This window comes from Equus quagga, chromosome 7, assembly GCF_021613505.1.
Source record: "Equus quagga isolate Etosha38 chromosome 7, UCLA_HA_Equagga_1.0, whole genome shotgun sequence".
In the NCBI taxonomy this organism is placed as follows: domain Eukaryota; kingdom Metazoa; phylum Chordata; class Mammalia; order Perissodactyla; family Equidae; genus Equus; species Equus quagga.
Genome location: NC_060273.1, coordinates 36,071,424 through 36,191,108, shown reverse-complemented (window position 1 = coordinate 36,191,108; position 119,685 = coordinate 36,071,424). Strand labels below are relative to the sequence as shown.

Genomic DNA, 119,685 nt, shown 5'->3' with positions numbered 1-119,685 from the left:
AGATAGATAGATAGATAGATAGATAGATAGATAGATAGATAGATAGAAAATAAAGATAGATGGATAATAGATACAGATAGATGTAGTTAGATGATAAGTAGGTAGGTAGATATAGATGCATATAGTTAGAGATGGATGGATGATAGATACAGATAAATGAAAGTTAACTAAGTAAATATAGATAGATGATTGAGAGACTTGGACAGACATATATAGAGATAGATGATAGATAAATGATAGAATCATATATACATATGTACAGACTTAATTACTTATAAGGACTTTGTGCATCTCCAAAACAAGATTCCACAGAGAGGACAGTTCTTGTCCTAAAAAATCAAATATGGAAGTTCAGACACCTAACTGAGAGCCTTCCATCCCTGTGGATAACCACCCACTCTGCTTAAGTTTTCAGCCTGTCTGTCACAGGAGAGGAAGGTTATCTCTGAATTAACCAATGTTGACTCCACCATTCCCTGGTCCTGCCTATCTTTGAGCCCTGAAGGGATAAACCTGTCTCATCCTAGCTTTTCATGTATCCTGACGCCACACAGCCTAGACATGGCCACAGAGACTTGTCAGAACTCTGGGACTAGAAAAGCAATTCTAAAGGAGGGCAGAGACACCACACGGACCCGGTGGGAATATTTCCCTTTAGTCACTGCAGGGCAACCCCTCACTGAGTTTGCCCACACTTAGTTGTGATGATAAAGGCACTCCTAGAGTAGAGATGTTTATATTGTTCTTAGGGAAGTTATTGAACAGCATCATCTCTGACATCAATGATTTCATGCTTAAACTTCCATGAGAAATGTAAGCAATTATTTTCTAAAATGGTAGATGAAGCTGGAGTTGATAATGCTGGAGACCAAATTTCAAAACCAATATTGGCCTCCTGAGGACGGAGGATATTTGGATGAAATAATAGCTGACATTTATTAAGTGCTCACTGCGTGCTGGGCGGTATGTGTCCTAACTACTTTGCACACATCATCTGATTTTATTGTAACTTGGGATAGGTGCTGGCATTACTCCCTATTTCATAAGAGGGGACTCTGAGGCACTAAGTACTAAAGTGTGAAAGTGTCAAGTAACTTGTTCAAGGTCATACTTGTAAGTGTCTGTAGTGGAGGAAGATACCAGATCCCTTCCACTGGGCTATGCACTCTTCCCCAGTTGCTGGGAGTATTGGTTATTTCTAGCTCACAGCTGCCCTATTCTCTGGAGAATCACCCTTGGCCAAACTAAAACCAATTCACCTGGGGGTTTAAGCATTTACCCAAAAACACTGATTGGTCCAGACTCAGCTCTGGACTGAGCTGGGATTCAAAACTCAGGATCTCCAGGTTCATAATGCCCCATCTCTCAATCACTGTGTGTTGCTGCCTTCTGATATTAAAATAATATGAGTAAGACTAAGGGGAGAGAAGGAGAGACCTGTATAGGCCAAAAGGTGTCTTTGTGCCTCTTCCCCCAGCAAATAATTTCAAACTTACAGAAGAGTCTGTTCAAAGAACTATTTTCCTGAGCCATCTCAGAGTAAATTGCCGACCTGATACTTCATATCCCCCTGTATTTCCTACAAACAAGGATATTCTCCTACATTACCTCAATATGAACTTCAAAGTCAGGAAATTAGTGCTGCTATATTACTGCCATCTAACCCTCAGACTCCACTGAATCCTCACAGTAGTCCTAACAATGTCCTTTATAGCAGAAGGACCCAGCCCACATGTTCTGTTTACATGTCAGCTCTTTGTAGTCTTTGGTCTGGAACACTTCCTCAGTCTTTGGCTATCATGACCTTGACTCTTTTGAAGATTAAACAGCAGTACAGACCAGGACTATAATATTCCTCAGTTTGGGTTTGTCTGATTGTTTCATGATTTCTTTCAGGTTTGCTTCCTTGGCAGAACTGTCACAGAGGTGACACTGAGTTCTCACTGCATCCCATCAGGTGACACTTGGTCAATTCATCCTGTTCCCAGTGATGATCTCCCTGATCACTTGATTAAGGATGTGTCTTCCAGGTTTCCCCACTGTGAAACTACCCTTTCCCCTTGTAATTAATGTGAATTTTGAGCAGCAGCACTTTGTAAATATCCTCACCAAATTGCAATGTATCCATTCATTTGTATGTATCTGTGTGTACTCATGTTGTCCTACTTTATACAGTGGGTCCTAATCTCTTACTATCATTCTTATTGTGATGCTCAAATTGTCTCTGATTTGTTCAGTGGAAGCCCCTCAGGCTGGCTTCTGTGTCCTGTTGACATGTCCTCACCACTTTTTAGCATTCTCTTCCCTTCTAGCACAACAAGACGTTTCAGGCTCATCTTGTACTGTCCCAGTCCCAGCCCTGGGATTAGCCATTTCTCTAAGGAGCCCTGGTTCCTTTTAGTAGAAAATAGTATTTATAAGTCAAGATCTGGGCCGAAGATGTGCTTATTGCTATTAGCGTGTCACCATTCCTAAGCCCTATCAGCGGAGAGAAGTAAGGAGGATGTGTTTTTATATTTACACACACACACACACACATCTATCTGTCTAACATTTATCAACCATCTACTTATACAAAAAGCATGAATTCACACTAATACTTTCAGTTCCTATCCCTGACTCCACAGAGTTCATTCTGGTTTTCTCCTTTTCCGAATCAGTGACTCCCTTCTCCAAAATGCAGAAACCTGGCTCCCAGGATGGTTAACATATTTATTTATTTGATGAATCCCCCTTTATGTAGCCAATCCACACTCCATCCCTTTCGACACACGGATGCTCTTGTTACCCTACCTGGATTCTCCACACCCTATTTGGGTTCTGGCTGCTCTCACCAGACCACCCCTCAGGTGGACCCCTTTCTCACCTTCCTTGCACTCCCACACGTATGTCAGGCTGCCCCTCCATGTGCACACTCTCCCCACCCTGCTCTGTACCTGACTTGGAGCCGCTGTGACTCCCTTCTCCACCCTTCCCCTCCAACACGTGGCTTCCCACATTGCTCTGCCCCATCTACTGACTTTAGGACTAAGTTATCCAGGAAGGGAAGATGGGGAGGAGAGGGAAAGGGAGGGAAGCATCAGAAAAAGAAAAGGAAGAACGTATGCCGCTTCTGATGTCAACTTAAACTGATGAAAACTTGTAGCCTTTCTGCCCAATCAGTTGATCTATCAACCATTTCTTATTTGATCTCCATTGTGTTAAGACACTTGGAGTTGAGGATGGAACACAAAGAGATATAAGACAACATGTTTCCTGCCTTCAGGCAAGTAGGGGAGATAAGATAAAAACCCTAAATCAAAGTTAATATTCTAATGATAAGTGCCTCAGCTGAGTGTTACAAGAAATATGTGCTCCAAAAAAGAGAGAATTAAGCTGTGAATATACTTTCTAAGCAACAGGCAAAATCACAGTAGATTAACTCTCATCTACCTTATTATACCTAATGGGAATTCTGAAAAAGACCCCACCCAATCAGTGATTCTGAGGCTCAAAAACTTTTAATCACTGGCTCTCACTGATTCCATTCCAGATTCCCCCTAATGTGCACAAAGGCATCAGATAATACTTTTGTAAAGAGATGTTCATTGACTTGTGAAATATAATACTTTATGGAATATTCTAAATGAACATGTGATATAAATGCCTCTACTACAGTCAGCAGAATAATTCTTGTTCTCATTAAAGTTTGTTGATAAAATTGTTGAGAAAGTTTTATTCTCAGTCAGTGCTCAGGAAGAGTATATGGTATTAACTGGGGGTGGATGGTGATCGTCCTGTGAGAACCAGATATACTGAGTCCCAATATCTGGCACTTATTTAGCCCCTCCTTTATATCACACAACATATAATACTCTGTGTAGACACTGAGAAAGCTCAGGAATGTAAGAATCAATAGGCATCCATCAAGTTCAGTAGGTTAAGTTCATCTTCATTCTGGATTTTATTCACAAAGTAAATTAAGGTCTCTGGTGTTCTCGGATACAGATTCCTTGAAGGACAAAGCAGAAGTCCTTAGGGAAAATCAGGCTCCATTCCAGGTACCATCTCTGGACTCAACCTTTAGAACAATGGGTTTCTGTGGTTGAATAAGTCCTTGATTGCCTATTTTCAGGGGGATCTGCAACAGTTAAACAAGCATATGAGAACTGCTTAATGACACCCTGTCGATAACAGAAGCAAAGTAGATAAGATACATTAAGGACAATAATGGTTTACAAACATATAAACTACTTTTAGCATCATGTAAATTTGATTCTTTATACTTCATCTGTAAATTATGTCAGACTGGATAGTGAAAGCTTTCATCCATCTATTCATTCAACAAAATATCTATGGAGCACATATTCTGGACAAGGCCAGACACAAAATGATGTTGGCTTGTATTCCTTTTTGAGTTAAAATTTAAGTAAAAATGAACCTTTAAAATTTAAACCAAATCCTTAGGGTTTATGGCAAACTATTTTGACAAGCCATATAGAGTTAATTTTGTGTATTTTGAAACTTACAAGGTAACTTGGAGTGTGTATTACACATTTTAACTGTGTGGGACATCTTCAAGTTCTAAAGAGTCCAGTCACCTCTTCCAGTGGAACTCATCCAGTTTCATGATGGGGAGAGGTCTTTGTGAAGCACTATGCCTATTTTTTAACATCTCCTGGCTCCCACGTGTAATGCAAATGGTGCACTTCTGAAGACCTACAGTTTTTTAACCAATACTATTAGCTCAGTTCTTTTATAGTCACTCCTCAGTGTTTGGGGAGCCAGTGGCAGAGCAATCTTGTGAAGTCACTGGACTGAAGGGCAAGAAAATAGTCGTGGAGAGTGAGAGACACCAGCTTGTGGAAGACTGAGAGTTTGCAGAAAGTGTCTGTCTATCCCAGGTGTGCCAGAGGCCCACTTTCTCTCAGGGCTGAGTCCTCTGTTTGTCCACTCTTACAGGATTGCCACACAGATGCGTTATGCTACAAATAAGATGGAAATCATCTCCATTCTCCTCTCTCCTGCAGAAAGCATACTTAAGGAGAGGAGTTGCATATTAAATGCAAAAATTCCAGAAATAAGTCTTATTATAGGAACTTGCTTGATATGAATCAATGGCTACTGCTCTTTATGTAATCAAGGAGAGATTCCTGATCCTTTTATAAATGTAAAACCTTGTTATTTTCTAATTTGAAATGATGTGCATATATATGACCTGCAGGCAGTCAGACACACACACAACACACACATACACAAGTCCAATTTGTTAAATTTTTATAGTTAAAATTGTTCAAAATTTGTATCCAGGAGCTCTAAATCAACTGCAAATCACTCCTTAAGCATTCACTGAATGACAGCAAGGCATAACTGGGAGTTTATGAAAGGAATAAATGAGGTGCTAGTGTTAGAGACATTCTTAGGTACAAAGAAAACACAGAGAACAAAACTGGATGTTTTAATGACAAAGTATTAAATTAAGTGCTCTGACCAATGATACCAGCCTGCAGTAATTGACAACAGAGCAAAGGAGAGAATAGGCTCTGGACTTGATGGGGAAGGCCCCAAGGAGGGGCTTGGGGATTGAATGACAACTTGAAAGATGAGAACAGAACATGGAGGAAAGGAGAGTGAGAAAAACATTCATAGAGTTATTATGAGGATGTAAAAAGAGCCCAGCTTGACTGGAGTTGGGATTCTGGAAGGTGAGGTCAAATAATCAGGATGGCCCCAGACTGTGGGAGTCCTTCACATCTGGCAGAAATGCTTTCAGTTCATGATTCTCAACCTTGGCCGCACATGAGAATCAACGGGGGTGCTTTGAAAGCCACACATGGGTGAATTATTTTAGAATTTCTGAGAGCACCTAGGCTTGAAAAATTTTTAAAGTACTCTATTGATTTCATTATACAGACAGTAGATGAGAACCATTGTCATAAAGCTTCAGTAAGTTCTGGTGGATAAGAGCATCCTTCAAAAGGCATGATGTGGTAATCACTGAATTTCATGGCTATTTACAACACTTCCCCTTCCTTCCAGTGGACTTCAAATAGAATTTTAAACTTTGCTCAAGTTCAAAGGACTGAACACAGTCATGTCATACAAACTGAATTGATTCTATATGACCTTTATAGTTGAATCTTTATAAAGCCACAGACTTAGCAGACCAGAGCTGAATGGCTCTACAGGTTGCACATGACTTCAGATATACTCTGGCCAATAGAATAAATTATTCTTTGAATAGCACATATTCTTTTATATATATGTATGCTCTTCAAAGGATAATTTATTCTTTATATTCATATATATTATATATATATGTATATAATCCTCGGTTTTAAAAGAAAACCTCCAAGAAATCATTATTCATGCAGAAAGTTAACTGTCTGACCTGTGTTTCTTTACAAGGTTTGAAGGAGAAGTTCTGCAGCACTCTGACGATAGCAAGTTTCATGTTCATGATAGCAAATCTCATGCCAATGCAGTTTCGAGGTCCAGTTCCAAAGGGCAGGTATATATAAGGATTTATGCTGTCCTTGTTATTCTTACTGAACCTGGTTCCACAATAGTAGATGACGAGAAGTTAATCAAGCATAAAATCCACAAGAGCTACAGGTTTGGAGTTCTCACTTAGACTCCTCAACCAGTAGTACACAGGACACTTTTGTGGGCTAGTCATTGACATGCTGCTATGGGTATTTTGCTGTGAGAAGTGTAAGCTACAGATACTTTTCATTCCAATGACCCTCTTGGAGCTTTCAATCTTGTTGAAGAGATGAGATTAATGCTGTTTAAAATAAAATTTATCTTTAAACATGAAAACTACACTCAGGGTGATGAGGTGTTCACAAAAGGAAATGAAAGTGATTGAAGGAAAAGTAGATTCCTGCCTCCACTCATTTATGTTGGTCATGTGCTCATGAAGAAAGGAAGCAGGAGAAATGTCCCCCATTATTTAAATTGTTATTTTCCCTTCTCTGCTCTTCCTCTCCCCTCTCCACTTCTCCCTCTCCCTCTCTCTCTCTCTCTCTCCTGTAGAAAAGCCTGTCAGGTGATTTACATGGGCATACGATGCTACTCTACTACAGTATAATCACTGATTTCCTTCTCTCTCTGTTACACTAAGCTATAAATTCCTTGAAGGCTAGACCTATATTTTATCCAATTTGATTCCTCAACACGTAATTACATTAAGAATAATTGTGGATTTCAGGAAAGTGATAATGGCATTGTAGTATGTACTTTTTAAAGAGTCCTTATATTTTAGAGAACATTCTGGAATAGTTATAGATGATGTGACATAATAATAGGGAATTCAGGAGAAGAGCAGCAACGATGTGCGAATGGGGCAGCTAACATGAGCTAATGGTTTTTGGGCAAGTGATGGAAACATATAGAGGCATGAAAACTCATATGCTTGGGTACATGTTAAATACACATATACTTGTGGACATATCAAAAATCCTCCTAAATAGGAATTTCTTTTTAAAGACTGGCACCTGAGCTAACATCTGTTCCCAATCTTTTTTCTTCTTCTTCTTTTCCCCAAAGCCTCCCAGTACATAGTTGTATATTCTAGTTGTAAGTCCTTCTGGCTCTGCTACGTGGGACACTGCCTCAGCATTTCTTGATGATCTGTGCTGAGTCCTCTCCCAGGATCTGAAGCAGTGAAACCCTGGGCCGCTGGAATGGAGCACATGAACTTAACCACTCAGCCATGGGGCAGCCCTTAATAGGAATTTTTTTTAACATTTGGATTTCTCACTGCATGGCCCAGTTCATGACACAAACTAAGCACTTACTTTTTGTTTGATGACTGAATGAATCAAAAAAAAAATACAGTGACTGGTCTCTGATTTTATGTTTACGAAGTTACATAAAGGGGAACTGCTGAGCTGGGAGGAACCACAGAGGTCCCCTGGTCCAGGAAAAATAGGAGTTGGTCAACTCTGACTTCTTCTTTCAACAAGTACTATGTGTAGTTGCTATGCCAGCACTAGGGACACCAGGGCCAATATGACAAAGTCCCTGGAATGAGGGAGCTTATACTCAGGGGCTAATAAAAGTCTAGATCTTAGCTAGTGCCCTAAAAAGTTCATTCCAAGTTGTGCTCACCAATACAGTAAATGGGAAATTATCAACTCTTTTCAGAGTTCAAGTTGTGCCCAAAGTCAGACCTTGGCTCTGAATTCCCAGAAGAGCACGCTCAAGACCCCACCAAGGAGGATGTCTCAGATGTTTAGAGAGCAGATGACTTTGCTTTGGAAGGGTCACCCAATGCTAAGAGTAGAGGGGAGCTGGCACAGGATTGGTTGTCATGGACAGCACCAGAGGTCCTGTGCTCACCTTCATCCTCAATAAGTCTGCTTAAACCACCAGGGAAGAGGACCTCTCAGGTCATCACCTGTACTCTCATAATAATGCTAAAGGAAGCAGCACCAATGTTGGAAAAAATGGAATGTGGGAAATTTGGTGGCAATTTAAAGATCTGAAGAGAACCGTATAGAAAAACACAAAGGAAAGTATAAGCCTATATTCCTAAAATAAAACAGTGGTTTAGTAAACGTATGGCAAAATATGAACACACTCAAAATTTACGCATATATATATATATACACACACACATATGTAGTAGCATAAGATATTACTTATATTTTCCTGTTAAAGTAACTAGTTCACAACCAAATAAAATATAATGCCATTATAATTTTTTAAAGTCTATATATGCATAGAACAATGTCCATAAGGACATACATCATATTATTAATGAGGCATATCTTAAGGTATTGGCAATGTGAGCAGCTATAATTTTCTTTTTCCTAGTGTGCAGTTAGTGAAACTTTGACAACAGTGATCACTCTTGTAATAAGAAAAACAAACTTTTAAAAATAAAATTATGTACAAATGATTGCACATAACACATTTGTCATCTATACTAAAAGATGCCAGAATATGCTCAAACCTGCCAGGATCAGAGTGTATTCCCTTTCCCAGGGGCACTGTACCTTTCAGGACAGAACTCCTCAGGCTCAGGCCAGAACTCTGAGGCTCGATGAAGAATAAAGGTTGGCACCATCACCACTGTCCCTTTGGGAATTAGCACTCCATTGATTTCCACATCTTTCTTACAGACCCTCTCAAGTCTACCAGCAATTGGGAACAATCTGAGAGATTCATTCAACACCATGTCAAGATACTCCATCTGTAACAGGGTATCATAGGTGGGAAGGGCCTGGGAAGAAAGAAGCAGATTTTGATAAATTGAGATTTGGGGTAAAATTTCTGCACAGTCTCTGTAGTACTAATGAAATGTTAGAAGCACAAAATAAAAATTCATATTGATAAAGGACCTTAGAATTTATAGAGATTTTAATACATATCATGTCCTCTGACCTGTTCAGTCATTCATTGAGATATGTGGAGTAGCTATGACTATGGGAGTTCACTGGGACAATACCCTAAACAGGGCCTGAAATCCCTCAAATTACGATGTAGAGGTTTTTCTTTCTCATGTGATCAAATGTGATTAATAGACTGTGACCTTACTCTTAAGTGACATATGCCAAAGTCATTGTTTCCTTTCCAAAAAGAGGCCACATATCTATACCAAGGAAAGAGAGTGTGTAAAAGAGAAAATCCCCTATTTGACATAAAGTCTTTTAGTTGAAATATCCTGCTTGCTAGCACTTAAGATTATCCATATAAAATTTGGACAGAAACACTGTATTATATAAAATCTCTATAAATAATTTGGGGGAAAACTAGCTCCTTTCTAAACCAAATATGACAAGAGAAAAGCAAGACTCGATGGTGCCAAACCACACAATGTTGGTTCTAGGGAAGGTTATGGAAAGGATCAGAACACTACTCCCAGCCCCATCCTCTGTTGCTGGAATGGTCTCCTAGTTGCTGCTTCAGGATTTGACTGTAAGCTCTGAAGACTTAAACAAACCCCTCCAGCCAGAGAGGTCAGATCTCTTCTCATTACAAAGAATTCCATGCTGGTGTCAAGACGGCAGTGTAGGTGGACTCTGAACTCACCTTCTTCCATGGACAGAACAAATTTACAACTATGCTTGGGAGAACTATCCCTGAGGGAACTGAAAATTGGATAAAAAGAACTCCCACAGAAAGGGACACTGATGACTGAAGTGGAAGAGTCAGAAATTCCTTTCTAGAGAGAAAAAAAAAGCCACTTTCAAGCCATGGTGCTTCACGGCTGGCTGGGAACAATCTTAAGGTATGAAGCCTTCTCTGTAGGAGTCGGGGATCAGAGCAGGGGAGCACTACCACAAAAAGCAGCTTTTGGACTCAGCACTACTGAGACAAGTGTTATAATATCTGGCTTTTCTGGGCTATTAAAAGCTACAAAGAATACCCCCAGAAAAGCTATCAGACACAAGGGGAAAAAACCCTGCCCTTAAAGGGCCCACACATGAATTCACCCATTTTGGACAGCAACCTAAAATCACCAGAAAGAAAGATGCATGGTCCTTCAGTGAAAAGAGACTCACTTGGTAGGCTCTGGGTGCATCTCAGTGAGAGGTGAGACCTCCCCAGGGACTGAGACATTGGCAGCAGCCATTATTGTGACAGGTGTGCTGACACAGACACTGGCCAGCACCACTGGAGTTCTTCCCCAGCCTGTTAGCCCAGGGTCTATCCCATCCACTACAGCACCAATTTAATCCAGCTCAGCTAGGGCAGGCACAGTGGGGACTGGCCTAGGGACTGGCTACAACCAACAGCAAGCCCTCAGGCAACTTGTAGGCCTGCAGCAGTGGGATGCCAGGAGCTTCTGCAGCCAGGTGAGTGAGCCCACCTCTGTAAGGCAGGGAGTTTGTGAGGGGTGGGCCTGCTTTTGTGCAGTGTGTGGGGTGTCAGAAGTGGGGTGAATGGGTCCACTTCCATGGGGCAGGATGCATGCATGGGACAGGACTATGTTAACAGGTTTTGTGGTCCTGCAGACTGCTGGGCTTGTCAGCTGCAGTAGACCTGTGATTCTCAAACAGCCACATAGAGGATTGGCCACACCTTCCAAAGCCTGAAACAACTGGGTGCTCCCATGCCTGGTGTTGGCCCCCACTCAGCTGCAATCCTGAGAGAGCTGACCACAGCCTTGCAGGTCAGAGGCCTACAACAATTGCAATCCCCTGAGCCTATCAACAAGACACAGTGGGGCCTACTCACTTAACAGGAAAAGTGCAACAGGAATGTGCTATTAGACCTTGAAGCCAACTGTGCTGTGGCTCCCCACAATCAATAAAGTGACTGAAGGATCCATAGCAGCCACAGGCAGCTGAGCATTACAACCAGCCAGCCAGGGGTATAGCCTAGACTCCTCAGGCACCTACAGCAAGGGAAACCCAGTCACAACAGAAGGGCCTATGTAGCCCACACCAGGGACACTCCTGGAAAATTAAGAACTGGTGAAAAGAGCAAAGTACACTGCTGGACCTCATAAGGCACCTCTTACATAAGGCCACCTCTCCAAGATCAGGAGAAGTAGCTTACCTACCTAATATATATATAAGCACAGAGAAAGAGCCAAAATGAGGAGGCCAAGGAATGTATTCCAAGTAAGAGAAGAGGAAAAACCCCAGAAAAAAGTACAAAACAAAACAGAGATATACAATCTACCTGACAAAGAGTAATACCTAATAGCCATAAAGATGTTCACTGATTTTGGGAGAAGAATGGGTGAACTCAGTGGGAATTTCAACAAATAATTGGAAAATACGAAAAAGAACCCATTCGAAATGAAAAATACAACACTGGAGATGAAAACTTCACCAGAGAGACACAATAGCAGAGCAGATGATACAGAAGAATGGATCAGTGAGCTGGATGACAGACTAGAGGAAATCACCCAAGTGGAACCAATAAAAGAAAAAAGAATTAAAAAGAATGAAGACAGTCTAAGAGACCTCTGGGACAACATCAAGCACAGTAACATCCATATTATAGGTGTCCCAGAAGGACAAGAGAGAGACAAAGGGGCAGAGAATCTATTTGAAGAAATAATAGCTGAAAACTTTCCTAACCTAAGGAAGGAAACAGACCTCGAGGTACAAGAAGAACAGAGAGCACCCAATAACAGAAACCCAAAGAGGCTCACACCAAGACACATTATAATTAAAATGTCAAGAATTAGAGATAAAGAGAGAATCCTAAAAGCTACAAGAGGAAGGCAACAGGTAACATACAAAGGATATCCCATAAGGCTATCAGCTGACTTCTCAGCAGAAACATTACAGACTAGACAGGTGTGGCACAATATATTTAAGGTGCTGAAAGGAAAACCTTACAGCGAAGAATACTCTGCCCATGTAAGGTTATCATGCAGAATGGAAGGAGAGATAAAGAGTTTCCCAGAGAAGCAAGAACTAAGAGAGTTTATCACCAAGAAACTACCCTTCAAGAAATGCTAAAGGGACTTATGTAAGGGGAAAAGAGAAGACCACAAATAGGAACATAAAATTATCAAAAAAATAAAATAACTGGTAAAACAGGGGAAGTGGGTAGGGGGAGTGCACAAGTGGTGATTAGACACATTTGTGTGGTGATTGATTGTAATTAGTCTTTGGGTGATGAACATAACATATTCAACACAGAAATCAAATATAATGATATACACAGGAAATTTATATCATGTTATAAACCAATGTCACTGAAATAAAAAAATAAATTAGAAAATCACTAGTAAACACAAATATAGAGTAAAAGTAGCAGATAAACCATTTATTAAGATAATATGAAGTTCAAATGGAAAAGTGCTAAAATTATCTTTTTCCATGATAAAAGGGTAATGGATACAAACACACACAAAGTAAGAGGCAAGATATGATATAAAAAACATAAAATGTGGGAGGAGGGGAGCAAAAGAGTAGAGCTTTTGGCAAGAGATCAAACTAAAGAGACCATCAACTTAATAAATATTGCTATATGTGTAAGCTATTATATATGAACCTCATGGTAATCACAAACCAGAAACCTATAATAAATACACAAAAAATATAGAGAAAGGAACCCAAACATAATACTAAAGAAAGCCATCAAACCACAAGGGAAGACAGCAAGAGAAGAAGAAAGGAACTGAGAAGAACTACTAAAATACCTAGAAAAAAGGTACCAAAATGGCAATAAGTACATTCTTATCGATAGCTACTTTAAATGTCAATGGACTAAATGTTCCAATCTAAAGGCATACGGTGGGTGATTGGATTAAAAAAAAAAAAGACCCATACATATGCTGCATTCAAGAGACACACTTCTAAGATACTCACAAACTGAAAGTGAAGGGATGGAAAAAGATACTCCACGCAAATGACAATGAAAAGAAAGCTGGAGACGCAATACTTACATCAAACAAAATAGACTTTAAAACAAAAACTGTTAACAAGAGATAAAGAGGGCACTACATAATGATAAAGGGAACAATCTAACAATAGGATGTAACACTTGTAAATATCTATGTACCCAACATAGGAGCACCTAAATATATAAAGCAATTATTAACAGACATAAAAGGAGAAATAGACAGCAACACAATAATAGTAGGAGACTTTAACACTCCACTTACACCAATAGATAGATCATCCAAACAGAAGATCAATAAAGAAACATTGGCCTTAAATGACACATTAGGCCAGAAGGATTTAGTAGATATATATAGAACAGTCCATGCAAAAACTGCAAAATACATATTCTTTTCAAATGCGCATGGCACATTCTCCAAGATAGATTACATATTAGGCAAAAAAACAAGTCTCAATAAATTTAAGAAGGCTGAAATAATACTAAACGTCTTTTCTGACCACAAGTGTATGAAACTAGAGATCAACTACAGGAAGAAAATTAGAAAACCCACAAACGTGTGGACATTAAACAAAATGGTACTGAACAACGATTTGGTCAATGAAGAAATCAAAGCAGAAATCAAAAGATATCTGGAAACAAATGAAAATGAAAATATGATATGTCAAAATTTATGGGATACAGCAAAAGTGGTTCTAAGAGGGAAGTTTAGAGCAATACAAGCCTACCACAACAAACAAGAAAAGTCTCAAATAAACAATCTAACAGTATACCTAAAGTAACTGGAAAAAGTATAACAAAGAAAATCCAAAATCAGTAGAAGGAAGTAAATAATAAAAATCAGAGTAGAAATTAATGAAAAAGAGACTTAAAAAACAATAGAAAAACAATCAATGAAACTAAGAGCTGGTTCTTTGAAAAGAACTCACCAAGAAAAAAAGAGAGGGCTCAAATAAATAAAATCAGAAAGAGGGGAAATTAACACGTCCACCTCAGAAATGCAAAAAGTTATAAGAGAATGCTACAAAAAGCTACATGCCAACAGATTGGATAATATAGAAGAAATGGATAAATTCTAGAATCATACAACCTTCCAAAGGTGAATCAAGAAGAAATAGAGAATTTGAATAGACTAATTACCAGTAAGTAAATCAAAACAGTAATCAAAAAATAAAGACCCAGGACTAGATGACTTGCCTGGTGAATTCTACTAAACAGTCAAAGAACACTTAATACCTATCCTACTCAAACTCTTCCAAAAAATTGAAGAGGAAGGGAAGCTTGCTAACTCATTCTACAAAGCCAACATAACCCTGATACCAAACCAAAGAAGGACAACACAAAAAAAGAAAATTACAGGCCAATATGACTAATGAACATTGATGCAAACATTCTCAACAAAACACTAGCAAATCAAATACAACAAAACATTAAAAAGATCGTACAACATGATTAAGTGGGGTTTATTCCAGGGATGAAGAGATGGTTCAATATCCACAAATCAACCAAAGTGATTTATTACTTTAACAAAATGGAGAATAAAAATCACAAGATCATCTCAATAGATGCAGAGAAAGCATTTGACAAGACACAGCATCTATTTATGATTTCAAAAACTGAATAAAATGGGTATAGAAGGAAAATACCTCAACATAATAAAGGCCATATAGGACAAACCCACAGTTAATATCTTTCTCAATAGAGAAAAACTGAAAGCTATCTCTCTAAGAACAGGAATAGACTAGGGTGTCCACTTTCACCACTCTTATTTAACATAGTATTGGAAGTCCTAGCCAGAGCAATCAGGCAAGAAAAAGAAATAAACAGGATCCAAATTAGAAAGGAAGAAGTGAAACCATCACTATTTGCAGGTGACATTATTTTATATATAGAAAACCCTAAAGAATCCACCAAAAACTTTTAGAAATAATGAGTGAATACAGTCACGTTGTGGGGTACGAAAATCAACGTACAAAAATCTGTTGTGTTTCTACACTCACATCGAAGTAGCAGAAAGAGAAATTAAGAATACAATCCTATTTACAATTGAAACAAAAAGAATAAAATACCTAGGAATGGACTTAACAGGTTAAAGATCTGTACACGGAATACTATAAAACATTGTTGAAAGAAATTGAAGAAGACACAAAGAAATAGAAAGATATTCCATGCTCTTGGATTGGAAGAATTAGACATTTAAAATGTCCATACTTCCCAGCGCAGTCTACAGATTCAATGCAATCCATTTCAAAGTTCCAATGACATTTTTCACAGAAAGAGAACAAAGAATCCTAAAATTTTATGGGACTACAAAAGACCCCAAATAACCAAACCAATCCTGAGAAAAAAGAACAAAGCTGGAGGTATCACACTCCCTTATTTCAAAATATAGTACAAACCTATAGTAAAAAAACAGCATGGTAGTGGCACAAAAACAGACACACAAATCAATGGAACAGAAATGAGAGCCCAGAAATAAGCCTACACATCCATAGACAGCTAATTTTCAACAAGGAAACCAAGAGCATACAATGGAGAAAGGAGAGTCTCTTCAACAAGTGGTGTTTGGAAAACTAGACAGCCACATGCAAAAGTATGAAAATAGACCATTATTTTACACCATACACAAAAATTAATTCAAAATGCATTAAAGAATTGAATGTAAGAGCTGAAGCCATAAAATTCCTAGAAGAAAACATATGCATTACATTCTTTGACATCGGTCTTAGTAGCACATTTTCAAGGACCACGTCTGACCGGGCAAAGGAAACAATAGAAAAAATATACAAATGGGACTACATAAAACTAAAAAGCTTCTTCACAGTGAAGGAAACCATCAACAAAACGAAAAGACAACCCTACAATTTGGAGAAGATATTTGCAAACCATATATTACATAAGGGGTTATTATTCAAAAGATGTAAAGAACTCATACATCTCAACAAAAAAAAAACTAACAAGCCAATTTAAAAACGGGCAAAGGAGCTGAACAGACATTTCTCCAAAGAAGATATACAGATGGCCAACATGCACATGAAAAGATGTTCAACATCCCTAATTATCAGGGAAATGTAAATCAAAACCACAATGAGATATCACCTCATATCCATGAGTATGGCTATAATTAACAAGACAGGAAACATCAAGTGTTTGAGAGGATGTGGAGAATAGGGATCTCTCATACACTGCTGGTAGGAGTGCAACCTCTATGGAAAACACTATGGAGATTCCTCAAAAAATTAAGAACAGAACTACCATATGATCCAGCTATTCCACTGCTGGGTATTTATCCAAAGAACACACAAAAAAAATGAATGCAAAAAGATATATGGACCCCTATGTTCATCGCAGCATTTTTCTCAACAGCCAAGACTTGTAAGAAACCTAGATGCCCATCAAAAGACGAATGGATAAAGAAGATGTGGTATATATACACAACGGAATACTATTCAGCCATTAAAAGTATGAAATCTGTTCATTTATGACAACATGGACGGACCTTGAGGGTATTCTGCCAAGCTAAGTAAGTCAGAAGGAGAAATTCAAATACCAAATGATCTTACTCATAAGTAGAAGATAAAAACAACAACAAACAAACACATAGAAACAGAGATTGGATTGGTGCTTACCAGAGGGGAAGGGAGGAGGAAGGAGGGGGGAAGGGGGATTAGGCACATGAGTATGGTGATGGATTGTAGTTGGTCTTTGGGTGGTGAACATGATGTAATCTACAAAGAAATCAAAATATAATGATGTACACCTTAAATTTATATAATGTTGTATACCAACATTACTGCAACAAAAAATAAAGGTTAAAAAACAATTTAGGTAAATTGTTAACTACATGGAAAAATAAATAAATAAATACATTTTCCTCCTGGGAAAAAAATGAAATCCAGTTTTAGCAGAAATCTGAAAACAGTGTAGACAACTTGTGGCTATCTCTTGGTGTTATATTGAAGAATCAATATTGAGGTGTTAAGAGTTCGGCTCAGGAGCCAGACGTCCTGGATCATAGCTTGTCTTCCTCACTACCAGTTACATGACTAGTATATGAAAGTATTTCATCTCTCTGTAGCTCAATTTTCCAAAATGTGCCACAGAGATAATTAAAGTTGACACTTCATAGAGTTGTACAGCAGAGACATTCACTGCTCATCCAGTATCCATGTAGTCCCCCATATTTCCCAGGCCATTGAACTTAGGGGAAATAAGCTTTGCCAATCCGTTGTGAAATGAGGTGATGTATGTCAGTTTGGGGACAAAATATTTGAAAAGCCATTGAAGAACACTTTAGTTCTTTACTCCCCATCCCACAGGAAGGCCTCATGTTCTAATCAGCTACAAGAAAGTGAAACCTCATAGCCTGTAACCCTAGTAACTATGTGGAGCAGAGACTCCCACTCCCATCTTCTACTAACATCCAGTTGGAAATGTAAATCTGAGTTAGAATAAACCTTTGCTATGTAAATTCACTGATATTGAGGGCTCATCTGTTACTGAGGCATAACCTAGCCTATCCTGACTAATACAGAATTTTACGAAGGTTATATTCGCTTAGAAAGCATTTAGGACAGACATATATATTAAGAGGCAAATATAAACTATTCGTGTTGTTATTTTCCTTGTAATTATTATTATAAAAAAGGAGAACAAAATGCTTTAGCTAATCTCTGTCTCTAAGTGACATCATATTTCAAACAAAAGAATCCCAATATGGGCTTTACCAGAGAAAAGAGATAATTTTTAATTTAGGTAGGCCCTAAAATGTCTCCTTACCTTATATGTATGAAATACCCATGACTGACAAAGTTCATGAGGCTTGTCCAAAATCACAGTCAGGACTCAAAGTCATGTCTTTCATTTCTTATCCTATGCTCTGTCCTCTACACCAGGCTTCTCCTAGTCTGCAAAGTTTACCCAGGGTAGTAGATTGAACTAGTGGTCCTAATTCTCCACCCTTTTCTGTGTCCGTGGCCTCTGCCACCTAACTTTGTGGTATTCTCCCATTCTGACTCTAGGGTTAGCCATGTGGCTTGCTTTGAACTGATGCAATGTTGGCCAAGTGTGATGCAAGTGCAGTCTTGAAAAGCGCCCATATGATTGGGCTTCTTGCTCTTGCCCTCTGCAATAACCCTACAAACAGGACACCCAAGCTAGTTTTTTGGACCGTGAGAGATGAATGGATCACATGTGGAGCTGAGTCAGCCCATCCAGCTTAGCCAAGGCCAGCCTAGACCAGCCAACACCTTGTCCAAAGAAAGTCCAGCCAATATCAATAGAGGTAACTATCCAGACACTTGAGAAATAAATTCTTATTGTTAAATGCCACTGAGGTTTTGTGATTTTTGCTTGGCCTGATTACGGGAACAGATAACTGATATGCCAGGACAAAGAGTTTTTTCAAAGATCTTATAGTTATGTGAGCAGCATACATTACCTATGTTTCTCCCTTTGTTTTCATCTCTTTAAATCCTTCATAAAAGGTGCAGGTAAAAGAATTGATACTTATGCATTTTGAACTAATTCTCCTAAGAAGTGATGAGGAGACATTCTTGCTAAGTCTTCACCTTCTCCCTCCCACTCTAGGTATCATCCACTCACCTTATTGGGGAAAGTCACATCAATCTCATCCTGAAGCTTCTGCTGGACATCAGGATGAGTGGCCAAAAGATACATAAGGAAAGAAAGAGAAGTGCTAGTGGTCTCGTACCCAGCAAAAATAAAGATAATAGATTGGGCCACAAGCTCCAGATCAGACAGAGCTAAAAGGAGAAGAAACATTTTAGGTAAAGAAGGTCACTGTAAAACATTACAGTTTAGATGATTAGAAATCCAAATGAAACTCTCAACACCCTAGGGAAAAAATAGAAAAGCAGTTTGGAGTTAAACTGGGAGTGGTTTGCACTCTATCTGACAGAGCCAGAAAAAGGCAAAAATTGTCTTAATTCAGTTTTTCCCTAAGATCTACACTATTCTTGAAATCTACTCCTGGTTATGCCACCATCCCCACCAACACAGCTGGGTAATTTCAAGAGATAGCATTTCTGTCTAACATACACAGTGTTATCAGTATGTCCCTTGGAGAGTCCTAAAAGTACGTTAGCTGCAAGTAATATGGGGCAGCATTCTCCCTCAGGAACAAATTAAGTTATTCTAGCTATAATATAGCTTGAAATTTTTAAAGAAAGTCTGCAATACTAAAGCTTAATGGTAGAGAAAATTAAAGGATCTTTCCTCTAAACATGTTTGAGGAACTTAAGAGAATAATATTGCACTACAGATGAACTCTTGCAACTCAAAGTGTAGTCCATGTACCAGCAGCATCTGGGAGCTTATTGAAAATGCAGAACTATTGAATCAAACTCTGAACTTGCATGAGATGTGGTGGATTGTGTGCACAATCTAGCTGGAGCATGAATGACACCTTGAGAAGTATCAGATGGTGGAAGACCTGTGGTACAAGTCTTTAAATGGAAGATCTCAGATATGTACAGAAAATATAGAGACACGCAAAATGCTAGAAGAGTGGTGATTAACTGTAGTCTAATTAATGGCATTAAAATAGAAGACGGCAGAATGTGTCAATAGAGGGCATTGGAGAGCTTGAAAAAATATATATGCATGGTCCAGTGAGAGTAACAGGAACACTTATTCAATCATGGCCTGAATGTCATCTTCCTCAGCACATGCTGTCTTTCTTCACTCTAATTTATGCTCAGCAAACTGTGATTATAAGTTGGCCTCCCTTGTGATTTTCTTCTGAAAGAAACTAAGCATGGTCAGGGTGAAATCTACTTGCTTGGGACTAGAGTAGGACCTTTACTTAGGGCACTGAAATAAACATAATAGCTGACCTAACCATGCAATTCACAACTAAAAGCAATAAAAAAATGATTATAAGAAAGTTCTGTAGAGTTCTGATTTCCCAATGATGATTTCTGTGATGCTGGTTGTCAGTAAATTCGGCTATCAAATTCTTTCCCCTGGTTAGCGTGAACCTCCTGATACTCAAAGTTTAGAGCTGTGCTGTCCAATATGGTAGATACATGTGGCTAATTTTAATAATTAAATTTAAATATAATTTAAGTTCCAGTTCTTCAGTGGCACTAGCCACATGTCAAGTGTTCAATAGCCACATGTGCCTAAGGGTTACTGTATCGAACAATGAGGATATAGAGTATTTCCTTCATCACATAAAGCTGGGTTTGACTAGGTAGATAGATAGATAGATAGATAGATAGATAGACAGACAGACAGACAGTAAGACAGGTAGTTAGAAGTAGATGTAAGCACAGATATAGATGTATCTATACTGGTGTGTTTGACTCAGATCACCCCTGCTGTCTAGGAATAATTGTTAAATATTCAGGAACTCTGTGAGATGGTTGTCAAACCATTGGTAGGTTGAAATTAAACATATGGGAGTTTTCATGTCATGGAAATAAACTATAAATCAGGGCCATTTTTTGAGAGACAGAGCATGTTTACATCACTGGTTATGGGTAGATATAGAATTATTTGTGTGTATCAGTTTTGTACAAATACATTTGATGTTCTTAGTTTTGTCTACTGAGAAATACTAGAAGCAGAGACATCCTAGTAGCAGTGAGCTACTGCTAATGATTAGCAATGAGGCACCAGATTTGGGTTTATGAATACCATTTCTCAATAAAAGAAAGCAGAGCTCCTTGGAGAAATGGTTTATTCCAGGACTGGTCAGGAGAAGAAGGGAAACCTGGAATGTCTTGCATCATAAAGCAAAGAAGTGTTCAGAAAATGATAGGTGAAAAGGATACAGGACATTCTGTATGCTGTAATGGTGGATATACATCATACCATACAAAGGACAACACAAAGCATGAACCTTAATCTGGGCTACGGACTTTGGGTGATAATACTGTGTCAATGTAAGCTCATTAATTGTGACATATATTTCACTCTGATGAGGGATTTTGAGAGTGACAGAGTTTGCGTGTAACCAGGGCAGGGGGTATATGGGAACATTTCTGTACCTTCCACTCAATATTACTGTGAATCTAAAACTACTCTTACAAAGTCTATCAAAAAAGTAAAATTGAAAAAAGGAAGAAGAAAAACAAAGGACACAGGAGCCCACTTGAAAGGGCTTCCAGTGGAAAAATCTGAGAGAATTTGAGCATCAAAATAAAGAATGATATAAGCTAGTAAATTTGTTATGTATGAGACCATATTAATATAAATATATAAGCAAATAAATAAATTGGGGAGAATGGAAAGTTTTCCCTTACAATGAAACATCAACTTATAAATGCAGAAGAAATGACAGAATTAGAAAGTCATCATTTTGCAACCATCACAGTAATAATGGTTTCAGTCAAATCTATCTGTGGATGATACATTAAGCAGGCAAGCTTTGAAGAGGTACAACATGTTTACACAGCCTCAAAGCTTTGCCCCACACATTACTTATTATTTACACAGGGAAAAATAAAACTTTGCAGTAGATTAAGCTAGTGAATACATCTTTACCAAGCATTCAAGTTGAGGTCAACAACACTGGGGCAATGTGCCTGCTGTTATGATGGAGACTTGATGCAAATTTCCATCCAGAAGTTCTGATTCAGTGGATCTGGATTAGGCCTGAGAATTGACATTGGAAACAATCTCCCCAGAGGTTCTGATGTGGGTGATCCACAGACCACTGACTGACTTCCAGTCACTCTCAAATAACTTATTTATGGTTGCTCTTCAAGCTTTGAAGAAAGTTGTGACTGTACGCTTTTAGAAAGTGCCTCTGCCTACCATTTATATCTGAACATGTGTCTTTCTATAATTTTGCAGAAATTCTCTTCTGTCTGGAAAATTTCCTGGACATTTCAGAACTCCTACCTCCTCCTGAGCCTCCCCATAAGTGCCCCTCTGAAGAACTCCTTGGTTACCTTTATGGGTGTCCATTTCTTTGGAATTCTGAGAGTTAATCATCAGCTGAAGAAAATCCACTCGGTGCTGAAAGCAGAAAGAAAAATTTCAATGACAAACAGTCATTTGTGACGTCAGATATAAATCAAGAGTGCAGTGCTTAGCCTCTTTCCTGAGAATATGACCCCTTTAAGTCCAGAAGTCTGACTAATGTTCCCTGAGTCATCAGTGAACAAAATCATCCAGCTACAAATCTTGGAGAGCAGGATGTTCCCCTGAGAGAAATTCAGCCATCCTGTCCAACTGCTTTTTGGTCTTCACTCTCTCTGATCTTTAGCTTCTCTGGCTTTTGAACACAGCTTCCTGGCCAAAGAGTTGCCTGCTCCCTCTCCCGTCATGTCTGCTTGTTCAGGAGGAAGTCCCTTCACTTCATTTTTCTCACCAGCCTTAATTTAATGAATGGCCACATAAGTTAATTCCCTGACTTTTGCAGAGTTCAGCAGCAGCTTTTCTATGAGCATCTTCAAATGCCCCACACACCCATAACTCTAAACAATCTTAAGTAACACCCTGGGGTACTTATCCCTGTCTTCCTGACCTGGAGACATCCTTGTGCTGGTCTCCAGGTCTCATGAAGGCAAAGCTGGGTTAGCTTCAAAAATTGACACAGAAGTGCACAAATCATATGTATAGATCTCAATAAATTATGAAAAGTGAACACCTTCATGTAACCACAACCAGATTTTACCTTTTGTTTATCTTTGAGGCGACTTTCTTTCATCCTTTTTACAGATTTTGTGAAAAAATCAGTAACACGTTTTGGAAACATATATATGTGTATTACTTCAAAAACTGCTTTAAGAAATGGAAAGAGTGCTGCAGGGGAAAAAAAGAAAGCACAATGAAAATGTGAAATTTACATGGAGCAATTTTAATTTTCTCTACCAATCAGAACAGTAAAAGAAACCAGGGTTCTCAACCAGGGGCCATTCCTTCTATCATCTTTGTTTGGACTTCGAAGCCAATGTTTCAGCTAGGGTAATTCCACACATAGAAATCATCACTACTTCAGTGACATCTGGGGCCCCATCCACATCTTTGGAATGACCAAAGGAACAGAATTGCAATTCTTGACCTCTTAGCCTTTTATCTATTGGACTAGGATTTCTTTGGATAAACCAAACCATAGTCTGCTACTTTAATTAATCGTGCAGTTCAGGAAATGGAAGTCAGGATAGAAATAATACATGATATCTTCCAACCACAATGAAATGAAGTTAGAAATCAATAACAGAACGTTAACTGGGAAACTCACAACTATGTGAAAATTAAACAATACACTCCTAAATAACCAATGACTCAAAGAAGACATCCAAAGGCAATTAGAAATTACTTTGAGATAAATAAAAATGAAGACAGCATCTACCAAAACTTATGGGATGTGACAAAAGCTCAGAGAGAAATTTATGGCTTAAATTTCTATATTTAAAAAGGACAAGGGTCTCAAATCAATAAGCTAACTTTCCACCTTAACACACTGAAAAAAGAAGAGCATGTGAAACCTAAAGCAAGCAGAAGAAAGGAAATAGTAAAGATAAGAGCAGAAACTAATAAAATAGATAATAAAAAACAGCAGCAAAAATCACTTAAACCAAAAGCTGATTCTTTGGAAAGAACTTTAGCTAGATTGACCAAGCAAACAAGAAAGAAGATTCAACTCACCAACATCATAAATGAAAAAGACATTACTACTGATATTAAAAAAATAAAAAGAACTATAAGGAATACTGTGAACAATTGTATAGCAATAAAATTAGATAACTTAGATGAAATGGACAATTTCCTAGAAAGACACAAACCATAGGAACTGACTCAAAAAGAAATAGATACCACAATAGTGGTAACCAGAGGGAATAGGCCAGAGAGAGGGTGAAAACAGTAATGGGAACATGTACATGGTGACAGGCAACAACTAGACTTTTGGTGGTGAACACAAGGAAGTCTATACAGAAGTCGAAGTTTAAGGATGTACACCTGAAATCCATATAATATAACGTACAATTTGACCTCAGTTAAAAAAAAAAGAAACAGACAATCAGAATATACCTATAACAAGTAAAAAGTTTGAGGTTGTAAACAAGAACATACCCACAAAGAAAACCTCATGTCTAGATGGTTTCAATGGGGAATTCTACCAATTATTTAAAAAATAATTAACATCAATTTTTCACAAACTCTTCCAAACAATAGAAGAGTAGGGAATACTTCCAAACTCACTCTACAAGGCCAATATGACCCTGATACTACAAACAGAAAAAGACATCATAAGAAAAGAAAATTACACACCAATATATCTTATGAACATAGATACACAAATTCTCGAAAAAGTACTGGCAAACTGAATCCAGTAACATATAAAAAGAAGCATGCTCCATAGCCAAGTGGAGTTTATCCTAGGAATGCAAAGTCGTGTAATACACCATATCAATAGAATAGAAAACAAAAACCGCATGATCATCTCACTAGACGCAGACAAAGCATTTCACAAAATCCAACCCCCTTTTGTGTTAAAAACACTCAACCAGCTAGCGATAGAATTTCCTCAATCATATATGAAAAAATCATAGCTAATACCATACTTAATAGTGAAAGACTGGATGCTGTCCCCTAAGATTGAGAGCAAGATGAGGATGCCTGTCTGATCACTTCTATTCAGCACTGTACTATGAGGTCTAGCCAAGGGAATTAGGTAAGAAAAAGAAATTAAAGGTATCATTATGGGACATAAAGAAGAACGTGACGCAGTCTACACAAAAAGTGAAACATAATAACGTACACCTGAAAAATTACTTAATGTTATAAGCCAATGTGACCTCAATAAAATAATTTGGAAAAAAAAATAAACCTATTTCCATTATCACATAATATGATCTTGTATATAGAAAGTCATAAAGAATCCACCAAAAATCTATTAGAACTAATAAACTAGCTCAGCAGCATCAGAATACAATTTCAATATACAAAATCTTAATTGTATTTCTATACACAGCAACAAAGCATCCGAAAGTGATATTAAGAAACCTCAATTTACATTGACATCAAAAAGAACCCAGAATATTTAGGAAGAAATTTAAGAAAAGAAGTGCAAAATTTATACTCTTAAAATTACAAAACATTGTTGAAATAAATTAAAGAAGATCTTTAAAAATGGAAAAGCATCCCATGTTCATGGAGAGAAAACTTAATATCGTCAAGGTGGCAATACTCCCCAAATCTATCTATAGTTTTAATGAATTGCCTATCAGAATCCTAGCAGCTTCTTTGTAGAAATCAAAAGCTGAATTTAAAACTCATATGGAAGCAGGGGACTCAGAATAGTCAAAACAATATTGAAAAAAAAAGAATACAGTTGTAGGACTCACACTTTCCGATTTCAAAACTTACTACAAAGCTATAATATCAAGGCAATGTGGTAGTGGCATAAGATTAGACATATAGATCAATGGAATGGAATTTAGAGTCCAGAAATAAACCCTCATGTCTATGGTCAATTGATTTTGAGAAAGGTTCCAAGACCATTCAATGGGGAAAAATAGTCTTTGCAATAAATAGTGTTGGGACAACTGGATATCCACATGCAAAAGAATGAATTTGAACTCTTACCTCACACAATATACAAAAATAAACTTAAAATAGATCAAAGACCTAAACATAAGAGCCAAAACTATATAACTCTTAGAAGAAAACCAAGGGGTAAGTCTTCCTTGCCTCAGATTTTGCAATGGATTCTTAGATATGACACCAAAAGTACACGCAATAAAAGAAAAAAGTAAATAAATTGTACATCACCAAAATGTAAAATTTTGCACTTCAAAGGATACTGTCAAGAAAGTGAAAAGATAACTACAAAATGGGAGAAATATTTTTTAAATCATATATCTGATCAGGGACTTTTATCTAGAATATATACAGCACTCTTACAACTCAACAACAAAAGACAACCCAACTACAAATAAGAGAACTCTTTAAGTAGACGTCTATCTAAAGATGATATAAAAATGGTGAACAAACATAGAAAAAGTTACTCAACATCACTAAACATTAGGGAAATGCAAATCAAAACCACAATGAGATATCATTTCACACCCACCAGGATGGCCATAATCAAAATGATAGAAAAGTGTTGACCAAGTGTTGGGGAGGATGTGAAGAAATTAAAACCTTGATGCATTACTGGTGGGAATGTAAAATAGTGTAGCTATTGTGGAAAACAGTTTGGCAGTGTCTTAAGAGGTTCAACACAGAATAACTATAGAATTGGCAATTGCACCCCTGAGTATATACCCAAAGAATCAAAAACAGATATTCAAACAAAAATTTGTACATGAATGCTTATAGCAACACTATTCACAATAGCCAATAGGTGGAAACAACCCAAATGTCCATCAGCTGATGAATGGATAAACAAAATATGGTATGTCCATACTATGGAATATTATTCGACCATGAAAAGAAATAAGTACTGATACAGATGATACTTGAAAAAACTATGCTAAAGAAAGTGAGCCACAAAGACCATATATTGTATGATTCCATCTACATGAAGTGTCCAAGCTAGGTAAATCTATAGAGACAGAAAGTAAATTAGTGGTTGCTTAGGACTAAGGGGAGTGAGAGGTAGTAGTTAAAATGTACAGGGTTGCTGAGATGATAAGAGTGTTCTAACAGTTGATTATAGTGATGGTTGCACATATCTTTGAATGTAATAAAAATCTTTTTTCGGTTTAATTGAATTATAGTTAACATAAAATACTGTATAAGTCTAAAGTGTGCAGCATAATGACTTGACATATATAAATTGTGAAAAGATGACCACAAGTTTCGTTAACATCCATCACTTCATACAGTTAAAAAAACAAAAATTTTCCCTTGTGACGAGAACTTTTAAGATTGACTCCCTTTTTTTCTTTTTTCTTTTTCTTTTTTGATTGCAGTAACATTGGATTATAACATTATGCAACTTTCAGGTATACATCATAAAATATTTCGAATTCTGTGTAGATTACATCATGTTCACCACCCAAAGACTAATTACAATCCATCACCACTTCTGCACAGCAAGGGAAACCATCAACAAAATGAAAAGACAACCTAACAATTGGGAGAAGATATTTGCAAACCATATATCAGATAAGGAGTTAATATCAAAAATATACAAAGAACTCATACATCTCAACAACAAAAAAACCAACAATGCAATTAAAAAATGGGCAAAATATCTGAACAGAGATTTCTCCAAAGAAAATATACAGAGGGTCAACTCTCTTAGCAAGTTACAAATATACCATACAGCAGAGATAGCTGTAGTCATCATGTAAATTACATCCCCAGTACTTATTTATCTTATAACTGAAAGTCTGTACCTTTTGACCACCTTCCTCCAATTCCTCCATCGGCAGGGTCTGATGGGGACAATAGTGCACCCTTAACCCCCACCTCTAGTAACCACAAATATGATCTCTTTTCTTCATTAGTATGTTGTTGATTTTGAATTACACATGAAAGTGAGAGCATACAGTATTTGTCTTTCTCTGGCTGACTTATTTCACTTAGCATAATGCACTCAAGCTCCCACCATGTTGTCAAAATGGCAGAATTCCCTTCCTTTTATGGCTGAATAATATTCCACTGTATATATATATATATATACACCACATTTCTTTATCAATTCATATGTGGATGGATACTTAGGTGGTAAAAACAATTGAATTGCACATTTTGATTGGGTTAAATATATGGCATGTGAATTATATCTCAAGCTGTTAGAGAAAGAAAGAAAGGAGGGAGGGAAGGAAGGAAGGAAAGAAGAAAGAGAGAGAGAGAAGGAAGGAAGAATGAAGGGCAGGAGGGAGAGAGGGAGGGAGAAAAGTAAAAATAGTAGTCCACATACTTATTGAGAGAAAGAATGGATCGAGGAAATTAAATCTTAAGAGCTTCTTGGTATTTTCCACAAAGGGATCTTGTGGGTTGTTGAGGGAATCGATATTCACTCCAAATGATGTGCTAGTAATCACATCCATGCTGTAGGCCCCAAAGATGCTGAGGAGAGAAAGAAAGACATGGAAAGTTGAAATCAGCACTTTGTTACTGTCATACAACACACACAGCAAGAAGTGCATGTAAATTCATATGCCCGGAAAAGACAGGTAAAGAGACACACACCTTCAAAACCTTCTGTTGGATCATTTGAAGAGTCAATACTACTATCACACTCACTCATGAGACATTTATCAAGTATGAGTGATGAAGCTGGCCCTGTGCTACGGGTGATGGAGACACTAATGCAAGATAGGCCCACCTCTGAGCAAAAGGAATACAGTCACAGATTGAAAGAGACTGATAATCAGGCAAATTACAGTACTATGTCTTGAGTATGAGCAATAGTAGGTATATAACCACTGGGTTTGAGCAGGACAGAGGGTAGAATAATTAACTCTTCCTAGAGGAGTCAAGAAAGGTGACATTGATCTGGGTCTTTCCTCACCACAGTATCTATGCTCAGAGATGATTCCACTTCTGAATATTACAGAACAACAGCACCCTGTTCTGAGTTGCCAGGACTGTCATCCCTCCTCCTCTGCATCCCTGCTTATGAAAGACCCACTCTTCCTCCATCAGCGAAATCATGTTGCCCTGAGGGCAGACTCATTTCTGTAAATGTAAGAACTAAAAATGTTCCTGGTTAAAAAAATAATTATAATAAACCACTCCAAAGTCGATTTAGGGGATCCCATAGCTAAGTGATCACGTATTCTCAGTTTTCCCAGGACAGTCCCAGTTTACACCTGTTGTTCTTGCATAATTAAAAATACTGCAGTTTAGACAGTAGATGATATGGTCACCCTACCCACAGCCTGTACAGGGCCTTCTCTCTTTGAGATTGAAGGAAGGAGAAGTGATGGTAAGATTTAATATTTAGTATTTTGCTGGCATCCTCAGCAAAATCATGAATGGGTTTAAGTTTTCCAAGTTCCAAAGTGTAACTTTCCTGCTCCACCCACTGCCCACCAGTAGGTACCAAATGCCTTCCCTTCTCATCATTCCATACCCTCCACACTCAAACTTTGGTACAATCATATTTCTTCTTTCTATACCTTGTATTTCTGTCTTCTAGAATAACCAAAGTGACAATTAAACACATAAATTAATCCTGGCTCATATACACAGGTAAGAAGACTCTTTCTCTCCAGAGTGCCCTGCCTTCTTGGGTGAGCCACCTCTTCTTGGATGACCCATTGGCATTGTAGCACCACATACCTACTTCTGTTTGGTCACTAGACCACTACATAGCAGGAATTTTGGCTCTGAGTTACCTATCTGGAGGATCTGGAGGATCTGATGACAGAGCTCATAAACCCAGAAACACACACTTCTACTTGCTTTTTCAAGGTGACAGGTTTTCCTTTCTCTGCTTCCTTCCTCAGGTTCCTCACCAACACATCTCCATACTGGCCAATGATGGGGAACATCTAGACACAATATACAACACCACCCAGAGTTAAATGCAGAGACTCAAATCCTAGAAGAACATGGCTTTTACAGACATGGAGCAGTAAGCGACATTCTATAATGAATCTTATAATGTTTCTTCTAAGACATAAAGGTAAAACACCATTTTTAGAAAGCTCAATTTCAGAAAAATACCCCTTGGAAAGGGACTATGATCTTATTTTCTACCTGATCTCAGATGCATTCTTATTTCTAATTAAAAATTCTCTTAATTTCTCACCTCCTTGAGCTTTCCACTGGTGAAGGTTGGAGACAGCAATGTTCTTATTCTCTTCCATTGTTCATCCTCAGACAGAGAGATGGCATTCTTCATAAATCCCACTGGACCAAGAGACTAGACTCAAAAGCAAAAGACATTTTGCCCTACGTAAGTTTCAGAGCTCTCAACAGTTGTGGAAAATTTATTACATGGGCATCAATTTTTCAACAAATATTTGGTGACTGTCTACTTTGTATCTGACCCTATGCTAGATGCTCAATAAATATTTAGCCCAAATCCCTAGGTTTCTGTGAGGGTAGTGAAGACATCCAGCCGCCAGATGTGATTTCCAGCCTTTATATTCCAATATCCTTTTAAATGCAAATGATCCATGTGGTGGGAAAACTGTTCTTCCAGGGAAACAGAAAGGAATAAGACCTAGTACATCCACCAGAGCTGCACAGGGTAAAAATGGATTGATGACAGATAGCCAGATAGCCCTGGAAAACTGTATTTTTCCTCAGACTAGTTCTGTCTTTAGATGAAAGACAGAGCATGAGAAACTCAAAAAAGGGATGGTTTGATATGGTGATTTTCTAAAAAAAATATAGTAAATATTTACAAAATTAGTAACTTATTTACTATTCTGAAGAAATGGTACAATCACATGGAATTCCATTACACTTTTTCTATAGGGATAGAAAAGGAAAAGAAAGAGATAATTCTATTTCTCAGCTTGGGACTGGCCTAGCAAGCCAGCATAATTGAGATTTTCTTTCATCTTCCAAAACTGTATTCTGTTTTAAAATGGATATCTCCAACACTCATTCATGATAAAAATTCAAAAACTAGGAATAGGAAGAAAGTTCCTCAACTTCATAAAAAGCATCTACAAGAAATCCTACAGCTAACGTTACAGTTGTGATGAAAGACTGGAGTGACGTCACCAAGATAGCTAAATAGAAGACTCCAGTCTCTGTTGCCCCACAAGGAACAACAATTAAACAGCTATTGATGCATGAAAACAGGTAACAAGCTTCACCAACACAGTGGAGCAGAAAAACAAGAATAACTACACAAAATGTGTAGGGAGAATAGTTTCATTTTCCCTGCATCATCATCCCCTCTCCCAGGACAGCACTGCTCAGTGTCAAGAGGAAACTCTCCGGCCTTAGAGACTTATACTTGCTTGGAATAGGACAGCAAGTTGAGCAACCAGTGCCCAGCCTTTCAGGAAACTGTACAAATGACCCACTTTGGTATCAGCCCAAGAAGGGACTGGCATACCTCACACATCTTAAGACAGCTAGGAACAAAGAAGAAGGGCAGGGACTACCAGTATCAGCCATGTGGTGTGAGTGACCATGGTTCTTTATGGTCTGCTCTGCAGAAGACCAAGAAGGCTTTGTGGCTGAGAAAACCAACAGTCAGCTTAGACTCTGTGGATGCCATATAGATTTTCCTGCTGATACCCCACAGGTTTTACCTTCATAGACTCCAGCTGCCTGAGCCAGGATCTGCCCCACTACGCCCTAGCCAAACTCTATGATACCCGGGATTCACACAGGCAGCAAGAGCTGGACTCTGCCTGGGCATATAGATACCAACAGCCCAACCCACTTCAGCTTCTCTGGTGCCTGGAGCCAGCCCTGACTCCTGTCAGTGGACTGGACTGCCACATGTATGCACAGCTAACCCCTGCAGCTGCACACTTGCACACTGCCAATCTCAACTCCAGTCACCAACCCCCACTGCAATGCATGTGCCTGAAGTCAGCCCCCACAGATGAGCACACTCATACCACCCACTCTGGTCACCACTACTACCTCCCTTGGTCTCTCACCACTTGACCTGGAGGTGATGCTGAAGACCTCAACAGCCCTTGCAGCCACTGTAGACCCTCCACAGCTCTTACTGCCAAGGATCATGCAGTTGGTGATGTTGTGAGCCCCAGCTGCCTGAGCCAGTTGTGCCCCTTAATTATGGAGCCACCCACACTCCCACAATTGAAACCTAGCACCACTAGACTAAGGGCCACAGAACACTCCAGCATGCCCTAATCCACAATAAAAGATCTTTCCTTACTAAAGTTAGTTCACAAAGTCTGGAAGAGGTGACTGAAAGGCACAGACACCATTGCAAGTCTACGGGGATGAAAAGAATCAGAGAAACATACACCATCAAAGAACGCAACAATCTTCCAGTAATGGACCCCAAAGAAATGGAGATCCACAAAATGCCTGACAAATATTTTGAAATAAATTTTCTACAGAAGCTCAGAGAGCTACAAGAGAACACACACAATTTAACAAAATCAGAAAAAAATGCAAAAAGAAAAGTAAATTCAACAAAGAGATACAAAATGTAAAAAAGAACCAAAGAGAAATTTTAAACCTGAAGACTAAGAAATACAACAGAGAGCTACAAGGGAGCCCACATAAGGCTATCAATGGATTTCTCAGCAGAAACCTTGAAGACCAGAAGAGAGGGAAATGATGTATTTAGAATACTGAAAGGAAAAATCTACCAACCAAGAATACTTTAACTGGAAATGCAATCCTTCAGAAATGAGGGAGAGATAAAGTCGTTTCCAGGCAAAGAAAACCAGAAAGAGTTCATAACCAGTAGAACTACCTTAAAAGAAATGCTAAAGGAAGTTCTTCAAGCTAAAAAGAAAGGACACTAACTAGTAACACAAAATCATATGAAAATATAAAGCTCACTGGTAAATGTAAATATATAGTCAAATTAAGAATACAGCAATATTGTAATGGTGGTGTGCAAATCCCTTACAACTCTAGTGTAAAAGTTAAAAGACAAAAGAATTAAAGATAACTATAGCTAAAGTAATTTATTGCTAGATACACAATATAAAAAGATGTAAACTGTGACATCAAAGATGTAAAATTGTGGGGAGAGTAAAAGCATTGAGTTTTTGAGTGAGAATAAAGTTAAATTTCTATCAGCTTACAATAGAGTGTTATAGCTATGAGGTGTTTTATGGAGGCCTCATGGTAAGCACAAAGCAAAAACCTATAGTAAATACAGAAAAGATAAAGAGAGAGGAATCAAAGCATATCACTATAGAAAATCATCAAATCACAAAAGAAGACAGGAAGAAGATATGAAGAAGGAGCAAAGGATCTATGAAACACTCAGACAAAATGGCAATAGTAAGTCCTTTCAATAATTACTTTCAATGTAATGGACAGAGGAATGGATAAAGAAAATGTGGTGTCTATATATGTATATATAGAATTGGATATTATTCAGCCTTAAAAAAAGGAAGAAATACTTCCATTTGTGACAACATGGATTAACCTGGAGGACAACATGCTAAGAAAATTAAGTCAGACAGATAAGGACACTATGGAAAACAGTATGGAGATTTCTCAAAAAAAAAATAGAAATACCATATGATCCGGCTGTCCCACTACTGGGTATTTATACAAAGAACATGAAGTCAACAATTCAAAGAAATTTCTGCACCTCTGTGTTTACTGCAGCATTATTCACAGTAGCCAAGACATGGAAGCAACCCAAGTGCCGATCAATGGATGAATAGATAAAGAAGATGTGGTGTGTATATATGTATATACCACTCAGCCACAAAAAAGACAAAATCATGCCATTTACAACAACATGGATGGACATTGAGGGTATGATGCTAAGTGAAATAAATCACACAGAAAAAGACAAATATCATATGATTTCACTCATATGTGGAAGATAAACATACAGATAAGAAGAACAGATTAGATTAGTGGTTACCAGAGAAGGGCTTGGAGAGAGGGTGAAAGAGATAAAGGGGCACATTTGTAGGATGACAGATAAAAACTAGACTATTGGTGGTGAACACGATGCAGTCTATACAGAAACTTATAGTAACATACACCTGAAATTTACACAATGTTACAAGCCAATATGACCTCAATTAAATAATTTTTTTAAATGGATGCCTACCCGCCGGTTTGTGAAGACAGAATAACATTCTTTCACTAGTACTGTTTTGATCATATCTGGATCTGTAATGGCCAACACAGGCTGTGGGCCATCATAAATCCTGTTGGGAAAACAGAGTTGATTAAATTTAACAAGCAAGATTCTAGAGCTTGAGCCATGCTTAGAAGTCCAGACTTCCATCCCAGCATTACATAATCCATACTCCTAGAGATGATGGCTGAAAATAACATTAGAACATTTGTTATGTCTAAGTGGTATGTACATGGGTATTTCCTGTGCCATTCTCCATAATTTTTTCTATGTTTAAAATATTTCATTATAAAAAGTAAGTTAGGTTAGTAAATAATTGAAGTCAAGTAAATTGTCTCAGAACAAAACAATAAAGGTTAAGGAAAGTCCACTGACTCAGTCAGGAAAACATTAGAATTTTGACAATGTATCAAAAACATGATAAATGCATATGACATGATATGAGATTAAATTGCAGACATACTGATAACAAATATACAAAACTCTGTCTATAAATGGTAATAGATTTGGACTACTCAAAAAGTGATAGAAGGATTATGAACAATTTCATTCTCTTATTTTAAAAATTTCTAAAAGAGGCTCTGGAATGAGACTGTCTCCCATGCAATGAGGGCATCATCATAACAACAAGTCTCTCCCATGAGTATCTGGAATACTCACCCCCACATACTTCCATACTTTTTAAAACATTTCTTGTCAAAATCCCAGAACCCCTGCAAGGAGGAAAAAAATAGGATTATTAATCTAAATGTATTGAAACATACCTCTAACTGGGACACAAATGATTTGAATCCCATGAAACTGGGTTTACTATCTTTCACTGGCATTTAGAGGGAATCTGTTATTCAGAGATGTCTTGGGGGAAGGAGACAAAATAGAGGAGCTATTTGAAACGGAGAATGTAAAGTTGCTCTATAATTTTCTCCAAGTGTTATAGATGCTAAATGACTTACCTATTTCATGAATACCAATTAAGTCCTTGTCATTCTAAAGAGTTTTCACTTCTGTATGTGTCTCTGAAACCAATAATCTTCTGAATTATTACCTCCATCAACACTTGAGAAAACTGAAGCTGAGTGAAAGACAGTGGCCTGCACACTCTTTCATCTCCTAGTTAAGCATCCTTTTCGTTTATCTCATGAGCCCTCTCTAGAATTCTAGCAGAATTAGGAAGTTTAAGACACCAGTGAACTCTTTTGGTCTAGCAGATTTAAATAAGTCTAAGGCATGTTTGCTGAGTGAAAAACTGAGTGAATGAATGAATGACAAAGTGGAGCTGCCTTCCAGTTTTCCAGCTCAACATGGAAAGGATGGTGAGAAGCCACCACTCCACAAAGGACAGAGGAAATTAAAACACTTGCTCTGAGTTTTCAATTCTGTAACTTAAAAAAATCTTCCCTTCACTAAGTTTCAGATACGATGTTTCGACAATGCAAAAGAAGGTCCCAGGTATGTGGATCTTGGGGTGCATCTACTCAGGAGCTGATGTGGGAAAGATGGAAAGGAAATTATTGCTTTTTCAGAGGGAAAAAATAACAAAAGTTCTTAGGCAGTAATTAGGCACTGAGGTCTCAATTGGGAGAAGTGAGAGAGGAGAAACAAGCCTCAGATCTATGGGAAAGGAAATCTGAGGCAGAGAGGATCCTGCACACAAGCTCTCAGTGCTGGCCTTCTGGACCTGAACTTGCAACCTTCTGTCCAGTGGCCAGGCCCTGGGAGAGGCATCACAGCTGGATTAACCACAAAGGTTCCACCAAAACTCACAGTCCATGTGCGACCTACCACATTCTGTTCAGTTACGTTAAATTTTTAATACTTTTGTCAAACCGTGTACTTCCTAGTGATTTTGTATAAGTGATTCTGCCTTTTTAAAAAAAAAAAATCTATCTGAAGTCCGTAGACAACCATCATCTTTTCTCAGTTATACCCACTCCCTGCTCAGGCTCACCCATAGGGAGTCTCTTTTGAAGGAAGAGAAGTAAAGCAAAAAGCTCTTGTCCCAGCTCTCAAATTCCAAAAGATGTCATGAGTAACAAAGGGTGATTTAGAGCCGTGGATATTAATGCCAGGGGCTTAGCAGTTCTTGAGAGAATTCAAGTATGTGCAGATTACCTGATGGTGAATACTGAGGCTGCCTAATAAAAAGAAGTTTAAAAGCTACCTAGGGAAATTTTAAAAAAAAGGCTACCCAGAGCTTATGCTACAAACAGGAAAGTCTGGCTCTAGTGTGCACAGCTTAACGAGCTTCTACTGGGTACTCCGTTCATACTATTCTCCTAATACTCAGTACAACTGTGCCTTCCTGGGAACCTGAACCTCTCAGAAAGAAAATCCTCTTAACAATGCTCACAAGTTGGAACATCAAGTCATGTGCTGAGGCAGCCAGAGAGCTGAGCTGTCCAACTGAGGAAAAACCTGAGTTTCATAACAGCTGAAAACAAAACCCTGAGGTAAACCTAACCGTGTTCTGGGTGGGGCTTATGACACCTTTTCTGGAAAGCATGAAACCTCAGAACTTCCTCCTGAGGAGGGATGTTTTTACTATGAAACTAATCCAGGGTTTGCAACCAGAAGAAGCGAAATAGGGAGCACAAACAACACTCTACCTTAAGGTAGCACAGAACAGTTCCCAAAAAAGGTAGAGGTGTCGGCCCAGGAATTCCCAGCTTCTTAAAAAGTCCATGTGTATAGGTCCCATATCTATAAAGTGAAAGAGAAAGCCAGGTCACAGGGATTGTGAAACAGATGGCCTGTCACTGACTCAGAACTGGAACAGTCAACTGAGGAGGTAACATGTAGATGAGGAATAAGAACAGGAACTCCAACAGCAGTAGTTACATTCACTCATCATCTCCTTTTCTACCATCACTGTGAGACCCACAAAAAGTAACGATGAGTGGCTAAAAGCAGCGGAAGACTTCGTGGTTCCAATCTTAGAGTGAATACCTGATAAAGGTTTCCAAATTTGAGTGCTCTTGAGAGGTCCAGGCTGGAATTCTTCCAGGGAATTCATATGTGTTTATTTAGTAAGTTGACTCTTCCATGATTTTGAGATTCTCATTCTATTTAGAAAGGGGAAAATTTTTTTTTCTCCTCCAACAAGATTTGGGGTAACTGTGTCCACTCAACACAAGAGAGTTACTGAGAGCCTACCGTGATGTTGTTCTTACACTTTACTCAGCGGCTTTTATGGTTTTCCTTCTATCTATGCCCTGACCCCATTTTAGGATCTGCTCCTTCTTAAATCTATCTTCATAGAGAGGCCTTGGGAAGCTAGATTTCTTATCCCCACAGAATGAAAACCGTGTTTGAGCATCGATTGGCCTCATAAAAATGCAAGTGTCTTTCAGCTACACCCAAGTCTCTGCTGTCAGGCAATTTGGTTCACTTGAGCTAAAGAGAAGGGAGATGGACTCATGTGCTCCCTGAATGATACTGCATAAAGGGACCAATGACTAAAGGATCCACTTGCAGGCCATTCTTACCCTCCTGGGATCTGGTCCTCCAATCTGTGATACTCACCTGCTAAGCACAGCACCAGGAACACTCTTCTTTTTCAAGATGATCAGTCACAAAGCAGTTACTTTGCTGCTTCTGTGCATCAACAATCTCAAAAACCATTAAGGCTGATGCTTCCTATGGGACACCTGCCTGCAACTCATCTTTTGTGTGTTGTGTGTGGATCCCACAATGGGGGTTGTGGATCCTTGCAAGTCTTCCCACTCCAGTGTTACTGAGAGATGGCAGAATGGAAGAAGACGAGTGGCTGAGGGAAGAGCCTGCTGACAATGGTTTTAACCATGCAGTTGTTAGGCCTGTAAGACTAACTCTGTAAAGGCAAATTACGAAATTATGGCTTAAAAGTATGTTATGTATAAGTAGTTCAACAGTTTGCTTTCAGCTAAAATATATGCAGGCTTCCAAATTTCAGATACCTTCCTGTTGATAGCAAAAGATCCACTATGAAACATAATGAGTAACCATAAAATGTCCCAGAGAGTTGAATTAAGACCCTGTCTCTTCTTATTTGGAAGTTAGCCTTTAAGGCAGTTCAGGTTTCAAATACTCTGTACAAATAGAGCAAATGTTATAATGTGTGATAAAATAAATCCAAAAAAATTGCATGAAAGGACGTGTGTTTGAAAAACCCAGCAGAGGCACCTCGACCAAGCCCAGCTGGGCATTCGGATCCTTCACCCAGAACAGCTGGTGGAAGAGTGTGTACTGACTGCCAAAGAAAGGAGTGGTTTGGTTAGCACCACCCCAGTTTCTTCCTTTACCATCACAACCATGGCAAACCAATTACACCAATTTCTCCTGCTGAACTTTAAATGTGTTACATGAACTCCCAAGTGAGGCTGAGCAACTGAGTGAATGTTAGCAACACTGGTCCAAGGAAAGATCTGGTCTAGTGTCTAACCTCACATGGTTCCATATCAAGGGAGAGGGTGGGCTGGGTGAATTCTTCAGTTTCTTTCCAGCTTCCCTCTTTTTGGTAGAGTAATCCTGCTTTTGGTACAAATGAAGGGGGTAACACTAAAGCCAATCATTTTTATCACATTTACGTTGTGTTGGCATAAGGAGGGCATTGTCTACTCTACAGCATCTGATTCTTGGCTGTGTCAGTGTCTCTAAGGCTACGGTGTTGTTTGCCCAGTGGTGACACTATCTGGTGACAGTCCCACTGCAAGATAGACAACACACAGAGTGACTTAGATGGCATCCCTGTCTCCAGGCTTCAAGCACATGAGATGCTAACCCTGATGCCCTATGAGGGACCTCCTGTTGGACCAGGACTGAGGAGTATGTCTCCTCTGAGGGATGAGGAATATTCTTCCACTTCATCCTAACTCTTATCTGGATGCCTTTCATATCATCACTGGATCACAGTCTCACTTCCTCACCTGCACTGAGAGACTAAAAGAACCTGCTGGGCAGGGATATTTAAAACATACACACAATCTATATCATAGAAGTATGTATTTGTATACTAGATAAATATTCCCGACATTACTCTACAAAGGTGAGGTTACTTATTCACCTTTGTAGTCACAAATCCTAAATCAATAGCTCTCTCTTATCTTTCAGAAAGTACACGCTGGAAATAGTCTTATCTCAGCAAAAAATCTAGTATTAAATAGAATGAAATTAAACCACATCAATTAACATTAAAATGTCATCAGTCAGAAAATATGTTGCCACAATACCTGGAATTCCTAACATTGTTTTGAATGAATTAAAACCAGGTTTATATTTCCTTTGTTCACATCTGTGTTCATGATTTCCTACTCCCAGAAACTGAAATTGAGAGAGAGATCCGATGTGACATGGAGGGGCCTTCTCTACTCATACCTCAAAAATGACTACATTCCCAACCTGCTCGATGATGCCAGGAATCTCACCATTGAATGGGATTCCTCTGCTGGATGGTTTTGATTCATCCTCCTGTACTGTAACTTAAAGGGAAAAATATTTAAAATCTTAATTGGCTTTTGGGGCTCTTGCCTTTACAGGCTGCTAGCAGATTTCATATCAGGGGGAAAAGAAATCTCAATACTGATGCTAACCATCCCAGAGACTGGAAGGAAAAGATGAAAGAAAAGAATACAATTTCAAAATTTCTACTAGGTCTCCTCTGATCTAAACCTTTCTCATTTAGTGATAAATAGTTCTGCATATTACAGGATGGGGGAATTGAATCTCAGGAGGGGATTCCCAGGGGAGAGTCACAAAAATAGAAGTGCTGAGTCTGAGGAGAAGGGTAGAGCAATCTCCAGCCCACCTGAAAACTCTGAGTGTGCCAGGAGCCTTGTGTAAATGATGCTGGCAGTGGGAGGGAGAGGAGCAGGAATTACAGAGGTGACACAGGGGCCAGTCCTTCTATATGTCTCTTGTGGGAGACACAGGACCCAGAAGGCAAAGATAATGAGAAAAAGACCCAAGCCACTTCCTCCTACCTCCAGGATCCCCAGAGCTTGGGAAGTGGGTGAGGACCTCAATGTCCAGGGGTCTGTTGTTTTTAATCTGTCTCTGCTGAATTAAGGTTGACTAGTCTAGGTCCAAACTGGTAGTCAATCAGAAGATTATTCCCAGTAGCAAATAATGTCACTAAACCCTCCTAGCTACAGAAATTGGTGGGGGGGTTGTTTACCCCTTCAACAGATCTGGGTAGATCAATAAGAACTCCCTATGTGTTCATAGCACCTGAAAATTAGAAACTTCCCCTTCACTAACTCTTTTAATCTTTAAAATGGATAATGGAAAGGGGGACCTGACTGGGTCCCCAATTGCATGGTTACAGAGGATACAAGCTGGACAGTTACTCACAGATAAAGGAGCACCAGGCTGGTAGCCAGGAGAACCCAGGTTTCCATGGAAAAGCTTGGGATTAGGTCCATGGCCACTTTCCTTCTGAGATTCTCTCCTCTGAATTCTCCTTTCAGCAGTCGGTGCCGCTGTTTGCAGACCTGTGGGTACAGAGCTTCCCTTCCAGCCCAGAGGAGATTCGGTGAGGCTGGAAGTCTTATTTGCTGGGAAAAGGGGTGGGGCTGGAGCTGCAGCCAGTAGAAGGGCCACCTGCGCTCCACCTGCAGGTGCCATCCCCGCCTGATACTTGACAAATCATCATGGGTACTCTCTGTTTAATGTTATTTGAGTTCATATTCTGTGGGAAATCAATAAATAACTCAATCAGTGTTATCAGTAAGCTCAAATATTACAGATATTCAAGTAAATCCAGTGGCTATTGATCTCTAACCTGCCCTTGACTCCATGGCTTCCCACATTCCAAAACACTCGAAATCCTTCAAACAACCTGGGCCTACAGATCTTTATCCGTGTAGTTTCCCATACTTAGAAATTCCCTTGTGCCCCTAGAAGGCTCCTACTCATCCTTCAAATCCCTGATAAGACAGAAACCCCTCCCTTAGTGTCTTTCTTCACCAACCTCCTAGAACAGATGTAACCACTTCCTCCTCTGGGAAACTTCTATCTCCCCTCCTACAATTCTACTGTTGTCCTCTCCACCCTCCAGAACCATTGTTGGATTCCACACCTAGTTCTGTTACCAGATTAAGAGCTCTCAAGGGCACAGCCAGGGTATTAGTCACTGTTATGTCCTTAGTCCCAAGCTGAGGGCATCCTGAAAAGTTGCTGGAGTTGAGTTGGTAGATGTGAGATTGCAGGGCCCCTTGCATGTCCTTTCCCTGTGGCTCACTGGTGACCACACCATCTTCTTTGATTATTAATACAAGAGGGACTAACTACACCTTGGCCACTATAGCTGCATGTTCAGTCTGATCCATCAGGATTCTGTTGACAAGAGGGCCCCAGAACGAGAAGCCAGATATGGATGAGATGGCAATGGCAGCACCAAATGGTATCATCCATGCAGCTTTCTTTCTAGACCCTCAGAATGTTCTGCAGTAGACAGCTAGTTAGACAGATTCTTGACCAAAGAATGGCCCCCTATCTCTGTAAAAATCAATGTGCAAGAAGAACGGTTTTGAATGGAGCAAAGAGTAGAACAGCTGCCTGGATGGCAAGTGGACTCCAAACACTTTAGCCAACAGTGATATGGTGGATACACAAACAGCACCGAGATTCCAAAAATATGATATGAGATTTTTCTCTGGGCAAAGGGATAAGAGCAGATGTCTTCCTGCTTTTTGATGAGTGTGGGGTTTTCCAATCGGTTCTGAGGAGCTGGTAAAAAAGAGGCTTATAATAACAGTCATTGTCCCCGATGAATCCCCCACCACAGTCTTGATGGGAGAGGTCTGAGGACTGGCCATCTGGAAACTATACCAGCGCATGGTCATCGCTTTGACCCGTCTTCTGTGTCTGCTTGGCCTGAAACCATGGATTATGTGAAAAACAAAACCTTGAGTGTTCCTTAAACTCAACAAAAACAGAAGACATTTAAGCTGTGTCGGTGCACTTCCTTCTTTCTTTATCCTTTCTCACTTTCAGCCCTTCTGTAGAAAGTGATACTGCTCACTAACTCTTTCCAACCCTCTGACCTGAAAGTCCCCAGGGCTAGGTGACAGTGGCCTGAGCAAGTGGATGTCTCATTGGTAAAATGCAGTAAGTCCCAACTATCTCACCTACCGCCATTAATTTCCTTAGGAGCTTGTCAATTAGCCTGAAATTTTTACCACCACAGTTTGTCATCTTTGGGTAGGCACCTATTAAAATCCATAGCTGCCACTGGAAGGTGTAATTCGTGAATACATCTATTCATCCATGCAATGATTCAAGGCCAAATGGGTGAATGTTATGTGTAGGTATCTTGCAGGCTATGGGCTAGAAGCCATACAGTCCCTTCCTTGGGAGCAGCATCCCAGTGGAGAGATAGAGAGACATAACTGTGCTCGGAATGTGGATTACCTCTGGAATCTCTGGGATAATGGAGTCCTACCAAGAGGGAATTAAGCAGAGAAGTGGCTGCAAGCTGGAATACTAACAAAGGACAGATGTGGGAAGCTGGAAGATGATCCCCAGTAAAAGAAAAATAGAAAGTCCCAGGAATTCCAATATGTTTCTGTCCCCTTTTGGTGCCTTCCCTGGGCACTGGTAAATAGGGTCATGCTACTATCCACAGTTTACAGATGAAGAGACTGAGATTCAGTGACTACAAGTGGCTTCTCAACAGCTATTGATCATAACAACATATTATAATAAGCTAATAGGAAGGGAGATTGAAAAGGCTGATGCTGCTCTGAAATGCCAATATTCAACATTTGCCATTTCCTGGTAAGGGCTACTATAGGAACTAAAGAAACCCAAGGCTGGAACAGCAAACTTGTTAAAATTCTAGTTCCTATCTCCATGGTGACCCCCACAGAAGTTCCCCTATGCGTGTCCAGAACAAAGAACTCCAGCTCATCTCAGCAGGAACAAAGACAGATGAAAGTCAGGAAGATACTAAGGGTATTGTTGGGGAGGATCTCCCTTCAGTGCTCCCAACCAAAGAAGTACACAGAATACATCTAAACAAGTAAAGACTAGAGTGTCATCCAATAACAAGGACAACTTAATTCTGTCCCCTAAACCCAAAGCCTTTCTTCTTTTTCTTGGAAACAAGACCTCAGTAGAAACTAATGTCCATTCATCTTCCTCCAATATACATAATCCTCTACAACAATTTTGTAATTAAGCCTAATATGACCATCCACCTGCTCCAGTCAACTTAGGGTCTGTCCATATGGTTGTGGTCTATCTCAAGAGTGATAGGCTAGTCAATGCATGGGACTAAAATGTAGCCAACACCATGTGCTACCCAATGCAAATGGCCTTTCTCTGAAAGGGGAGATAATAGAAGGCATGATCTTTGAGTCCCTTCATTCCACAGAAGGGAACACCTAACATGAAGAGACTTCCATACTAACAGTTGTGCTGAATGTGTGAAGGAAGACACTGTGCATCAGAAGAATACCCCATACACCTCATGTCTCTCATGTACTTGTTTGTGTACGAATGGGCTCCTCATATACTTTCAAAGCTCTGTTCTAAATGGTTAGGGTGAAAATATGACTGAGACACAGACATTATTCAGGTTGGAGATAGAGACAAATTAATAGATAATTACAGAACAGACACATAAAAGTAATTATACAGGTATGAGAACACAGTGTCCTCATCAACAGAGAGTGGCTTATCTGCTTTTTCAGTGTCCTTAGCAATCAGTCAAAGCTCACTCTCAAATAACATTCAGAGAAGCATTAGGCTAAATATCAATGCAGATGGACAGATTGACAGGGACTGACTGATACAAGGAGCACCATCAGTCTGACATTCTCATCCTTTTATATTCTTAGCTCAAGTGGCTCCTCTTCTGGGAAGCCAGTCCTGACTTCCACTGGCCAAGCAAATTGCTCCTGGTTTGGGGAGGCAGTGTTGTTCTGGAATGATTTAGGCATTAGATACAAGTTTCACAGGTCACAATCTGGAGTGTGCAAAAAATGAAATCAAGATTATGTATCTGTAACTCAGCTCTTGAGCCCCCATTCTTCTCAATAGGGCTAACCTTGATCTTGCCAACTCAGGGTAACCAGGTGTTATCTAAATTTTGATGGCTAGGCCTCATTGTTGGTGGGGAAGTGGTGAGGAAAGTAGCAGATCCTTGAACATTCTCTTTTGGCATTGGAGGAGGGGGCACCTCTCCCCACTGTCACTGTGTGTTGGTTGGGCTCTATGCCTGCTGTGTTCAGGCCAGGGGCCAAGACTGAATATAAAAGAATCAAGATCCTTGACCTCATGAAGGCACAGTGGAGAGAGACACTAAACAAATAACCACACAAATAAATATTGAATTATAAATCGGGACCCATGCTATGAATTAACAGTATTGGACACAGTTGACACTTCTTTCTTTCCTTACACTCTCTCCTCCTTTTAAAGATATGAAAAGATCAGAATCAACAGGACTTGATGCATTGGAAGTGTGTGACCATGGGCATGCCTGGGCTTGTGCCCTCATCTGTCTATGAAGGAAGTTGACCAGAGTCAACTTAAGAGACATTATCCCAATCACAAGACTCCGTCACTGCCTGAATCTCTCAGCCTCTGTGTCTCTTGAGGATTTTCTTTGTGTGTAGGTGTGTCTGTTTCTTTTATTTATTGCAGTAACATTGGATTATAACATTATATAGCTTTCAGATGTATATCATAATATATTTCAAATTCTGTGTAGATTACATCATGTACACCACCCAAAAAGTGATTATAATCCATCACCAGACATGTGAATGTAATCATCCGTTTTGCCCTTTCCCTCCCCCCTTTCCCTGTGGTAAACACCAATCCAATCTCCATTGCTATGTGTTTATTTGACATTGTTTTTATCTTCTACTTATGAGTGAGATGATACGGTATTTGACTTTCTCCCTCTGACTTACTTCACTTAGCATGTTAATACCCTCAAGGTCCATCCATGTTGTCACAAATGGCCAGATTGCATCATTTCTCATGGCTGCCTAGTATTCCATTATGTATATATGCCACATCTTCTTTATCCATTCGTCCCTTGATGGGCACCTAAGCTGTTCCAAGTTTTAGCTATTGTGAATAATGCTGCAATGAACACAGGGGTGCATGTATCTTTACGTATTTGCGTTTGCAAGTTCTTTGGATAAATACCCAGCAGTGGAATAGCTGGATCGTATGGTAGATCTAGTCTTAATTTTCTGAGGACACTCCATATTCCTTTCCATAGTGGCTGCACCAGTTTTCACTCCCACCAGCAGTGTACCAGGGTTCCCTTCTCTCCACATCCTCTCCAACACTTCTTGTTTCCTGTCTTATTAATTACAGCCATTCTGAACGGAGTGAGGTGATACCTCATTATAGTTTTGATTTGCATTTCCCTGATAGCTAATGATGTTGAACATCTTTTCATGGGCCTGTTGGCCATCTGTATATCCTCTTTGGAGAAATCTCTGTCCACATCTTTTGCCCACTTTTTAATTGGGTTGTTGGTTTTTTTGTTGTTGAGCTGTATGTGTTCTTTGTATATTTTGGATATTAACTCCTTATCTGGTATATGGTTTGCAAACATCTTCTCCCAATTGTTAGGTTGTCTTTTCAATTTGTTGATGGTTCCCTTTGCTGTGCAGAAGTTTCTTAGTTTGATGCAGTCCCATTTCTTCATTTTTCTTTTATTTCCCTGGCCTAGTCAGACATCGTACTTGAAAGTATGATGCAAATATCGATGTCAAAGAGTGTACTGCTTATGTTTTCTTCCAGAAGTTTCATGGTTTCAGGTCTTACATTCAAGTCTTTAATCTACTTTGAGTTGATTTTTGTCCATGGCGTAAGAAAATGGTCTACTTTCCTTCTTTTGCATGTGGCTGTCCAGTTTTCCCAACACCGTTTATTGAAGAGACTCTCCTTTCTCCATTGAATGCTCTTGGCTCCCTTGTCGAATATTAGCTGTCCATAAATGTGTGGGTTTATTTCTGGACTCTCAATTCTGTTCCATTGATCTGTGTGTCTGTTTTGTGCTAGTACAGTATTCTCTTTTGGTTACTATGGCTTTGTAGTATATTTTGAAATCAGAGAGTGTGATACCTCCAGCTTTGTTCTTTTTTCTCAGGAATCCTTTGGCTATTCGGGGTCTTTTGTTGTTCCATATACATTTTAGGATTCTTTGTTCTATTTCTGTGAAAAATGTTGTTGGAACTTTGATAGGGATTGCATTGAATCTATAGACTGCTTTAGGAACTATGGATATTTTAACTATGTTAATTCTTCCAATCTAAGAGCACGGAATATCTTTCCATTTCTTTGTGTCTTCTTCAATTTCTGTCAAAAATGTTTTAGAGTTTTCAGTGTACAGATCTTTCACCTCTTTGGTTAAGAAAGAAAGAAAGGAAGAAACTTAACCAAAGAAGAAAGAACTTTCTTTCTTTCTTTGAGGAAGATTAGCCCTGAGCTAACATCTGCTGCCAATCCTCCTGTTTTTGCTGAGGAAGACTGGCTCTGAGCTAACATTCATTCCCATCTTCTTCTACTTTATATGTGGGACGCCTGCCACAGCATGGCTTGCCAAGCCATGCCATGTCCGCACCCAGGATCTGAACCAGTGAACCCCAGGCCACCAAAGCTGAACATGTGAATTTAACCACTGCGCCACCGCGCTGGCCTCTCTTTGGTTAAGTTTACTCCTAGGTATTTGATTCTTTTTGTTGCAATTGTAAATGGGATTGGATTCTTAATTTCTCTTTCTGCTACTTCATTGTTAGTGTATAAAAATGCAACCGATTTTTGTATGTTGATTTTGTATCCTGCAACTTGACTGTATTCATTTGTTATTTCTAAAAGTTTTTAGTGGGTTCTTTGGGGTTTTCTATATATAAAATCATGTCGTCTGCAAAGAGTGACAGTTTCACTTCTTTTCCAATATGGATCTCTTTTATTTCTTTTTCTTGCCTAATTTCTCTGGTTAGGACTTCCAATACTATGTTAAACAAGAGTGGTGAAAGTGGGCATCCTTGTCTGCTTCCTGTTCTTAGAGGGATAGCTTTCAGTTTTTCTCCATTGCGAACGATATTTGCTGTGGGTTTGTTATATATGGCCTTTATTATGTTGAGGTATTTTCCTTCTATACCCATTTTATTTAGAGTTTTTATCATAAATGGACGCAATATCTTCTCAAATCCTTTCTCTGCATGTATTGAGATGATCATCTGACTTTTATTCTCCATTTTGTTAATGTGGTGTATCACCTTGATAGATTTGCAGATGTTGAACCATCCCTGCATCATCTGGAATGAAAGCCACTTGATCATGATGTATGATCTTTTTAATGTATTGTTGTATTTGATTTGCTAGTATTTTGTTGACGATTTTTGCATCAATGTTCATCAGTGATATTGGCCTATAATTTTCTTTTTTTGTGTTGTCCTTGTGTGGTTTTGGTATCAGGATAATGTTAGTTTCGTAGAATGAGTTAGAAAGCCTCTCCTCCTCTTCACTTTTTTGGAAGAGTTTGAGAAGGATAGGTATTAAATCTTCTTTGAATGTTTGGTAGAATTCACCAGGGAGGCCATCTGGTCCTGGACTTTTATTTTTTGGGAGGTTTTAGATTGCTATTTCTATCTCCTTACTGGTGATTTGTCTGTTCAAATTCTCTACCTCTTGGTCCAGTTTCGGAAGGTTGTATGTTTCTAAGAATTTATCCATTTCTTCTGGATTATCCAATTTGTTGGCATATGGCTTTTTGTAGTATTCTCTTATTATCATTTGTATTTCTGAGATTTCTGTTGTAATTTCTCCTCTTTCATTTCTGATTTTACTTATTTGAGACTTCTCTCTTTTTTTCTTGGTGAGTCTAGCTAAGGGTTTGTCAATTTCGTTTATCTTTTCAAAGAACCAGCTCTTGGTTTCATTAATTTTTTCTTTTGTATTTTTTAGTCTATTTCATTGATTTCTGCTCTGATTTTTATTATTTCCTTCCTTCTGCTGATTTGGGGCTTTGTTTGTTCTTCTTTTTCCAGTACCTTTAGATGCACTGTTAGATTGTTTATTTGGGATTTTTCTTCTTTCTTGAGGTAGGCCTGAATTGCTATAAACGTCCCTCTTAGAACTGCTTTTGCTGTATCCTACAGATTTTGGCATGTCGTATCTTCATTTTCATTTGTCTCCAGGAATTTTTTGATTTCTCCTTTGATTTCTTCATTGACTCAATCGTTATTTGGTAGCATTTTTTTTGATCTCCATATTTTTGTGGCTTTTCTTATTTTCTTACCTAGTTCATTTCTAGTTTCATATCTTTGTGGTCATAAAAGATGCATGGTATTATTTCTATCCTCTTAAATTTACTGAGAATTGTTTTGTAGCCTAATATGTGATCAATGCTGGAGAATGTTCCATGTGCATTTGAAAAGAATGCATATTCTGTGGTTTTTGGATGAAATGTTCTATATATATCTACTAAGTCCATCTGGTCAATTGTGTCCTTTAAGGCCAGTGTTTCCTTATTGATCTTCTGTTTGGATGACCTACCCACTGGTGTAAGTGGAGTGTTAAAATCCCCTACTATTATTGTGCTACTGTCTATTTCTCCTTTTATTTCTGTTAATAATTGCTTTATATATTTAGGTTCTTCTATTTTGGGTACACAGATATTTACAAGTGTTATATCTTCCTGTTGAATTGTTCCCTTTATCATTAAGTAGTGCCCTTCTTTGTCTCCTGTTAAAGTTTTTGTTTTAAGCTCTATTTTGTCTGACATAAGTATTGCTACCCCTGCTTTCTTTTCTTTGTCATTTGCATGGAATACCTTTTTCCATCCTTTCACTTTGAGTTTGTGAGTGTCTTTAGGTCTGAAGTATGTCCCTTGTATGCAGCCTATATATGGCTCTTGTTTGTTTATCCAATTGGTCACCCTATGCCTTTCACTTGGAGCATTTAGTCCACTGACATTTAAAGTAGCTATTGATAAATATGTATTTATTGTCATTTTGTTACTTTTTTCCTGAGTGTTTTAGTAGTTCTTCTCTGTTCCTTTATTTTTCTCTTGCTCTTTTCCCTTGTGGTTTGATGGCTTTCTTTAGTTATATGTTTGATTTCTTTCATCTTACTTATTTTCTTACTTCTTAGAGGTTTCTGATTTGTGACTACCATGAGGATCTTACATAATATTCTATGTGTATAGCAGTCTATATTGAGTTGATAAACTCTTTAACTTGACCACTTTCTAAAAGCTCTACTTTTTCACTCCCCTCCTCCCACATTTTATGTTTTTGAAATCATATCTAATCTCTTGTTTTGTGTGTGTCTATCCATTACCCTCTTATCACTGAAATACATAATTTTATACTTTTGTCTTTTAAACTTCCTATTATCCTCACAGGTGGTTGATCTGCTACCTTTACTATATTTTTCCCTTTACCAGGGACTTATTGCCTGGTTTTTCAGGGGGTTGGGAGTTGATAATTTTTATCCCTATTTGTAGTCATTGTTTTTCCACTTAAATAAGTCCCTTTAGCATTTCTTGTAGAACTTGTTCTTTGGTGATAAACTCCTTTAATTTTTGCTTATCTGAGAAGCTCTTTATCTCTCCTTCCATTCTGAAAGACAACCTTGACGGATAGAGTATTCTTGGTGGTAGGTTTGTTCCTTTTAGCACTTTAAATATGTCATATCATTCTCTTCTTGTTTGTAGGGTTTTGGCTGAGAAGTCTGCTGACAGCCTTATGGGCTTTCCTTTGTATGTCACTTATTGCCTTTCTCTTGCCACTTTTAGGATTCTCTCTTTATCTTTCATTTTGGACATTTTAATTGTAATGTGTCTTGGTATGGGTCTCTTTGGGCTTCACTTTGTTGGAGCTCTCTGTGCTTCCTGTACTTGGATGTCTGTTTCCTTCTTTAGGTTAGGATTTTTTCAGCTATTATATCTTCAAATAGATTTTCTGCCCCTTTGTCTCTCTCTTCTCCTTCTGGGACACCTATACTATGAATGTTAGTATGCTTGATATTGTCCCAGAATTCTCTTAGACTGTTCTTATTCTGTCTAATTCTTTTTTCCTTTGTCTTTCAGCTTGAGTGATTTCCTCTAGTCTTTTGTCTAGCTCGCTGATCCTGTCTTGTGTATCATCTACTCTACTACTGAGTCCTTCTAGTGAATTTTTCATTCCCAGTATTGTATTCTTCACTTCTGATTGGTTCTTTTTTATATTTTCCAGTTCTTTGTTGATGAGCTCACTGTGTTCATCCAGTCTTCTCCCTATATCTGTGAGCATCCTTATGAGTTTTTGTTTGAACTCTTTGTCAGGTAGGTTCTTTATTTCTGCTTCATTTAGTCCTTTTTGTGTGATTTTATCCTGTTCTCTTGTTTGTAATTTATTCCTTTGTCTCCTCATTATGTCTCTTTGTGCTTATATCTGTGTGTTAGGTGAGTTGGCTATGTCTTCTGATCTTGGAGAAGTGGTCTTATGTAAGAGATGCCTTTTGAGGCCCAGCAGTGTGCTTCCCTCTTGTCACCAGTCCAAATGATCCAGGAATGACCCCTTTGTGGGCTACTTGTGTCCTGCTATGGCACGGTTGCCCTTAATGCTAGTACCCGGGGGTCTAGTCTTTCCCTTCCTGGCCAGCTGTTTGTAAATGTGCTTTGAGGAGCTTCAGCACCATTGGCTACAAGGCCTAACAGCACACTCCTGTTGCAGTTTTCCTCTTAATTGGGTAGGTACCCAGTGTAACTGGTTGCTGGGTTCAGGAGATTAGAGTTCCTGTAGGCCTTAGGCCTACAAGGCTGTTTTCGGTTCTCTTAAGAGTGCAGCTGAGTGGGGCTGGCCCTAGGCATGGGGGCACTCAGTTGTTTCAGGCTATGGAAGGTGAGGTTGATCCTTTTTATGGCTATTTGTGAAGCACAGATCTCCTGCAACTGGTAAGCCTCACACCCCCTCCACAGGAACACACACACTTTCAACACAGTCCTGGTCTGTGCACACTTCACAACCCCCTGGAGTGTACCCTGATGCCCCACTGCAGAGGCCCCACCTCTCCACCAATGCCCCCCACAGTTCACCTGGTCCTCACACAGGTCCTGCCCCACAGAGGTGCACACACTTGCCTGCCTGTAGAGGATCAAGGCACCCAGTCAATGCAGGCTGACAAGTAGGCTGAGGGCTTGCTGTTGGGTGAGGCTGGTCCCTAGGGCAGTCTTCCTGCCCCAGCTCAACTAGATTAAATCTGCAGTCTAGTTGGTGTGGCAGACCCCTGGGCTAACAGGCAAGGGGAAGAACTTCAATGGTATCTGCCTGTCTGTGTCAGCACGCCTGGACTAGGTGACAACAATCACCACCACCAATGTCTCAGTCTCCTGAGATGTCTCTCCTCTCACTGAGATGCCCCAGAGCCTACCAGCTTGGTCTCTTTTCACCAAAGGGTTCTCAGCCTTCTTTCTGGTGATTTTAGGTTGCTGAGATGGGTAAGTTTGTGAGTGGGCCCTTTAAGACCAAGTCTTTTCAGTTTTCATCTGATAGCTTTTCTGGGGGTATTCCCCACTGTAGTTCATAGCCAGCAAAGCCAGTTAGTAAGACCCTTGTCTCAGTTGTGCTGAGTCTGAAGGATGCTTATAGCACTATTGGGCCCCAACTCAGAAACTCAATTCTCCAGGGAGCACTGCATACCTTAGAGTGGTTCCAACCTGGCTGGCTGAGAAACTCCACTGCTCCTGACAGTGGCTTTTTCTCTCTCCAGAAGGAATTTCTGCCTCTTCTGCCTTAGTCAATTCTGTCTCTTATTGTGGGGCTTCTTTTTATCCAATTTTCAGTTTTCTATCAAGGGAAATTTTTCCAAAAATAGTTGTAACCTATTGTGTTCATGGGACAAGATGAGTTCAGAGTCTGCCTATGCCACCATCTTGATGAGATCTATTGAGGATTTTCTAAACCCCTCCTTCCTCTTCCTTTGTTCTCCTTCCTGACACTTAGAGGCCTCCTGGGCCCCCAGGCCAGTCAGGAACAAAGTGTACCGAGGAAAAATGGAGAGCAAAGTTTACATAAGATGGACCTGGGAGAAGAAAACCATTCATTTAGGCCCTGAGTTATAAATTCTAGAGTGGTCTCTCAACTGGGACCGCAGAGAAAGAAGCACATCACACATCACACACACACACTTACACACACTTATACATACACACTTTTTACCTCACAAAGGGCATGATCTGCTCACTGTGAGACAAAAGCCAATTGTCAAGAGGCAAGATGGTGACACAGAAAGGGCACATTATTACAGCTTGCTAGCAGGAATGAAGATGGTCAATTAATGTCCAAAAGAGCCGTCTTAAGGAGGGCACAGAATCTTGAAGCAATTATATAGGCCAGTGGGTTATAAGGGAGGATGTTAGGAATGTTGACCCTCTGGTGTTACAGACTGGGAGTTCCCACACCAGATCTTTAAGTTTTCATTGAAGGCAGATACCAGCATAAACTCTCTGTTTGGGGGTCATCACATTCCTAAGGAACTCAAAAGAATGAAGTTACCATCTTATCGCAACTGGGAGGTATATGCACTAGCAGGGGTCATAAAATCTACAGAACAGGTGGATCTCCTGGAGGGTGAAAATCCAGCTGGGTTGGCTAGTCAGAGGTCATTCAAAGTTACAAAATGGTCTCTTTTCTGCAATATGGCTTCTTTTATGTCAGCCTTGTTTTGAGCTGGTTTCACACTCACACAGAGCAAGACCTAACCTCAGCCAGTGAGAACTAATATATATTGTTCTGAGTATTTGGCCTGAATGAACTGATTTAATCTACCCAACAATCCTATGAGATAGGTATTATTGTGATCCCTACTTTAAAGATGAGGAAACTGAGACACAGAAAGGTTAAGTGACCATTTAAGGTCTCTTCACTAATTCCTAGCAGACTGGGACTCAAATTTTGATCTTCTATCTTTGGAGCCCCAGGTCTTAATTTTAACCAGGCTCAGCCTTGCCCAAAGCCACACAGAACTAGTGGGAGGACAAGCACTGGAGCCCAGGCCTTCTGAGGGAGTAGTGACCAGTGCTCTCCCCCAATACAGAGACAAGGTGAGGTGCCCTAGAAAGCTCCTCGATGAGGGCTAGAATATGGTGGAGGGATGTCCCTTCTGACTCATACACTATGTTGCACCATGCAGAAAGCCCCCCTGCTCTGAAATAGAAACACTTCTGTAGACGTTACAGCAAGGAGAAGAGGCGAAGGACTTCCTCATGGTTTCTCACTTTCTACTCCATCCCAGAGTGTTTACTTCCCAATAAACTAACCACGAACATTTCTACAGTAATATAGAATTCTTAAAGTTCTTTCATGTCTCTCTTATTGATCCTCACAAAAACTCTGTGAAATAAGCAGAGTGGGCGTTATTTTAATTCCCATTTTACAGATGTGGAAACAGAAGATCAGGGTGGGAAAAAGTCTTGCCCAAACAATTAAATCATGAATCCAGGGCATGGAGTAGATCTTGTGTTTCCAAATCGTGCCATGTTTGCTTGGACTCCAGGGAACCTCCTGAAATAACTTGACAGGTTGCTACAGCATCACATGGGATACATATTTCCTTCCACATTTCCCAGCACACTTCCACTGTAGTTGCAAAAATGCTACAGAGGTGGTTGTAACCACAAAAATGGCATGCACATCTTTCTACCCATTACTAAATTATGTATTTCCCTAGCTTGAGTTGAGGGCAAATGGAGAGTGTTGCAAATAGTTCGGACATGTTGCAATCAGAATTGTTTGTGTCTCCAGGAAGCATTTAGTACAAAGTGATGAAATCAATGACTGAAAGAGGAATCAGAGAATGGAAGGAAAATTTCAGAAGACTACATGGAAGGCAATTAATGAAACAAAAAATGTAAGATGAAGAAAAAGAAGAGTGTCACAGGGCATGTTCAAAAGAGGGGCAAAACCTTAGAGGTCTATCCTAATTCTTTCAATAAACTCCTAATGTATTTGATCTTACCCTTAGCTGGCCTCATCCAGAGAATCTCCTACTCAGTCACTAGACAAACAGAACCTGGTAAACATGGACCTTTTAACATTCTTCCAAGGCTCAAATCCCTCCAGTATTCCTATCATCCCCAGGATAAAATCCAAATACCTCAGGGTAGAAATACCGGACCCTTGTTCATTGGGCCATGGCTGCCTTCCTCTGTCTTTTCTGGTCCACTTACTCCTGTGTACATGATGTTTTAAGCAAATGGTATGATTTGTCACTCCCCAGTATCCCCAAATGAGACATGTTTGTGTCTCCCTGTGCCTGCACAGGTTGTTCTGCCTGGAAAGGGCCCAATTTATTTTCCATCTGATGAATTCCTAGGCATCCTCCAGGAGCCAGCCAGAGCATCATTTCCACTGCCTTAGAAGGTAGGTCATGGGAAACACCCCACTTCTGCACACCCACAGTTCCCATGGAGAAATATATAGTGACTCTCAGCCCAGGATGCTCATTACAAAATCTTCCTACAAGGAAAATATCACATCCAGAGTGTTTTACACTAAGCTTCAAGGAACAAATAGGTCTTATCCTGGTTTCCCAAGAAAGGAGAGGGTATTACACAGGGGAATAACTACTAGGAGGCAGAGACCATTGATGGCCATGTTAGAGGCTGTAACCACAAAGGGAAAGTCAAGAGACTATGAAGTGTCACAAAAAATCAATGCAGAGAACTGAAAAAGAGCACATCTTGCCCAGCTCATTCTATGAGGGTAGATCAACTTGATTCAAATCAGATAAAAACAAGACAAGAAAAGAAAATTGCACATACCAGCCCTGATCATCTCTGGGGTGTGTGTGTGTGTGTGTGTGTGTGTGTGTGTGTGTGCGCGCGTCGGGGGGGGTCATTTCCTTGAAGTTAACTAATTCACTCAAAAAAATAAATAAATGAATGGAAAATGGGAGATAAAAATAAGAGAACTAGAGAATCACTCAAGGAGTTCCATCATATGACCAATAGGGGTTTCAGAAAGCAGAATAGAAAAAATGAAAGAAATAATTCAAGGAAATTTCTAAAAGATGAAAGTCAGTGTACTGTGTTGTCCAACAGAGTAGTCCCCAGACACAGGTGGCTAGTGAAATTTAAATATAAATTCATTAATATTACATAATGCAATTTATTGGTCACACCAGCCACAATTCAAGTACTCAATAGCCTCATGCAGTGAAGGCCATCATATTGGACAACACAGATACTGAGAATTTGCCTCATCAAAGAAAGGTTGATTGGACATCTCTGGACTATAATAATGGATAAAAGCAGGGCCTCCAAAGCACATGGTCATGGAATTTCAGAACACCAAGAACAAAACAAAGATCCCCAAAACTTCCAGAAAGGGTAAGGGAGCAAGAAACAGGTCATATACAAAAACTCAGAAATCAATAGGGGATTAAACTTCTCAACAGCAATACTAGAAGCAAGACTCTGAGCCTTAAAATCCAGAGGGAAAATTCTAGCCCACCCAGAATTCTGTGCCCAAACTATCAACCAAGTATGAGGGTAGCACAGAGAATTATTCACACGGGGAGGTTCTTAAAAAAAAATTATTCCTCTCTATCGTTCCTCAGAAAGCTACAAGAAGATGCTCTCTACTAAAGCGAGGGAGAATACCAAGAAAGAGACAGCCACAGGATCCAGGAACAGGCAATTCAGGGCAGCAGAGAAGCAAGGGGAATGTCCAGGACAACAGCACTGCAGAAGCCACCAGAGCAAGCAGCCTGGACTAAAGCAAGAAGAGAGCATTAAGAGGGTTTTAAGGTGCAGCGAGCAGGGTTATGTTTTTGCTGTAAAACGGATGATGGGACATGGAAAACTCTTCAAATCACAAACATGAATTATTGATTCCAAGGAAAATGGAAGTTGTCAAGAGCAAAAATGGAAGCAGAGAAGTGTGTGTGTCCCAACTGTGAATAAGTACCTAAGTCATATTGATGCAAGCACCAAATAGGAATCCAATGCCTATCCCTGTTTTGGGAAGATACAAAGTGGGTGTGAGGCAAAGAGGATATCATAAACCTAAACTTTCCTCTTCCAGAGCAATCAAGAAATAGTAGCATAAGCACGTCATTTACTGACATGGCAATAATCGCCAGAATAAACTATTAAACAGATTGAAGGTGGATTTTGGAGGGAAAAATCAGACTGCGAATCAGGTGGGGCCATGCATCCCTGTTTTGTTATAAACTTTATAGGACTGTGTGATGTTATAAAGTTCGGATATCTATAAATTTCATTTTTTAATAAAATTTTGGAAGCCTCTGATCAGGTGTCAGCCCCTCCCAACCTCCTTTGGAGACAAGTGCTCCATCTCTATACTCCAAAGGTACCAAAGCTGACCTCCCACCATATTGAATCAGTGTGTTCATGGGTCTGACTTTTCCCAACCAAACTGGGAGCATCTTGCGTCTGACCCAGAGGCAGTCAGGAAAGGTCTGTGTGTCTAAACAGAAGCCTGCATAAGAACCTTCCTCCTGAGCTCCCAAGGGTGATTAAAGTTCAGATGAACCACCTGATACCATACGTTGGAAATTCCCCAGGTACCATAAAGATGAGTGGTGCCAATGGGAGTCCACATGTTGTTTCCAATATAGGTTTCAAGAACAGCCATGAGCTGTTTTCACTGAAGTTCTACTATGTGCCCAGCACCATGTTCCAAACGGTGTTAACCATCTAGCACTGCCTGCCTGTCCAGCAGGATCCAAGCACATGCCAGAGGCACAGAGCATCCCCAGTTCCTAAAGCAAGGAAGTTCTCAGCATGGAAACTGTCTGCATGGATATGTGGGGGCACCAAAATATCTATTCCACACCAAGCATAACTGAGTGCTACTTTTCCTTCCCCTTTCTCCTTTTTTCCTGTAGCATATATCCACAAAGTTCTCAGGAGAATGAAATAGAGAATGGGTTGAAAATCTTGATAGAAGTAAAGTTGGGTTTCTCTTTCCACCAACAAGCACTATGCCTGGCAAGAGAGCTCAGGAAGACTTGTTTATCCAAATAGATGACAGTGAGAGTTTTTCTATGTTCAGCCTTCCCTCCTGGCATTCCTACTGCAGATGCTGCACTCACCTCTTGTTTCAGAGCCTTGTACAAGCCACTCTCAAGGGCCTTCACCTCTCTCCATGGAGTCCAACACACACCTGGAAGGCAAAGTCCCTCCATGGAGACAACACACAGAATTCCTGAGTTGGAACAGAGGACATAACTAGAGGGATGAATGATGGAGTTGGAAAGAACAGGGAAGCAGCATGAGTGAGCAATCCAGGATCAGACCAAGTGTCCAGTCTAACCTTCTGGATCAGCTCTTTTCAAGCAGAAGCCATCTCTGCAGGTGGAAAACAGATGTCAGAGGACAATGCCAAGTACACAAGCCCAGATCTCACATTGGCTTCACCCAGAAGAGTTTTGTAAATTGAGGCTAAGTACTCCTTCAAAGAATGTGATCAAGGGGAACAGAGGGTCTCTGAGTCAAAAGTGACCTATAGAAGGGGGCACTGGAGAAGGCAGGGAGAGGAAAGAGGGAAACAGCCAGATCAGACCAGACATGAGACTATGAGGAAATGAAGGGACGATTGTAACAGTCTTTTGGGGAGGATGTAATCACGGGAGTCCAGGCCCCGGGGTCCCACTCCAATCTATCATTCACTCAGTTAACCATTTCCAAGACCCTTCCACTCTCAACTCCCCTTCTATCACATAAGGAGGTTAGACTCCATGTTCTCAGTGCCAAGGTACTATGGGTCCATGAGCCAAGTTCAAAACTTTAAAGATTGCAGAGAGAGACAGGATAAGGCGGCGGTGATGGCTGAGATCAGTAGGCAGATGGAATATGTTGCAACTCAAATAAAGTCACCAGTGATGACACATATCTGATGTTTTCCTACAGCACTGCCTCGCTGGCATAATCCTTGTTGAATATTAAACAGTGGCCTCAACTTGGCACATGAACCTTAGGAAGTTCAGTTATTATCAGACTAGCTCAGACAGGTTGAGAATATGAATTCCGCTTACCCCAGGAACACACTGTTGTAAGACAACTCTAGTGCCTGCCACTATATGTCAAGATTTCTTTGACAGTTTCAATTCTCACAGAATGTATCCACTGAAGAAGAACCGAAAAGGCAGATATCTGCATGCTCAGAAATTATGAACACCAAAGAAATGACCACATGGGAGTTGTTTTAAATATAATAGGTTCATACACATTAAATTATCAGGAGAATTTCATCAATAAAACCTAATGTTGGGGAAGTCACTTAAGCAGTGACAGAAGCCAGAACTTTTCAAATACCTCTCAGAAACGAGGCAGGGACTCTGTAACACTCCCTTAGTACTCTGGTGAGCTGGTAGAATGGATTTTCCTTTTTTTCTACATGGTAACTCAAAACCATACAAAAATGGACAAATATAAAAACCTGTGTTATAGTAACTTCAGTTTGAAATTCCACGTTTTATTCTATTATAGGGCTTAAAGGACAAGGGCATAAAAATAACTATAAATTTATATTAGTAGTTATGTTATTAATGTACACTACATATATTAGTATATATATTAAACACACTATATAAAGATGTAATTTACGACATCAATAACATAAAGTGGGGTGTGTGGAGCTATAAAAGAGTATAGATTTTTCATGTGATTGAAGTTAGTTTAAAATAGTTTGTTATAATTTTAGGATGTTTTGTGTAACCCCCTTGGTAACCACAAAGAAATCTCTATAGAATATACAAAATAGGAAGTGAACAGGGAATCAAAATATGTCACTACAAAACATCCACCAAACTCAAAGGATGACAGTAAGGGAGGAACTGAGGGGCAAAACAGCTCTAAGACAAACAGAAGACAAATATCAAAATGGTAATAGTAAGTCCTTCCCTCAGTAATAACTTTACATAGAAATATAAATGGATCAAACCACCCAATCAAAAGACATAGAATATGAGATCAAGTAAAACAAATAGAATCCAATTATGTTATGTTTACAAGAGATTTGCTTTAGATCTAATGGCATGAACAGGCTGAAAGTGAAAGTATGGAAAAAGATACTCCGTGCAAATGAAAACCAAAAAGGAGTAGGGGTGGCTATGTTAATATCAGACAAATTAGACTTTAATTCACTCCCCACTCTCTCTACCCTAGACAGACCCTCATCACCTCTGATCTAGACAGTAACCACAACTTCCCGGCTGATCTCCTTTCAGAGGGCCACCTGTGCACATCTAATCAGGGTGTCCCTTAATTTGACCCCTCCCAGTCAGGCACTGCCTGTGCATTGTCCAGTGAGAGGTGACCATCCCAGCTAAGTTGTGTGTGCTCCTCCACACCTCATAATGCACTAGATGGTCCTTGCATACCCTGTGCTACTTCACACCTCCTCGTCTTTGCTCAGGCTGCTCTTTCTGCCTTATTTTCCTCTGAATGCCCCCCCAACTTTAAGATGCCTCTCAGAAACTTGCACATGATGGATTGAGCATATGCATGAACGTGTGAAGCCCCCTGAAGTCCCAGTAAAAATGCACTAAAGGGCTTTCTTAAAAGACAAAAATCCACGAGGAAAAAGACAACCAAAGAGAAGACAATGGCCATCAAACATTTGAGCCTAACGAGTAGATGTAGCCAAGAGTCATCACAAGCTCTTCATGCCAGACACCTTTCTAAGCTCTCTCCTTAGTCCTCACAATAACCATATGCAGTAATTACTCTTATTATCACCCCCTTTTCACAGGCACAGAGGTTAAGTCACTTGGGCAATGTCACACAGCCACAGAGCCAGGACATCAACCCAGGTGGTGTGGCCCCAGAGTCTATGCCTGTGACCACTGTATGTCTGCCATGAAAGGGCACTCACTTGGCAGAGCAGAAAAGGCTGAAGCTGAAATCTACAGCATTGAGGAGACCAGAATCAAGCGGAACCAGGTGTCTAAAGCCCAGAAAGACTCAGGAGCTGAATTCAGCAGGGACCTCTGAAATTGGAACGTGTAAGTGAGGATAAAAACAGAACACTGTTTAAAATCTGTAGAACAGAGTTAGACTTCCATATTCCCTCCTGTACTAGGTTAAATAGTGTTCCACCCAAAACTCATGTCTACCAGCAACCTCATGGTGTGGCCATATTTGGAAACAGGGTCTTAAAAGATGTAATTTGTTAAGCAAAGATGAGGTCCTACTGGAGTGTATGAGCCCTAATTTAATGACTAGTGTCCTTATAAGAAGAGACACAGAGAACCAAAGAGGAAAGGCAGCTGTGTGAAGATGCAGGCAGAGAAGGAAGTGACATTTCCACAAGCCAACGATTTCTGGTAACCCCCAGAAGCTTGAAAGAGGCAAGGAGTACATTCTTCCTCAGAGCCTTCAGTAGGAATCCACACTCTGACACCTTGATCTCAAACTTCTGGCCGCCAGAACAGTGAGAGAATAAATTTCTGTTTTTTAAGAGACCAAATTTGTGTTACTTTGCTATGGCCATGTCTTCTACCCTTCAGAAGACTAAAGGAAAATTCTCCACACATGTTGAACTGGAAAGACTCTGGACTTGGGGACCCTTGGCAGAGAGGAGGATAGTACATTGAACTGAAAGCAGGAGGAACCATGAGATTTCCATCACCCTCTGCCACCTGGCCATCCAGCCAGACATCCACCTCCTGGGAAGAAAGCCAGAGAATTCCTCCTTGGGAAGATGCACAGCCCAAAGGATCTACAGATACAGATATTTAGGGGGTCTCCAGCCAGATGGCCATACACTAAGCCCTCTATTGACAAATCCCACACACTCTCAAGTACAAGAAGACAGGCAAGGACCAGGAACACTTAAAGGAAAGACCAAAAAATAAATAAATAAAACAGAGAAAGGAGCTCCAAGGAACAGAAGCAATGTGGGAGGAGGAAGGAGCTTGAAAACAGTCACAGCAGCCTGAGAGCAATGCTCACATGAAATAAGATCAGAGAGCAAATAGGAACACTTGTAAATAAAAAAATACAACAAAAGATACAAGACTCTGTAGAAAGGAAGGAAGGTGAAGTTAAGTAATTCACTCCAAAATAAAAATAAGTAGATGAAAAATGGGAGAGAAAAATAAGAAAACTAGAGAATCATTCCAGGTGTTTCATCATCTGACCAATAGGGATTTCAGAACAGATAAAAGAAAAAAAATTAAAGAAATAATTCAAGAAAATTTCCCAGAACTGAAGGCTGATATTATGCATTGTCCAATACAGTAGCCCCTAGACATGTGTGGCAAGTTAAATTTAAGTACAAATTTATTAAAATCAGGTAAAATAAATCCAATTTCTCACTCACTAACCAACCACATCAAGTGCTCAATAGCCTCATGCAGTGGAGGACACCATACTGGACAACATAGAACATTTGCATCATGGAAGAAATGTTGATTGCACAACTCTGGTCTAGAATAATGGATGAAAGGAGATCCACAAGGCATATGATCATGGATTTTCAGAACAGCTGGGACAAAAAGAAGATCCTGAAAGCTTCCAGAAAGGGGGTGGAGGGCAATAAATGGGAAGAGTATCAAACTTCTCATCAGGAATACTAGAGGAATGACTCTGTGTCTTCAAATTCAAAGAAAAAAATCTAGCTCATGCAGATTCTTTTCCCAACCATCAACCAAGCATGGGGGTAGAGCAGAGAATTTTTCAGAGAGGCATGTTCGCAAAAAACAACAAATTTATTCATTGCATCATTCCTCTGATAGCTACAAAAAAGATGCTTTCTACAAAAAACAAGGGAGACAATCAAGAAAATAAAAGTCGCAGGATCCAGGAACAGACAATTCAGCACAGCAGAAGCAAGAGGAAAGCCCAGGACAACAGCCCTGCAGAAGCCTCCACAGCATACGTCCTGGACTAAAGCAAGGAGAAAACCTTAGGAGGACTTGACCTTGCAGAGAGCAGAGTTATACTTCTGGTGGAAAAATGGATGATAGGGAATAGAAAATTCATCAAATTACAACAAGGAATTCTTGATTCCAAGGAAAAAGGAACCGTTGTCAAGAACAGAAATGAAAACATGGAAGTGTGTGTGGCTTAATTGTAAATACTCAAGTCATATTGATGTAGACACTGATTTAAAATCAAATTATTTTCCCTATTTTGGGGAGTCAGGAAGTGGATGTGAGACAAGGAGGACATCAGAAAACTAAACTCTCATCTTCCAGATTAATCAAGAAACAGGAGTATAAGTATGTTATTTAATGATACAGGATTAACACCAGAAGAAACTTCTAAACGCTTTTAAAATGAATTCTGGAAGGAAAAAAAATGGAGTGGGGATCAGGTAGCACAAGGTCCCACTAGTTTTGCCATAAACCTTGTAAGAACTTCGACATTATGATGCATATGCATCTATAAATTTGATTTTTAAAAATAAATTATTGAAAGTCTCAGATCAGATGTGACATCAGCATCATGCTGGAGTTGGTTATTCCCTTTGTCTCTCCACTCTAAGTTACAACCAGTTGGACATTCATTGAACAAAAAATGACTCCAAACACAGCACAAGAGAATGCATAAAAGATCCATGCATCTATATATCTGAAGGTAGATGGACTGAACCTCTGGGAATCAGTGGAACTAGGAGAACACCCCCCTCCCCCTCCAGGCAGAGGTGATCCATAACAGATCCAAAGTGTGTTCCTGCAAACAAAGGCTGCAGGAGCATACACAGCATTCATGGCTTAGCCCCTACCGACCCTCAAGTGCATCCAGCAAGTGATGCACACACGGATTCGGGGCACAGAGTGGAGCTGGTGACCCAACCCCCTCCCACTCCCCTGAAAGTGGCCTGGTCTTTCCCACAATGGGGACAGAATACAAAACATATATATTCCCACAAGGGGTGGGGAGCCCTGACTACAGTTATCAAAACACAAAGTCTTGTGCCAGCAGCCAGAGGCTTCACAAGTGAGGAGCAATAACAATCACTCCTTGCTTAACCGCTGACACTCCCAGCAATAGCAAGTGGACCCTGCAACCTGAGACTTCAGGAACCACAGCAGAACTGGTGACAAAGTGCCCAGTGGCAGCACCTCTGACTCTTAACAGCAGTACGAATGCTTTGTACAAGCCCCTGGGTCCCTGCAGGCTCCTGGCAAAGATAACAACACCATTGAACACTGCACCACTTGTAGAGATCCATCCAGCAACCCCAGGCTACCCAGAAGCAGCAATAACAAGTTGCGTGTAGGGAAGCAGCATCTGAGCTTCTGGAGAACTTGTGGAAAGCCAGTGGGGGAACACAAGACCCAGACAATCTCAAAAGCAGCAAAAGTGCTCACAGACTGGGGATCATGATGGTAAAAACTGAGGCTGCAATGACATAGTAAGCAACAAGCCACCAGCAACCTAAGAGGAACAAGCAGCAGAAAGAGGGCACTGACAAAGCCTCTAGCAGAGGCAATGAAAGGTGAAAACTGCAGATTCTCAAACACAACCAAAAGCTTCTCAGGACCAAAGCAACCAAAGCCTTATGCAAATAAGAAATGTGGTTACTGCCACAAATGCACCAGCATAGGAACATCTCATCAAGTGTTGTGAAGAACTACAGTAGCATGACACAACAGAAAGAAAATTACAACTCTCCAGAAACCAATATTGAAGTCACAGAAGATTACAATCTAATTGACAGAGAATTCAAATTAGCTGTCATGAGGAAACTCAACAAGTTACAAGAAAACTCAGAAAGGCAGTTTAATGAGCTCAGGAATAAAATTAATGAAGAGAAGGGCTGCTTCACCAAAGAGATTGAAACTCTAAAAATACACAAACAGAAATTCTGCAGATGAAGAACACAGCTAATGAGAAGAAAAATAAAGTAGAAAGAATTAAAAATAGAGTAGATCATATGAAAGAGAGGATTAGTGAGCTGGAATATGAAAATCTAGAAATTATTGACATGGAAGAGGAGAGAGAACAAAGATTTTTTTAAAATGAAGAAATTCTATGAGAAATACATGACTCAATTAGGAGAAGGTACATAAGGATAATATATATCCCAGAAGGAGAAGAAAGGGAGAAAAAGCAAAGAACTTATTCAAAGAAATAATAGCTGAGAACTTCCCAAACCTGGGAAGGAACCAGATATAAAAGTACAAAAAGCTAAAAGAACTCCTAAATATCTCAGTGCAAAAAGACCTTCTCCAAGGCATATATTAAAACTGTCAAAAGTCAATGACAAAGAAAGAATATTAAGGTCAGTTAGAGAGAAGAAAATGACTTACAAAGGAACTCCATCAGGCTTTCAGCAGATTTCTCAGTAGAAATTCTACAGGCTAGGAAAAAGTGCAATGATATGTTCAACTTATTGAGGGAAAAAACTATTAGCCAAGAATACTCTATCCAGAAAAGTTACCCTCCAGATATAAAGAAGAAATAAAAGCTTTCCCAGACAAACAAAACCTGAAGGAGTCCGTAGCCACCAGACCTGCCTTACCAGAAATGTTTAAAGGAGCCCTCCTACCTGAAACAAAAAGACAAAGGTTTAAAAAGCTATGAGTAAGGTGATAAATAATTAGAATTATCTATTTAGAAATAAATATATAAATAGAATTATTCAGACAGAATTACAAAATTGCAACTTGATATCAGAATAAGTTAGTAAACACTTAATTAAAACATAAAGGCTAAAGGGAAAGAAAGTGTCAAAAATAACTATAACCACTTCGATTTGATCACAAACTCACAACACAAAAAAAGAATAATTGTTAAAATTTTCAATACTATGTTGAAAGTAAGAGTGACAAGAGTGGTCATCCTTGTCTTGTTCCCGTCTTCAGAGGAATAGCTTTCAGTTTTTCACAGGTGTTGCTGTGGGTTTGTCATGCATGGCTTTTACTATGTTTAGGTACTTTCCTCCTATATCCATTTTATTGAGAGTTTTTATCATAAATGGATGCTGGATCTTGTCAAATGCTTTCTCTGCATCTATTGAGATGATCATGTGATTTTTATTCTTCATTTTGTTAATGTGGTGCATTGATTGATTTGTGGATGTAGAACCATCCCTGCATCCCTGGCATAAAACTCACTTGACTATGGTGTATGACACTTTTAATGTATTGTAGTAGTCATTTTGTTAATTTTTTTTTTGAGGATTTTTGCATCTTTGTTCATCAGCAATTTTGGCCTGTAATTTTCCTTTTTTGTGTTGTCCTTGTCTGGTTTGGGTATCAGCATAATGTTGGCGTCATAAAATTAGTTAGGATGCATCCTGTCCTCTTCAATTTTTTGGAAGAGTTTGAGAGGATGTGTTAAACGTTCTTTGAATGTTTGGTAGAATTCAATAGAAAAGTCATCTGCTCCTGGACTTTTGTTTCCTGGGAGGTTTTTGATTACTCTTTCAATCTCTTCGCTGGTGATAGATATATTTAGATTCTCTAATTCTTCTTGATTCAGTTTTGGGAGATTGTATAATTCTAACAATTTATCAATTTTTTATAGGTTATCCAATTTGTTAGCATACAGCTTTTCCTAGTATTCTCTTATAATCCTTTGTTTTTCTGGGGTAGCCATTGTAATTCCTCCTCTTTCAGTTTTGATTTAATTCATTTGAGTCTTTTCTCACTTTTTCTCACTGAGTCTAGCTAAGGGTTTGTCAATTTCTTTCTTCTTTTCGATGAACCAGCTCTTTGCTATATTGATTTTTTCTATTGGTTTTTTAGTCTCTGTTTCCTTTATTTCTGCTCTGATTTTTATTATTTCCTTCCTTCTACTTATTTGGGGCTTTGTTTGCTCTTATTTTTCTAGTTCTTTTATGTATAGCTTTAGATTGTTTGAGATTTTTCTTGTTTTCTCAGGTAAGCCTCTATTGCTACAAACCTCCTTCTTTGTACTGGTTTTGAAGCACCCCATAAGTTTTTGGATGTTGTGTTTTCATTTTCATTTGTCTCCAGGTATTTTTTTATTTCTCCTTTGGTTTCTTCATGGATCCAATAGTTGTTCTGTAGCATGCTATTTAGTCTCCACATATTTGTGACTTTTCTAGGTTTCTTCTTATAGTTGATTTCTAGTTTCATAGCATTGTGGTCAGAAAAGATGCCTGATATGATTTCAATCTTCTTGAATTTATTGGGACTAGTTTTATCAATGTATAATCTATCTTTGAGCATGTCCCATGTGCACCTGAGAAGAATGATATTCTGTTGCTTTAGGATGGAATGTTGTCTCTATATATATTAAGTAATTCTGGTTTAATGTTTCATTAAAACCACAGTTTCCATGTTGACTTTCTGTTTGGATGGACTATCAGTGATGCAATTAGGGTATTAACATCCCCTACTATTATTGTGTTGCTGTCAGTTTCCTACTGTAAGTCTGTTAACACTTGATTTATATACTCTGAATAGCCAAAGAAATCCTGAGAAAGAAAGAACAAAGATGGAGGTATCACACTCCCTGATTTCAAAATAAACTACAAAACTATAGTAATCAAAACAGCATGATACTGGCACAAAAACAGACAGAAAGCTCAGTGGAACAGAATCAAGAGCTCAGAAATAAACCCACATATCTATGGACAGCTAATTTTCAACAAGGGAGCCAAGAACAAACAGTGGAGAAAAGAAAGTCTCCTCAATAAACAGTGTTGGGAAAACTGAAGACTCACTTGCAAAAGAAGAAATGTAGACCATTATGTTATACCATACACAAAAATTAACTCAAAAATGATCAAAAACTTGAATGAAAGACTTGAAACCATAAAAGTCCTAGAAGAAATCACAGGCAATATGGTGTTTGACATCAGTCTTAGCAGTATCTTTTTGAATACCATGTGTTCTCAGGCAATGGAAACAAAAGAAAAAATAAACAAATGGGACTACATAAAACTCAAAATCTTCTGCACATCAAAGGAAACCATCAACAAAATGAAAAGACAACACACCAACTGGGAGAAAATATTTGCAAATCATGTATCCAACAAGAGATTAATTTCCAAACTATATAAAGAAATCATGCAACTCAACACAAAAAGATGAACAACCTGATCACAAAATGGCAGAAGATATGAACAGACATTTTTTGAAAGACTATATACAGATGACAAACAGGCACATGAAATGATGTTGAACGTCACTAATTATTAGTGAAATGCCAATCAAAACTGCAATGAGACATCAACTCACACCCATCAGGGAGGTTATTATTAAAGACAAGAAATAACAAGTGTTGGAGAGGTTGTGGAGAAAATGGAACCCTCATACACTTCTGATGAGAGTGCAAACTGGGAAGCCACTATGGAAAGCAGTACGTAGATTTCTCAAAAAATTAAAAATAGAAATACCATATGACCCAGCTATTCCACTTCTGAGTGTTTATCCAAAGAACATGAAAATAGTAATTTAAAAAAGACATATGAGGGGCTGGCCCCATGGCTGAGTGGTTAAGTTTGTGTGCTCTGCTGCAGGAGGCCCAGTGTTTCATTGGTTCGAATCCTGGGCGTGGACATGGCACTGCTCATCAAACCATGTTGAGGCGGCATCCCACATGCCACAACCAGAAGGACCCAGAACAAAAAATATACAACTATGTACTGGAGGGCTTTGGGGAGAAAAAGGAAAAAAATAAAATCTAAAAAAATATATATAAAAAATAAAATAAAAAAGACATATGAACCACTATGTTTATCACTGCATTATTCACAATAACCAAGACTTGGTAACAACCCAAGTGCCCATCAAAAGATGAATAGATAAAGAAGATGTGGTACAGGGGCCGGTCCCATTGCTGAGTGGTTACAGTTCCATGTGCTCCACTTCAACATCCCAGGTTCATGGGTTCAGAACCTGGGAGTGCACTACTCCACTCTTCAGCCATGCTGTGGAGACATCACACATACAAAATATAGGAAGATTTTCCACAGATGTTAGCTCAAGGCGAATCTTCCTCACCAAAAAAATTAAAATAAGATAAAGAAGAAAAGATGTGGTATATACATTCAATGGAATACTACTTAACCAGAAAAAAGACAAGATTGTCCCACTTGTGACAATATGGATGGACCTTCAGGTTATTATGCTAAGCAAAGACAAATACTATTTGATTTCACTCATATGTGGAAGAAAAACAAACAAATACACAGATAAGGAGAATTGATAATTACTAGAGAGGGACGAGGTGTGGGAGGGCTAAAGGGGTAAAGAGGCACATATGTATGGTGACAGAAGGAAACTAGACTTTTGGTGGTGAACATGATGCAGTCTATACAGCAGCTGAAATATAATAATATGCACCTGCAATTTACACAATGTTATGTATGAGTGTGACCTCAATAAAATATTTTTTTAAGTCTCAGATCAGGTGTCAGCTCCTGTAAACCCCCTTTGGGGACAAGAGTTCCTTCTCTGTACTCCCAAAGCACCAGGGCTGTTCTCCAACCATATTGAATTCATCTGTTCCTGGGTCTGATGTTTCCCCACCTAACTGGGAGTGTCTCGTGCCTGACCCAGACTGGTGCTCAGGAAATATTTGTGGGTTTAAACAGAATCCTAGGCAAGAACCTTCTTTCTGACCTCTCAGGCTAGTTTGAGGTTCAAATGGACCTCAGGTGTAAGGAAATCCCCAAATGACGTAAGGTAGAGCAGTGCCAGTGGGAGTCCATGTGATGATTCCAATATGCGTTTCACAAAAACCCATGAGATGTTTTTACTGAAGGTCTAGTAAGTGCCCAGCAGCATGCTCCTTTGGGCATTAACCACCTAGGAATTTCCACCTGTCCCTCAGGGAGCCAAGCACAAGCAAGAGTGCACAGAGTATGCCCAGACCCAGAAACACAGAAAGCCTGTGGAATGGAAACTGTCTGCAGAGATATGTGAGGGCACCAAAGCACCTACTCCAATACATGCATAACTGGACGTTACTTTTCCTTCCCCTTTCCCCTTTTTTGTCTAGAGCATATTCCCTCAAAATTCTCAGGAGAATCAACTTAATAGATGATAGGCTGGAAATGTTGAGAAAAGTAAAATTGTGTTTGTTTCTCCACCAGCAAGCATCATGCCTGGCAAGACAACTTAGGAAGACTTGCTTATCCAACTGGATGACAGTGAGGGTCTTTCTGTGCTCCCCTTCCCTCCTGGCCTCTCAACTGCTGATGTTGTCCTCACCTTCTCTTCCAGAGCCTTCTACAAGCTACTCCCAAGAGCAAGCAGCTGTCTCCACGGAGTCCAACACAGCCTGGAAGGCAAAGTCCCTGCAGGGAGACACAGAATTCCTGGGTTGGAACGGAAAACATGACTAGAGCAATGAAAGATGGAGTAGGAAAGAACACGGCAGCAGCTTGAGTGAGCACTCCAAGATCAGCCAAAGTGTTGAGTCTGACTTTCTGGATTAGCTCTTTTCAAGTAGGAGCCACCACCAAAGGTGGAAAACAGATGTCAGAAGACAATTATGCCAAATACAGAAGCCTAAGCCTCCCATCAGCCTCACCCAGAACGGCTTTGTAAATTGAGGCTAAGCATTTCCTCTAAGTATATGGTCAAGGGCCACCAAGGGCCTCTAAGGCACAGAGTGACCTATGGAATGGGACATTGGAGAAGGCAGGGAGTGGAAAGCAGAAAACAGCCTGATCAGACCAGACATGAGATTATGGATGAAATGAAGGGACAATTGGAACAGTATTATTGAGAGAGAGTCATCATGGGAGTCTGGACTGCAGGGTCCCAATACAATCTGTTATTCACGCACTTGACCACGGACAAGACCCTTTCACTTTCAACTCTCCATCTGCCACGTGGGAGGTTGTACATTATGTTCTCAGTGCCCAGGTACTACGAGTCCATGAGATAAGTTCAAAACGTCAAAGATTGCAGAGAGAGACAGGAGAAGGCAGATGTGGTGGCTGAGATCAATAGGCAGACGGAATATGTTGCAACTCAAATCAAGTCAACAATGATGACACATATCTGATGTTTTCCTACAGAACTGCCTCACTGACATAACCCTTGTTGAATATAAAACAATGACCTCAACTTGACACACGGACCTTAGTAAGTTCAGATCACAATCAGAAAAGTTCAGGCAAGTTGAGAATATGAATTCAGCTCACCCTAGGCACGCACTATTTTGGGACAATTCCATGGTCTGCCACTAAGAGTCAAGATTTATTTGGCAGTTTCAATTTTCCCAGAATGTAGCCATTGAAGTAGAACATAAAAGGCAGATACTTGCATTCATAGACATCATAATCACCTATGAAAAGTCCCTATGGAAGTTGACTGAAACATAATAGGTTCATACCCACTAAATTTCCTGTGGGACTTTCATCAATAAAACCTAATGCTGGGGAAGTTACTTTAGCAATGACAGAAGCCAGAACTTTTCAAATACATCTCAGAAAGGAGGAGGGACTGTGTACCTTTCCCTTAGGATTTTGCTAGGTGGGGAGAAATGGATTCTGCTTTTCCTTTTTTTTTTTTTTTTTTTTTGCAACTCACTAACTCAAACCATAAAAAAATATATAGTTCTCCAGTAAATATAAATATATGGACAAATATAAAAACCTGTATTATTGTAACTTTCATTTGCAACCCTACTTCTTGTTCTGTTATGGGATTTAAAAGACAAAAGCATAACAATAACTATAAGTCTATATTAATGGGTACACACTATAGACAGATTTAATTTATGACATCAATAACATGAAATGGAAGGTGCAAAGCTGTAAAGGAGTAAAGATGTTTTATGTGATTGAAGTTAGTTTAAAGCATATTGTTATAACTTTAGGGCATTTGACAAAATCGCTGTGGTAACCACAAAGAAATCTCTGTGGAATATGCACAATAGAAAATTGAAGGGAATCAAACATGTCACTACAAAACATCCACCAAACTCAAAGGAAGGCAGGAACTGAGAGGCAAAGAGCTGTAAGACATATGAAGACAAATATCAAAATGGCAACAGCAAGTGCTTCTCTATCATTAATTACTTTAATTATAAATATAAATGGATTAAACTACCAAATCAAAAGACATAGATGGTGACATCAAGTGAAACAAATAAAATTCAACTGTATTTTGTTTACAAGGGAGTCGCTTTAGATCTAGCAAAAGGCATAGCTTGAAAGTGAAGTGATGGAAAAAGATATTTCATGCAAATGAAAACCAAAAGAGAAGAAAGAAATAGAGAAGAACTTCTACAACAGTCAGAAAAAAGTAACATAATAGCAATAAGTACATACTTCTCAATAGCTACTTAAAATATCAATGGACCAAATGCTCCAATCAAAAGGCATAGGGTGACTGACAGATAAAAAAAACAAGACCCATACATATGCTGAATACAAGAGACATACTTCAGATCTAAAGACACTCACAAACTGAAAATGATGAAATATATAGAGATATTCCATGCAAATGGCAATGATAAAAAAGCTTGGTAGCAATACTTATATCAGACAAAATGAACTTTAAAACAAAAACTGTAACAAGAGGCATAATGATAAAGGGAAGAATCTAACACGAGAATGTAACACTTGTAAATATCTCTGCACCCAACATAGGAGCACCTAAATATATAAAGCAATTATTAACAGACATACAAGGAGAAATAGGCAGTAACATAATAATAGTAGGGCACTTTAACACTCCACTTACACCAATGAATAGATCATCCAAACAGAATATCAATAAGGAAACATTGGCCATAAATGACACATTAGATCACATGAACTCAGTAGATATATACACAGCATTCCATCCAAAGCCACAGAATACACATTCTTTTCAAATGCACATGGAACATTCTCCAGGGTTGATCACATATTAGGCAAGAAAACAAGTCTCAATAAAATTAAGAAGATTAAAATAATACCACGCATCTTTTCTGACCACAGTGGTATGAAACTACAAATCAACTACAGGAAGAAAATTGGAAAAGCAACAAATATGTGGAGATTAAACAAAATTCTATGAATAACGATTGGGTCAGTGAAGAAATCAAAGAAGAAACCAAAAATTACCTGGAGGCAAATGGAAGTGAAAATATGACATGCCAAAATTTACAGGATACAGCAAAAGCAATTTTAACATGGAAATTTATAGGACTAGAGACCTACATCAACAAACAAGAAAAGTCTCAAATAAACAATCTAAAAATGCACCTAAAGGAACTGGAAAAAAGAACAAACAAAGCCAAAATTCAGTAGAACTTGGGAAATACTGAAAATTAGAGCAGAAATAAATGAAATAGAGAGCAAAACAATAGAAAAAACTCAATGGTACCAAGAGCTGGTTCTTTGAAAAGACAAACAAAATTGACAAGGTTTTAGCTAGATTCACAAAGAAAAAAAGAGAGACACCTCAAATAAATAAAATCAGAAATTAAAGAGGAGAAATTACAACGTCCACCTCAGAAATACAAAATATTAAACACTATGAAAAGCTATATGCCAACAATTGGATAATCTAGAAGAAATGGATAAATTCTTAGAATCATAGAACCTTGCAAAACTGAATCAAGAAGAAGTAGAGAATTTTAATATGCCAATCACCAGTAAGGAGATCAAAATAGTAATCAAAAACTTCCCCAAACATAAAAGTCCAGGAGCAGACGACTTCGGTGGTGAGTTCTACCAAACATTCAAAGGAGATTTAACATCAATTCTTCTCAAACTCTTACAAAGAATTGAAGAGGAAGGGATGGTTCCTAACTCATTCTGAGGCCAACATTGCATTGATACCAAAACCCGACAAGCACAACACACAAAAAAAGAAAAGTACAGGCCAATATTATTGGTGAACATAGATGTAAAAATCTTCAATAAAATACTAGCAAAAGAAATACAATACATCAAAAAGACCGTGCACCATGATCAAGTGGGATTTATTCCAGTGAAGCAGGAAGGTTCAACATCCGCAAATCAATCAATATGATACATACATCAACAAAATAAAGAATACAAATCACATCATCATCTAAATAGATGCAGAGAAAGCATTTGACAAGATACTACATCCATTTATGATAGAATGAATATAATGGATATAGAAGGAAAGTACCTCCATATAACAAAGTCCATACATGATAAACCCACAGCTAATATCATTCTCAATGGAAAAAAACTGAAAGCTATCCCTCCAAGAACAGGAACCAGACAAGGATACCCACTTTCACCACTCTTATTTAACATAATATTGGAAGTCCTAGCCAGGGTGATCAGGCAAAAAAGAAGAAATAAAATGTATCCAAACTGGAAAGTAAGAAGTGAAATTGTCACTATTTGCAGATGACATGATTTTATATGTAGAAAGCCCTGAAGAATCCACTAAAAAACTTTTAGACATAATAAGTGAATACGGTAAAGTTTCAAGATACAAAATCAACATACAAAAATCAGTTGCATTTCTATACACCGACAACAAAGTAGCAGAAAGAGAAATTAAGAATGCAACCCCATTGACAATTGTAACAAAAAGAATAAAATACCTAGGAATGAACTTAACCAAAGAGGGGAAAGATCTGTACACTGAAAACTATAAAACGTTGTTGAAAGAAATTGAAGAAGACAAACAAATGGAAAGATATTCCACACTCTTGGATTAGTAGAATTAAAATAGTTAAAGTGTCCATACGTCCTAAAGCAAGCTACAGATTCAATGCAATCCCTATCAAAATCTCAACAAGATTTTCACAGAAATAGTATAAAGAATCCTAAAATTTATGTGGAACGACAAAACACCCCATATTGCCAAAGCAATCCTGAGAGTAAAGAACAAAGATGAAGGTATCATACTCCCTGAGATCAAAATATACTGCTAACCTTTGGCAAGCAAAACTGCATGGTACTGGCACAAAAATAGATACGTAGATCAATGGAACAGAATTGAGAGCTCAGAAATAAACCCACACATCTCTGGACAGCTCATTTTCAACAAGGGAGCCAAGAACATAGAATGGAGAAAGAAAAGTCTCTTTAATAAGTGATGTTTGGAAGGGCGGACCCAGTGGAACAGTGGTTAAGTTTGCACACTCTACTTTGGTGGGCTGGGGTTTGCTGGTTCGGACCCTGGGTGCAGAACTATACACCGCTTATCCGGCCATGCTGTGGCAGGCGTCCCACATGTAAAGTAAAAGAAGATGGGCACGGATGTTAGCTCAGGGCTAATCTTCCTCAAAAAAAACACACACACACAAAAACCAATAATAAATTTAAAAAGTGATGTTAGGAAAACTGGGCAGCCACACCCAAAAGAATAAAAATAATCTACTATCTTACACTATACACAAAAATTAACTCAAAATGGATTAAAGACTTGAATGTAAGACCTGAAACCGTGAAACTTCCAGAAGAAAACAAAGGCAGTAGGCTCTTTGACATCAATCTTAGCAGCATATTTTCAAGTACCTTGTCTGACTAGGCAAGGGAAACAATAGAAAAAATAAATGGGACTACATCTAACTCAAAAGCTTCTGCACAAAAAAGGAAACCAACAACAAAACAAAACATCAATCTAACAATTGGGAGAGGATATTTGCAAACCATGTATCTAACAAGGAGTTAATATCCAAAATATATAAATAACACATACATCTCAACAATGAAAAAATGAACAGCCTAGTTAAAAAATGTGCAAAAGATCTGAACAGACATTTCTCCAAAGAAGATATACAGATGGCCAACAGGCACATGAAAAGATGTTTAACATCATTAACTATCAGGGAAATGCAAATCAAAACTACAATGAGGGGCTGGCCCCATGACTAAGTAGTTAAGTTCACGTGCTCTTCTTTGGCGGCCCAGGGTTTCATTGGTTTGCATCCTGGGCACAGACATGGCACTGCTCATCAAGCCATGCTGAGGCTGCGTGCCACATAGCACAAGCAGAGGCACTCACAAGTAGTATATACAACCATGTACTGGGTGGCTTTGGGGAGAAGAAGAAAAAAAAAAAGAATAAGAAGATTGGCAACTGTCGTTAGCTCAGGTGCCAACCTTTAAAAAAAAAAAAAGCTACAAGATATCACCTCACTCCGGTCAAAATAGCTATAATAACAAGACAAGAAACAGCAAGTGTGAGAGAAGATGTGGAGAGAGGGAACCTCTCATACACTGCTGGTGGGAGTGCAAATGGATGCAGCCACTATGGAAAACAGTATGGAGATCCCTTTAAAAATTAAGAATAGAACTACTGCATGATCCAGCTATTCCTCTACTGGCATATCCAAAGAACATGATAACATGAATGCATAAAGATACATGCACCCCTACTTCATTGCAGCATTATTCACGATAGCCAAGAGTTGGAAGCAACCTAAAAGCCTATCAGGGGATGAATGGATGAAGAAGATGTGGTATATATGCACAACTGAATACTACTCAGCCATAAGAAATGATGAAGTGCAGCCATTTGTGACAACATGGATGGACTTCGAGGGTGTTATGCTAAGCAAAATAAGTCAGAGGGAGAAAGTCAAATGCCATATGATCTCATTCATAACTACAAGATAAAAATAGCAACAATCACATAGAGACAAAGATTGGATTGGTGCTTACCAAATGGGAAGGGAGGAGGGAGAAGGGTGAAAGGGGTTATTAGGCAAATGTATGGTGACAGATTGTAATTAGTCTTTAGGTGGTGAACATGATGTAATCTACACAGAAATCAAAATATAGTGATGTACACCTGAAATTTATATAATTTTACAAACCACTGCCACTGCAATGAAAAAAATAAGATGATGGTCTACTTTCATTCTTTTGCATTTGGCTTTCCAGTTTTGCCAACACCTCTTATTGAAGACACTTTCCATGCTCCATTGTACATTCTTGGCTCCCTTGATGAAAATTAGCTGTCCGTGGATGTGTGGGTTTATTTCCGGGATCTTCATTCTGTTCCATTGGTCTAGGTATCTGTTTTAGTTCCAGTACCATACTGTTTTGGTTACTATAGCTCTGTACTATATTTTGAAATCAGGGAATGTGATCCTTACAGCTTTGTTCTTTTTTCTCAGGCTTGCTGTGGCTATTTTGGATCTTTTTGTTTTTCCATATAAATGTTAGGATTCTTTGTTCTATTTCTGTGAAAAATGTTATTGGGACTTTGGTAGAGATTGCATTGAATCTGTCGCTTGCTTTAGGACGTATGGACTCTTTAATTGTTTTATTTCTTCCAATCCAAGAGCACAGACTATCTTTCCATTTCTTTGTGTCTTCTTCAACTTCTTTCAACAATGTTTTATAGTTTTCAGTGCACAGATCTTTCCCCTCTTTAGTTAAGTTTATTCCTGGGTATTTTATTCTTTTTGTTACCATTGTATTCTTAATTTCTGTCTTAATTGTCTGGTTCCTGTTCTTAGAGGGATAGTTTCAGTTTTTAATCCATTGATAATTTTATCAGCTTTGTGTTTGTCACCTATGGCCTTTATTATGTTGAGGTACTTTCCTTCTATACCCATTTTATTGAGAATTTTTATCATAAACAGATGTTGGATCTTCTAAAATGCTTTCTGTGCACCTATTAAGATGATCATGTGATTTTTGTGCTTCATCTTGTTGATGTGGTGTATTACCTTGATTGATTTGTGGATGTGGAAGCATCCCTGCATCCCTGGAATAAATCCCACTTGATTGTCGTGTATGACCTTTTTAATGTATTGTTGTATTTGATGTGCTAGTATTTTATTGAGGATTTTTGCATTGATGTTCATCAATGATATTGGCCTGTAATTTTCTTTTTTGTGTTCTCCTTGTCTGGTTTTGATATATGGGTAATGTTCACTTCATAGAATGAGTTAGGAACCTTCCTCTCCTCTTCAATTTTTGGGAAGCATTTGCAAAAAATATATATTAAATCTTCTTTGAATGTTTAGTAGAATACAACAGGGACACTGTCTGGTCCTGGACTTTTATGTTTTGGGGAGTTTTTGATACTGTTTTGATCTCCTTACTGGTGATTGGTATACTCAAATTCTCTATTTCTTCTTGATTCAGTTTTGGAAGGTTGTATGGTTCTAAGAATTTATCCATTTCTTCTAGATTATCCAATTTGTTGGCATATAGATTTTCAAAGTGTTCTTTCTAATCTTTTTTATTTCTGAGGCGTCTGCTCTTATCTCTCCTCTTCCATTTCTTATTTTATTTGAGTCATTTTTCTTGATGATTCTAGCTAAAGCCTTGTCAATTGTGTTTATCTTTTCAAAGAAGCAGCTCTTGGTTTCGTTGATTTTTTTCTATTAATTTTGTAGTCTCTATTTCATTTATTTTTGTTCTGATTTTTATTATGTTCTTACTTCTACTGAATTTGGGCTTTCTTTGTTCTTCTTTTTCCAGTCCCTTTATAGGTGCAATGTTAGATTGTTTATTTGAGATTTTTCTTGTTTGTTGAGGAAGGTCTGTATTGCTATCAACTTCCCTATTAGAATCACTTGTGCTGTGGCCCATAACTTTTGGTATGTCGTATTTTCACATTCATTTATCTCCAGCTATTTTTTGGTTTCTCCTTTTGATTTCTTCATGGACCCAATCGTTATTCAATAGCATTTTGTTTAATCTCCACATATTTGTGGCTTTTCCAATTTTCTTCCTGTAGTTCACTTGTAGTTTCATACCATTGTTGTCAGAAAAAATGCTTGGTATTATTTTAATCTTCTTAAATTTATTGAGACTTGTTTTCTTGCCTAATATGTGATCTATCCTGGAGAATGTTCCATGGGCATTTGAAAAGAATGTGTATTCTGCGGTTTTGGGATGGAATGTTCTGTATGTATCTACTAAGTCTGACTGGTCTAATGTGTCATTTAAGGCCAATGTTTCCTTATTGATCTTCTGTTTGGCTTATTTATCTATTGGTGTAAGTGGAGTGTTAAATTCCCCTACTGTTATTGTGTTGCTGACTCTTTCTCTTTTTATGTCTGTTAAAATTTATTTATATATTTAGGAGCTCTATATTGAGTGAATAGATATTTACAAGTATTACATCCTCTTGTTGGGTTGTTCCCTTTATCATTATGTAGTGCCCTTGTCTCTTGTTATAACTTTTGTTTTGAAGCCTATTTTGTCAATGTAAGTATTGCTACCCCAGCTTTCTTTTCATTAGCATTTGTATGGAGTATGTTTTTCCATCCCTTCACTTTCAGTTTAAGAGTGACTTCAGGTTTGAAGTATGTCTCTTATACACAGAATATATATGGGTCTTGTTTCTTTATCCAATCTGCCATCCTATGCCTCTTGATTGGAGAATTTAGTCCATTGACATTTAAAGTAGCTATTGACAAGAATGCACTTACTGCCATTTTGATACCTTTTCTGGGTGTTTTAGTAGTTCTTCTCTATTCCTTTCTTCTTCTCATGCTCTCTTCCCTTTTAATTTGATGGTTTTCTTCAGTATTATTTTTGAGTTTCTTTCTCTTAACATTTTGTGTGTTTATTATAGGTTTCTGGCTTGTGATTACCATAAGGTTGATATATAATAACCCAGGTATACAGCATTCTGTGTTAAATTGATGGTCTCTTTAGTTTGACCTCTTGCTAAAAGCTCTACTCTATTAGTCCCCTCTTCCCACATATTATGTTTTTGATATCATATCTAACCTCCTTTTTGTGCATGTGTGTCCATTACCCTCTTATCATGGAAATAGCTAATTTTAGTACTTTTCTCTTTTGATCTTAATATTAGCTTCATAGATGATTGATCTGTTACCTTTGTTGTATATTTGCCTTTATCAGTGATTTTATTCCTCTTTTTTTTTCAATAATTTTCTTATTCCTATTGTGGTCTTCTCTTTTCCACTTAAATAAGTCCCTTTAGCATTTCTTGTAAAGGTGGTTTCTTGGTGATAAAATCCTTTAGTTTTTGCTTGTCTGGGAAACTCTTTATCTTTCCTTCCATTCCGAATGATAACCTTGCTGGGTAGAGCATTCTTGGCTGTAGGTTTTATTTTCAGCACTTTACATAATATCATGCCACTCCCTTCTAGACTGTAATGTTTCTGCTGAGAAGTCAGCTGATAGCTTTATGGGGTTTCCTTTGTATGTACCTTGTTGCCTTTTCTTGTGTCTTTTAAGATTTTCTCTTTATCTTTAATTCTTGACATTTTAATTATAATGCGTCTTGGTGTGGGTCTCTTTGGGTTAACCCTGTTTAGTGCTCTCTGTGCTTCCTGTACCTGGGTTTTTTTCATTCTTAGGTTAGGAAAGTTTTCAGCTATTATTTCTTCAAATAGATTCTCTGCCCCTTTGTCTCTCTCTTCTCCTTCTGGGACACCTATAACATGGATGTTATTGTACTTGATGTTGTCCCAGAGGCCCCTTTGACTGTACTTATTCTTTTTAATTCTTTTTTCTTTTATCTGTTCAGCTTGGGTGATTTCCTCTAGTCTTTCATCTGGTTCACTGATCCATTCTTCTGTATCATCTACTCTGCTATTGAGTCCCCCTAGTGAAATTTTCATTTCCAGTGTTGTCTTCTTCATTTCTAATTGGTTCTTTTTTATATTTTCCAATTCTCTCTTGAAATTCTCACTAAGTTCACCCATTCTTCTCCCAAGATCAGTGAACATCCTTATGACTCTGTTTGAACTCTTTTTTGGGTAGACTTTTTTCTCTGTTTCATTCAGTTCTTTTTCTGGGGTTTTGTTCTGTTCCCTTACTTGAAATGTATTCTTTTGCTTCTCATTTTTCCTCTTCCTTTGTGCTTATATCTATGTATTAGGTGGGTCAGCTATTTCTCTTGATCTTGGAGAACTGACCTTATGTAAGAGATGCCCTGAGGCCCAGCAGTGTGCTTCCCTCTCATCACCAGTTCCAGGGGTGTCCTCTGTGTGGACTACATGTGTCCTTATGTTGTGGCAGGGTTGTTTTTGCTGCAGCTTCCTGGGGAGGCTAGGCTGCCCTTTTGGCTGGAAGTTGCTGGAAGTATTGGCTGTAACTAGCTCATAACTGCCCCATTCACTGGAGAATCACCCTCAGCCAAACTAAAGTCACTTTACCTGAGAATTTAAGCATTTGTCCACAGCCACTGATTGGTCAAGACTCCGCCCTGGACTGAAGTAGGATTCAAAATCCAGGAGATCCAGCTTTGGAGAACCCCATCTCTCAATCATTGTTTGGTGCTGCCTATTTAGATTAAAATAATACAAGTAGACTAAGGTGAGAGAAGGGGAGAGCTGTGAAAGACAAAAGGTGCTTTTGTGGCTGTTGCTCCCACAATCACGAACTTAAGGGAGAGTCTACTCAAAGAACTATTTTCCTAATCCATCTCAGAGTAAACTGCCAACTGGATACTTCATAACCCCCTGTATTTCCTACAAAAAGGATGTTCTCCTACTTTACCTCAATACGACCATCAAAGTCAGAAAGTTATCACTGCCATCTAACCCTCACACCACATTGAATCCCTCCAGCTATCCCAACAATGTCCTTTATAGCAGAAAGACCCAAACCATGTGCTGTGTTTAGATGTCACTTCTCTTTAGTCTCTTTCAGTCTGGAACACTTCCTCGGTGTTTGGCTTTCATGACCTTGACTCTTTTGAAGGTGACACACCAGTCAGACAGGAGGAGTAGAACATTCCTCAGTTTGGGTTTGTCTGACTGGTTCAGAATTTCTTTCAGGTTTCCTTCCCTGGAAGGACTGTCACAGAGCTGATACAGAGTTCTTCTCACTACATCCCATCAGGTGATGCTCAATCATTTCTCCCTGTTCCTGGTGATTCTCTCTCTGATCACTTCATTAAGGGAGAGTCAGCCATATTTCTCCACTATGAAGTTACCCTTTCTCCCTTGTAATTAATGGGAATTTTGAGCAGCAGCACTTTATGTAAATATCCTCATCAAGGTGCAATTTATCCATTTATTTATACATTTCTGTATGTATTAATGTTTTCCTATTTTGTTCTGTGTGTTAAAATCTCATATCATCATTCTTTATTATGATGTTCAAATTATACCTGATTTGGTTAGTGGAAGCCCCTCAGGTTGGCTTCTGTGTCTTTTGACATGTGCCCATCACTGTTTAGCATTCGCTTTCTTTCTAGCACAACAAGATACTCCAGGTTCAGCTTCTACTTTCCCAGTCCCAGCCCTGGAATCAGTCATTACTCCAAGCAGCCCTGAATACTTTTACTGGAAAATTATATTTATAAGCCAAGATCTTGGCACCAGGTACTCATTGGTATTTCTAAGCCTTATCAGTGGAGAGAAGCAGGGGAGATATGTTTTTATACACACACACACACACCTGTGCAAGTGCGTCTATCTATCAATCATCTACAATATAGAAAGCATGAATTTACTGATACATTAAGTTCCAATCTCTGACTCTGCAGAATTCATTATGGTTTACTCCCTTTCCAAATCATTGACTCCTTTCTCCAACAGTGAGAAATCTGGCTTCCATCATCCTTAATATAGTTGATCAATCCCCCTTTATGTGGCCAATCCTCACTACATCACTTTCCACTCATGGATGCCCTCCTTGCCCTACTTGGATTCTCCACACCCTATTTAAGCTCTTGGCTAGTCTCACCAGTGCAACCCTCTGCATGGAGCCCCTTCTCAATTTGCTTGTCTCCCACACCCATGCCAGACTGCCATTCCCTGTACATATCCTCCCCATCCTACTCTGCTCTGACTTGGAGGCACTGTAACTCCTTTCTCTGCCCCCTCCCCCAATGTGTGGCTGCCCACCTTGAGTGCCCCACCTGCTTGCTATAGGACTGAATCATCCAAGAAGGGAAGAGGAGGGGAAGGAAAGGGCAGAAAAGGAAAAGGAAGAACCCATGCAGTTTCTGATACCAACTGAAAGTAGAGAAAACTTGTAGCCTTTTTGCCCAATCAATTGACCAACCAACCATTTTTTTATTTGATCTCCATTGTGTTAAGACATTTGGAAGATGAGGATGGATCACAAAGATGTACAAGAAAACTTGTTTCCTGCCATCAGAAAAATCAAGAGACATGAGACGAAAACATTAAATCAAAACTAATAAAATAATAAGTACCTAAATTGAGTGTTACAAAAAATATGTGCTCCAAAAAAGGGAGAATTAAACTATGAATATACTTTCTAAGTAATGGGAAAAGTCACAGTAGATTAACTCTCATCTATCTCAACATATCAAATGGGACTTCTGAAAAAGACCCCACCCAACCAGTGATTGTGATGGTCAAAAACATTTAGTCACTGGCTCTCACTGATTCAGTTCTATAGATTCCCTTTAATGTGCACAAAGGAATAAGATAATACTTTTGTAAAGAGATATTTATTGGCTTGCTCAGTATAATGATTCATATAATATTCAAAATGAACATGAAATATAAATTTCACTACTACAGTCAGCACAATAATTTTTTTTCATTAAAGTTTGTTGATAAAATTGTTGAGAAACTTTTATTCTTGATCACTGCTCAGGAAAAATAGATGGTACTAACTGGGGGTGGATGGAGCTCATCCTGTGAGAACCAGATAAGCTGAGTCCATATATCTGACAGTTATATAGCCCCCTCCTTTATATCACACAGCATATAATACTCTACATAGGCATTGAGAAATTTCAAAGAATGTAAGAATCTCTAGGCATCCATCAAATACAGTAGGTTAAGCCCATCTTAATTCCGGGTTTTATTCATAAAGTAAATTGAGGTCTCTGATGTTCTGAGATACAACTTCCTTGAAGAACAAAACAGAAGTCCTTGGGGAAAGTCAGGCTCCACTCACTGTCCCACCTCTGGACTCAACCTTTAGAACAATGGGTTTTTGTGGTTGAAGAAGTCCTTGATTGCCTAATTTCAGGGGGATCTGCAACAGTTAAACAAGCATATGAGAATTGACTTATAAGCTACCCCAAGAACAGAAGCAACGTTGACAAGATACATTGAGAATAATAGTGCTTCACAAACATATAAAAACTACTTTTAAGATCATATATCTTCAATTCTTTATACTTAGTCTCTAAGCTGTATCTGTGTGTAAGTCTGTGTGTGTGTGGATAGTGAAAGCTTTCATCCATCCATTCATTCAACAAAATATTTATGCAGCGCCATTTTGGACCAAGACAGAGATAAAACCATGTTGGCTTGTGTTCATTTTTGATAAATTTTAAGTAAAAAGAATGAACTATTAAAATTTAAACCAGATTCTTAAGGATTATGGCAAACTATTTACAAAAGCAGCATAGAGTTAATTTTGTGTATGTTGGAACTTGCAATTAATCCTGAGTGGGGATTACACATTTTAATTGTACAAACAATCCTTGACTTCTAAAGAGTTCAGTCACCTATCCTAGTGGTACCCATCCAGTTTCATGATTGGAAGAGATCTTTGTGAAGCATTATGCCTGTTTTTTAATCTCTAGGATCCCCCATGTAGTGCAAATGGGGAATTTCTGACCTACAGTGTTTTGACTGATAGTTTTAGCTCCATTCTCACCAAGTCACCCTTTCAGTGGTGGTGGAGCCAGCATCAGAGTCATCTTTGGGACTCAGTTGACTGAAGGGCAAGCAAATTGTCATGTAGGGTGAGAAGCGCCAGCCTGTGGATGACTGGGAGCTTGCAGATAGTGCCTGCCCATCCAAGGTGTGACAGAGACCTGCTTTCTCTCAGAGTTGAGTCTTCTGTTTGTACACACTTACAGAACTGCCACATAACTGCCCTAAAGCCAAAAATAAGATAGAAACCATCTTTATCTTCCTCTCTCCTTCAGAGACACTACATAAGGGGAGGAGTTGCATATTAAATGCATGAGTCCTAGAAATAAGCCTTATTATAGGGCCTTGTTTGATATGAAACAATGGCAACCATTATTTATGTTCTTCAGAGGAGAGATTCCAGATCTTTCTATAAATATACAACCTTGTTATTTTATCATTTCAATGGCATACATGAATTTCCTCTGCAGAAAGACAGACAGACACACACACATGCACACACACATACATAAATATCATTTGTTAAATTTTTCTCTTTTTTTTTTGGTGAGCACGATTCACCCTGAGCTACCATCCATTGTCAATCTTCCTCTTTTTGCTTGAGAAGATTGTCACTGAGCTAACATCTGTGCCAACCTTCCTCTATTTTGTATGTGGGATGCCACCACAGCATGGCTTGATAAGCAGTGTGTGGATCTGTGCCTGGGATCTGAACCTGCGAACCACAGATGGCCAAAGTAGAGGGCGCAAATTTAACCACTACACCACTGGGCTGGCTGCATATTTGTTAAATTTTTAAAGATAAAATTGTTCAAAATTTGTAACCAAGAGCTGTAAATAAACTTCAACTCACTCCTTAGGCATTTACTGAATGACTACATGGCACCAGACAAAGTTAAAAACATTCTTAGGTACAAAGAAAACATAGAGAACCAAACAGGATGGTTTAATGACAAAATATTAACTTTCATGGTCCAATTTATGAGATACCAGCCTGCAGAAACTGATAGAGCATAGGAGAGAATGGGCTCTGGACTAGATGGGGAAGGCTTCATGGAGGGGTGTGGGGATTGAAAAAGGACTTGAAAGGTGAGAACAGGATGTGAAGGAGAGCAAGAAAAACATTCATTAAGTTATTACTAGGATGTAAAAGGAGCCCAGCTTGACTGGAGCAGGGCTCCTGGAAGGTGAGGTCAAATAGCCAGGATGACCCTGGTTGTGGGAGTCCTTCACATCTGGTAGAAAACATTTAAATCAATGATTCTCAACTTTGGCTACACATGAGATACAACAGGGGTGTTTTTAAGCCCCACTCTCATGAACTATTTTAGAATTTCTGAGATGACCTAGGCATCAGGATTTTTTAAAGCTCTCCATTGATTTCATTATATAGACAATGGTTTAGAACTGCTCTCACAGAGCTTCTGTAAGGTCTGGTGGAGAAGACTATCCTTCAAAAGAGAGGACGTGGTAATCGCTGCACTTCGTGGCTGTGCATAACACTTCCCTTTCCTCCCAATGGGCTAGAAATAGAATTTTAAACTTTGCTCAAGTTCAAAGAACTGCACATAATCATGTCGGGCTAATTGAATTGACTCTAGATGACCTTCATGGCTGAGTCTTTATAATGCCACAGACTTAGTAGTCCACAGCTGAAGGGCCCTAAAGGTCATAGATGGCTCCAAATAAATTCTCTGGCAATAAATAAATTACTCTTTGAATAGAACATATTCTTTTACATAGAGAGAAAGATGCCCCAGATAAAAAAAAAAAAACTCCCAAATAAACATTATTTACACAGAACATTAGCTCTCTGACCTGTGTTTCTTTACAAGGTTTGAAGGAGAAGTTCTGCAGCATTCTGACAAGAGCAAGTTTCATGTTCATCAGAGCGAACCTCATGCCAATGCAGTTTCGAGGTCCAGCTCCAAAGGGCAGGTATATATAAGGATTTATGCTGTCCTTGTTCTCCTTACTGAACCTGGTTCCACAACAGTAGAGGAAAACAAGTTAATGAAAGAGAAAAACCACAAGAGCTAGGAAAGTGAAGTCAGCATCATAGTGGAGTGAGTTGTTCCCTTTGTGTCTCCCCTCAAATTTACAACCAATCAGACATCCTTTGACCAACAGCGGATTACATACACAGCACAACAGGACACATAAGAGATCCACACATCTGTACATCTGAAGGTGGGTGGATTGAAACCCCGGGAAGCAGTGGAACTAGGGGAGCATCCCTCTCCCCCTCCCTTGGCAGCAGCAGTTCAGAGTGTGGATCCTCATGCTGGACATGCGCCTGCTGACAGTCACTGCAAGTAGAGCAGAAACAGGTGCCACAGCTCACATGACTGTGAGTAGAGACTAAAGAGTGGGCACTGCAGCTTGAATAACTGCAAGCAGAGCAGAAACAGTGGGCATAGTGGGAGCTGAGGAAGAGGGCACTGTGGCTCATACAACTGGAACCAGACATGGCTTGAGCAAAACCAGTAAGTGTCACTTCCTGTTTCCCAGGGGATCCAGCATGCATGCACTCCAACCCTCCCCTGGCAGTGGTCAAGTCTTTCTGACAGTGGGGATTGTATGAAAAAACTCAGATTTCCCCAGCTGCAGTGGGGTACCTTGTCCTGAGTTTTCAAAACACAATGGCCAGCGCCAACGACCAGAAGATGCATGAATTAGCAGCAACAACACCCTCTCCCAGCTTAGCCCCTGCTCAAACCCAGTGACGGCAGGTGGAACCTGCAAGCATAGGCTTCAGGAACCACAATAGAACCATTGACCAAGCCCCGAGTAGACGCATACCTGACACCAACTCCACCAGCAGCAGGAGCTACATACAAGTCCCTGGGTCCCCAGGCCCCTGGCAGTGACAGCAACACCCATGAACCCAGCACCCCTGGCACTGATGTAATCAGCTCTGTCAGACAACCCAGGAGCAGCAGTGTGAGTGGCACACAGTGGACCAGCGTCTGAGCCCATGGAGAACCCATGAAGATCCAGTGTAGGAACGCAAGACCCAGGTGACCCTGGAAGCACCAGAAATGCTCACAGCCTGGTGACCTCAGCGGTGACACCTGAGATGGCAGTGACATCATAAGCAGAAAGCCATCACCAATCTCAGAAGCACAAGCGGCACAAGGAGGACACTGACAATGCCTCTAGCAGAGGCAGTGGAGGGAGAAAAGTGCAGGTTCTCAAATACAACCAAAAGCATCTCAGAACCAAAGTAAGTAAAGCCATACCCAAATAAGAAAGGTGGTTACTACCACAAATGCACCAGCAGAGGATCATTTCATCAAACATCATGAAAAACTAAAGTAACATGGTACAACAGAATGAAAATGACTACTCTCCAGAAACCAGTCTTGAAGTCACAGAAGATTACCATCTAACTGACAGAGAATTCAAAATAGCTGTCATTAAGAAACTCAATGAGTCACAAGAAAACTCAAAAAGTTAAATAAGCTGGGGAATAAAATTAATGAATAGAAGAAGTACTTTACCACAGAAATGGAAACTCTAAAAAGAAGACAGAAATTCTGGAGATGAAGAACACAGTTAAAGCAAGAAAAATAATGTAGAAAGCATTAAAAATAGAGCAGACCATATGGAGGAGAGAGTTAGTGAACTCAAAAATAGAAATCAAGAAATGATTCAGGTGGTGGAGGAGAGAAAACTGACTTTTTTTAAAAAATGAAGATATTCTTCGAGAAATATCTGACTCAATTAGGAAAACATAAAGATAATAGGTATCCTAGAGGGAGAAGACAGGGAGAAAGAAGCAGACAGATTATTCAAAGAAATACTAGCTGAGAACATCCCAAACCTGGGGAAGGAACTGGACATGCAAGTACATGAACTTAATAGAACTCTTAATTACACCAAGCCAAAAAGACCTTCTCTGAAGCATATAATATTAAAACTGATAGAAGTCAATGACTGAGAAAAAATATTAAGGACAGCAAGGAAAAAGAAAATAACCCACAAAGGAACCCCTATTAGGTTTTCAGCACATGTCTCAGCAGAAACCCTACAGGCTAGGAGAGAGTGGAATAATATATTCAAAACACTGAAAGACAAAAACTATCAGCCAAGAATACTCTATCTAGAAAAATTATCCTTCAGTTATGATGAAGAAATAAAAGCTTTCCTAGACAAAAAAAAAAAATCTGAGGGAGTTCACCACCACTGGCCCTGCTTTACAAGAAATGTTCGAATGAACTTTCTTACCTGAAACACAAAGGCAAAGGTTTACAAAGCTTTGAGCAAGGTGATGAATAGGCAGAATCATAAAATGGCAAATCTATAAAAGATTGGTTAGTAAACACTTAATTATAACATGAAGGCTAAAAGGAAAGAAAGTATGAAACATAACTATAAGCGCCTCAATTTGGTCACAAACTCACAGCACAGGAAAAGAATAATGTGACTACAATAACCTAGAAGGGAAAGAGGAAAAAGATGGAACATACATCGGCTAATGGAGATAAGATGCTATCAGCAGAAAAACGGCTACTTAATTTTTGAGATCTTTTATACAAACATCATGGTGACCACAAAGCAAAAGATCAGAGCCGAGTTACAAATCATAAATGAAGAGAAAAACATCACGGAAAACCACCCAACTGAAGTGGCAGACAGAAATACAAAGAAAAAAAAACAATGGAAATAAATAACAACCATAAAGCAAAAGATAAAATGGCAGTATTAAGCCCTCATATATCCATAATCACTCTAAACGTAAATGGATTGAATTCACCCATCAAAAGACACAGTGTAGCTGAATTAATTAAAACCAAGACTCAGCAACATTCTCCCTCCAGGAAACAAACCTCAGGTCTAAAGACAAACATGGGCTCCAAGGGAAGGGATGGAAGATGATGCTGCAAGCAAATGACAACCAAAAAAAGACGAGTGTAGTCATACTTATAACAAACAAAATAGACTTCAAGCCAAAAAACATAACAAGAGACAAAGATGGACATTATATAATGATAAATGGGACAAACCATCAAAAAGACATAATATTTATTAATGTATATGCATCTAAGATAGGAGCTACCAAGTATATAAAGCAATTATTAACAGACCTAAAGGAAGAAATTGCTGGGAACACAATATTAGTAGGGTCGTTAATACCCCACTTACATCAATGCATAGATCATCCAAAGTCAACAAGGAAACAGTGAACTTAAAGGAAACACTATAGCAAATGGACTTAATAGACATACATAGAATGTTCCATCCAAAAACAGCAGAATACACATTCTTCTCAGGTGCACATGGAACAGTCTCAGAGACAGACCATATCTTGGGAAACAAAACAAGCCTCAATAAATTTAAGAAGATTGAAATCATGTCAAGCATCTTTTCTGACCACAATGCTGTGAAACTAGAAATCAACTAAAAGAAAAAAGCTAGGAAAGTCACAAAAATGCGGAGACCAAACAATATGCTACTGAACAACTATCAGATCAATGAAGAAATCAAAGGCGAAATCAAAAAATACCTGCAGACGAATGAAAACAAAAAACAACATACCAAAAATGATGGGTTGCAGCAAAAGTGGTACTAAGAAGGACGTTTATAGTAATACAGGCCTATCTGGAAAAAAACAAGAAAAATCTCAAGTAAACAATTTTACACTGTGCCTAAAAGAAATAGGAAAAGAAGAACAAAGCCCAAAGTCATCATACTCAATGGTAAAAAACTGAAACTTCTTCCTCTGAGAACAGGAACAAGACAAGGATACCCACTCTCACCACTCTTATTCAACATAGTACTAGAAGTTTCAGCCAAAGAAATTAGGCAAAAAAATAAAAGGGATCCAAATTGGAAGGAAGAAGCAAACTGTCATTATTTGCAGATCTCTTGATTCTATATACAGAAAACCTTCAAGAATCGACCCAAAGCTATTAAGAATCATCAACAAATATAGCAAAGTTGCAGAGCACAAAATCAACATATAAAAATCAGTTATATTTCTATACTCTAATAAAGAACTAGCAAAAGAGAAATCAAGAATACAGCCCCATTTATAATTTCAATAAAAAGAATAAAATACCTAGGAATAAACTTCACCAAGGTAGTACAATACCTAATCACTGAAAACTGTAAGACATTATTGAAAACAGTGGAAGAAATACCTCCCATTATTTACATTGTTATTTTCTCTTCTCTTCTCTTCCTCTACTCACCCTTCTCTCTATCTCTCCCACAGAATAGCTTACATCAGATGATTTACATGGTCATATGATGCTACTCTACTGTAATATAATCACTGGTTTCTTTCTCTATCTGTTCCACTAGGCTATAAATTCCTTGAAGGTTAGACCTATGTTTTATTCAATTTGATTTCTCAATACGTGATTACACAAAGAAAAATTGTGGATTTCTGGAAAGTGATAATGGCATTGTGGCTATGTACTTTTAAAGAGTCCTTATATTTTGGAGAACTTTCTGGAATAGTTATACATGATATGCCTTAAAGTAGTATGGAAACCAGGAGAAGGGTAGCAGTGGTGTGAGATGATACAGCTAACATGCGCTGATGCTTGTTGGGCAGGTGGTAGACACATATATGCACATTAAAAGTATTCCATAGACTTGTGTCTATAGAATATGCTTATGCATATGTCAAAACACATATATTTGTGTATATATCAAAAATTCTTCTTAATAGGATTTTTTTAACATTTAGATTTGTCACTGCTTTGCCCAGTCCCTGACACACAGTAAGCACATACTCTCTGTTTAATGACTGAATCAAGAGAATTACAGTGAGTGGTCTCTAATTTTACGTTTGTGAAGCTGCAGGAGGGGAACCACGAGCTTGGAGGAAACACAGATGTCCCCTGGTCCAGAAAACAGAGGAGTTGGTCAACTCTGACTTCTTCTTTCAACAAGTACTATGTGTAGATGCTATGCCAGCACTAGGGACACCATGGCCAACAAGACAAGGTCCCTGCCATCTGGGAGCTTATACTCAGGGGTTAATAAAAGTCTAGATCCATGCTACTGCCCTAGAAAGTGCATTCCAAATTTTGCTCACCAATGAAATAAATGCAAAAGCATCAGCTCTTTCCAGAGTTCAAGCTGTGCCCAATTCAGATATTGGTTCTGATTTCCCAGAGGAACATGCTCAAGATCCCTCTGGGGAGGATGTCTCAGACATCTAGAGAGCAGATGACTTCATTTTGGAAGGGTCACCCAATACTGAGAGCAGAGGGGAGCTGGCACAGGAGTGCAGTCACAGACAGGACTTGAGGACCTGTGTTCACTTCCAACATCAATGAGGCTGCTTAAAACATCAGGGTTGAGGACCTCTCAGATCATTACCTGCACTTTCACAATAGTGCTAGCCAAAACAACACCAATGTTTAAAAAAATGGAATGCAGAAATTTTGGTGGTAAATTCAGAGAGCTGAAGGGAACAGCACAGAAAAACACAGAGGAAAAATAAGCCTATATTCCCAAAGTCAGATAGTGGTTCAGTAAATTAGGGCAAATGCATGCAGTCACACACAAATATATACACTATATATATATAGTAACATATGATGTTGTTTATAGTTTACTGGTAAATAAAGCAAGCAGTTCACATCCAAATAAAATATATTATCATTCTAATTTTTAAAAATCTATACATACAGAGAAAAGTGTCCATGAGGATATGCATCACATTGTTAATGAGGCCTATCTTAAGGTATTGGCACTGTGCGCAGCTATAATTTTCTTTTTTCTAGTCCACAGTTTGTAAAATTTTGACAATGACCACTCTTGTCATAAGAAAAAAAAAATGCCAAAAATAAAAATATGTACAAATAAATGATTGTATAATCACTCATTTGTCCTTTATCCTAAGAGATGTCATGATATGCTCTAACCAACCTGGATAAAGGTGAGTTCCCTTTCCCAGGGGCCCTGTACCTTTCAGGACGGAACTCCTCAGGCTCTGGCCAGAACTCTGGGTGTTTGTGAAGAGCAAAGGTTGGCACCATCACCACTGTCCCTTTAGGAATGAACACCCCATTGATTTCCACATCTTTCTTACAGACCCGCTCAAGTCTAACAGCAATTGGGAATAATCTGAGGGATTCATTCAACACCATGTCAAGATACTCCATCTGTACCAGGGCATCATAGGTGGGAGGAGCCTGGGAAGAAAGAAAGAGGTTTTGATAAACTGAGATTTGGGATCAACTTTCCACTCAATCTCTGCAGTACTATTGAAATGGTAGGAGCACAAAAGAATAATTTATTTGACAAAGGACCTTAGCATTTATATATATTTTAATATCTATCATACCCTTTGACCTGCCCAATGGCCCGCTGAGATATGTGGAGGAGCTAGGTCTATGAAACACCGTTGGGACAATCCCCTGAACAGGGACTGAAATCCCTCACATTACCATGTAGTGGTTTTTCTCTCTCAAGTGAACACATGTGACTAATATACTATGACCCTTACTCTTAAGTGAAATATGCCAAAGTCACGATTTCCTTTCAAAAGAGAGGCCACATATCTGTACCAAGAAAAGAGAATGTGTAAAAGAGTGAATCCCCTATTCATCATAAAGTTTTTAGTCAAAAAATCCTATTTGATAACTCTTCCATTTATAAATACATAATCTCGAAAGAAACAGTATTATATAAAAACTCTATAAATAATTTGGAAAGAAACAAGTTCCTTTCTAAATCAAACATGACAAAAGAAGGATAAGATTGGATACTACCAGGGAACACAATTTCATTTCTAGGGAAAGTTTTAAAGAATATTGGAACCCCACTCTCAGACCCATCCTCTGTTGCTGAAACAGTCTCCTAATTGTCACTTCAGGATTTGACTATAAGCTCTGAAGATATAAACAAGCCACTCCAGCCCCAGAGGCTAGGTCTCCATACACCACAAATAATTCCAGTTTGGGCAAAGATCAGAAAAAAAGCATGGACAATACGTGGCTATCACCTGGTGTTATATTGACGAGGCAATGTTGTAGAGCTTAATAGTTTGGCTCAGGAGCCTGATACCCTGAATCATAGCTTGGCTTCTTCACCACTAGTTATATGACTAGCATATGAAAGTTATTTCATCTCTTTCTAGTTCAGTTTTTTTTGACATGTTCCATGGAGATAATTAGAGTTGTCACTTCATATGGTTGTGTGGCAGAGACATTCACTGTTCATCCAACATCCATGTAGTCCCCTAATTTCCCAGCCCACTTTAACTTAGGGGAAATTAGCTTTGCTGATGGGCTGTGAGCTGAGATGGTGTATGTCACTTCAGAGACCAAACATTTGGAAAGCCAGCAAGCAACATTCTACCTTTTTTTCCACAGCCAACAGGAAGGACTCATGTTCCAGATAATCAGGGATAATCAGTTACTTAGGCTAAACCTAGCCTATCCTGACTAACATAGAATTTTATGCAGATTAATTCATTTGTAAATAGAAAGCATTTACAAGAGACATATTTATTCATATGCAAATGTTAGGTACTCACGTTGTTATTATCCTTGTAATTATTATTATAAAAAAGGGAGACACAATGGTTAGCTAGTCTCTGTCTCTAAGTGACCTTTTCATCATACTGAAAACAAAAGAATCCCAATATGGGCTTTATCAGAGAAAAAAGATAATCTCTAATTTGGATGGCCCCTAAAATGTTTTCTTATCTTATGTCTGAAGGACCTAAGACTCATAAAGTTCATAAGACTTGTCCAAAACCATAGTGAGAACTCAAAGATATGTCTTTTACTTCATACCCTATAGTCTTTCCTCTACACCAGGCTTCTCTTAATCTGCAAAGTCTACCCAGGGTGGTATAGTGCACTAATGGTCCCAATTCTTAACTCTTTCCTTTGTCCATGACCTTTCCATTTAACTTTGTGGTGCCCTCTCATTCTGACTCTGGGGTTGGCCTTGTGGTTTCCTTTGAACAAATGCAATGTTGGTTAAGTGTGATGCAAGCACAGATTCGAAATGCACCCATATGACTGGGCTTCTTGCTCTTGCCCTTTACTATTGCCCTGAGAAGAGCACACTCAGGCTGGCTTTCTGAAGCCTGAGAAACATGTGGAGCTAAGTCCTGCGAGCTAACTTAGACAAGGCCAGCCTAGATCAGCCACTAGCCAAATCAAAGCAAGTCCAGCCAAAATCAACAGAGATAACTATCCAGACACTTGAGCAATAAATTATTATTCCTAGATGCCACTGATGCTTCGTGATGTTTTACCTGGCAATATTGCGGCAAAAGATAACAGATAAGCCAGGACCAGCACTTTTTTTCAAAGATCTTATACTTACGTGAGTAGCATACATTGCCTAGGTTTCTCCCTTTGTTTTTGTTTCTTTGGATCCAGCTTGAATAGAGTAGGTGAAAGAATTGATGTTTCTGCTTTTTCAAAAAAATAGGGTGTTAGGTAGCATGAAATGTAGAAAATTAGGGTCCAGTGAGTGGAAAAGCAATGTTTATTCAATCATGGCCTGAATGTCAACTTCCTCAGCACATGATGACTTTCTTTGCTCTACTTTATGCTCAGCAAGTGGTGAGGAGAATCCTTGCTAAGACTACACCTTCTCCCTCCCTCTCCAAGTATCTCATCCACTCACCTTATTGGGGAAAGTCGCATCAATCTCCTCCTGCAGCTTCTGCTGGACATCAGGGTGAGTGGCCAAAAAATACATAAGGAAGGAAAGAGAACTGCTAGTGGTCTCATAGCCAGCAAAAATAAAGATAATAGATTGGGCCACGAGCTCCAGATCAGACAGAGCTAAGAGGAAAGGAAAGACATGTTAGGTAAAGCAGGTCAATGTAAAACATCACAGTTCAGATACTTAGAAATCCAAATGAAATTCCCAAACCCCTAAGGAAAATAATAGAAAATCAGTTCAGAGTCAAGTTGGGAGTGTTTTATACTCTGATGTCTATCTGACAGAGCCAGAAAAAGGAAAACATTGTCCTAATTCAATTTTCCCTAAAGTTTATGCTGTTCTTGGCCATCACCTCCTGGTTATGCCACTGGTCCCCAGCAACACAGATAGGTAATTTAAGAGATAGCATTTCTCTCTAACATATACAGCCTTATCAGTATGTCCCTTGGATAACCCTAAAAGTACTTTAGCTGCAAGTAATACGGAATAGCACTACCCCCAGGAAAAACTTAAATTACACTAGCTAAAATATAGAATTTGTTAAAGTGTGTGCAATTCTAAGGCTTAACTGTAGAGAAAATTAAAGGATCTTTCCTCTAAACATGTTTGAGGGAATTTAAGAGAATAATAATGGACTACAGATAAACTCTTGCTACTCAAAGTATGCTCCATGGACCAGCAGCATAAGCAGCATCTAGGAGCTCATTAGAAACACAGAATTTCAACACCTACTCTAGAACCATCAAATCAAAATGTGAACTTTCATGAGACGTGATGTTTTGTGAACACAACCTAGCTTGAGAAGTATGGATTGTACCTTAAGAGGCATCAGGTAATGGAAGACCTGAGCACCAGTCTTCAATTGGAATATCTCAGATGTATACAGGAACTACAGAGACACACAAAATGCTAGAAGAGTGGTGATTGACCCTAGTCTAATCAACATCACTACAATAGAAGAAGAAAGAATGTGTCAATATAGGGTATTAGGTAGCATGAAATGTAGAAAAATAGGGTCCAGTGAGTGGAACAGCAATGTTTATTCAATCAGGGCCTGAATGTCAACTTCCTCAGCACATGATGCCTTTCTTTGCTCTACTTTATGCTCAGCAAAAAGCCCTTTTGTTTATAAGTTGGCCTCCATTTTCACCTTTTCCTGGAAGAAACTGAGCATGGTCACACTCTAATCTATTTGCTTGGGACTAGATTAGGACATTTAGGTACTTAGGACACTGAAATAAACGTGGTTGGTACCTGCAACAAACATGTGATTTACAACCAAAATACTGCAGAAAAAGTGTAAGAGAGATCTACAGAGTTATGACTTCCCAGTGATGACTCCTGTGATGCTGTTGTGGGTAAATTCGACTACCAAATCCTTTCCCCCAGTTAGCATAAATCTCATGATACTCAAAGTTTAGAGCTGTGCTGTCCAATGTGGTAGTCATGTGTGTCTATTTAAATTTAAATTTAAGTTACTTAAATTTAAATATAATATAATGTTCCATTTTTCAGTGCCACTGGCCACATCTCAAGTGTTCAATAGCCACATGTGTCTAGTGGTTACTGTATTGAACAGGGTAGATAAAGAGTATTTCCTTCACCACAGAAAGTTGGATTGGCCCATATAGACAGATAGAAGTAGACATAGATATAGATATACTTCTAGTGGTGTGATAGACTCAAATCATCCCTGCTCTCTAGGACCAACTGTTAAATATTAGAAAATTCTGTGAGATGGCTATCAAGCCATTGGTAGCTTGAAATTAACCATATAGGACTAATCATGTCATGGAAAGAAACTATAAATTAGGCCCTTTTTTGAGAGACAGACAGACAGAGTATGTTTACATCACTGGTTATGGGTAGACATAGAAATATTTCTGTTTATCAGTTCCATGTAAATATATTTGATGTTCTAGTTTTGCCAACTGAGAGGATCTGGAAGCAGAGAAACCCTGGAAGCAATGAGAACTCCTACATCCCAGATTTTGGTTTCTAAATGCCATTTATCTTTACAAAGAACCAGAGTGCCTTGGGGAATTGGTTGATTCCAGGGCTGGTTTGGAGAAATAGAAGAGAAACATGGAATGTCTTCCATCAGAAAGCAAGGAAGTGCTCGGAAAATAATATGTGAAAAGAAATAGAATACTCTGTATATTATAATGGTGGATATACAACATTATACATTTGTAAAAATGCATAGAAAGTACAACACCAAGAGTGAAACTTAAAGTAAACTATGGACTTCGGGCGATAATATGCTAATGTAGGTTCATTGATTGTGAAAATGTACCTCTCTGGTAGGGATTTCTATTGTGGGGTAGACTGTGTATAGTTGGGGGAAGGGGGTATATGGGAAATCTCTGTACCTTTCACTCAGTGTTGCTGTGAATCTAAAACTGTTCTAAATAAGTCTACTGAAAAAATAAAATTAAAAAAAAAGAAGAAGAAGAAAGGACACAGGAATCCACTTGAAAAGGATTCCAGTGGACAAACCTGAGAGAATTTGAGCATCAAAACAAAGAACGATATGAAACTAAATTAGTAATATATCATCATATTGACATAAATATATAAACAAGTAAATAAATGAGGGAGAATGGAAACCTCTCCTTACAATGGAACATCAACTCATAAATGTATAAAAAATGGTGGAATTAGAAAGTCATCATTTCAAAACTAACATAGTAATAATAGTTTCAATCTAAAACCATCAATGGATGATAAAACTAGTAGGTGAAATTTGAAGAGAAAGAGAATGTTTACGCAGTCTCAAAGGCTTCCCTCACAGTTTACTTATTAATACAAAGAGAAAAATAAAACTTTACAGTAGATTAAGCTAGCAAACACAACTTTAACCAAATGTCCAAATTAATGTCACCAACACTGGGGCAATGTGCCTCCTGATGTGAGGAAGACTTGATGTGTATTTCCAGGGAGAGGTTTTGAATGAGTGGGTCTAGATGAGCCCTGAGAATTGATATGGAAACAAGATCCCCAGAGGTTCTGACATAGATGAACCTCATACCACTGAATGACTTTGGAGCATGAAATATTTGTTTATTGGTGCTCTTCAAGATTTGAAGAAAATTGTGCCTCTGTGTTTCTAGAAAGTGTCTCAAGCTACCATTTATATCTGAAAATCTGCCTTTCTTCAATTTGGCTTAAGTTCTCATCTGTCTGGAAAATTTTCTGCATGTTTTTAGAACCAGCCTCTCCCCATGAGCTTCCCCACAGTGGCCCTCTGACACATTCCTTGGTTACCTTTATGGGTGTCCAGTTCTTTGGAATTCTGAGAGTTAATCATCAGCTGAAGAAAATCAACTCGGTGCTTGAAGAAGAAAGAGATATTTCAATGATGGACAGTCACTTGTGTAGTCAGAAATAACTTGGGAGTGCAGTATTTAGCCTCTTTCCTGAGAATATGGTCCCTTTAAGCCCAAAAGTCTGACTAGTGTTGCCTGAGTCATGAGTGAACAGAGCCACCAGATAAAAATCTTGGAGAGTAGGATGTTTCCCTAAGAGAAATCCAGCCACTACGCCCAACTGCTTTTTTGGTTCTCCCTCTCTCTGATCTTTGGCTGTTCTGGCTTTTGAACACAGCCTCTCAGCCAGAGAGTTGTCTGCTCCCTCTCCTGACGTGCCTGCTTGCTCAGGAGGAAGCTCCTGACTTTGATCCCTTCTTTTTATACATCCTTAACTTTTAATGAATTACCACATAAATTAATCCCCTGACATTTGCAGAATTCTTCAGCAACTTTTCTCTGAACATTTTAAAGTGCCCCAAACTCCCAGAACTCTACACAATCTTCAGTAACTTACTGGGAGTACCCAGCCCTGTCTACCTGGCCTGCAGACATCCTAGTACTGGTCTCCAGGCCTCATGAAGGCAAAGCTGGGTTAGCCAACTTGCAGCCTCAATGCCAAAGAAGACTCCTGCCCACTCCAGACTATGAGAGAGTACCAATTTAACACAGATTATACTCTACAGGTATCCTAATGGGGGCTTCCATTGGGAAAAGTGTAAAACAAGAGGCTTGGAATTGAAATGATTCTTTGCCAATCTAAGATCTGGGGAAATTATAATACCAGTAAAATAATTTTTAAGCAGAAATTTTTATCCTTTGACAATTTGTTGAAGGGAAGTGGTAAAGTTTTGTCTCAACAACATTCACACAGTGACACAGTAATTTTCATGCCTATTATTAAATTTTAAACATTGCCTTCTGACTCATTTTCTTATATCCCCCCCAACTTCCACCTTCTCCATTTTCCCCAAAATATCAGGAGTCTCCTGCTCTAAAACTTAGAGATCTCTACCATCTGAAAAAACTACAGTGAAGTGCACAAATCATATGTATACAGCTCAATAAATTATAAAAAGCAAACACACTCATGTAAGCACCACCATATTTTACCTTTTCTTTATCTTTGAGGCGACTTTCTTTCATCCTTTTTACAGATTTTATGAAAAAATCAGTAACACTTTTTGGAAACACAAAGACATTTAATACTTCAAAAACTGCATTAAGAAATGGAAAGAGTGCTGTAGGAAAAAGAAAAAAGAAAGCACAATGAAAATGCAAATTTTACCTGGAACAACTATAATTTTCTCTACCGATCACAAGAGTAAAAGACACCAGGGTTCTCAATCAGGAGCAATTTCATCAATCACCTTTGCTCAGACTTCCATGCGACACTTTGCTCAAATTTCCAAGCAAATGGTGAGTCCATATAGGGTCCATCACTACAGCTGTGAGATCAGTGGCCCCATCCACATCTTGGGAGTGACCAAAGGCACAAGATTGCATTCCTTAACCTGTTAGCTTTTTATCTATTGGACTAGTGTCTCTGAATAAACCAGACCATAGTCTGATACTTTAATTAATGGTACACTTCAAGAAATATGAGTCAGGATAGAAATAATACGTGATGTCTTTTAATCACAATAAAGTGAAATTATAAATCAATAAGAGAAAGAAAATTTGGAAATTCTTAAATATGTGAAAATTAAACAATACGCTCCTAAACAACCAATAAGTCAAAGAAGAAATCAAAAAGGCAATTAGAAATTACTTTGAAATAAATAAAATTGGAGACACAACATACCAAAACTTATGGGATGTAACAAAAGCAGTGCTCAGAGAGAAATTTATGGCTATAAATTTCTATGTTTAAAAAGAACAAAGGTCTCGAATCAATAACCTAACTTTCCACCTTAACACACTGAAAAAAGAAGAGCGAAACAAAGCCTTAAGCAAGCAGAAGAAATAAAATAATAAAGATGAGCAGAAACTAATAAAATAGAGAATAAAAAACAATAGAGAAAATCAATGAAACCAAAAGCTGATTCTTTGAAAAGAACTTAAGCTAGATTGACCAAGGAAAAAGGAGAGAAGATTCAACTTACTAGCATCAGAAATGAAAGAGGGGACATTACTGCTGACGCTAAAAAATCAAATGAACTATAAATGAATACTATGAACAATTGTACACCAATAAATTAGATACTGTATGAAATGGACAACTTTCCAGAAAGACACAAACTACAGGAACTGACTCAAAAAGAAACAGACAATCTGTGGTGGTTTACCAGAGGGGAATGGGGTGTGGGAGGGTCAATGGTATAAAGGGGCACATGTACAGGGTGACTGATGACAACTAGACTTTTGGTGGTGAACACAATGCAGTCTATAACAAATTGACTTCCGTCATCCGACAGAAGTCGAAGTAAAAGGATGTACACCTAAAATTTACATAACGTTATATACCAGTGTGACCTCAGTAAAAAAAGACAATCTGAATAGACCTATAACAAGTAAAAAGATTGAGTTAGTAATTCAGAACCTAACAACAAAGAAAAGCTCAGACCCAAATGGTTTAATGGGGAATTCTACCAAATACTTAAAAAAGAATTAACACTAATTTTTCACAAACTCTTCCAAAAAATAGAAAAGGAGTGAACACATCCAAACTCATTCTACAAAGCCAGTATTTCCCTGATACTAAAACCAGACAAAGACATCACAGGAAAAACAAACTACAGACCAAAATATCTTATGAACATGGATGCACAAATCCTCAACAAAATATTAGCAACGGAATCCAGCAACATGTAAAAAGAAGTACACATCATAACCAAGTGGGATTTTTTTTCCAGGAATGAAAGGCTGTGTAATGCACCATATCAATAGAAAAAACTCAAAAACCACATGATCATCTCAATAGATGCCGAAAAAGCATTTCATAAAATCCAACACCCTTTTGTGTTAAAAACCTTCAGCCAGCTAAGAGTAGAAGGGAATTTCCTCAGTGTGATAAAGGGCATTCACAAAAAAACATAGCTAACACTGTACTTTAGAGTGAAAGACTGTATATTCTCCCCTAAGATTAAGAATAAGACTGGGATGCCTCTCTCACCACTCCTCTTCAGCATTGTACTAGAGGTTCTAGCCAGGAGAATTAGGCAAGCAAAAGAAATAAAAGGTATCCACATAGGAAATGAAGAAGTAAAACTATCTCTATTACCAGATAACATGATTTTATATATAGAAAATCCTAAGGAACTATTCAACCCCAAAAAGAAATGAAGGACTGTTACATGCTACAACATGGATGAACCTTGAAAACATTATGCTAAATAAAGAAAGCCAGCCACAAAAGATCACATGTTGTATGATAACATCCATGAAGTGTCCAAAATAGGTAAGTCTATAGAGACAGAAAGTAAATTGGTGGTTGCTTAAGACTAAGGGGAGTTGGAGGTCACAGTTAAAATGTACAGGGTATCTGCATTGATAAAAATGTTCTAATGATTGACTGTAGTGATGGTTGAACACATCTTTGAATGTAACAAAAATCTTTTTTTTTCAGGTGTATTGAATTATAATTGACATACAGTACTGTATAAGTTTAAGAAGTACAGGATAATGACTTGATATACGTACGTTGTGAAAGATTAGCACAATGTTTCATTGACATCCATCATCTCTTACAGTCACAAAAAAAATTTCCCTTGTGATGAGAATTATTAAGATCTACTCTCTAGCAACTTACAAATATACCATACAGCAGTGTTAGCTATAGACATTATGTTGTGCATTCTATCCCCAGTATTTATTTATCTTATAATCAAAAATTTGTATCTTTTGACCACCTTCCTCCAATTCCTCCACCCCAATCCTCACCTCTGGTAACCAAAAATCTGATCTTGCCTCTACGAGTTTGGGGGGGGCGGGGGTGGGGAGTTTGTGTTTCACATATAAGTGAGATCATACAGTATTTGTCTTTCTCTGTCTGACTTATTTCACTTAGCATAATGCCCTCAAGGTCCATTCATATTGTCACAATGGCAGGATTTTCATCCTCATTATGGCTGAATAGTATACCATTGCACATTTATAACACATTTTATTTATCAATTAATCTGTAGATGGATACTTAGGTTGTAAAAACAATTGAATTGTACATTTTAAATGGGTGAAAGATATTATATATAAATCATATCTCAATAAAGCTGTTACAGAAAGAAAGAAAGAAGGAAGGAAGAAAAAAAGGAGGGACGGAGGGTGGGAGAAGGAAGGAAGGAAGGAAGGAAGGAAGGAAGGAAGGAAGGAAAAGAAAAATAATAGTCCACATACTTATTGAGAGAAGTAATGGATCAAGGAAATCAAATCTGAAGAGCTTCTTGGTATTTTCCACAAAGGGATCTTGTGGATTGTTGAGGGAGTCGATGTTCACTCCAAATGATGTGCTAGTAATCACATCCATGCTGTAGGCCCCAAAGATGCTGAGTAGAAAAAGAAAGACATGAAAAATTAAAATCAGCACCTCTTTACTCTCCTTATCCAACACATGCAGCAAGAAGTGCATGTAAACTCATATGCCCAGACAAGACAGGTAAAGAGCCACACACCTTCAGAATGTTCTGTTGGATCATCTGAAGAGTCTATGCTACCATCACATTCATGAGGTGTTTATCAGGTTCCAGCGATGCAGCTGGCCCTGTGCTAGGAGTGATGGGGACACTAAAACATGTTAAACCCACTTCTGAGCTCAAAGAGCTGAGTCATAGAGGGGTAGAGACCCATAATCATGCAAATTACAAACTATTGAGTTTGGCAACTAATGAGTTGTTTTGAGTATGGGCAACAGCAACTTTATAAGCACTGTGTTTGAGCAGGACAAAGGGTGGAATAATTAACTCTTCCTAAGGCAGTCAAGAAAGATGACATTGATCTGGGTTTGCCTCACTAAGTATCTATGCTCAGAGCTGATTCCTCTTTAGCATATTACAGAACAGCAGCACCCAGTTCTGACTTGCCAGGAATGTCATCCCTCCTTCTCTACACCCCTGCGAAGGCTCCTGAATGACGCACACTTCCTTAACTCCAGTAATCTCACATTGCCCTGAGGGCAGACTCATTTCTGTAAACGTAAGAACTAAGAATGTTCCTAGTTAAAAAACAATAATAATACAGCCTCCAACAGTGATTCAGGTGATCCCATAGTTAAGTGACCATATGTCCCCAGGTTTCCCAGGACAATCCAAGTTCATACCTGTTGTTCCTGAATAACTAAAAATATCCCACTTTAGACAGTAGATTAAATGGTCACCCTACTCATAGCTTATACAGGGCCTTCTCTCTTCTGAGACTGAAGGAAGGAGAAGTGGTGGTAAGACTTTGTATTTAGTATTTTGCTGGGGATACACAGCAAAATCACGAAGGGGTTTAAGTGTTCCAAGTTCCACATTGTAACTGTCCTGCCCCACCCACTGCCCACCAATATGTACCAAACACCTTCCCCTCTCACTATTCCATACCATATACACTCAAAACTTTAGTATGATCATGTTTCTCTTTCGAAACTACCTATCTTTATCTTCCAGAATGTCTAAGGTGACAATTAAGCAGATAAATTAATCTTGGTTCATGTACACAGGTGAGAAGAGCCTCTCTATCCTGAATTCCCTGCCTTCTTGGGCAGGCCACTCCTTCTTGGATGACTCATTGGAGTTGTAACACCACACACATACTTCTGTTTGGTCACTAGAGTAACTCAACTGTGGGAATTTTGCCTCCATGACAGGTAGTTGGAGGGTCCAGTGACAGAGCTCAGAATCCCAGCAGGTACACTCCTACTCACTCTTTCAAGGTGATGGGCTTGCCTTTCTCTGCTTCCTTCTTCAGGTTCCTCACCAACACGTCTCCATACTGGCCAAGGATGGGGAACATCTAGACAATACACAATATGACCCAAAGTTAAATATGGAGAATCAAGTCCTAGGAGGACCTGGCTTTAACAAACATGGAGCAGTAAGTGACATTTTATAATGAATCTTATGACACCTCTTCTAGAACATAAAGATAAAAGACCATTTTTCAGTAGCTCAAATTCAGCAAAATACCCCTTGGAAAGAGACTACAATCTTATTTTCTACCTGACCCCAGATGCGTTATTTAAGTTTCTGATTAAAAGTCCTCTTCATTTCTTACCTCCTTGAGCTTTCCACTCGTGAAGGTTGGAGACAGCAATGTTCGTATTCTCTTCCATTGTTCATCCTCAGACAGAGAGATGGCACTTTTCATAAATCCGAATGGACCAAAAGGCTAGACTCAAAAACAAAAGACATTTTGCCCTACATGAGTTTTGGAGGTCTCAACAATTGTGGAAAATTTGTTAAATGGGCATCAGTTATTCAACAAATACTTAGTGACTGTATACTTAGTAGCAGGCCCTATGATACGTGCTCAATAAATATTATCCCATGCCTAGGTTCCTATGAGGGTGGAGGACACATCCAGCCAACTGTTGCAGTTTACAGCCTTGTATTCTAATCTCCTTTTAAATGAAAATGATCCATATGGTAGGAAAGCTGTTACTCCAAGGAAGAGACAGGAATAAGACCTAGTACATCCACCAGGGATGCTCAGAGTAGAAAGGGATTGGTGGCAGATAGCCAGATAGCCTTGGCAAACTGTGTGCTGCCTCAGGCAAGTTCTGTCCTTAGATATACATACAACACAAGCAGCTCAAAAAAGAGGATATCTTAGTATGATGATTTTTTAAAACAATAGTAGTTAATACCTAAAAAACTAGTAATCTTTTGCTATTCTAAAGAAATGGTACAATCACATGGAAACCCCTTTGCATTACATTTTTCCTCTAGGGATACAAAGGAAAAAAAGATAATTCTATTTCTCAGCTTGAGATGGGTCTACCAAGCCAACCTCCTTGAGCCTTTCTTTTATCTTCCAAAACTATATTTTGCTTTAAAATGCATAGCTCCAATACTCATTTGTGATAAATGCTCAAAAACTAGGAAAAGAAGGAAACTACATAAGAGTATCTACAAAAAACCTACAGCTAACAAGACACTTGATGAAAGACTGGAGTGACATCACTAGGATGTCTGAGGAGAAGACTTCGGCCTCCATTGCCCCATAAACAACAACAATTAGACAGCTATCCACTAATGCTATCCTCAAACCTGAGAATAACTGCACAAATGGGTAGGGAGAATAGTTTCATTTTCCCTGCATCATCCCATCTCCCAGGCTAGCACTGCTAATGTCCAAGAGGGAACTCCCCAGGCTGAGAGACTTCCTTTTGCTGGGACTAGGACAGCAGGGCAAGTGACCAGTTTCTCCAGCCTTTCAGGGCACTGCACAAATGACCCAGTTGGCTTTTACCACACCCAGAGACTGACATAGCTGACACGTCTTGAGAAAGCTAGGAACAAAGAAGGGCAGGGACTGCTAGCATCAGCAATATGATGGAAGTGACCATGGTTCTCTGTTGCCTGCTCTGCAGAGGACTCCAGAAGCCATTGCTGCTGAGGAAACCAACAGCCAGCGCAGATGCTGCAGACACCCTGCAGATGTTGCTTACTGTCAGCTCCACAGGCTTTCACATTCACAGACTCCAGCTGCCTGAGTCCTGCTGTGTGTCACTCCTCCCCTGCCAGAGCTGCCCTAGCCAGGGCCACTGACAACTCTCTGAGCCCTGTGATCTGCACCAGTAGCCAGCCCTGGGCTCTATGCCTGGGTGCGTGCATAACAACAGCCCAGGTCCCTGCAGCTGCTCAGGTGCCTAGAGCCAGCCCTGACTCCTGTCAGTGGACTGCACTGCCACATGTGCCCACAACTAACCCCTGCAACCACACACCTGCACACTGCCAGCTTCAGCTCTAGTCACCAGCCCCAACTTCAGTGCGTGTGCCTGCAGTCAGGCCCCCACAGATGAGTGTGTGCATACCACCAAATCTGGCCACCACTGTTTGGTCCCTCACCACCTGATCTGGAGGTGATGCTTAATAACCCAATAGTACTTGCAGCCACTGTGGACCCTCCATAGCTCTTGCTGCCAAGGATCATGTAGTTGGTGATATTATGAACCCCAGCTGCTGAGCCAGCCATGCCCCCATGAAATGAAGCCACTACATACCCACACACAGGGGACCTCACACCACTAGACTGAGGGTCACAGCATACTCCAGTTTGACCCAACCCTCAAGCAAAGGTCTTTTCTCACTGAAGTTAGCTCATAAAGTCTGGGAGAGGCGACTGCTTCAATTGCACAGACACCATTGCAAGTCTACAGAGACCACAAAGAACTAGGGAAACATGACACCAGCAAAGAACACAATAAACTTCCAGTAACTGACCCCAAAGAAATGGAGATCCACAAATTGCATGACAAAGAATTTGAAATAATTGTTCTAAAGAAGCTCAGAGAGGTACAAGAGAACACAGATAAACAATTCAATAAAGTCAGAAAAAAATTACAAAAACAAAATAAGTTCAACAAGGAGATATAAAACATAAAAAAAGAACCAAAAAAAAGAAATTTTAAAGCTGAAGAATACAAAGACTGAACTAAAAACTGCAACAGAAAGCTTCAAGGGAACTCCCATAAGGCTATCAGTGGACTTCTCAGCAGAAACCTTGAAGGCAAGAAGAGGATGAAATGATGTATTCAGAGTTCTGAAAGAAAAAACCTACCAACCAAGAATACTTTACCTTGAAATGCCATCTTCAGAAATGAGGGAGAGATAAAAACATTTCCAGGCGAACAAAACCAGAAAGAGCTCATCACCGCTAGACCTGCCTCATAAAAAAAATGCTAAAGGGAGTTCTTCAATCTGAAAAGAAAGGATGCTAACAAGTAACATGAAATCATACGAAAATATAAAACTCACTGGTAAATATATATAGTCCAATTCAAAATACAGTAGTATTGTAATGGTGGTGTGCAAATCACTTACAACTCTAGTGCAAAAATTAAAAAACAAAAGAATTAAAGATAACTATAGCTAAAGTAATTTGTTACTGGATACACAATATAAAAAGATGTAAGTTGTGACATCAAAAACCTTAAACAGTGGGAGAGTAAAAGCATTGAGTTTTTGAGTGAGAGCAAAACTAAGTTGTTATCAACTTAAAATAGACTGTTTACATATGGAAAGTGATTTATGGAAGCCTCATGATAACCACAGCGCAAAAATCTATAGTAGATACAGAACAGATCAAGAGAAAGGAATCAAAGCATATCACTATAGAAAATCATCAAGTCACAAAAAAGAGAGGAAGAAGGAACAAAGGATCTGTGAAAAACCTAGGTTAACAAAATGGCAATAAGTCCTTTCAATCAATAATTACTTCAAATGTCAGTGGATAGATGAATAGATATAGAAAATGTGTGTGTGTGTGTGTGTATGTGTGTATAAAACACACAGTGAAAAATTATTCAGCCTTAAAAAAGAAAGAAATCCTTTCATTTGTGACAACATGGATGAACCTGGAGGACATCATGCTAAGAAAATTAAGTCAGAAAGAGAAGGACAAATATCACATGACCACACTCATATGTGGAATCTAAAAGAGAAAAGTCAAACTGATAGTAACAGAGTTGAATGGTGGCTATCAGGGGCTGGGGTGGGGGAAAGGGATGATATTGTTAAAAGGGCAAAAACTTTCAGTTATAAGATAAACAAGTTCTGGAGACCGAATGAACAGTATCACGACTATAGTTAATAATACTGTATTTTATACTTTAAATTTGCTAAGATAGCAGATCTTAAGTGCATGTTACCACACACACAAGAAAAGGTACCTATGGGGGGTGATGGATATGTTAATTCATTTGTAGCAATCATTTCACAACATATACATATACATATATCAAAACATATTGTGTACCTTAAATATATACATTTTTGTTTGTCCAAAGTAAATAAATAAAAATTTTTAAATGGTGAAAGACTAAATGCATCCCCCTGAGATCAGGAGCAAGAGAAAAATATCCACTGTCACCATGCTTATTCAACATCATACTGGAAGTCTTAGCCAGTGTGGTAAGACAAGAAAAAGAAATAAAAGGCATACAGATTGGAAAGGAAAAATAGAAGTGTCTGAATTTTCAGGTGACACAATTGTCAAGGTAGAAAATCCCAAGGAACATAAAAAGAAAAATCTCTGGAACTAATAAACGAGCTCAGCAAGGTTGTAGCATACAAGATCAACACACAAAAATCAACCACATTTCTATATATTAACAATGAATATATGAAAACACATTAAAAACACAATACCGTTTAGAACCACTCCAAGGAAAATGAAATACTTTAGGTGTAAATTTAACAAAACATATACAGGATCCCTGTGCTGAGATTACAAACTGTTGATGAAAGGAATCAAAGAAAACCTAGATAAATGGAGACACACTGTATTTGTGAATTGAAAGTATTGACCTAAAAGAGATATAGATTTTCCAAAAGAGATCGGCAGAGATTATGAAAATCTCAGCAATTTTTCTGTAAACGTAGGTAAGCTTATTCTAAATTTGTATGGAAAGGCAAAGGACCTAGAATAGCTAAAACAATTCTGAAACCAAAAAAAATAAAGTGGGAGGAATCATTCTACACGATGTTAAGACTTACTCTTTAGCTACGGCTATCAAGACTGTGTGGTACAAGTGGAGGGACATATCCATAGATCAATGAACAGAGTAGAAAATGAGAATTGGACCCAAACAAATAGGTCCAACTGATTTTTTTACAATGGTGCAAAACCTATTCAAAGGAGCAAAGAGAGCCTTTCCACAAACAGGCCTGGAGCAATTAAGACATCCATAGGTGACAAAAAGGACCTTGGCCTAAACCTCACACCTTAGACAAAACTTAATGCAAAACATATCATGGACTTAAAAGTAAAATATAAAACTATATGCTGTTTGGAAATAAAATAGGAGAAAATCTTTGAAAACTAGGGCTAGGTAAATAGTTTTCAGACTTGACACCAAAGCCACAACACATAAAAGGAAAAATTGATAAATTGGCCTCATCAAAATAAAAAATGTTTGCTCCACTAAAGACCCTGATAAAAGGAAAAGGCAAACTGCACACAATGACAATAAAAGAATAGTAAGAGGGAGACTTATGGTGATGGAACAATTCTGTATCTTGATTATGGTGGTTGTTACACAAATCTACATACATGATAAATTCTCATAGAGCAACACACACAAATGAGTCCACATAAAACTGATTAAATCTGAATAAGCTCTGTGGATACTACCAATGTCAATTTCCTGCTTTGATATTGTACGATAGTTATGCAAGTTATTACCAACTGGGGGAAACAGGATGAAGGGTAAGATGACATGGCACCACCTTGCTTTTTTTTTTTTTTTTTGGAAACTTCCTGTGAATCTATAACTATTTCTAAACAAAAATTTAATAAATAAATAAGATTTTAAATTAAAAAACGATGTATACCTACCCGCCGGTTTGTAAAGACAGAATAGCATTCTTTCACTAGTACTGTTTTGATCATGTCTGGATCTGTGATAGCCAGCACAGGTTTTGTGCCATGATAAGTCCTGTTGGGGAGACAGAGCCGATTAAATTAAACAAGCTGGATTCTACAGCTGGAGCTACACCTGCAGTCCAGACTTTCATCCTGACATTACATAATCCACATTCCTAGAGATCATGGTTAGAAATAACAATAGAACATTTGTTAAGTCTAGGTGGTGTGTACATGGGTATTTCCTGTACCATTCTCCATAATTTTTTCTTTTCTTTTTTTTTTTTAAGATTTCCACCTGAGCTAACATCTGTTGCCAATCTTCTTTTTTTTCCTTCTTCTTCTCCCCAAAGCCCCCGCGTATGTAGTTGTAAATTCTAGTTGTAGATCCTTCTGGTCCTGCTATGGGAGACGCTGCCTCAGCATAGCTTGATGAGCGGTGCGAGGTCCGCACCCAGGATCTGAACCAGTGAAACCCTGGGCCGCCAAAGCAGAGCATGTGAACTTAACCATTCAACCACTGGGGCCAGCCCCTCCACAATTTTTTCTATGTTTAAAATATTTCATTACAAAAAGAAAGGTAGGTTAGTGAATAACTGAAGGTAAGTAAATTGTCTAAGAACAAAACAATAATAAAGGAAAGTCTACCCACTCAGTCATGAAAATTTATAGTCTTGAAGATCCATCAAAACATGATAAATGCCTATGACATAATGTAAGATGAAAACTGTAGACATAGTGATCATAAATATGTAAAAATGTGTCTACACATGGAAAAAAGATTTGGAATGTTCAAAAAGTGATAGTAGGATTACAGATGATTTCATTCTTCTACTTCTAAAATTTCTAAAAGAGTCTCTGAACTGAGATTGCCTTCAACTCCAGGAAGCCTTGTCATAACAAGTCTAGCCAGTAGAAGTTTCCAGAATACTCACCCCCACATTTTTCCATACTTTTCAAAACATTTCTTATCAAAATCCCAAATACCCTGCAAGGAGAAACAAAATTACATTAGTAATCTAAATGTATTGAACGGCACCTCTAACTGGGACAAAAATGACTCAAATCCCATGAAATCAGTCTTACTATCTTTCACTGGCAGTGAGAAAGAAGCTCTTATTCCGAGACGTCTTAAAGGAAAGAAGAAAATGTTGAGGAGATATTTGACACACAGAATTTAATTTTGACTTTTCTCCAAGTATCATAGATATTAAATGACTTACCCATTTCTATGAATACTAAGTAACTCCTTCTCTTTCTAAAGTGTTTTTGCTTGTGCAAGTGTTGTCTCTGAAATCAAATAACTCTCTGAATTATTAACTCTATGTACACATGAGAAAACTGAAGCTGAGAGAAAGGGAGAGCGGCCTACACACTCTTTGATCTCCTTGTTAAGCATCCTTTTCATTTATCTCCTGAGCCCTCTCTAGAATTCGAGCAGAATTAGGAAGTTAAAGACACAAGTGACCTCTTTTAGTCTAGCAGATTTAAATAAGTCTAAGCCGTGTATGCTGAGTGAGAAAGTGAGTGAGTGAATGAATGAATGACAAAGTGGACTCGCCTTTCAGTTTTCCAGCTCAACATGGAAAAGATGGCGAGAGACCACCACTCCACAAAGGACAGAGGAAATTAAAACACATGCTCTGAATTTTCACTTCTGTAGCCTAAAAAAAAATCTTCAAATCACCAAGTTTCAGTTGTGACGTTTTGACTATGCAAAAGAAGATCCCAGGAGTGTGGGTCTTGGGGTGCATTTACTAAGGAGATAATCTGGGAAAAGTGGAAAGGAAACTATTGTTTTTTCACAGGGAAGAATGTATGAATGCTTTTAGGCAGTAATTAGGGACTGAAAGCCTCTGTTGGGAGAATTGGGATCTGAGAAACGAGCCTCAGTTCTCACGGAAAGGAAATCTGAGGCGGAGGGCAGCCTGCATGAAGGGGTCTGTCTACTGGCCTTCTGGACCCGAGGTTTTAACCTTCTATCCAGTGGCCAGGCCCTGGGAGAGGCATCTGGATGAACCACAAAGTCTCCGCCAAAACTCACAGTCCATGTGTCACCTAGTACATTCCATTCACCTAGTGCATTCCATTCAGTGATGTTAAATTTTTAACAATGTTGTCAAATAATCTCCCTTCTAGTGCCTTTGTATAAGTGAGTCTGCCTTTGTTTAAAGGAAAAACACAACTCAATTAGTGTTTAAATATTTGAGGTGGATAGATTATCACCTTGTTTCAGTTGTACCCACTCCCTGCTCAGACTCACCTATAGAGAGCCTCCTTTTAAGGAAGAAAAGTAAAGCAGAAAGCTCTTGTTCCATCTCTGAAATCCCAAATAGAACAAATAACTGCCAGGGTTTAGCAGTTCTTGAGAGAATTCAAGGATATGCAAAATAACTGATGGTAAATACCTGACTTGCCTAGGAAACCGAAGTTTAAAATTACCCAGGAGGAAGGAGACAAAACCAAATGGCTACCCAGAGTTTATGCTATGAACAGGGAAGTCTGACTCTAGTGTACGCGGCTTAATGAGCTACTACTGGGCGTTCCGTTCATTCTTTTCTCCTAATACTCAGTACAATTGTGCCTTCCTGGGAACCTGCAGCTGGCAGAAAGAAAACCCTCTTCACAATGCTCACAAGTTGGAACACCAAGTCCTGTGCTGAATCAACCAGAGAGCTGGGCTGTCCAACTGAGGCAAAACCTGACGCTAATAACAGCTGACAACATAGCCCTGGGGTCAGCCTGGTCACATGCTGGGTGGGGCCTACGATGTCATTTCTGGAAAATGTGAAGTCTCAGAACTTCTCCCTGAGCATGGGCATTTTTACTATAAAACTAAGGTGGGACTTGCAACCATGAGAAGCAAAAGAGGAAGCTCAAAGAATACTTACCTTATGGTAACTCAGAACATTTCCAAAAAAAGGCAGAGGTGTTGGCCCAGGAATTCCTAGCTTCTTAAAAAGTCCATGAGTGTAGGTCCCATATCTATAAAGTGAAAGAGAAAGCCAGGTCATAGGGATTGTGGAAAAGGTGCTGGGACTGGCCAGTGCCTGACTCAGAACCAGAACTCTCAAGAGAGGGAGGTAACGTGTGGGCAACGAATAATAACAGCAGCTCCAACAGCAATAACTACATTCACTCATCCTGTCCTTTCCCACCTCCACAGTGAGACCCACAAATAGTAATGATGAGTATCTAAAAACAGCTGAAGTCTCCATGGTCCCAATCCTAGAATGAATACTTGATAAATGTTTCGAAACTTGAGTGCTCCTGAGAGGTTCAGACTGGAATTCTCCCAACAATTCATTCATGTCTATTCAGTATGTTGACTCTTCCATGATTTGGAGATTCTCATTCTACGTGAAAAGGGGAAAAAAATTTTTCTGCTCCACTGAGATTTTTGTGTAACTACACCTACTCAGAAAAGAGAGTTACTTGAGAGCCTACTGTGACATTGTTCTTATAGTTTGCTCAGAGACTTTTATGCTTTGCCCTCCCTTCACACTCTGACCCCATTTTAGGATCTGGTTCATCTTAAATCTACCTTCATAGAGAGGCCTTGGATCAGCCAGTGTTCATCTTTCTATAGAATGAAAACCATGTTCAAGGCTTCCATTGGCCTCGTAGAAATATGTGTTTCAGCCACACACAAATCTCTTTTGTCAGGAAATTTGGCTGACCTGAGCTAGGAGAAGGGTAATTGGCCCATATGGTCCCTGAAGGATACTGTATAAAGGAATCAATGGATAAAGAATCCATTTCCAGACCATTCTTCCCTCATGGCATCTGGTCCTCCAAACTGTGATACTTACCTCCTGAGCACAGTGCCATAAACACAGATTTTTTTTTTTTAAGATGGCCACACAAAGCAGTTACTTTACTGCCTCTGTGGATCAAATATCTTAAAAATCTATCACGGTTAGTGCTCCCTATGACAGGCCTGCCTGCAACTCATCTTTGATGTGTCACGTGTGGAATCCCACAACTGGGGATTCTCGATCCTTGCAATTCTTCTCACTCTGGTGTTACTGAGAGATGGCAGAGTGGAGGAAAAGGAGAGGGTGAGGGAAGAGGCTGCTGACAGTGCTTTTAACCACGAAGTTGCTAGGCCTACAAGACTAACCCCATAGAGGCAAATTAGGAAAATATGGCTGAAAAGTGAACCACATATAAATGTTTCAATAGGCCCTACAAGTGCTTTCAGCTAAAAGACATGAGGCTGTCCAAACTTCGGGAACCTTCCTGTTGATAGCAAAAGATGTGTAATGCAACATAATGAGGAATCATAAAATGTTCTAGAGAGTTGAATTAAGACCTTGTCTCTTTTTCTTTGGAGATTAGCCTTTAAGGCAGTATAGGTCCCAAACATTCTACATAAATCCATCAAATCTTATAATATGTGATAAAATAAACCCCAAAAATTGCATGAAAGGACCTGCGCTTGAAGGACCCAGCAGAGGCACCTCAGCCAGGTCCAGAAGGGCATTTGGATCCTTCTTCCAGAATAGTTGGTAGAAGCATGTGCAGTGACTGCTAAAAATGAGGGTGGCCTCAGTTAGTCCCACCCCAGTTCCTTCTTTTGCCATCACAACTATTGCAAATCAATTAAACCAATTTCTGCTTCTGAACTTTCAATGTATTACGTGAACTCTCAAGTGAGTCCTAGCAATTGAGTGAACATGTCAGCAATATTGGTCTCCAAGGAAAGATCTGGTCTAGTGTCTAAACTCACATGGTTCCATACCAAGGTAGAGGGTGGACTGGGTGAATTCTTCAGTTTCTTTCCAGTTTCCCCCTTTTTGATAGAGTAATGCTGCTTTTGGTACAAATGAAGGGACTAACAATAAAGCCAATTATTTTTATTACATTTACATTATGTTGGCATAAGGAGGGCATTGTCTACTCTACAACTACTGATTCCTGGCTGCATCAGTGTCCTAGGGCTACAGAGTTGTTTGCCCATTCTTGGCACTCTCTGGTGACATGCACACTGCCAGAGAGACCACACACAGAGTGACTTAGATGGCATCCCTGTCTCCAGGTTTCAAGCAGATGAGATGCTAACCCTGGTGCCCTGTGAGGGACCTCCTGTGGGACCAGCACCAAGGATCTGCTCCAAGGGATGAGGAATATTCTCCAGCTTCATCCTGACTCCTACCTGGAAGCCTCTCATGTCATCACTGGCTCACAGCCTCACTTACTCATCTGCAGTGAGAAATTAAGATACCTGCTGGGCAGGCATATTTAACATATATACAATCTACATAATGGAAGTATATATTTGTACACTAGTCTCACATTCCTGACATTATTCTACAAAGATGATGTTATTTATGCACGTTCATAGTCACAAAGCCTAAACCAAAGCCTTCTTTTATCCTTCAGAAAGTACATGCTGAAAATAATCTTATCTCAGTAAAAAAAAATCTAATATTAAATAGAATGAAGTTAAACCACATTAATTAATTTTAAAATGTCATCCATTAGAAAATACGTTGCCAAAATACCCAGAATTCCTAACATTTCTTTCAAAGAAAAAAATCAGACGTATGTTTTCTTTGTTCACATCTGTGTTCATGATTTCCTACTCTCAAAAAGTGAAATGAGACAGAGGTCAAATGTAACATGGAGCAGCCTTCCCTATCCACACGTGGAAAATAGCACCTCTGTCAACCTGATCCCTGATGCCAAGAATTCCACCATTGAAAGGACTTCCTCTGCTGGATGGTTTTGATTCATCCTCCTGTATTAACATGAGGGAAAAAAAATATTTAAAACCCAGATTGGCTTTCGGGGCTAGTGGCTTGGCAGGCTGCTAGCAGATTTCATATTAGGAGGAAAAGAAATCTCTATACTGATGGTAACCCTCCCAGAGAATGGAAGGAAAAAGTGAAAGAAAAGAAGACAATTTCAAGATTTCAGCCAGGTCTCCTCTGTTCTAAAGATTCTTTATTTAGGAGTAAATAGTACTGCATATTATGGGATGGAAGAATTCAGTCTTAGGAAAGGATTCCCAGAGAGGGGCTCAGAAAAATAGAAGAGCTGAGTCTCAGGAGAGAGATGGAGCAATCTCCAACACCTGCAAAGTCTGGGTGAACCAGGTTCCTGGTATAAATGCCAGCAGTGAGTGGGAGGTGAGCAGGAGCCACCTGAGTGACAAAGGGGCTGGTCCCTGTACATGTCTCTTGCAGAAGATTCGGGACCCAGAAGACAAAGATAATGAGACAGAACCAAAGCCACTTCCTCTTGCTTCCAGGATCTCCAGACCTTGGGAAGGGGTTAGGAGCCCACTGCCCAGGGTCCTGTTGTTTTTAATCTGTCTCTGGTGAATTCTGGTTGATTAGTCTAGGTCCACACTGGTAGTCAATCAGAAGATTATTCCCAGGAGCATATAATGTCACTAAACCCTCCTATCTACAGAAATTGAGAGTAGGGGTTTACTCTTTCAACAGATTTGAGTAAGATCAATAATAACCCCTCATGTGTTTGAGATGCCCAATGCTTAAGCAACTTCCCCTTCATTAACTCTTTTAGTCTTCAACACAGATAAGGGAAAGCGGGGCCCAATTAGCTCCCCAAGTTCATGGTTACAGAGGACACAAGCCTGGACAATTACTCACAGATAGAGGAGCACCAGGCTGGTAGCCAGGAGAACCCAGGTTTCCATGGAAAAGCTTGGGATCAGGTCCATGGCCACTTTCCTTCTGAGATTCTCTCCTCTGAGTTTTCCTTTCAGCAGTCGGTGCTACTGTTTGCAGGCCTGTGGGCACAGAGCTTCCTTCCAGCCCAGTGGAGATTCAATACAGCTGGAAGGTTTATATGCTGGGTAAGGGGGTGGGGCTGGAGCTGCAGCCAGTAGAAGGGCCACTTGTGCTCCACTTTCAGGTGCCACCCCCACCTGATACTTGGCAAATCATCATGGGCATACCAGGTTGATGTCCTCTGAGTTCAAATTCTGTGGGAAATCAATAAACAACTCAATCAGTGTTATCAGTAAGCCCAAATATTACAGAAATTCAAATAAAGCCACTGGCCTTTAATCTCTAACCTGCCCTTGACTCCATGGCTTCCCACATTCCAAAATACTTGAAATCCTTCAAACAACCTACGTCCACTGACAAGAGGACCTAGGGCCCCTTGACAAGAGGGTCCCTGAAGGAAAGGCATGACATGGATGAGATGGCAATGGCTGCACCAAATGGTAACAATCCATGCAGCTTCCTATCCTGCCCCTCAGAGGATCCTGCAGTAGACAGCCAGTTAGACAAATTCTTGACCAAAGAATGGTCCCCTCTCTCTGGAAAGATGAATGTCTAAGAAGAATGGATATGAAGGGAGCAAAGAGGAGAACAGCATCCTGGATGGCCAAGTGAACCCCAACCACCTTAGTCAACAATGATATGGCAGATGTCACTATAGGCAGCAGGCACACTCCAAAAAGATGACATGAGGTTTTTCTCTGGACAAAGGGGTCAAAGCAGATGGCTTTTTTCTTTTTGATGAGTGAGGGGTTTTCTAATGGGTAGTGAGGAGTTAGTAAAAAGGAGGCTTGTAATAGCAGTCACTGTCACCAGTGAATCCCTCACCACATTCTTGATGGGAAAGATCTGAGGACTGGCTATCTGGAAACTATACCAGCGCATTGTCATCACTCTGACCCATGTTCTGTCTCTGTTTGGCCTGAAACCGTGGATTATGTGAAAAACAAAACCTCAAGTCTTCCTTAAACTCAACAAAAACAGAGGACATTTAAGCTGTGTTGGTGCACTTCTTTCTTTATCCTTTCTCGCTTTCAGCCCTTCTGTACCAAGTGATACTCACTGCTCACTCTTTACATTCCTCTGAACTGAAAGTCCCCAGGATTGCTCAACACTGGCCTGAGTAGGTGGATGTCTCATCGGTAAAACGCAGTAAGTCCCAACTATCTCACTCACCTCCATTAATTTTCTTGGGAGCTTGTCATGCAACCTGAAATTTCTGCTTTCACAGTTTGTCATCTTTGGGTTAAGGATTTCTGCAGGAGGCATCTGTTAAAATCTATAACTGACACTGGAAAGTGTATTGCATGAATACATCTATTCATCCATGGAATGATTCAAGGCCAAATGGGTGAATGTTATGTGTAGGTATCTTGCAGGCTGTGGGCTAGAAGCTATACAGTCCCCTTCCTCGGGAGCAGCATCCCAGTGGAGGGATAGAGACACATAACTATGCTCAGAACACAGATTACCCCTGGGATCTCTGGGATAATGGAGTCCTACCAAGAGAGAATTAAGCAGAGAAGTGGTTCCAAGTGGGAAAACCAACAAAGAACACACATGGGAAGCTGGAAGAAGATCCCCAGCAAAAGTAAGATACAAAATCCAAGGAATTCCAATATGTTGCTAGCTCATTTTTTTGCCTTCCCTGGGTAGTGGTAAATAGGGTCATACTACTATCCCCAGTTTACAGATGTAGAAACTCAGGTTCAGTGACAGCAAGTGGTTTCCCAACAGCAATTGATCATAACATACTATAAATAAGCTAATACGAAGGGAGACTGAAAAGACTGCTGCTGCTCTGAGATGCCAACATTCAATGTTTGCCATTTCCTGGTAAGGGCCACTATGGGGACTAATGAGGCCCAAGGCTCAAAGAACAAACTGGTGAAAATTCTGGTTCCTGTCTCAATGGAGACCCCCACAGCAGCTATCCCATGGGTCTTCCAGAACAAGGTTTCCACCTCGTCTCAGCAGGAACAAAGACAGATGCAAGTCAGGAAGATCTAAGGGTGTTGTTGGGTAGGATCTGCCCTCTATGCTCCCAGCCAGAGAAGTACACAGAATACATCCAAAGAAGGAAAAACTGAAGCATCATCTGATAACTATTGACAATTTAATTCCCTCACCTAAAAACAAAGCCTCTTATTCTTCTTGGAAACAAAACCTCCGTGGAAACTAATATGCATTCATCTTCCTCCAAAATGCATGCTCAGCTACAGTGATTTTGTAACTACCCCTAATATGACCCTCTGCCTGCCCTTAGTCACCTCAGGGCCTGGTCCAGCTGGTGGGGATCTATCCCAAGGGCGAGAAGCTAATCATTCCTTAGGACTAAAATGTAGCCAGCACTATGTGCTACCCAGTTCAAATGGCCTTGCTCTGCAAGAGGAAATATGGAAAGAATGATCTTTGTGCACCTTCATTCCACAGAAGGGATCACCTAACATGAAGAGACTCCCATACTAACAGTTGTCCTGAGTGTCTGAAGGAAGACACTGCGTGTTGGAAGAACACCCCACATACCCTGTGTCTCTCATCTACTTATTTGTGTACTAATGGGCTCCTCGTGTATTTTCAAAGCTCTGTTCCAAATAGTTAGGGGAAAAATATGACTAAGACCCAGACATTATTCAGGTTGGAGACATAGACAAATTAATACACAATTACAATACAGACAAGTAAAAATATTCATACAGTTATCAAAAAACATAGTGTCCTCATTAACAGAGAATGCCTTATCTTCTCTCTCAGCCTCCTTAGCAATCAGTCAAAGTTGAATCTCAACTAGCGTTCAGGGAAGCATTAGGCTCAGTATCAGTATAGATGGACAGGTTGTTAGGGACTCAGTGATGCAGGGATCACCATCAGTCTGACATTCCCATCCTTTTATATTGTTAGGCCATATGGCTCCTCTTTGGGAAGCCACTCCTGACTTCCACTGACAAAGCAAATTGCTGCTGGTATAGGATGGCACTGCTGCTCTGGAATAATTTGTGCATTAGATTCAAGTTTCACAGGTCACAATCTAGAGTATGCAAAAAAATGAAAGCAAGATTGTGTGCCTGTAACTCAGCTCTTGAGCCCCCATTCCTCTCAGTAGGGCTAACCTTGATCTTGCCAACTCGGGGTAAGCAGGTGTTAGTAAGTTTAGGTGGCTAGGGTTTGTTGTTGGTGGGAAAGTGGTGAGGAAAGTGGTAAGTCCTTGGACATTCTCTCTTGGCCCTGGAGGAGGGGGCACCTCTCCCCAGTGACAATGGTATGTTGGTTGGGCTCCATGCCTGCTATATTCAGGCCAGGGACCAAGACTGAATATAAAAGAATCAGGATCCCTGCCCTCAGGAAGGCATGGGGGAGAGAGATGCTAAACAAATAACCACAGAAAGAAATATTGAGTTATAAATCGGGACACATGCTACAAAGCAGCAGTGCTGGATGCAGTTGACCCTTCTTTCTTTCCTTAAACTCTCCCCTCCTTTTAAAGATATGAAGACAACAGAATCAATAGGACTTGATACATTGGAAGTGTGTGAACTTGAGCATGCCTTGGCTTGTGTCCTCATCCGTCTTTGAAGGAAATTGATGAGAATCAACCTAAGACATATCATTCCAACCACAAGTCCCCTTCACTGTCTGCATCTTTCAGCCTCTGTATCTCTTGAGGATTTTCTAAACCCTTCTTCCTCCTCCTTTATTCTCCTTCCTGTCATTTCAGCTTCCCCAGGGCCCCTTAGCCCAGTCCTGAGGGACAAGATGGAGAGCAAAGATGTAGTAGGATGGACCCAGGAGAAGACAACCACCCATTTAAGCCCTGAATTATAAACTCTAGAGTGATCTCTCAACTGGGGCTGCAGAAAAAGAAGCACACCACACACCACACACCACACACATACACACACACACACACACACACACACATACTTACACACAGACATGCTCACACAGAGCAAGACCTAACCTCAGGCAGTGAGAGGTAATATATATTGTTCTGAGTACTTGGCCAGCATGAACTGGTTCAATCCACCCAACGATCCTATACAATAGGTCTTATTGTGATCCCTATTTGATAGACGAGCAAACCCTGGCACAGAAAAGTTAAGTAAGCATTCAAGGTCTCATCACTAATTCCTAGAAGAGCTGGGACTC

At 39.2% G+C, this 119,685-nt stretch overlaps 2 protein-coding genes across 2 annotated transcripts; both read right to left on the bottom strand.

Annotated features, from left to right (window-relative positions):
* Window positions 1-3,650: 3,650 nt before the first annotated feature.
* Window positions 3,651-69,139, bottom strand: LOC124242228 (cytochrome P450 3A12). Its single transcript, XM_046667035.1, has 14 exons — window positions 69,059-69,139; window positions 40,286-40,622; window positions 36,565-36,658; window positions 34,619-34,671; window positions 33,929-34,028; window positions 29,987-30,100; window positions 29,638-29,726; window positions 28,148-28,296; window positions 22,946-23,073; window positions 22,218-22,284; window positions 18,901-19,061; window positions 8,985-9,211; window positions 6,371-6,533; window positions 3,651-4,120 (listed from the first exon to the last, which is right to left on the bottom strand). Exons 2-14 carry the CDS (start codon window positions 40,354-40,356, stop codon window positions 4,025-4,027), a joined length of 1,512 nt encoding a protein of 503 aa, XP_046522991.1. The 5' UTR covers window positions 40,357-40,622; window positions 69,059-69,139; the 3' UTR covers window positions 3,651-4,024.
* Window positions 69,140-82,131: 12,992 nt separating this feature from the next.
* Window positions 82,132-115,585, bottom strand: LOC124242223 (cytochrome P450 3A12-like). Its single transcript, XM_046667027.1, has 13 exons — window positions 115,402-115,585; window positions 111,673-111,766; window positions 109,717-109,769; window positions 108,755-108,854; window positions 103,469-103,582; window positions 103,119-103,207; window positions 101,612-101,760; window positions 98,390-98,517; window positions 97,236-97,302; window positions 93,927-94,087; window positions 91,245-91,471; window positions 85,134-85,296; window positions 82,132-82,686 (listed from the first exon to the last, which is right to left on the bottom strand). The coding sequence occupies exons 1-13, from the start codon at window positions 115,470-115,472 to the stop codon at window positions 82,591-82,593; spliced, it is 1,512 nt and encodes a 503-aa protein (XP_046522983.1). The 5' UTR covers window positions 115,473-115,585; the 3' UTR covers window positions 82,132-82,590.
* Window positions 115,586-119,685: the final 4,100 nt, after the last annotated feature.

Excerpts from the sequence above, each read along its gene's own strand:
- LOC124242228 (XM_046667035.1), bottom strand. The coding sequence starts at position 40,356 with ATGGACCTAATCCCAAGCTTTTCCATGGAAACCTGGGTTCTCCTGGCT. Across the intron at positions 23,074-28,147 it reads TCCATTCTTTCTCTCAATAA|CACTCTTTCCATTTCTTAAA; the intron begins GTATGTGGACTA and ends TTTCCCCTGCAG. Across the intron at positions 19,062-22,217 it reads AGAAATGGACACCCATAAAG|CTCTGTCTGATCTGGAGCTT; the intron begins GTAACCAAGGAG and ends TTCTCCTTTTAG.
- LOC124242223 (XM_046667027.1), bottom strand. The coding sequence starts at position 115,472 with ATGGACCTGATCCCAAGCTTTTCCATGGAAACCTGGGTTCTCCTGGCT. Across the intron at positions 94,088-97,235 it reads AGAACTGGACACCCATAAAG|CTCTGTCTGATCTGGAGCTC; the intron begins GTAACCAAGGAA and ends CTTTCCTCTTAG. Across the intron at positions 91,472-93,926 it reads ATGCGACTTTCCCCAATAAG|GCTCCTCCCACCTATGATGC; the intron begins GTGAGTGGATGA and ends CTTTCTTCCCAG.